At 40.2% G+C, this 144,179-nt stretch overlaps 5 protein-coding genes across 21 annotated transcripts; 3 read left to right on the forward strand and 2 right to left on the reverse strand.

Annotated features, from left to right (window-relative positions):
• The first annotated feature begins 7,228 nt into the window (after nucleotides 1-7,228).
• On the forward strand, nucleotides 7,229-40,034 carry add1 (adducin 1 (alpha)). 17 transcript variants are annotated; one of them, XR_013488168.1, is made up of 19 exons: nucleotides 7,229-7,371; nucleotides 18,424-18,632; nucleotides 19,554-19,716; nucleotides 20,036-20,187; nucleotides 20,994-21,074; nucleotides 21,275-21,424; nucleotides 21,522-21,665; nucleotides 21,844-21,942; nucleotides 22,245-22,418; nucleotides 22,711-23,061; nucleotides 26,835-26,930; nucleotides 27,037-27,129; nucleotides 29,749-29,905; nucleotides 30,464-30,841; nucleotides 31,742-31,834; nucleotides 33,644-33,681; nucleotides 35,159-35,174; nucleotides 37,339-37,392; nucleotides 37,863-37,940. XR_013488168.1 is itself a non-coding variant. In XM_078162290.1 (18 exons), the coding sequence occupies exons 2-18, from the start codon at nucleotides 18,438-18,440 to the stop codon at nucleotides 38,147-38,149; spliced, it is 2,718 nt and encodes a 905-aa protein (XP_078018416.1). In that variant the 5' UTR covers nucleotides 7,229-7,371; nucleotides 18,424-18,437; the 3' UTR covers nucleotides 38,150-40,028. The 17 variants fall into 17 exon arrangements, 15 of the variants coding, with proteins under 15 accessions (XP_078018416.1, XP_033503115.1, XP_078018410.1 ...); XR_013488167.1 differs by having other exon boundaries at nucleotides 33,644-33,677; XM_078162290.1 differs by lacking the exons at nucleotides 33,644-33,681; nucleotides 35,159-35,174; nucleotides 37,339-37,392 and adding exons at nucleotides 27,536-27,553; nucleotides 28,818-28,904 and having other exon boundaries at nucleotides 37,863-40,028.
• Nucleotides 40,035-40,182: 148 nt separating this feature from the next.
• On the reverse strand, nucleotides 40,183-43,834 carry LOC144458780 (uncharacterized). The gene is made up of 3 exons (XM_078162291.1): nucleotides 43,534-43,834; nucleotides 43,059-43,196; nucleotides 40,183-42,919 (listed from the first exon to the last, which is right to left on the reverse strand). The coding sequence occupies exons 1-3, from the start codon at nucleotides 43,811-43,813 to the stop codon at nucleotides 42,810-42,812; spliced, it is 528 nt and encodes a 175-aa protein (XP_078018417.1). The 5' UTR covers nucleotides 43,814-43,834; the 3' UTR covers nucleotides 40,183-42,809.
• Nucleotides 43,835-45,000: 1,166 nt separating this feature from the next.
• LOC117269502 (uncharacterized) lies at nucleotides 45,001-50,661 on the forward strand. Its single transcript, XM_033646528.2, has 7 exons — nucleotides 45,001-45,227; nucleotides 45,866-45,994; nucleotides 46,098-46,222; nucleotides 46,564-48,120; nucleotides 48,288-48,599; nucleotides 48,692-48,861; nucleotides 48,971-50,661. The coding sequence occupies exons 1-7, from the start codon at nucleotides 45,109-45,111 to the stop codon at nucleotides 49,556-49,558; spliced, it is 3,000 nt and encodes a 999-aa protein (XP_033502419.2). The 5' UTR covers nucleotides 45,001-45,108; the 3' UTR covers nucleotides 49,559-50,661.
• Nucleotides 50,662-54,792: 4,131 nt separating this feature from the next.
• On the forward strand, nucleotides 54,793-67,269 carry nop14 (NOP14 nucleolar protein homolog (yeast)). The gene is made up of 19 exons (XM_033646150.2): nucleotides 54,793-54,964; nucleotides 55,422-55,604; nucleotides 57,306-57,440; nucleotides 57,658-57,799; nucleotides 58,103-58,245; nucleotides 60,353-60,484; nucleotides 60,605-60,727; nucleotides 60,846-60,977; nucleotides 61,099-61,429; nucleotides 61,535-61,665; nucleotides 61,778-61,863; nucleotides 61,977-62,112; nucleotides 62,553-62,654; nucleotides 63,065-63,218; nucleotides 63,298-63,457; nucleotides 65,576-65,723; nucleotides 66,286-66,404; nucleotides 66,540-66,695; nucleotides 66,784-67,269. The coding sequence occupies exons 2-19, from the start codon at nucleotides 55,422-55,424 to the stop codon at nucleotides 66,878-66,880; spliced, it is 2,610 nt and encodes an 869-aa protein (XP_033502041.1). The 5' UTR covers nucleotides 54,793-54,964; the 3' UTR covers nucleotides 66,881-67,269.
• Nucleotides 67,270-75,266: 7,997 nt separating this feature from the next.
• Nucleotides 75,267-86,073, reverse strand: LOC117269423 (uncharacterized). The gene is made up of 6 exons (XM_033646423.2): nucleotides 85,750-86,073; nucleotides 85,186-85,345; nucleotides 85,001-85,030; nucleotides 83,100-83,230; nucleotides 76,778-76,852; nucleotides 75,267-76,001 (listed from the first exon to the last, which is right to left on the reverse strand). The coding sequence occupies exons 2-6, from the start codon at nucleotides 85,304-85,306 to the stop codon at nucleotides 75,981-75,983; spliced, it is 378 nt and encodes a 125-aa protein (XP_033502314.1). The 5' UTR covers nucleotides 85,307-85,345; nucleotides 85,750-86,073; the 3' UTR covers nucleotides 75,267-75,980.
• Between the last annotated feature and the right edge of the window lie 58,106 nt (nucleotides 86,074-144,179).

Genomic DNA, 144,179 nt, shown 5'->3' on the forward strand with positions numbered 1-144,179 from the left:
GTCATACTATACAGTTATCTCTTAATTTGCAGATTTAAAAATAATCGACAAATTAATTTGATGTATCGGTATTACATAAGTAAAAGATCTGAGTACTTCCTCAAGAGTCCAAGAGTGGATAAGAAAAAAAAAACTTTAAACATTAAAAAAAATATATATTTCACGAAGTTATTGATAAATATGTTAATAAATTAAACTACAGGCCTACTGAAACCCTCTGACGGAAAGTAACTAAGTATTTTATATCAATAACTTTACATTGGTACAATTTTGAGGTAATTATATTTTGCTTAAATATTTGAATTTTTATGCTACTCCCCTACTTTTAGAGGTAAATATTCTGAGTTTTACTCCACTATATTTATATGCAGCTGAAGCATGGTCACATTGTGGATTAAAAAGTCAAAGTATGATGCATTATTATGTAAAACTGACACAATATAAGTAGTAAGTTAAAATTAGCTTGGCCTTCTCCGGCCACAGGATTAAAACAATGTTCATGTGTTAGTATGAAATATAATAACACTCTGAAACAGCTGTTCTGCACTGCTCACAGAACTTCTGTACTTTTACTTTTTTATTTTTATGCAGGACTTTTTGAAAGGCTTCTTTTTACAGATATGTAATTTGTGTGGAGAATAGCTTACTAATCCCTTTCATTTTAATTCACTCTTTCAAACCCTGCAGATCTCCAGAAATATGAGTGAGGACATGACCTCAGTGTCCTCTGTGGCAGCCGGTTACAGCAGTCCTGGTGAAGAGTCAGTTACCTTAAACCTTTGGCTGAGGACACCCTGTAGGTGGGGCCAGTGGGTTTAAAAGGTCACTGTTGGAGGTCAAAGGTTACACAACATTTTCCTAAAGGAGAAGTGAATCAAAAACACAGTGGAGGAAAGACAGGCTGACCCTTGTCTCATTGTGCAGGGCAGAGGAGGAGGGAGAGGGGCTTTCCATGGCACTGCGGCCTGAATACAATACCATCTTTGACTGAAAGACAGATTGCTGCTGGTGGAAGATAGAACAGCGTCACATTCTACCTCTGTGGCTGCTTTGTGGGCTCACTGAATAACAAATGTTGGGTAATTTACCTGCCCCGGTTGAGCTGCGGTAAGCCCATAATGCCCTTTTTCTTCGCCGTATCCTTAAGTATGCCAATACTCCCAGGCATCATCCGCTATACTACAAATTGTTTATTTTCATATCAGACCCTGGTGATTTGAGAGCTTAGGGTATGAAGGCTGGCTGGAGTTAAAAGGGGACGGTAAGTGCTGCCTGAAATGAATACGTAAAGCAGCTGGGTTTATCTTCACTCTGTGACATGTGCTGCTAAGAGAAAACAGGTGACCGAGGAATGTGTGCTGAAACCCAAACGTAATACTGGTGCTCAAATGATTTGTCACCACTTAGACAAATTCACATTTTCAAAGATATATTATTATGTACTTACCTGTTTTCTATATGTACCTGTTTCTTGTGTTGCTTGTCCCCCTTTTTATATTTATTTTATTTTTTATATTTTAAATTATACTCTGCATAAGAATGACATTTAATGCTTAACTTGTAGATGTTAAAGAAAGACAGACACAAAGACACCACACAGTGAAGCTTATTTTAATGCTGCCTTAGATAAGAATATCAGATAAACACCCCAAATGTAAATGTAACAGGAACAGTGAGTCACTCACACACACACAATGGATGAGAAAGTAATAGAGTTAGGTGTAGATTTACAGTGTAAGTACATGATCTTCATGCCTGAGTTCTTCAGACACACCAGTTGGATATATTTAGAGTCCCTAGCTGGTGTATCCATGCTACAAGGCAGACCACAATTATTCACAACACTAGAAGGGCCAGCGCTGGTCTGAGATCAGTCAAGAGGGGAGTGCGTGTGTGTCGGCTGGTACAAGATAGGATCGACACCACAAGAGTCAGAGGTCGGTCCACTCATAGTAAGAGTATAGGCCATAAACTCTAAATTTTGATACAACCCCATATGGTTTTGAATACAAGATACTTATGAGGTCTCGCAGCTGTAAACAGAGGTTAAAAGAGTCAGTGCTTAAAACTGAGGTAACCTTCAGTGATTACTAACTGTCAGCTAATCAGAGACAGGTCTTCCCTTTCCCCCGCTACTGAAGAAATGTAACAAACTAATATTACAACAAGCAATAAGACAGACATTTGCTCAATAATTACTTGTGGTATTGTTTTATTATGTTTTTTAGACACCTGATAGTTGAGCAACTATCTTAAATCCCATGAAACAGAAATAATTCCTATGAGACAAACATACAGAAGTGGAAAAGGGCAGGAGTTTGTTGTACCTTCTCACTTGAGTAAATGCAATGGCATATTTTTTTTCATATGTAAGCTTATTTATTAGCTCACATATTGCCCTAAACTGATAATAGTTTAATATATAACTTCTGGTCAGGTTAGTGAAAGACTTTAGGAGGTGACATGATTATTTTTGCAATAGAAAATAACTATGATTGTATGTGAGAGTGCTACAGGTTGACTTACCCCATTGTGGCAAAGCAAAGCAGCACCATCTAGTGGCAAATGTCGGAAATGTCATCCATATATTGAATGAACCATTGCCCTGCTCATGCATATGGTTGTATCTTGCACGTGCACAGATCCTATAGGTCTCCCAAGTTGTTGCTTTAGTTAGAGGCCCAACGAATATTATGCGGCAACATATATTTAAATTGTTACATCAGACACTATGGAGGGTTTGTGATATAGTGCCAGAGGGGATATTGGATTGCTTTCACCGGAATTTCCGCCTTATATCCAATAAAGCACTTAACTGCGCCCCCTGGCGGGCAGTGTGATGTAATTGACCTCAGGAAGACTTTTGAACCCCACCTGACTTGAACCATAACGTCAGAACTGAGCAATAGCACCACATCTGTATATGGAATCTGGCTGCAAGTTAAAATAAGGTGAATTTGTAATTAGTTACCGAGGATGTCAGACAAATTATTGATCTGACATGCTTGCACAGGGACAAAGAGGTGAGGCTGTGAAACACTACACTCTTTGACTGTGCAGATGATTTGGCTGAAGTGTATTATCTAAAAACATATATCACATATATCACAGCAAATGTCTCTTACTGTGAATCTTCAATTAAAAGCCTAGTCCTAGTGACAAGCCCAGTCCCTTTTACTAGTGTGGTGTAGCTACACATTTTGACAAATAAAGGCCTGTCTCAATTAGACACCTAGTCTGGTTGCCAAGCAGTTCATTTTTATAGAGGTTGTTCGGATGTATAAAAGTGGGTTGTTCATTACCTCAAATTATGTGTCCCTTCCTCAATTACCCTGTAAGTTATATATATTCCTTTAGTCCATAAGTCATCAGATCAAAAGAATCAAAAGGGTTTTTTTAAAGATGAATCCAAGTTGTGAGCATTGTTTCAACAGGATGGGGTTGTGTCGGTATGCCGGGTGACATAATCCTCAAGTGTCCTAACTCTCTTCTCTGATGCACTGTCAGCGCTAGATCAAATGAATGATTCATAATTAATATATCATCTGAAGCCTCATTTTTATACAAGTAATATTCATACTGGTTTAGATAAACAATTTGATTATATTTCCTGATCTTTGCTGAGTAACAGTTTTGTGTGAACAGACTTAAAGGCCTGTCTCAAATATAGGCCTGTTGATTTCAGTAGTTCAAGAAAATAGTAGCCCAGGCTACTAATTGAAGTATTTAATTCACATCAATATAGTCTTGATTAGGGTGGCATGGTGGTGTGATGGTTAGCACTGTCGCCTCACAGCAAGAGGGTTCCCTGTTTGATCCCGGGTGTGGGAGCCCTTCTGTGTGGAATTTGCATGTTCTCATTTTCCATCATAACCCAGACTTCACAAAGCAACAGGTATCTCTTGTTGGGCCCATAGGGACTTGAGTAGGGAACCAGAGGTTTGTTGGTGCAAGTCCCTGTCCAGACTGAATATGAAGCATGGTTGGAGAGGTGCCAGTTTGTCTCCTGTGCACTGCAAAGGTGCCCTTGAGTAAGGCACCAAACCCCCAACTGCTTGGGGTGCCTGTCCATGGGTAGCCCCTGCACTCTGACATCCTTCCATTCAATGCATGTATAGGTACTGTTTGTGCATGTGTGTGTATTTCCGGCTTGTGTGTATATGATAACAGTGTGAAATAAACTTGCCCTCGGGGATTAATGAAGTATATCTTCTTCCTCTTCTTCTTGTTTTTGTTCTGTCAAATTTAACAGCTTTACAGTCTGAGAAATACATTCATTTTTATCTTATTTTGTTACTTAAGCCTTTGTCATATAATCTATAAAGAAATTACAAATGTACTGTGAGTTGCTATGGCTTTAAATATTTCATCACCAAATATAGCCCATGTTTAGAGTGACATTATTATATGCAGCAACACAGGACCAAGCAGATGGAGATGTGATCTAAAATGCAGTATCACACCATTTTAGTTAAACATTTAATATTATGCAGTGGCTAAAATATAAATACAGATTTCAGTGGTGTGAATATGGATAGAAATTGTGAGCTTGTTCTTTCACTTTCTATGGGAGCTTTAATTTTTTGGTGTATTACTGCTGCCAACAGTGATGGGAGAAGTTGGTCTGCTGTGATCCTTTATTTAAGTAAAAGTACCAATACTGCAATGTAGAAATACTCCATTACAAGTGAAGTTCTGTATCTAACATCCTACTGAAGTGAAAGTACGTTAGAATTTTTAAAAATACAATGAAAGGTCTAGTGTGTAGGATATAGTGGCATCTAACCATGAGGTTGCAGAACTGAAACTTCCATATGTAGATATAAATGGCTCACTCTTACTGAATACACAACGGTTCTTAGTTTCAGGTGATTATACACTCATGAAAATCTAGATATGAATGTTGTATACCTTTTCTACTAATAGATTGCCCTAAATCCTACACACTGGACCTTTAAAAATATAAAAAGGAAAAGTACTTGTTCTGCAGTCCACTGTGGTTGGCATCTTATTATGTTTTATATTGTTAATAATGATGCATTAAATGTGTACACAGCATTTTACTGTTGCAGCTGCTTAAGGTGAAGCTATAACTAGGCTTTATTTACAGTTATGTAGTTTAGCCCAGTGCTTCCCAACCTAGGGGCTGAGTCCATCCAGAGGGTCATAAGATAAATCAGTGATTATTTGGAGAGGAAAGGAAAAAAAAACTGAACTCCAGTCAGACTCAAGTTACAAATTTGATGACTTTATATTTGACTTGACAAAATCAAAAAAAGATTTGCAACTCAACTTGGATTTTAACACCAATGACTTGTGACTTCACTTGGACTTGAGCCTCTCGAGTTGGAAATACTTGATACCTTCCCCCCACCCCAAAGATCAAAAAGGGTGCTATTTAAATGTGTGCCATGAATCAATTTCCTTCAATTTCCTGAATCAACACTATTGATTCGCAGCAAGTTGACACTTAATTCCCAAGATGATCCACTTTGTTTGAGCCTATTCAATAGCCTCCAATCAAAGGGCAAGAGAGAACCATGAAGAACTACATTATGTTACTGAATGCTAGTGGGAAAACGTGATACCAAAGACAACTTTGTTTGCATGCAAAAACTGTGCAGTGGTCAACAAAAAACAAGTTGCATATGTTAAGCGTGCGGGTGAAAAATTATAAACAGAGACTCAACAACTTCCAGCATACTTGTTTTAACAAAAAGGGGGGGTTCCCATTTTAAAAAAGCAATTATTTCGACTATACACAAGCAGCCTGGCATTGTGGCAGATAGATGGATAAGATTGTAAACAGTTGTGTCTATTCATCTGCTACCTAAACCATCCAGTTAAATGTTTATAATCATTACCATTTTTATGACCTGACGCCCCATATTGGTGAACACTACCTAAGCCAGTTTAAGATGTCATGAAATTACCGCAACACTTCAATTAAAAGCCCGAGCTATTAGGCTATTTGCTTGAATCACTTAAATCAACAGGCCTATATTTGGGACAGGCCTTTAGTTCCTTTCACACGCATTACATGCATTTGATCTAGCTCCAAAAGCCAGTGCATCCAAAAGAGAGTGAGTTATGGCACTCAGGGATCACAGCACCCGACATACCGGCACAACACCACTTTATCCTGTTGAAACATTACTCACACTACTTATGAAAAACCCTTTGATTCTTTTGATCTGAGGATCCTTACGGACTAAAGGAATACGAATGACTTACAGGGTTATCGAGGAATGGACACAAAATTTGAGGTAGCCAACAACCCAGTTTTATACAAAAACTTCTATTAAAAAAAAGAACTGCTTGGCAACCAGACCAGGCGTCTGATTGATACAGGCATTTGTTTGTCAAAATGTGTAGCTACACCAGGCTAGTAAAAGGGACAAGGCTTTTAATTTTAGTTTTTACGGTACTCTGTTCTTTAAAAGGCATTACATTTGGTGACGAGTGCATTACAACTTGAAACTCAAAGTTTAGAACTTGAGACTTGACTAAGGATTTGCCTGTCTTGACTTAGGACTTGATCGCAAAGACTTGAGACTGGCCTACATGACCTGCAAAACAATGACTTGGTCTGACCTTCGCAGAGTTCAAATACATAAACCTGTATTCATTTTCTGGATTTTCTTAGTAATGTTTGATTTTTCTAGTTGAGTATTGCATAATTTTACTCTTTGGGCCTCAAACAGTTATTTTAATGAGAAAAATGTGACATGTTTGAGGAAGTGTCTGTGGCAGAACTGCAACTACAAACAGCTTTTTTTGTTTGTTTAAATAACAGATCACAAATAAAGTAAAATATTTAGATCCAGTGTGTTTTATTTCACAAGTTTATCATATGTTTTTAATGTGAAATAATAATCTCTAAGGTAATTTATCAAATAGCCTAAATGTAGTGTAGTATAAGTATAAAGTAACATAAATGAAAAAACTCAAGTGAAGTATAAGTGCCTCAAAATTGCACCTAAGTACAGTACTTGAGTTCATGTACTTATTTACTTTCCAGGTAAATTAATCTATAAATCTGTAAAATGAAAAAGTACCCATATTAGCTTCATAGCTTTAGCATTAGCAGTGCAACAAAAACAATGAATGTATGCCCCTTTCTGCGGGGCGGGCAACAGCTCTTGCTCCAATCAGGGGCCTCGGCGCTGTCACGTGGCCCCGTGTGTCCAATAGCGAGCCGCAGATTACCCAGTTTGCCGCACCCAGTGGTGTCTGGGCGGAGCGACGCAGGGACGACGAGCGCAGAGAGATAAACCCACTCTGAGATCTCCAGGTTAGGGATAAAGATAGTGAAACCCACCGTCCCGCTTTCACCGAGTTCACATATTTCATCAATTCATCAAAGAGAGGGTAAGCTCGAGTATAACCGTGTACATGTCAGCAGTGTGTCCGCTACAGCATAGCCCGTGTGTGTGTGTGTGTGTGTGTGTGTGTTTTAATGTTTGTCCCACAGTGTCGTTGTGTTTCAGTGTCGCGAGCTCTCACTGTTTTGCTAATGTGTTTCTCGGTGCAGTCTGCAGAGAGGCGGCTGCTGGGCACGTTTTCACGCTGTAAAAAGACTATTCCTGCGTTTTTACTCTGGTTAAACGCACTCTCCTGTGTTCAGACGGCTTTCTGTGCTGAAAAACAACAGCCCAGGGCTACACACTTTGTGCCCGTGTGTGTGTGTCGTTAGCCCGCTGCCCGAGCAGGCCTGTGGTTGCATTATTTTGCATTTCACACGCTCAGTTACTGTAGCTATGTAAGATGGGCTGCTTACTGTACGTCGATATGTGTCCTCATGCAGTGTGTTTCCATCCTGGGTGTGTGTGTTGAAGCAGGAGGATGTGGGATTTATTCAGTGGTGGGGTGATGGAGCAGTTTCCTGTTGTACGGATGCCACAATGTCCTGCATAATAATACAGTACATCATGTTTTAAATTGAAAGCACATCACTTCTCATCCTGTCTTTTTACAGTATGAAAGGAAACACCGTGCCACACTGCATCAGATAAAATACTTTATTAATCTCAATGGGAAATTGTGCTACAGTAGCCAAATCACAAGTGAAATTAATTATAGAAACAATATAGAAACCAAAAACTATAAGTAGAGACAGAGATAAAACATGCACCATACTGTTAACTCCAAATATACAGCGTACTCTGACAGTGCATGGACACACTGTACATTAGTAGTGCAGTAAAGCTATATCATGTTAGCATATACCAGAAGTGGGTTGTCACAAAATGTATCATCAGAAACAAAAATGCCCAATTATTTGCTGTTTCAAGCTCTGCAGATGTGATAATTTGTTGCTTTTTTAATATTTTATACAGTAGTAGTGGATTTTCTGCAAGTTGTGGGCTGGTGGTCGGTCAAAACAATGTCACCTTGGACTCTGGGATTCTGTGATGACTGTTTTTCATTATTTTCTTGCATTTTATAAGGATGCATGACATGCAAACAAAAAAAATATAATAATCATTTTGATGGATATTGCAATTTTGATACAAGTTGCGATTTTAGTGGGTATGATGATCATTTGTACATTTAATTTCTCACGGAAAAATATGAAATTCATCTATTTGAAATATGATTTGCACCACAATGCTTCGGTTATAAAGGTATGTTGTGACACATTTTACCTTTATTGAAAAATTGCAGCTCCTGCAATGTGGATATTGCACTTTGGATAGTATTTCGATTAATTGTGCAGCCAGAATTCTCTAGACTTTAAGATGAATAGAGTAATTAAACAATAAACTGATGGGATTAATAAATAATGCAAATGGCTGTTTGTTGCAGCCCTAATTGTTCAGCTCTAGTAAGAGTGTCAGTTGGAGGATTGAGAGGTGCAAATAACCTGCGAGTGTTAGAGGGTTTAATGTGCCTCGCTGTCTGACACTTAGCTATTTGTTTTTAGCCCCATACTGGAGAACGTAACCGCTAAGATGTTGCAATGTCTGGCTTTTTTCTAAAGTCCACTGTCAAAGCCAAACCTTCAAGATAAATTGTCTGTGAGTGTTTGTGTGTGTGTGTGTGTGTGTTAAGAGATGGTAACTCCCTGGATTCGGTAATTCTGTTAGAATGAGGGAAACTCCCAATGGACGGAGCTTAGCTCTGTCAGTCTGGCTCCATGTTGCCACCCTCCACACACACACTCGCACACACACTCGCACACACTATACTACTACACACATGCATGCACACTCACTCTAGATACAGAGTGTTTGTTTTACTCCCACTCCCCACGCCCACACCCTTGACTGCAGTGCAGCTGAAAATGTGTTCCTCATTTCAAGTCCGTTCTCTCTATTTCACTCTTTCCTTCCTTCCTCCCATATGCAATTGCTTAGCAGGAGACTTTTTTTTTAAAGCTAATGATGCAAAAACAGCCACTCTTGAACTTTCACTCACACTGCAGAGGTCACTAAAGATCGTGTCAGTATATGTATCTAGGTTTGGGTCACATATTTAGCTGGCACAGTGCTCCACAGATGCTCACATGATGGTACAGGCCAGAGTGTGAGACCAGGGGAAACTGCACAGGGAGGGGGATGTTGTTTTGAGAGAGCAATATTCCACTGCTCTGTCCCATATGACATGCGACAGCCAGATAAACCCTGAGCCGCTGTACTCACACTCTAACATAACATGGTGTCTGGCCTGGCCTTGGTAGTCTGCGGCAGATAATACCTTCCCATGTCGGCAGTCTCGATGATGACGCTTTACAGATTATTTTTTTCTCAGGAGGGATTTCCGTGTCTCTCAAATGAAGCTTGAAGGTATATTGGCTTTAATTGATCTGATGATCATTCAATTTTAGGGTGTAAAGGGTTTGGGCAGCTTGGAAAAGGTGTCATCATTTACCAAAGCAGAGGAAAATGTCTGGCTCTTCAGCTGCTAAATGCTCCACTGTGTTAGCCAGCTAGTTGCTAAGTGTGTCTGTCTGCTGATTAGAACTGAGCAGATAGAGTTCATGGGTTTTTAGAGCTTCACCCCTGAGAACAGCTGCCTGCAGTGGCCGTAAACAATGCTATGAGAGCTGAGAGAGTGAATCTAAACAGTAAAATAGTGGTTGAACAGCTGAACATAAAGCTGAAACTCTCTGTGAAGCTGAGGGGAGCTGCAGATTCTGATGATAGTTCTTTGTAGGCTCATCAAGTCACCCCATTCACATTGTCAGGTTGTTATTTGATGAATACTGGAATTGTAGCGCTGGCGCGAATACCGATATTAGGGAGTAAAAAATCCCAATATTGATATATTGGCCAATATTCTATCCATCTGTATCTATTAAAGGTGGGAATCACCAGAGGCTCCACGATAAGATATTATCACGATACTTAAGCCACTATTGTTTCGATTTTAAATGTGTTGCGATATGCTGAGTATTGCAAAAACATAAGTTGCGATTTATTACCTTTTTCAGCTGCTGATTATGTCCTCAAAGGAAAACTTTGTCCACATCTGTTTTATCTAATAAGATAAAGTTTTCACTCTGTTAATCTCACTTCATTGTCAATCTAGTGGACTGAAAAAGCAATTGATTTTATTATTCTAGTCGGATACTTATAGTTTGATTTGTATTTGTAATATTAATAATTTAAAGTAAAAAAATCAATACTTGGCGTTCGTGTAACAAGACAATATTGCCAAGCAAACTATTGCAATACTATGCTGTATTGATTACCCCCCTCAACCCCTAATATCTCTGTTTATTTATATCTGTATAGCTATTTCTGTATGTATTTATCTAGCTACACAGTTATCCCTCAGATATGGTTATCCAACACTTGAGACAAATAATTGTAATGGATAATTTACATTAACATCTTACAGTATTTTACAGTTTACCATGTATTTATCGTCAAAAATGACACCAGTGCACTTGAAAATATTGCTCTTGATTGAGAATTTAATTATGATGAATTACTCCAGGCATCTTTTTCTGGATTATGTCCTATGAATAAAAACAACCTTTCAATATCTGTGCATAATGTTGGACAGCATATACACTGGTACAGATACATCTGTGACAGGGCAATATTGGCCAATCAAATTGTTTGACATAGAATGTAGAATAGAATATCTTTATTGTCATTGTACATGTACAAGAAATTGAATGTAACTGACTGATTGGTCAGGCTGTAATAAAAAATATAAATTATATCCACTAACTTTTCAGCCTAGTTACTCTTTTGCTGTGTGCCTCTAACTCAGATTTTTTCAGAGGGTTAGCATCATTTGGCCAAGCAAAAATACCTGGAAACTGCAATGTGTGATGTAATTACATAGCGAAAATAGATAAAGACATAAAGTAATATAGTGAGTGAGTGGATGACAATGAACTGTATCCTCTATAGCAGTCCATCTGACTTCAAAGAGGAAACATACCTCGGCACAGTGATTTGTTAAAATGTCTCCAAAAGCATGATTATGTGGTGAAACAGTGAGGTTTGGTTGAATTCAGCTGTGCACAGCTCTACTATAAATAACCAGATCCAATATAAATAACTTGCTTATTCAACATGGCTCCTTCGTCCCAGATGGGAACGGATAAACTTTACCAACATTTCTCATGAAATAACCACACGAGCTCTGATTACAGCTCTACTTTCTTCCTTTGTTGCCATCTTGTTATTTCTTCATCTAATTCTCTTACCTTGGCAGGATCACACAGATAGATAGCACACTTTAGAGCTGAAACACATACACAATAAATTAGAATAACATTTTTTTGCATGCAGTGTGGTATGATATACATAAATACTGAGAAAAATAATTGAACACGTTGAACAAGACCTTATTTTGTTGCCTTCTTTTCTTACGTGATGTGGTTTAAGCAGTGATGTCAGTAATACGCAGGTGTATTGTTGTCTCCTTATGTTGTTAAACACTGTTATTTTGGTTTGTGGGATGTTAGCTCATGTTCTCAGCAATGCTGTGACTTACTGTGTATGTCACTTACTGTCAGGTGCAAAGGACCATACATAGGGCAGTGCTAAATGACACCTAACACATTCCTATCAGTCACAGTAGTTAGGGTCTGTAACACACACACACACACACACACACACACACACACACACACTGATGAGCAGTTGCAAGTGGATTCTTCGTGCTCAGTAATGACAGGCATCCAGCTCAGAGATATAAAGAGCCTTGTCCGAGTGCTTCTCTCAAATGTCTGAAAACTGCTTGATACAGCAACTGTACACACACTCTCACACTGAAACTGTTACAGCCAGACTTGGAGGCCATCTTTTTTTTCCACACCATAATGATCTTTTCACAGCCGATAGCTTGATTGGCATATTTTTGGAACAAACTAAATAGATCTCTTTTTTCCCAGAGAGCTTAGTCATGCTGAAAAGATGTCTTTAGTGCAAGCTTCCGTCTCTCAAAAGAGAATTATGATAAAGTTTTAAAATATGCACAATGTACACCCAGAGCTTTAGAGTTGACAAAAAGCCTGCCACCATGGGAGCGCAGAGAGTCTGGTGCTATTCTACATTTCTCTTTCCATTATTGGCCCATTGCTGTCTCTGGAGAATGGAAACATCTGTATTTAGTGGTGTCATTGCAGGTTCAAAACATCAGTTTAGTCAATCATCTAGAGGAAATTCAATCGCTTGTTTAACGCAACAGCTTCCTGTTCATTTTCCTTTTCAAGTGTACAGATGTACATTGTCCTGATAGGCTCATAAACTGTGGGTTAAAGCTTTTTGCCTGAGAAAATAGGCCTTTCTTCCATGTATGAACAGTCTGACAGTACACACCATAGAAAAACATGTCAACCTGGACTTTTTTATGGTGATAATGGATTTTTAATTTTTTTGCTGATGATTTTTTTTCCCAGTGTGGTGAAGTAGCTTGATTTATTAGGTATTTGATTTTCTACATTTATTTAAACAGACATTTCAGTGTGGTTGTTAGCGAGGCTAGCAGCATGGAGGCAATGACAGTCAGCTGCCACTTTGGTCCAGACTGTAATATCTTAACAACTTTTGGCTGGATTAAGATCATATTTTGTACCATGTTTGACATGAGGCACTGGTACAAAATATTTTTTTATTTTTATTTTTTATAAGTATTGGACAAAATGAATAATTAAGTGCAATACTTTGGTTTATGACCACATATCTGCAAAAGTAATGAGATTCCCATCAGCCTCAGCTACATTATGTATTAAGTGCTAATTAACAAAATGGGAACACGTTAAACAGCATATAGCTAAATTTGAGCATGTTAGCATTGTCAGTTTGTGCATGCTGTGTCTAAATACAGCCTCACATGGCTGTAGCTAGACCTTTAGAGTTATGCAGTGTCATTAAATTATGGGGATAACAGCGCACATTTTTAGACAGTCTCTCCTAGAAGGCATTTATAGTGTTAGTGTACATGAAAAATGTCTTTCTCATGATAAGGGACGGCTTGATTATGATGTTGGTGAAGAGCTAATTACGCAGATGAGCATGGTGGGGACTAATACAAGTGTGCTCAAAAGGAGATGCGCACACTAAACTCACTGAAAGTGACATAAAGATGATGTTTGTTGAATCATCCTCACAAGGCTGCTTCTGGCGTTTCTAGTTAAGCCAATAGTTTTTCATGACTGCAAACTTTGGTCAAAGTAAAGACACTGAACCAGCTGTCTGTGGCCATCAAGCAAGCAGTTCAGTGAGCACATTAGGGTTGCAACAATATATCAGTTTCAAGGTGTGCCATGTACATTTGCTTATCTATGATATTGGGAGAAAAATGCAACTGGACAGAAAATTTCTACATCATTTTAGTTGTTTTCAAAAGGTAGACTTTTTACACATACTTCCATTAAAAATGTTTCAAATATAGTAATAAAACATTTGTTTAACCAAAAATAACCCATCTAATACTAATAATAACAACAATTCTGTAATACCGTGAAACCACAATATTTTCTGAGATGATTATCGTACCATGAAAATCTCATATCATTGCAACCCTAGAGCACATACTGTATAGCCAAGCTTTGTAGTATCCTCTGGAAAGAATTATAACGGGTCCAGTATTCCCACCCTTAGGCTGCTGTTTCCTTTGCCTCCATTTGTAGCATTAGCAAGTCTAAAACGCTCGATTGTTACATGACAAATCAAAATGTCTCTACAGATTCCTCTCACACAAAAGCAGATGGCATATACTGTACTGTATGAATGCAATGCTTGATTCATCGTCACAGCATTTTCCTGTTGCTTGGAAACGACTAAACCCTTGGATGCATCCAGTCCAAGGGTTTTCCACATCCACAGTGAACATGGAGGCAGAAATAGCAGCTTTTGATGTGCATAAGCTGTTATATGCTGTGTGTCAGTGGCCCCTGGTACACAGGCAGCTGTCAGTGTCTTAAAGTCTTCCTAGCAGGCACTCTGATGCAGCATCCAGGAGGCAGGAGTTCAAACACGGTAATTTTGATCTTGCCCTAGTCAAATATAAGAGAGAGTTGGGCACTTGCCTTCAGCTGGAGCTGACACATGGCAGGTTTGTCTGACTACAGCCTCAAAATAAAAATCTTTCTGTTTTCTCTGCAGGCTGGGGTTAACTTAGTCATGGTGTCTGCTGTATGCAATGGACAAATATGATTATTCAGTATTTAGGAAAATGGGTTTCTGTCCTAATTTGTAATTGCAATATGCAACTCTGTCTTGGTCACCCCACAACTCACTTTCTTTAACAGTCATTCTGCTGCTTTTAGACACTATTACAGCCTTTTTGTCCAAACCTGCAGGGCACAGACTGCTGGTCAGGCCACATGATACAGTGCCAGGACCAGATACTTGCAGTCAGAGCTGCCATGAATTCCCCAACATTTGCAGGGTGGTGCATGAGTTGCAGCTTCAGGCACACCCATGGTTCCAGTCAAGGAGGACAGGGTACTTTCCAATACAGATTATTTAATGGGTGCGGTTACGGAAGCACGGGTGAATCTGCCTTTAGGGAGATGGGCCATCACAAGACGCTCCATTTGGACCATTACTGAATTTATTCATGTCCTTTTTCTTCTGTCTCCTCTAAAGAAGGTTCGGGTTAAAGAGATGAGCACTTTCTGGCTGTCAGGACTGTCATACTGATGTCCCAGTGTAGTATGGCGGTGACTCCACCCTTCACTGATGCAAAATGACAGGTGCTTCTGATGCACAGTGACATTTCCAAAGTTTCGGTTAACATTTATGAAACGGTAAAACATCTTAGCTTCCCTGTACATCAGTCTCATTCCATGTTGTATGAGTGTAACCAGGCCGCTGTCATTATTTCAATTCAACAATTGGTTTAATGCATAAAAATAAAGAATTTGATTCCCAACTTGATTTCATCTTGATCTTAAACAAACACTGCTATTAATTCAATGTATGTTGCATTATAGAAACCCCTGATTAAGACACAGAGCCTCTGACATGTTTTGAATCTAATGTGAAATGAGTAACACATTAGTTTGAAGGTGTGCGCCTTGTGACACCGATGGGCTTGCAGCGCGATGTTGGCCTACAGCTGTTCTTACATAACTGCAATCTTTAAAGGCTGTCCCTTGTTTCCATGGTAATGTGTTTGGTTTCCATAGCGATTGCACTCTTAACAGGAGCAGAGGCTAGCCGAGCCCCTGCACCTACATATCTGAGCAGAGATGAGCAGTAAGGAGGGTCTGGTGAGGCGGGGGCGCCTGTGGTAGCGACAGCATCGTGCATGAATAGAGAAAGCTTCCTGCATCTATTGCTGATGTTATTGCTTCATTGTCCATGAGAAATAAACAAGTTAAGGATCTGGGCATTTGTTTTAGCAAAGTTTACACCACGGAGGAAGATTATCTAGAGATGTTCAAGCTGGAATTGTGTGTGGTGTTACACAGCTGGAGTGATTCGGTTAACGTTTGTGGGAAGGCAGAGTGCAGCATGGAAAGACTCAAACAAATGCTCCGTGAGATGGCAGCGGAAGTGACCTGGTTTAACTCCAGTATTAATATTTGTTAATACACAATACAGCCTGTAATCCCCTCTAACCTCTCCTTAATTGTGATTGTACTGATAGAGAAAAAAAGGAGAATATTTGAGAGCTACAAAGTTGCTCCTGCTGCTCTTCTGTTTTTCTCCGTCATGTGGTTTTTAGTGATACTTCGGGTTCATTCATCCTGTATTTGCAGGTGTTCGCAGATTTTGTGGTCGTGTGCACTGCAGTGTTGGACCGGTGGATCATATTACACAGCTCCTGCAGTGCTTCAGTGCATAGAGATGTGTCATTGTGAGCACGATTAGCACTGATACACAGCGTTTATTCTGGTTTTAGTGCTAATAAATGTATTTCCGAACAAGAATATTCTTCTCTCTAAGCAAAAAATACAACAGGACCCCATGATATGACATCATCACAGTTCTTGCAACTACACTGAATCGATTTTTTTCCCCTCACCCCTGGAAAACAGTGTGATAATTTTGCAGTTACTAGTTACAAAAAACAGCTAATAATCAAACTGAAGAGCAGAGACTGCTGATTTCAGTTAAAGCTAACTAGCACGGGAGATAGCCACAGCTAGTCATGGCCACAGCTAAATTTACATACTTCTCCTCCCCTAGCTGTTTCCTGTTATAGAAATATATTTATGATGATGATGAATTGATATCCTGGTACTTTAGTTTGTATTAAACTGAGATGCTGCATTAATTGCTAAATCTGGTTTTGGTGAATAAAAGCAATTAAACTGGTCCAACCTAAAGGTAACTAGCCTAGCTTAGCAGAGAAGCAGTAACCATCCAGGGGTGCACTGTCTAGAGAGGTAAACCAGGCAAATGTGGCGCACCCTAACATTTTTTGGAAGAGGGGCCCCCAATAGCCACATGATAGCAAATTTTGGATACTTGCTGGATACTGTTTGAAGAACAATCCGCTACTTACCTTAATGGGTGTATACGTCAGCACAGTGAATAGAAATTAATGAAAGAATAAACAAGAAAACGAGGTAAAACAACACTGGGGGGTGTTGGGGCTTATTTGCCATGGGCCCCCTCCCCCGAGTTGGTGTGGACTTTATTTCTTCTTTTAGATTATGAATTAATTTTTATATTTATTTGAAGGTGATTATTAACAAATGGTAGGTGAAAAGCAGAGACATTTCTTAATACCGTGTTTTCACTTAATATTTCCATTTTTACCAAAGACAGAGTACAGTTTTTGTATGTTATTTGTGGTCATTGTCAATTATTTTTTGTTATACAATAATTGTTCTAACACAAAAAAGACATAAAATGAAGGTATATCATCCTGTCCATCCGCTACACAGTTCACCCAGTCATCTTTAATCCTGTGTTCTCCTCAACTTCAGCTTTCTCTCTACGATGTTGTTACATTGGATTATTTAATTTCCCTTCATTTAATGTGTATATGAGGTGAAAACAGACAAAACATAGTTGCCCTAGAATTAGCCAAACAGCTTGAAAACACAAAAACCTTGATTGGAGCAGGTGACCTGAGCTTTATGGAAAAATGTTGAGTTTGATGTCGTGGAAAACCTCAGAACACCAATAAAGACAGTCAGAAACAGAGAGAGGGTCTCTGCCAACTCTCAGTGTGATGCTGGATGCTTTGGGTTTGGTCTGCAGTTGTCATGGTAGTTTTGGCTGAACACTCGTATTGATGCCGACTAATGGGCTGCATCATCCCCTCCCCTCCCCCCATTACCCATGCATGCTTGCACACACACATTTCCCTGTGCTCACAAGTTTGTCTGTGCCCTTCAGAGTCAGGGCCTGAGTAGTCTGTGCGGTGACCGACAGGCAGACGTTTTATCCTCACATACACCCAGCCAGCTGGACGGACATGGATCTATAGGAGATCTGTCTCTCTGTCCTCTTCATGTCATTAAACCCCTGATGTTTTCCAGGCTGAATGCTGAGATACCTCTGGCTGTATTTCCAGTTTCTGTTTTACTTTCCTTTGCCCAGCCTTGACAGCTGAGTGGTGTTGTGATTCCAGGAAACACATTGTGAAAATCAATGAAAACACATCTCAGCTGGGAAGAGTGGTCACGTGATCGTGACAGGAAGTAGCGGCGAGTGTTGTTGGTGTGATTGGCTTTATGGTCTGATGACTGATGATACTCATTTTCTCTTTTCTCTGTCAGCATCTTATTGATATATGTTTTTTATTATTCATGAAATGTGTGGCCTTCATCTACACATTTAATAAAAAAAAAGCCTGTCATGATTTTATACAAAAAGTTTAAAGCAGACAGTGAGTGTTTTTATAACAGGTATTATTTATCTGTGACAAGTTTTTTTATCCTAATAAGAGAGTTATCTAGAAACAGATATATGGGGACATGATGTGTGTCATCTATAAGTTTTCAACTGACAGAAAAAGCTTCATCTTAATCGCTTATCATTCCCTGTACAGGAGGCCAGCCAAGGATGAACGGCGACTCAGGTGCCGGCGTGGTGACGGCGCCCCCTCCCACCACAGCCCCCCACAAGGAGCGGTACTTCGACCGGGTGGATGAGAGCAGCCCGGAGTACCAGAGGGAGAGAAACATGGCACCCGACCTGCGGCAGGATTTCAACATGATGGAGCAGAGGAAGAGGGTGTCCATGATACTACAGAGCCCGGTTAGTGAAACAAACACATTAAATATATTCAGAAACAGTAGCATCCATTACATCTGCTGTACATTCACCACAATAACTAACAAAATACTGCGGTCACACGCCGACATAACCAGCATGTTAGAATGTGAATAGGCTCTTTTAGTGTAAAGGCAGCAGCCTTCTCAACATCACATGATGGATCCAGTTTATTCCCCGTCACAACAGTGTGTCTGTGAGCAGCTGAATACTCAGGACAGAGAGCAGCACTGTTTTAAAGGCCTATTGTATGTCTGGAAAGCACTGATGTATTCAGGTGTTGACAAAAGGCCCAGAGTGGTGCTGATATGAGGTTTTTACTTCATTTTTTTGGGTCAGCGCAGAGAGAGTCATTAAGCTGTGACTTTTTTATGACCTTTGTCTGAGTCTCACCTTTATGGACTGTTGAATTACACTCAGTTTATTATTTACACCCAGCCGAAACTCAAATGCAATAGTCCTGTTGTTAGATAAGACACCTGTCAGCATGATGCAATACATTTCACCAGTACCACAAACTACATCTTCCGCAATGAGCATACAGCTGAATCAACTGCTCAAAAATGGTTTCAACAATTTAAACATTGTAGCTTTTGTAAAGGTAGGATTTATGTTGTATGGGACTGTTGTATTAGACTGTAATTAGTTTTAGCCAGGTGTACCTAATAAACTGGCAACTGTGAGTATCCTTGGCTAATGTGTGTACTTGCCTCTCCGCCATGTGTCTTTTAAAAAGCATAATGTTATTCAAAGTAGGTTGGTCCAGACGCTGGTCTCAGAAGTAGCCTCTCAACCTCGAACAGTCCTTCTCTGTGTGTCTTTTACCCATTATGTTTTTGGGTCACTGTTTGTTTTTGCACTTATATTTGTTTGTGTTTTTGTTTGTATCTGCGTCAATGACGGTAGGCATTCTGCGATGAGCTAGAGACAATGATCCAGGATCAGCTGAAGAAGGGGAAGACGCCCACTAGCCTGCTGGCTCTGCAGCAGATCGCAGACTTCATGACCACCAGCATGCCCTCCATGTATCCCGCTGCACCACAGGGAGGCATGGCAGCGCTCAACATGAGTAAGCAGAGAAGTGAATGAGTGTGTGTGACTTTTCGACCTCAGCTTCGCTATGTTTTTGTGCGAACAATGAGTAATGCAGCGTATGCCAAAGTTAATTTCTACACAACAAGTCCAGTTGGATTCCTGTAAGCAGACTTTATCTAATTATTATCTGTGAGATCTTTGTCTCTCCTGCTTACAAGGAAACAGAAATGGTTTTTATCTCTTTCTGTACAGAGCGCTGTGTGTTCAATATTTTGCTCTTGTAGTGTCTCCTTTTTACATCTTTCATGTAAGCGAATCCTGTCTTCTTGTCTGACTCCATTTCCTCCTCTCAGGTTTGGGTATGGTGACTCCAGTGAATGATCTGCGTGGCTCAGACTCTATTTCCTATGACAAGGGCGAGAAGCTGCTTCGCTGCAAGCTGGCTGCCTTCTATCGGCTCGCTGACTTGTTCGGCTGGTCGGAGCTCATCTACAACCACCTCACAGTAAGATGGGCTTCTTTCCTAATGCAAACCATGTTGATTGAATTTGGCATCCAGCAGTTCAGTGTTTTTATCTGTTCCACTAAAGCAGAGGATAGCAAACTGTGAGGCATCCCTCTCCAGGGTGGCACAGGAGCAAAGGAGGGGAGGTTGGTGGTGTTCTAAAAACCACAGGAAGTCAGTTACTGTAGTTTGGCTTGTAGATTTGGCCTGCTTACCAACACAGTCAGCAGCAATTTAGCACAAAGGTCATGGAGGCAATCAAGGTACTTTAAACATCCATAAACATAAATAGTTTGTCTTGGAAATCATGGATTTATAACTCCACAACTTCCCTGCCTTCTTCAGTATTAAAGTAATCCAGTGATAATTGTCTGTACATCTTTATGTACATGGCAAACAGGAAACTGCTTATAGCAAATTTGACATACTTTTAGTGGTGCCATTTGCCAAAAGTGTCAACAAATACAAGATTAGAAAGAGGCCTCAAGTTGTAGCCCACAGCTAACTAATTAACAGACTTCACAGCAAGAGCATACCTCCTGTTTAAATCACCCAAAACCTATGAGGGATTTGCGGTGGTGCAGATGCCTCTTTGTCTGAGGGGGTGTCAGACTAAAGTAGTAGAACATGTCTTTAAAAAACCTCTCAGTGCTATATATAATTACACCACATACATGTGGGCTTTAACAATGTGGGTATCTTATTTGGAAGTTTAGAATATGTTCTAAGAGGGTATGTTTTGGTGTAAGTGAAATGAACTGCAAAGTAACACTGTAATCTAATTTGACTATTTTATGGTGTTTTAGGTCAGGGTGAACTCGGATCAGGAGCGCTTCCTAATTGTCCCCTTTGGGCTCCTGTACAGTGAAGTCACTGCCTCCAGTCTGGTGAGAATGTGCACTGATCTCTAATAGAACTGCATGTCCTTTTTTCTGTTTTCTATCAGTGAATGAAGCCATTTTCCTTATTTCTCTTTTCACTTCTCATGTGATAACATGTAATAAAATTAATGAACTGCCAGATTCAAAGCTAAAGTCATTCAAATTACAGCTTTCATTAACCCATTGTTGTCTGCTCTGCTCTCCAGGTGAAGATAAACCTTCAAGGTGAGATAGTCGACCGGGGCAGCACCAATCTTGGGGTCAACCAGGCTGGCTTCACCCTCCACTCTGCCATCTACGCTGCACGGCCCGATGTCAAGTGTATCGTACATGTACACACACCTGCGGGTGCTGCGGTAAGGGGCAGAGTATACAAAGTAGTTCGGCCTCTATATGAACAGATTCGAACATATTGTTGTCTTATGTTGCGTTGTCTTGTTGGTTTGATTGCAGGTGTCAGCCATGAAATGCGGCCTGTTGCCCATCTCACCTGAGGCACTGTCACTGGGTGAGGTGACCTATCATGACTACCATGGCATAGTGGTGGATGAGGAAGAAACTACTCTGATACAGAGGAACCTCGGGCCAAACAGCAAGGTAACAGCAGAGTGTGTGTATGTGAGAGTGAATACAAGAGGACTACTGTTTCTGCAGCCAAGGAAATGTCAATTTTAAATATAGTAGTGTCATCATACATTCTAATTTTATAACTTTTTAAACACAAAGAAGAAATGAGAATGTGCTTTTTTCGTGTTTTATTTTCCCTCTCTCCCAGGTGCTCATCCTGAGGAATCATGGCTTGGTGTCTGTAGGCGAAACAGTGGAGGAAGCTTTCTATTACATCCACAATCTGGTCACTGCCTGTGAGATCCAGGTATGACACACACTGAGCTCTGTATAAAATATTCCCTCTGAAATATCAAAGATCAAAGTATGATGTATGAACCATGTATTTTCCTTTTGCTTGTTATATTTGGCACCGCGTTTGTCTGCATTTTTCATAACAATGGTCTCTGTCTCCTGTCTCTCCACATTTTCATATACGTTCTTGTTTCTTCATGTTGACGTGTCTTTATGTGTCTGTGTGTGTCCTCATGTCCACATTTTATTTTCCTTCTGTATTCTGGATCTGTCTGTTATTTGTCTGTCGGTATCCCTCGCCCCGATTTGTTCCAGGTGCGAACGCTGGCCAGCGCTGGAGGGCCAGATAATCTGGTGATGCTGGACCCATCGAAATACAAGTCACGCCCGCGGGTCCCGGAGCCAGCTGGCGACGGGTCCTCCACACACCCTAAGTGGCAAATCGGGGAGCAGGAGTTTGAGGCACTCATGAGAATGCTCGATAACTTGGTAAGTACAAAGGAAAAGGGGAAACTTTTGCAGGGGAGTGGGAGTATATTATTACCTCGACTCTCTGATGACATGACACCTACTGACAAATATTATTCCAATATGCTGAATTTATTCAAACTGGTGTGTTTTATTGTCTGTAAATTAAATGTTGTGTTTGAGAGAAGAATTTGTTATTCTGCTTTTTTAAACAAAGTTGTAGTTACATGGTCTGGCTATAGATATTGATAGGTAGTTAATATATTGACATTTGCTAACCCCTGTTGCTGTTGTTTATCTTCCTGTTTCCCAGGGCTACAGGACGGGCTACCCTTACCGCTGCCCGGCATTGCGAGACAAAGCTAAAAAGTACAGTGACGTGGAGATCCCTCCCTCTGCCCACGGTGGTTACTCATACGGGGAGGACAGTGACTCAGGTGCTCGCTCCCCACTGAAACAGAGCTTCCAGCGCGGCCAGCGTGACAAGACCCGCTGGCTCAATGCCGGCGGCCGGCCCGACGAGTCTTATGAGGACGGGCCCGACGGCAGCAGCCCCAAGTCGAAGCCTAAGGTGTGGACGAACATAACACACGATCACGTCAAACCCTTGCTGCAGTCTCTCTCGTCTGGTGTCTGCGTGCCAAGCTGTATAACCAACTGCTTGGTCTGTGCCTACCTTATTGTTCATAGTAAAGATTTTACAGCTACCTTGTTGGTGGAAGTGGGCAGGTGGTCGGCATCCTGAGAGTCTGGGGACAGTGAGGAGTAAAATTGTAGTACAGATCTAAAACTGGAAGTCGGTATAATCATGCGTTCACTACTTTTTGTCTTTTTTAGGCTCGCTCACACTGTAATTTCAGGTGTCCTATTAACCCACCTTTCCAATACAGTTAACTCTGCTCTGTTAATTACTTTGAAGCGTAGTTGTGAGTATTCGTCGACCCTCTTTGCTCTCTTTCCCTCCTGGTCCCCTAATGCTTCATGATGCCGGGCCAGCTGCCCAAAGCATGCCCCACTGCATGTGTAGTAGTGAAATGCATTGTTGGTGTTGATGTTTTTCCCAGAGGAGCGAGCAGCAGGGGTGTGGCATGAGTCCTCAAGTGCACAGGTGAATGTGGCAAGACACGGTGACGTTGCTGCTAACCACAATTTTGCTCACCGTCCCCCGCAGTACACACTCTTAGCTTTATCTTTGCATCTTGAAGTTAGCTTTTGGTAACCTACTTGCTCAAATATGATTCAGTGAAATGGATAGAGAAAGCAAGTACAGTGAGATCTGAGGCTGTATCAACCAAAACCATCTCAGTGTGAGTTTGCTCTGTGGGCTGCTCACACAGCGTATTTATAAGACTTAAATAAACAAATGAGGGAGGTGGCATGTCTCTAACTAAGAACCTTTAATTGCCAGAATAATGTCAGATACATTAAAAAAAAGAAAAAGAAAACTTTCCCTTGCAAAGGAGTTATGCAGCCTGCTTTTCTAATTTTTATTGTCCTGAAACACCTTCAACTGCTCCCAGTTGTACTTTTCTGTTTCCTCTATTTTTGTCTGGTTTCAGTTTATTCTGAAAATGGTTTTGACCTCGAGGGCTGCATGAGTGGATTTGTTTGGGGAAAAAAAATAACAGCAGAGGAAAAAGCCATGCAATTTGACCTGACTTTTGAATCAATTATCTCCTGTTGGGAAAGTAGGAAATGTTGTGTTGTGAGACTCTTTCTCAGTGAGTATATCGCGTTTACATGTTCATCTCATACTCAACCAACCCCAACCCAGCTACTTCCATCCAGAAACCCTCCCTCATCTAGCCCCTGGTTTGGCAGCTAAGCAGCCAAGCTTGAAGTCAACACGGGAATGAAGTCATGAGCTTACGCTTTCCACCCGCGAATTACATGCCTAGTTTTAAAAAAAAAAAAAAAGGTTAAACAAAATATTTTGCATGAAAGCTGAAGATTTGATTTGTATATTCACCCGCTGCTCATTCAGTTTGGTGCAAGAAACTGGTAAAGACTTTTTTTCCTCCAATCATGCTGAGCATTACCAGGTTTACAAAAACACTGTGAAAAGTAGATGGGGCTATTTTTTTCACAATAAAAGGAAAATGTCAAGACAATAAAAGGTTTCATCCACTGCAGGAAAGATACACTCTTGTCTTAGTTTATAGCGTTGTGGCTTTTTTTTTTTTCTTTCTTTTTTTTGTCCCAATGTGGGCGAGTGTCCTGGGGTCTGTTTCTCTCTTATCTCTGTCGTCCTTGTTGTTGTGTATCAGCCTGGGAAATGACTTTGGTGATGCCAGCTCACCCCTCACTGCCACTCTCGCTTCGTAAGCCAGCCTCATCATCTGTCACCCACCCACTCACCCCTCACTTCTCCCTCCCTCACCCCCAACCCCCCCACCCCCACCTTCTTTTTTCATTCTGTGATGTTTTCAGTTGATATTCAGTGTGATCCTTCTGTTTGTTTTTGATTCTAATAGTACATCAATGATGATGACAAATGGGTTTCAGCAGTACGAATACACTCTTAGACTTTACTCGCTGCATCTTATTGTGCACCTTTAAACTGTCGTCATGCGTGAGGTCTCTTTCAGTTTCTGACTGAGCAACACCAACACTTATTACCTCGGAGTATTAAAGGAATACTTCACCCCTGAAATGACCATTTGTATACCAATTACTGACCCCTTGTTTCACTGAATCTCGCATGCCTCTGGTTAACCAAGAATCCAAATAAAGGGGGAGCATTTTATGTATATTGAAGTCACAGGAGGATGCATTTAACAACTGCAAAATGATATCAAAACATCAGTTTACAAACTCTCATACAACTCATGGAGTATAATCCAAATCTCATTATCCAGTATAAATTCAGTATTTCCCAAATATGCATTTTTGCTAAAATCTTAATCTTAAAAACTGAACAGAAAGTAAACCTATCTATGCTCTCTTCAAAGTCATATTCCATTGACAAAAGCAGTAATTTTACCTCACTGAACACTAGCTGCTGGTCTACGGCTGCTTCGATTAGCTAATGTGTTTACGTATTTGGGTGACTTTGGTGTTCTAAACGGTTAATTCAGATTCACCAAAGTCACACAGTGACACAAACTACAGATTGAGGCAGCGGTAGACCAACAGCTCTCATGTTCAGTGATGTAAAATTACTGTTTTTGTCAATGGAGTCTGGTATTGAAGAGAGCATAGGTAAGTTCAGTTCCCCGTCGCAAAGGGCTTTCTGTTTAGAAAGTACTGAGCATACAGCTGGATAAATGAGACTTTGTGTGTAAGAGTTTGTGAATGGATTTTTAAAATAGTTTTGCTGGTGTTAACCATGGACCCATTTGACTTCAATTCATCAAGAATTTTCTTAGTTTTTGAATTCTTTGTTCCTGTGGAGGCATGTGAGAAAATCAAAGTTGTCTTCACGAATTCAACCTAATGCGGGATGAGTAATTTTTACACAAGTGGCCATTTGGGGGGTGAAGTATTCCTGTAAGCCAAAAAGGTTGTCTAACCACCAGAGGGATTTAAAAACAGTGTTTCCTCTCTCTGTGGGCTCCTAAGATGGGTCAAACAAACTTCTCAGCATCTTAAAATATCATGAACCACAGCTCTTTCTCATAACTAATATGCTCATAAAACATTTCTCAGCTCCTTGACCTCTTTTTAAACACCTGTTGTTAAACTTTCACAGTGTCAACACAGTGAGATTTCATTTCTCACTTCAGCAGGCTTGTGCAGGTTCATGTGGGACTTTGTAGTGTTTTATTTGACTCTTCCAGATGAATGTAAAAAATGTACCTACAGAACACTGTGATTAGATATTTTGTGTGAAATTATATATGTGCATAATTTATAAATGCTGAAATTACATTTACACATATGCCCTTGTGAACATAATGCCTGTAGTTTTCTAGCATTTCCTGATAATAGTCATAATTTTTTTTTTAACATTTCAGCTCTATGCAACAGTTTCTGAGTAAACATGATTCAAAAAATGGGATTGATCATGTATCAGGACTGCCCCAATACTCTGCATTTAAATAATTAAGTCCTTGCTCCAGTCTGGGATTGTGAACCCCACTACCCAAATCAGACATGTTAGACTGAATTCTGTGATCAGCGCACATTACTGGGAAAATACAGTCTAATATCACAGGGTGATAAATAAGCATCAGAGAGGTGATACAGGTAATAATGCTTAACAGTCCCCTACTAAATCTGTTAATATATAAATTAATCTCATCATCATTGGTTCACTTTTTACATTTAAACCTTTTTAAAGCCATCCAATTTTGTCCATTTCAGTTCAGCATGATTCTTGTGTTGTGAAGCCTGCATAGTATTTTGTCTAAATCTATTTTTGTATTTGGGTTTTCATGTCGTTCTGTATATCTGGTTTTATTTTATTTATTTTAACACTTCATGTGGTGTTTACAGTGGACAAAGGAGGAAGGACTCCGCCAGGCTGCTGCAGCCAATCAGTTCATCCCATTGAACACCAACCCAAAAGAAGTCCTGGAGATGAGGAATAAGGTATCACATTGTTCTCCTTTTACTGCCTTTACTTAATGATGCTGATGCACATGGATGTACTGTGTGTTTATCTCTCATTTATGAGGTAAAATGTTGTTATTTGTAGATCCGGGAGCAGAACCTGCAGGACATAAAGACAGCAGGGCCCCAGTCACAGGTTCTGTGTGCCAGCACCGTGGTGGAACGCACCTATAACCAGGTCAGTAGTGAACTTGGCACATTAAAAGCCTCGCTGCTACAGCTATCCTGACCTGGAGATGAATATGAGTCTCATACTAATGAAATACTTAAGTATCTTTGTAGTTTGGTGTCTTAAATTTAGTTTCAGTGGATTTAATTTTTTTAAAAATCTCATAATCTGTCCAGGTCTGGAGTCGCCCCTTAAACCAAAATGCTGTAAAGTGTGAATACTGTGCGTGAAGTTGTCCCTAAGCTTTGATAAATTAAATTGGTTGCAATCAAAACCCATTCACTGTAATCTGGCCTGACATCAGTTTCTGAAGAAGTAACTTCACCACTAATAACAGAGAGCAAAACATGTCCTCCATGTTGTGTCCCAGAGCATGGGGTGACTTTATAACTGTCACATTATTCTTTGACCACAGAGATTTTCAATCTGGCAGGTGAGTAGTGTTTCGGAGAGGTAACCTCAGTCTGCTCTCCAAACCTGCCAGCTCCGGTTGTGTACATATTCATACATATATATTTTTTCCTACTTCATTTCTTATTTTGGTGTTTATTTTTTTGCCTTTTTCTTTATGGTAGTTCAGAGTTGAAGCTGTTGTTTCTCTCAGCACTTGCAGACTGGTTTGCAAGTGCTGGTTTGGTTCATTTTGGTCTCTTTCAGTGTTTTAAAAAATCCCCAGTGCAGTTTAGAGCTTTGATTCACTGCCCGAGTCCAATTAGGCCCGACCCGACCCGCCGGTGGTTTGATTCTGGGTCAGGCTTGGACTGAAACTAAGCAGGTTCATGTGGGGTTGGGCCTTATTTTTGGGCTCGATCAAAGCTCTACTACAGTCTAATGTACTTTTATTTCTTTGCATGCACTCTTAATCCTCTTTTGAGAGAAGAAAATTGAAATGCTAACGGTTTTACTTCAGTTTGCATGATTTGCCCTTCCTTCACTGGGCAGCTCTTAGCTTTGGATGAGCAGGACATGGGCAAATTAAAACCGCTGCTAATTATTTTTAACGTGTCAAGTTTTAGGGGTGCCTAAAACTTCACCCAGCATGTCCATTGTAAGACCAAAGGCACCCTTGATATGCTACCTTGTTAACACTCAGAGGTTATAAGCCTAATACTGTATAGCACACCCTCTTGTGGTTCGCTTACAATGCATGAGCTTGGCTTTTCGCTCCATCACTGCTATGCTTTCCACAGCCCCACATCTCTTTCCAGAACCATCTCTCTTTGCACGCATTTCCAGTGCTTGTCTTTGTCTGTATGGTATGTGTGAGTGCAGAGGTGGAAAGTAACTAATCAAATAGATAAACCTACAGTTGTGTTTCTGTTTAATAACAAAGAGGACCTATTCAGGCTCTTTTCTGAAAGATGATCGCTCCAAATTTTACATTTGGGAGATTTATTAGTTTGTATTCTTGTGAAAATGGTCATGGTCAGGTTGACAAATTGGCCCTTTCACAGTGACCATAAATATCCTACCTAAAGTAGTAGCCTCGTGTGCTTGAGGATTACTTGGGTAATATTATATGTACCCTAGTGAGATTTAGTAGTACTCTTTCCACCTTTGTGTGTGTGAGTGTGTGAAAGGTGATACGTTCTTAAATGTCTGCACACATTCACGCCTGCCTGACAGACTGCCAATTTAATGTGCTGGTGTTAAGAGCTGGGTTGTGCACCCCTCCCTCACTGGGTTTACTATTGCAGGACGCCCCTCTGTCTGACTGTACAGACACTATTGATGGCCTCGATGTGTCCGAGGGTTCCTATAGTCCTGCTAAATCAATTAGAAAGGTACTTACTGCTCCAGTCACAAATTCTATTCACCTGTACTTCACATCATCCTTCAGTCATTCCTGTGAGGCTCCAGATAGGCACTTGGCTTGTCTAGATGAAGTGAATCATAGTGCTGCAACGTGAGGCCATTTTCTAGACCTCTAGAGCCTGAGAACTTTGGATGCAGTTAATATTTTGTCTGTGTCAGCGAGGATCCTTGAGGTGAAAGATGATGTGTATATTGCTGTCATGAGTCTGTCTGAAGGAGAGATATTCACCATTGTTTCAAAACGTATTGTTGTAAGTAAAGGTGGGAAGGTATTAGATCTAGTCATCTAGTAAGTCCTTGAATGAGTAAGTGAAGTTTAAACTGTTAAAACTGTTTTTGGTTTGAAGCACAATATAGTTTACTGCAGTCATGCCTTTTATGCTTCATCTTGACTACCTCCTGTTCGCCTGTTGGTGTGCTCTTGGCTTGAACTCTTTCTCAAATCTGTAAGTGCTTGGCTTTTATGCATCAGTGTTACTGTATGGACTGAAAAAGGAAAAGCTCTGCTCTTTCCTAATATAGTAACCTGCTTTTTTACATAATGACATGTGCTTCCTGAATTTTGAAATAGCCTGTTAGCTCTAATGTGTGCACTGAAGACATACATTTATTCATCTAGGGTTGATACTGATCACGCTGCATAATAGTTATGTGTGTAAACTGCCTCTAATCTAATAATCCAGTTTAAGTGAGTGAGTTTTCTCCAAGCATTCTAGTTTCCAACATATTCAATCCTTCCATGTGTAACGTGCAGTCGTCTGCGTTACCTTCAGGGTCTCATCTGTCATTGCTTTTCTTCTGTGTGTCCTGAAGGGGGAGCTAGTGACCGCGTCCAAGGCCATCATCGAAAAGGAGTACCAGCCCAAGGTTATCGTCAGCAAGCAGGGTCCCAACCCCTTCACCAAACTCACCGACCAGGAGCTGGAGGAGTACTGCAAGGAGGTGGAGCAGAAACAGAAAGGCCCTGAAGGTAAAGGGGATGTGTGGAGGAGTTGAAATGAATCTCAGTGTAATGTGGGGAAAAAACTTCTTGCTACACCCCCTCTACCTTGGTATTCTTTTTAAGGATTATAAATGTACAACCCTACATTAGATAAAACGTTTTTCTTCTTGGGCTGCTGAGCTATATTCTACAATGATCCTATAATGATACATGTACATAATGACTAGTGGAGGTAGCATTTATGACAATGCCGATGAGAGTCTAATAATTGTTTGATCCTTCCCGGAGTAGAACAGCATTGCAGTAACGGGAGAATGTGTTGTGTAAGTCTTCTGTAATCGCTCCTCCTTGACCTCCCTTAAGAAAAGTCAGTTAGATTAGTCTACACTAAAAGTATAGATTCAGACAGGAACTGAGTAAAGATCACCTGAACTGTTCAGCTTAATGTTAATTCGAAGATTTTTTTTCAAAGATACTTGTAATGAAATAATGTTTTCCTCCCTGCAAAGTCATGCAAAAACCTGATGATCTTCAGATTGGTGATATTATGTCTCCACACACATACACATACACATGACTTCACAGTACAGCGACGAGATGATAATGGGGAGGGATCAACCTCCAGCATGCCCCGTCCCGAGCCTGAAACGCTCCCAAGGGGTCAGGCATCTGTCTCCACGCCTCTACAGTCTGCAACTGACTCACCCAGCTTAGAGAGAGCTCCACCTGCACCTCCCACACCTGCTACACCAGCCTCTGAGCCGGCCTCTTCCCCCCTCGCCCTCTCCAGTGAGGCTGAGCCAGCTCAGGGCGGTGCAGACTCTACAGATGACGTTTTTTCGACCGCAGAAGAGGTTTTTTCAGCTCCAGATTCCCCACACAAGGAGTTCCACTGCGCTGTGCTGCGAGCCCTCAGCAAGGAGTCGTCGGTAAAAGAGGCGGCTCAGGCAGATCAGGCTCCAGGTACAGCAGATGAAGCGGAGTCATGCCCTTAAATCCGGCCTTCCGCTTCCCTCCTCCCCCTGCTCAGCCCTGGTCCATCTTAAAACACACCGCTGCACTGGGAGTGTGGGAATCCCTGCCTGCTGTGTCCTCTCCTTTTTCTGGGGGTTTGGAGTCTGCTACTGTTGTTTTACCACGCGCAAGCATCCTTCCTACCCACAGTTCAATCTTCGAAGCCTTTGCTTGATTATTTTCTCCCCTCATCCCCTCTCTCTGATGTCTTGTCCTAACTAGGCATCAGAGTTCTGGCAGATCAGACACCATTCTGCAGTTTGATTGGACGAGGAGCTGAGTAGAGAGGATGTGAGGAGTTTTAAAGAGAGCTTATTTTGATATTTAAAGCCATCCCCTCTCTTTGAGGGTGCTCTCTCCGCAAGTCTAAAAGCGCTTCTGCAGTGGAGTGTTGTGCTAACCTTTTAAAGGAAGCTGTGTCTGAGCTCAGTCATCCAATCAGAGCGTCCCATGTGTGGACATCAATATTGGTGTCCTCCTTCTGTTCCTGCTAACCTGTCCTGGATATATCTCTGTTGGTCTCCCTTCTGTGCCTCTGACTGATTTCCAATAAAACTAATGGTAGTTTTGGTTTGTTTGGCTCTTCAGAAAAGTTGATTTTTACTCAGACTTTGTTTGAAAGCTTTTGCAGTGTTCTCCTGATTCAGGCTTCCTCCCTGATTTGGTTCTTTGTGTCCTCCCTCCTTTCTGTTGCGGTGTTGTTGGTGTTGACATCTTAAGATTCTTAGAGGGCTCAATCAAAATCACAGACAAATATCTTAAATGCTCATTTATTTAGTGAGCATTTTGATTATATTTATTTGTGCTGAACAGCTTCTTACAGTTTTATTTCTGCTGGTTTTCATTTAGACCTTGAGCAGCTAGTAGAGCCTGAGGAGGAGGAGCCCAAAAGCCAGAAACCCACCACCACGCCACCCAGCACCCCGGTCAGAGCAGAGGAAGGTAGGTTGGCCCGACATACTCGACATACCTGATGCGGCCTGGTTCAGCATGGGTTTCTTCAGCCCTCTTGCTGGGTTTGGGGGCTTTTCTAGGGTCTACAGAGGGAATGCGGAGCCTCCTGCCCGTCCACCTGCCTGTCTGTCTTGGGGTCTGTTCATGTTGTGGTCTTTAATGATTAATACTACTACAGGTGCTGTGTTGTGATTTCTGTAATAACAGGCCAAGAGGTTGTGATTATTTAATCAGCTTTATGCTACGAGAGATTAAAAAAAATACAGGTTTTTATACTTGCGGCACCTATTGGTGGAAAAATGCAGGACTTTAGTGCCAGAAACTGCATTTTGCATAATGGCCACTTGAGACTGGCTCCAAGAGCGAGTCCGTAAACACCCATGTTAAAATGCCCAATGTTATAGCAGAAATAAACATGTTTCCAGCCTGTTACAAAATACATATTTGGTCTCTTTAGCAAATGTTCTCATTCATGACAACTGTACGGAGGTTGACTTTTTATTAATTCACACATTTAAATGTTATTAAGGCTCAAAGCTACTCATAATCGTGTGACAGGCTGTCTGCAAGGCATCACCAAAGCCTATGGGCCTTTCCCAAACCATCGACTACACCCTCTCCCTACCTGCTTCCACTCCATTTCTGTGTTCACTTGGAGGGTTCCTTGTCCCTAACCAAGTAGCAGAGAGTGGAAGTAGGTTATAAAACCCCCCAACAGCATGCCTGCATGGTTGCTGACTAACTGACCACATGCAACACTATATTGTGTTCGTCATGAAAGACACTGCGTACAAAAAAAGAAAAGTGACAGCAGTTTCTCTTTCTGCTGCAGATGGAGAAGTTTGTCCCAAAGCTTGTGGCTGTATATATACTCTAGTGTGCTTCATTCAGCTGTAAAGGTTGGCATTTTGCCCATCGCCATCTTGGATTTTTGGAGCCAGTTACACTCCGTGACGGAGTGGGAGTGGGGAGAGTCCTGTTCGGGAAAGGTCCAGCAAGTCAGATCTACCCCTCGCTCCTCCACAGTCTCGCCTTCTTTTCCACACTCACTTCTGGCTCCAAAAATCCAAACTGGCGACTGCCAAAATGCCAAATTCGAGGCTTCAAACAGCAGTCCAAAAACCATTGGGTGACGTCACGGTGGCTACGTCCATTATTTTAATACAGTCTATGCTCCAGACATAATATCAGGAAATCGTTTGAAAAAACACTCACTGAAATATTGAATAGAAAAGATGTGATAGACAGTATTTGAAAAAAAAGAAGTAGTATTTACTGACTGACCCCAGTGCAGACGTCTTGGCCTATTTTTGTTCTTTTATATTTATTTGTCCCCCTCTTGGTCTTTATTACTATTGGATTACACCTATGTGAACAGTATCATCCACGATGATACAACTGAACTGTCTCTAAAAGTTAGTTAAATCTTTATTTAATCAATAATTGGCAACATATCAGTCATCTTTATGAGTTATAGTCAGCACGAGGGAGGAAGGAGATGAGTAGTTTTGATTGCAGGTGTAATCTAATACCTGAAATGTTGTTATATAACATATGTCTCTATGTATGGTATGTCCTTTACCCCTTCACTTCCATTCTCCATCTTTTTGGAGTCTACTAAGAATGGTTCCCAACCATTCTTTTTAAGATTTTCTTCTGGTGTTTTTTTTTTGTTTTGTTTTCTCTTATTCACGTTTTAATTTCCTTTTTAATTTAACACTGTGCCTGTGGTTTGATCTGCATAGACATTTGTTTCTACTTGTGCTTTTTCTTCTTTGTGGCTGCGATTACAATCAGGAGATGGAAATACAAAAGAGTACCTGTTGCCATAGTAAGTACGTACTGTTCCACCTCCTCACCACCCTCCTAATTACCCGCCACCTTCCATACCTGTGTTTGATCATTTACCCCTTTTCTTTGCATGGCTTCACTAGTAGAGCTGTTCTGTGGTCTGAACTAACCCCTTATATCTGGGGTTTGAGACTGTTCAGTTGGTTTTAACTCGGTTCTCTGAACTCCTCTGAATCTCTTTCTCGGGGGTTGATGGGGGTTATTTCAGAGCTCCTCCCTTTGTCGCGATTCACTGTTTCTAGTGTAAGAAATTGATGCATTTTCTTAGCAGTCTTTTTCAGGTTAAGATCTGTAGTATCAGGTATTAAAGGGTAACTAAATTTTTTTTTTTTTTTTAGCGTGGATCCTATTTTCCCATGTGTTTGTGTCAAAGTGACAAATTAGATAAACACTTTCTTAAACTGGTGCAGTATTGAGCGAGATCACTGCAGCCAGCAGCAGCAAAACAGGCCGCAGTGTATCGTAAACGGGCAATCGTACAACATCAAGTTACATCCACTAAAAGGGCTTGTTTTTGTCACTGACAGGCTCAGATTATTATTCTCATTGTCTGACAATATTATGGAAAGGATCCCGACAGAGATAGACCTTTTTGTTAAAGATAAAGCTCCTTTTTGTTAAACCAGAAACAGACTCAAAATAGTTATTACCAAACCCACCAGACTCCATTTAAATAAATAGTAATTTTACAATCGTACAACACACTTTATTCAAAGTCAACAGAAACAAAATAAAACTCACAACACCTTCTTGGTTCGTCTTTCCACTTTTCCAACAATCATCAACTCTAGTGTGGTTGAAATAAACCCTTAATTCACCCAGTAAGATGTGAAAACATGCTGGCTCTATACACGCTAAAATTACTGTTTATTTAGATGGAGTCTGGTGGATAGTGTTTACATGGCTTTTTTCAGGTTAAGGGAAAGCATGTTTCTCTTTAACAAAAAGGTCTATCTTTGTGGTGTCCTTTTCATAATGTCAGACACTAATAATAACAATCTGAGCCTGTCAGTGGTAAAAACAAGCACTTTTAGTGGATGTAAACTGACGATGCGCGATTGCCCCAAGTGGATAGATTGCAGCCTGTAGTGACTGCCAGCTCCAGCACTGTCACTCTATACTGGACCAGTTTCGATCAGTCACGTTGATACAAAAACATAGCAAAATAGCAGCGAGGCTAAAAAAAATACTGAAGCTACCCTTTAATGTCCCATTTGACCAAATGATAGTGACCTGGCCTAATGAAAAGTGGAGGATGTTCCTGAAGTACACCTCGCAGCTCACCAAACCTTTTTTGTTTTATAACCTCTCTTTTCTTCCTGCCAACGATTCACTGTCAGATTAACCAACCTCTCTTGCACATATGCACATTTTATCAATGTTATATGACACTTTTTTGTGTTTCATGGAAAAAAATCAGATAGTGTTTTGAAAATGTGTTGAATGTTTTTTGTCTTACAGACGAGTCCTTTACCAGGTACATCAGTGTTTTATTTGGGTGTGGCTTTTCAACCAAACTTGCTGCTGTCGCCTCTGCTGAGACTCCCTGTTGGTTTAGCTTGTAACATGGTTGAGGTCTGATGCTTTGGCTGTGTGGTGCTGTTTTGTCTCCATTTTTTCTGTCTGTGTGTTCGGCCCTGTCTCTGTTGTGACAGACACGAGAGATGTAAAATCAAGACTGGTGTGTAACGTTTTCTTAGGTGTTGACGGAGGGTTTTTCTTGCTCGTCTCTGAAGCATGTGAGCAATAGCTGTGGTGGTTTTGCACCCGACTGCACTGTGTGAGCTTGTACCTGAGCTTGAGGCAGTGGTGTGGATGCTATTTGGGCCACTGATCAGAGCTTCTGGATCCAGCTCTTGTTGCTTCTTGACTCTTTTGCTGGGAGTATTTTTAAATGATGACATGGGATTTTTTGGTCACTATCTGGTGATGTGTGCATGATTTTAAACAGAATTGGACAAAAGTGGTATCTCGTTTGCAGATTGTTAGTTTGAGTTAACCAGACATTATTGTATGAATGGGTGGAAATTCTGTCTCCAACTAACGTTTAAGTCTCAAGATCATATCATTATTTCATATTTAGAATCTGCTAATAAGGTCTAAATTATGCATTTAGCCAAACAGGCCCCAGGTGTTGCAGGGTTGCTTAACTCTTCTATTACATTGAAGTGATATAATAATAAAAATGTAATTTTAGACTTACATTCTAGCACAACATGGTCTCACGCCGAAGTCGAAATCGGGAGCTTGGGCAGTGACTTGCGGTGTCAGACACTGACGGAAAAAGCCATCCTTTAACGTCGACATGATACGCGGCCAGACGCTGGTATAGTTTAGTGGCACTCAGCGACATCAGGTGGAAAACGGTGGGACAAGAAGGAAAGTTAAGGCACCAAAAGTCCAATTAGGGTGGGTGGATGGGTCAATGTCATATCTGGACATGGAAGGTCCATGACCAAACATCGATATGTGACAAGGTCAGAGTGAGAATGTGTTTAGCACAGCCCTCTTTAGATGCTTACAGACTTAGACAAACACAAAGGCTTGATTGGTGCTTTATTTTTATTATTGAAATATTTAAACTTGAGTTATCTGAAAGAGTATTAGAGCTTTGGTCGGGCCCAACCTACATGAAGCTGCATATTTTCTGTCCAAGCTGTACCCAATCTGAAGCGCGAAGATGATGATCACCACTCACAGCTGCATGTTACACACATCTCTCCCACTACTGGGGAAGCAGAGGCAAATACTGCCAACTACACCTTGTAGCCCCTCACTCTCTTTTTCTAGTTTGCCCTTCAGTCCAATGCAACAGTTACCACTGTGCACAGATGACAGTTTGTGTACAGAATGTGAGCAACTGACCCCCTAATCTTGTGTTTTTTTCCAGTTTTAATGTAATTCAAAATCTAGAAATTTTCATTTTTTATAATTGGTTGATTGCAGCGCTATGACTACAAGGTCTGCATTAAAAGGAAAAAAAAAAAAAAGCTGGGAAATTGCCTTCAACCCGACCTAATTCAAGCCTGAGGGAATTTTGAGAAATTACAACCTGGTCTGGCCAGAATCTGATGGGTTAGGGACAAGCCACATCAGGTTCAGGCGAAGAATTAAAGCTTTAAAGAGTATCAGTAGAAGATTGCACTTTAAGTGTAACTATCAGTCTTTTCTTATTGGTGCCAAAGTTCAATTTGTTTAATAAAACAATGTTGAAAACAGTACTGAAAGTAGCAGAAAGACAGAACCAAGTAGACTTTAATATGTGTTGTTTATCGTCAGTAAAATCGTTCTTGCAATATTCAGCTTTGTCACATATTTTCCTCATATTGTGCAGCCCTAAAGATTACTGTAGTGAACCTCTTTATTTTGATTTTGACACGTGGATCCATCAAAACAAGACATGCTCCCACAGGACCTCCTTATTAAGTCAAGAGAGAATATCTTTTTTATACTCCCAGCAACTGGATTAATCACGGCCTAATTTCTCTTTGAGAGCTGTACCGGTTTTGAATTAACTTGACTTGATCCTCCCACCGGACTTTTGTAACCCCACGTGTGTGGTTTTGGCATCAAAATCTTTTGAAAAAAGATTGCAGTATTTTCTGTGTTGTAGACTTTGCTTTTTGTTTGTTTGTATACAGGGTGCACATGAGCAAGGGATCTGCACTCATTAAGATTTCCCTGTTTAAATGAAGGTAAAGCAAAAATGCTGTGCACCAGCTTGGGCCTGTCAGAATAAGGAAAATGAAAGGAGTCGGGAGAGAGAGAAAATCCTGCTAATGAGAGCAAAGTCTTATTTTTAGTTGCTTATTCTTAAAGGTAAGACGCAAACGAGTCCTGGAGAGATGCTTTTCTGAGAGACAGTGTATCTTGGTTCGGCCTTTGATGTGTGTGTTTCTGAATTTAGTGGGAATGGTTTCTTTGGAAGTGTCAGACTTGTCTTCTTTATACAAATACATCAGTCTCATAGATGACTTGAATTAAAGAGGTCTAGTTGTGTGGACTCAAGCGGTGACAAGTGAGAGCTTTTTTAAAGTAGAAAATTTTGGGTTTAACAGCTTATCCAGTGGATGATTTGCAGTAGCCTCAGTGGTGTGTCAGCTCAGCAGTGCAGGTTCCATCAGTTCATCCTTCTGGATCAATAACTCTCTCCTCATCCCATCAGAGTCCCTGCCAGAGCAAACCTATAAGGATGAGAGCGACGCAGCCACCCTGAGACAGACCCTTCCAGACTTAACACCTGACGACCCCTCCGACGCCCCAGCACTTCCTGCCGAAGACTCCGCCTCCGCCTCCGCCCCTGCAGCAGCAGACGCAGCCGAGGGGGAGGAACCCGCTGACGCTGGCGACCAGGAGGGAGAAGAGTCTCCCAGCAAATCACCCTCCAAAAAGAAAAAGAAGTTCCGCACTCCCTCCTTCCTAAAGAAAAACAAAAAAAAGACAGAGTCCTAGATCGGAGAATGTTGGATCGGTCCTCAAGGCTGGCCTCTGCCTCTTTTCATTTTTTCGCTTTTTTTTTGTTTTGTTTTGTTTTTTTGTCTGCTATCATCGCACCCTTCAAGCAAGCCACAGTAACACACAGATATGCTTTTTTTGTTGTTGTTTTGATATCATTTGTCGCCGGCTTATTAACTTACTTTTCCTCGTTAGTGTGTGCCAATTTTGTATACAGTGTAAAAATGATTGCATAAAGGTTTTTAACTATTAGAGGCTTTTTAGTTGTGAGTGAGTGATGCATTCTGTCTTGTCCACTCCATCTGGCCTTTAATGCATGTCTACTACTACAGGCCCACACTCAATGTGAGGTTTTGGGGTGTTATCGCCCTCATTTTTTTTTCTTTTTTTTTTTCTCGAAGAGAAGTATTACTAAACTGTTGTAACCACTAGAATGTATTGGGATTGTATCAAAAATATGTCAAAGTGTCTTTTAAAAACACTGAATGCAGAAAGAGAAGCTTGTACTCTCTCATTTAACTGGTGGGAAATTTTGACAGCGAGAACTACAAATTGCATAGTGCTAATTTTGCCTCTGCAGCTCTGCACCCATGTAATCACGTAAGCAGCACGGGGGATCTGTAGCTGGGATACTATTTGATTAAATCATCCACAAGCTGCATCACATCTGACGACTTTTTTTAAAAACTCAAAATCGACTCAAAAGCATTTAACACGGCCTTAACTTAGAGCTATTTTGTAAAGTGGTTTAGATCTTTATATGATGTGCAAGTTGGGTTTAATATTCCTCAAACCACGTTCATCTGCAGTGCTGCAAACCTGCAGTTGATGTAGTTTGAACCTGGTGATGCTGAGCGTGGTTCACAACAAAGCATGAGTCACCCTGAGAAGCATCAGCAAGCGTCGTGCTTGTTGATCATTCTGAGGGTTGATAATATATTAGCTGTAAGTCTTTAGTATGAAGGAATGTGTAAGAACAAATTCTCAGATTATGTTTTTCATTTATTCTAGTTATTTGAGCCTGGCTTTGTTTTGCATCTCTGAAAGTCAGAAACAGAAATGCTTCATATTGTGTGAGATTTCATTTTGTATGTAATATTTTTTGCTTTTTCACACAGTAGATTGAGCCATGATTGCTTGCTGTGAGAGAGCACTGTGAACCTCCTCTTTTATAAACCACTGTCTGGGAACTCCACATCATAAACACACACACAGTTGCAGAACATGTAAATGACAGTGTCACTGTTAGGACGCCACATGATCAACCATTTTTCAGAACCCTCAGCCTCCACTTTTAAACTCCACTCTGCGCTAATAGACTTTGTCATTGAATACCTGTGTGTTTCCAGTTGCGGTTAAGCCACGATGTACACTGGAGAAGCATTTTATTTTAACGTCACTGATGTGTAATGAGCTGTGCTTAAGGTCGCAGGTCACATTGCTTCCTAACTTGTGTTTATTCATTCTGTTTTAACGAAGCCTTCGTCATCAGTCTAAGCTTCCCTTAATCTGAGACGCTTCACGACAGATGGTGTATCTACAGAGTTGCATACAAGCTGAGAATGTCTAACTCGTTAAGGACTGCATGTGTAGAGTGCTTAGAGCGTGTACTGTCCTTTAAATGACTGTAACTCCCCCTCTTTTATTTCAGTTATATTTTATTTTAGCTTTAGTGTGCTGATAACATTACTAAAGTCCTTGTAGTCATGGTTTTCATCTGAGTCATCTTTTTTTAACCTCACAGCTATGCTGGTGTGTGTTCTCTGTCTGAACTACTTCCAATTTAAATGTGTCTCATCAGTATACATCTACAGACTTCACCTCTCTTTTCTCATGGTTCTGCCTCTTTTACAACCATGAATAAAAAACACTACCTTGGAAATCGGTATTGTGGGATTGTAGTAATTTACATATAAATATACTGTTGGCCACCTTCTTAATAGTTTTTATTCAGGTTCAGGATCAGTGATTCCAGGTAACAGTGCAGTAGATGATAAAGATGCATCAAGAATGTAAAAAAAGTAAAATAATTTTGTTTTATGGTCAACAGTTTATTATCTGATGATGCATTACCAGCAGTGTGTATGCAGACAGTAATAATCGCAACATTTTACACACAATGGGTAAATGTATATCAAGAGCACTCATGCAATAAGACACAACAATCGGTTTTAGTATGCAGGTGGATGACAGAAGAAAACAGACAAAACCATTAAACAACAAAAGAGTTAAAAATAAAAACAAGGATCAAAATAAATCAAAATTGAATACAAAACATGTAACAATATTAATATCTTTATATTTGGTATACTATAGCTGGTTGTCAGGGCCTGGTGTGATACTACCATGACCACTGGGCTTACTTAGTGACCTGTTAGCATCTCCATGAGGCCGTGCTAGAGTTAAGTGCTCACATCAGCATATTAATATGCTTACAGTGAAAATGCAAACATGTTCGACATGTAAACCACTTTGAGCTGCATCGCATTAATGAAATTTACTATGCAAATGAATGTAATAATATTATCAATAATGGCCAGGGTGAGCCTCCTCTACAGCTGAAATAAGCAGGTTTGCAGTTGGCACAGACGAAACACAGACATTGATAACGGACGGATCAATAAACTGTGTACAGTGGTGAAAGAGATACTCAGATCTTTTCATGAGTAAAAGTAGCAACATCACAGTGTAGAAATACTCTTACATTTAAAGGTCATGCATTTAATTACAGTACAAACATATCAAAGTAAGTACCAATAGTAAAAGTACACGTTATGCAAATGGTCCATTTCAGAATACTGGGTTATAATTATGATGCATTATTGTGTAAGCATCACTTTAATGTTGCAGTTGGTAAGGCTTGGCCTTAGTACATTATTTACTGCTCCTTAATTAAATGGAATTATAATAATACTTAAAAATTACGTAAGTAAATGCAACATTTTACTTAACTAAAACTACAGAAGTGCTGTAAGTAAAATTACTAAAGATTTAAAGTACTTAAAATGCTGATCCGCTCCTTCCAAACTTTTCTATCATATATCATTGGATTATTAACACTGATTAATCACCATGTAAGCTGCACTTAAATATTACAAGCTCTTAAGGTGAAACATATTACCAACTATATATATGGTTGGGTACTTCAATCTTGACAAAGTGCCTCATATTTTATAAATGTATATGTTAAATAAGCTGCGTGACATAATTGCTATCTGCAAAGTAAGAAGGAACTATAGCTGTCATATGTAATGTAGTAAAATGTACAATATTGTCCTTATAAATGCAGTGAAGTAGAAAAGTAGCAGAGATGGAGAAACCTCATACTGTAACTGTGGGAACTTTGCCTCCACACACCCTGACTTTATGCTCCTCTCAGTTATAGACTCTTATTGTGTAGGTGTGATTACTTTCCCTGATATTTCTAATTCAGCCATTATTATTGTTGTTATTATTATTATTATTAGTAATAGTCAGGGTACTGTTGTCACTCTCAGCAAGAGCTCCTAGCTGCACTGACTGGGGTAATTTATTGTCAAGGGATGTTTCTATTTCCATCAGGGTGCTTTCTATAGCAGCAGTTACACAAATGCTGCCCCTTCTCACCTTGACTCTATCCAAGAATCAAGTTTGCACCTTTATCCCTAATTTTACTCTCTATAAAAGTGCCTCAAAATCAGCTTCTTATCAATGTGTGTGACAGGAGCTCAGTAACCTTCAGATACAATCAGACAGAAGTCATTCTTCCCAGCAACTTCAGGAAACAGCATACAACATGTCTGCTAACAACATGGACCTGTGTGCAGAATGCCACCATGCTGTGGGGGAGATGGACTACAGAGATGTGCTCTAAACTCTCAGGGCAGTAGTTGGTGATTTGATTAACACACCTTACTCTCCACCTCCATCTCCTGTTGTCCCTGATGGGCAAGAATCTGACATCCACCCTCAGCCAGCGGCGAGTCTGAGCGGAGGATTTAATGGGCACACCCCCCTGGTAGCATCTCTATTAATGGCTGCTCCAGGACTGGAAGTTGGCTGCTCTCATCATCTTACAAGAAGCACAAAATGTCATGCAGCCAGGTCAGCCTGCACAGTCAGGAAGGTGCTCATGGCCAAGGACAGGTAGGATAGGTTAGGGATAGGTATCACATAAGTCTTAGAAATACATGTCAAAAAAGGTGTGTGTAAGTTAAAGCTGAAAGAATAAGCTGAATAAAAAATTAGTTGATTGACAGAACATTAATCTGCAACTGCTTTGATAACCAATTTATCACATTTGTTGAGTAAAAATGGCCATAATTCACTTTCCAAATGTGAATATGAGCTGGCCCTCTGTGATATCAAACTGAATATTTTGGGGTCTTGGACTGTTTCAACAACTTAGAATCCCTACCTTCCATCAGGGCAGCACGCCGTAAACACACAGGGCTGGAACAGAATACTGTTTGATTTCACTGTTGTGTGTTTACATACATTTAAGATAAGTGCCAGTGTTTGATTGCCAGCCCTTCAGTCAACAACACCTCCCCAAAACCCACAGATAATTCAACTACTTTCGCAACAGCTCTGTGGAAATTCACCTTCTTGAATCTCTTCTTCTTGTACTTCTTGTTTTTTTTTCTTCTTCTTTGCTTCCTCCTCTGAGGGAGTGGAATTAAGACGATGAGGTGCTGGAGATGCCGTAGCCGACTTGAGGGTCATCTTCGCTCTTTACTAGTGGCCCAGCTGATGCAGGAGATACACTGACAGCTCTCCCTTTCAGAACTATGATATCAGAATATTGTGGTTAAAAAACAAGGCAGTGTAAGAATACCTTGCACAGACAAGAATAGAGCAAATCACAGAAAATGCACATCAAAGTAAAAAGAAATTTAGCTCATGTTAAACTCAATATAAGCATCACCATCCTCTAGCAGGCCTCTCAGGAAGGTCCTCTCTTCTGTGAGGAGTGCCACTGTTTCCTGTAGATGTTGGATCTGCTGGTCCTTGAGGTCTATGGTGTGTTTGGCTTTCTGCAGAGCCACTGACATGTTGGGTGCAGCTGTAATAAGCCAAGATAGAGACTAATAAACACTGTTGCTCAAGTTCACACAGCTCAAAGTTTAGATCACAGATTAAAATGAAGTTTTACCACTTGAACCATGAAGCCTATTGAGCAGAAAGTGGAAAAAGATACTGAAGATGCAATGGAAATTGCATTCCACCTGCATGAACTACATTATGCAGCAGTTCATAAACCTAAAATGTCATTTATATGCTGACAAGTGAGCTGCTACAGGCTCCACCAATGGCTCCATTACAGCTGCTATAGCTAAAGATATGTGTTGACATCAGTTCTGCAGAGTACAGTTAATAATAGATCTTAGCAGCTGTCTTACCCTTTGTAAACGATCTTTTGTGATTATCATTCATTCGCAGATATTTCCCAAGACTGGTGGGATGCATCAACTCGATGTGTCGCTTCAGATTTGTTAGCGATGTGGCTGATGTCCGGACATGTTTCTTCAGAGTCGGAGCGCACAGTTTGCATAAAAATGTGAGGTTCTTCCCGTTGTAGTCTGTACCGACTTGTTCATAAAAGTCCTTCAAGTATCCATAAGAAGTGGCTTCAGTAGAGCCCATGGCTGCGGTGTCTGAAGTACCATTAGCATTAGCCATGCCGCCTGTGTATTGTTTTTCTTCTTCTTCTACTAATGAATTTCCGGCAGGCTGTGCGCTCATAAAGCGCAATGCTGCCCTCTACAGGCAAGAGTTCACTATTCACCCTATAGTCAAAGAATATGGACACCAAGAGGCGAAGCTCCGTTGAATTTTTGACAACAGCCACTAGGGGCGCTGCGTTTAAGTACTTGGGGATCTGGCTCGATGGAAGGTGTACGTGGAAGTTGCATGTTGAAAAATTAGAAACAAAATGCAAAAAAGTAATTAATTTAATGAGAGCTATATCAGGATATAATTGGGGAGCAGATTAGCAGGCATTAATAGATATATAAATAAGGCATTGATGAGATCTGCAATAGATTATGGATGTTTTGTTTATGGAGCAGCAGCTAAATCACACTTAATGTATGAAATTCTTGAGTGTCTGTTGAGAGTTCAGAAAGTGGGGATCGAGGTAGAATTTTGCTGGGTACCTGCCCATGTGGGATTAAAAGGATTAAATGAATGTGCAGATAGGGTGGCAAAAAGAGCACTTAGTATGAGACATGTAACTGATATTCTGTTTGGAAAAGGTGAAGGAAAAGCACTAATCTAAAAGGAAATATCAGAATTTTGGCAGAAGAAGTGGGATGAGGACAGTAAGGGCAGAACTTATTACAGAATACAAAACACAGTCAGAGCACAGAGTATTAAGGGAAGAAGTAGAAGAGAGGAGGTAGTTTTATCAAGATTAAGGTTTGATCACACTGGTTTAAATAATACTTTATTTTTATTGGGAAAAGTAAACTCACAATTTTGCACATATTGTAATATTATTGAAAATGTTGAACATGTAATTATGTACTGTAGTAAATATAACGAAGAAAGGGTAATGTTGCAACAAAGGGTGAGAGAGGCAGGACGGGATTGGAATTTGGCAGGGATACAGGGAACTAAGGGAGATAAGGTGTGGGAGATACAGCGAGGGGTAATAGATTACCTATATAACACTGGTTTGTTTTATAGAATATAGCGGTAGGCGTTTCTTTTTTTTTCTTTTTCTTTTTTTAATTTTGTTTTGTTTCTTTATTATTTATCCATGATATAATGTAATGTAAAACTAGATCCTGTCCTACATGCTCCGGTCCAGTAGGTGGCGGTATGCACCTTTAAAGTTGGTATTGCAATCCGCCAGGAAACACAAAGAAGAAGAAGAAGAAGAAGAAGAAGAAGAAAAAGTAGGGGTGCTGAGGTAGCGCTGCCGCCATTTTGGACTGTCGAGCTTGGACTGTTGCGGCCAGACAACATTCAAGATGTCAAGGAGAAAGGATGAAAAAAGTCAAAGAAAAAAGTGTAGTGCAATCAATTGCAAGAACTATCAGTGGAACACCCCGCACCTGGCCTTCCACCGTTTCCCGAAGGATCCCGACAGGTAAGAACTCCTGAGGTGTACGTATCAATTTAATATGCCAGATAACACTTGCAAAACTGCACGTGTCAATGCACTGAAACGGGAGTTATAGTAATCACATTATTTTTATTCACATGGATGAGCTTTTATTTGTTATAATGCTTTTGTTTAATATAAAATGTTAGAAGAGAAAGCAACGGATGAAAAAGAGTTTGCTGTTGGCTCTACATTAACAATCTTTTTAGCAATAAACTAAAAAGATGGGATGCTAATAAACTTGAGTGACTTAACCCTCAGTGCATATTATTGTGTCATATTGTGTTTTTACTTATTCATATTGCTAGTTATATTGTGTTTTAACCTGTGTAGCACTTTGGTCAACTGTTGTGTGCTATATAAATAAAGATTGGCTTGACTTGACTTATGAGTCCATTTTTGGACTTTAAATGAACACACACACACACACACACACACAAACAGACACAAACACACAGACACCATCCATTTTGATGTTTTATTTCTGTTATAATGGCCTACAACTCTAATAACAAAAAAAAAGATAAGAATGGTCCCTAGGAGTAAATTATGTTGGCAGTTGAATACACAGTGCATTATAGGGTTAATACAAAAGCATTTGAATTATTCACATTGTGTTGCAGGTGTGCAAGGTGGGTGCATAACTTGAGAAATGCCTCTCTGGAGGGGATAAGCACCCAGCAGCTCCACCAGAGCTACAGAGTCTGCAGTGGCCATTTTCATTCTAGCCAGTTCAAAAGGCCATCAGATGTGTATGTACTATTCATGTGGTAACATAATTAAAATGTCTTCCATTCATAATTTTATTTATAATAGATAGATGAAGTAAGATAACGCTTGTTTTATTATCTTTAGCCACGCTGGACTGATTTGGAGTGCTGTTCCCACAAGAGTGAATGTCCCAAACCCACCACCTACACTAGCGGTGGAGAAAAAGCGAAAGCCTCCAAAGAAGCGCCAGGAGTTGCCACTAAAGAAACGTAAGATTCTCTTTTTCTTGAAATTGCTCAAACTTCTTTATTTAATTTTTTGGTCTAACATTATGTAAATGCCAGTACCTGAGACAGACATCTTTAAAGGATTCAAGTAAAAGGCTGCTGTATCAAAAATATTTCTATTTGTTATGACATGATTAAAATAAGGCTGGCAGGTAATATACTATTCAAATACATACCATGAGCACACATGAATGATTAAGATATTGAAGGCAGGCTGCTTTCATTGATCTTGCTCACGTGATCATACAGAATACCGTAACGGTATCAATACTTTGATATACTGACTTCATTTCAAAGTATTCACAAATGGTTGTCTTTTACAGGTAAACTTATTGCCCGCCCGTCATCACCAGATGTTGCTGCAACAGGGCCTACTCTGCCTCCACCGCCATCAGCAGAGGACATTCCGGGGCCTTCTTCACAAGCACCACACACCAATACAACACCAAAACACCATGACTGTATAGATTCAATGAAGGCACAAATCCGGAGATTGAACTCGCAGGTGTGCAGGCTGAAATCGCAGGTGAAAGATCTCAAACAAAAAAAGAGTAGCAAGGCTGTGGCAAAGGGGTTGCTCATGAAGGAGCTGCAGCGTGTGTTGCCGGCCAAATCTTTTGCCTTTGTTTACACACAGATCCGCATGTGCGAGCGTAAGGCTCCAGGTTTCCGTTGGTCCACCAAAGACAAAGCTTTTTTCCTTTCTCTCCTCCACACAAGCCCAAAATGTTATCGGCTTCTCTGCAAGGTGTTTTCGATGCCATCTGTTCGCACTCTGAAGAAGGTAATGAAATCGGTTGATTTCAAGCCAGGCTTCAACCGCAGTGTCCTGACAACAATGCAGAAGGCCATGGAGAACACCAAGCCAATGGACAAGGTGTGTGCAATCATCACAGATAAGATGTCCATCAAGGAAGCCGTCCACTACAATGAGTCTGCTGACAAGGTCGAGGGGTTTGAGGACTTGGGGAAAGGACAGCGGAGTCCATATGTGGCCAACTATGCCTCAGCCTTCATGGTGAAGGGCCTTTTCAAAGAGTGGAAACAGCTCTTCGGATACTGCTTCAGTAGTGGGCCCATTCCTCATGATCGTCTCCAATCACTACTGTTTGAAGGAATCCGTGAGCTGAGAAGTGCAGGGATGGAGTGTCTTGTTTTCATCTGTGACCAGGGTGCTGGAAATCGTGCCATGCTCACGCGCCTTGGGGTGACTAAGGACCAGCCGTATTTCGATGTTGATGGCATCAGAATTTTCTGCATGTGGGATCCACCGCACCTCATAAAGAACATCAGGAACAATTGGAGGAACCACGGCTTTCAATTGGATGGGAATGAGATCACCTGGGCCATCTTGGAAGATCTGTATGCTTATGACAGCAAACAAGAAATTCGTCTTTGTTGCCGTCTAACAAAAAAACATGTGTATCTCCCTCCATTTGCCTCCATGCATGTGAGGTTTGCTACACAGGTCCTGAGTCACTCAGTTGCAGTTGGAATCAAGACACTGTCAGAAGTCAAGCGTCTTACTGGCAAACTTCAACAAAACTACATAGCGGCCGCCAAGTTCTGTGAAAGCTTTAACGGCCTGTTTGACTGCTTCAACTCCAAGCAGTTGAAAGACTCTCACAAGCTGAAGTCTGGACTGTCTGAAGTGTCTGCTCATTTTCCATTCCTGGACAGCTGCATGGAGTGGCTTCCACGTCTGAGGCTTCTAGATGCTTCTACAACCAAGCAGGTCCCATGTGTTGAGGGGTGGCAGCATAACATCCTGTGCCTCAAAATGCTGTGGTGTGATCTTCGTGAGCGGCATCAGGTGTCCTTCCTGTTGACAAATGGATTAAATCAAGACTGCCTGGAAAATGCCTACTCAAGTATTAGAGGTACGTAAAATTTAAATTCTGTATTTGGTATAGCATTGCCTGGAACACTTTAAAAGATTATCTTTCTTGCTCAATGCGCAATATCAAAAATATATTTTAAAAATGATCCTAAAGTACTACTAACTTTCAATTGATCCAGTTTTGGTGTGATGTGTGTTTGTTTTCAGCCCGCGGTGGTAATCGTGACAACCCTGACTCTGTCCAGTTTGAATGTGAACATCAGGCTGTGGCCACAGGATTGATGTTCAACAACTGTGAAAAGACCAATTGTGAAGAAGATCTCAACACGTTCTTGCTGCAGATCAGTACATATGCCTCCCAGAACTGTCCCCCGGGCATCAGTGACGCAGAGAGGATTGCAAAGGAGCACAGCTACTCTCAAGGAGCTCCTGATTCTGGGGCAACAGAGATTGGGATCCATCCAGTGGAATCCAATCAGAGTCCTTCCAACCAATCAGTCAGTGACTCTGGAGATTTTGGTAAGTAATACTTGAGTATGATTTTCATAACATTTTACATATTCCTGTGAAATTTGAACTACTAACATTTAATTGTTTTATTATCCATTAAGAAGGACTGATGGACTGCACTGAGGTCAGGGTGAGAGAAACTCTCTTGATGGGTGAGAAAGACAAGTCAGGGAGTGAGATCGGCCTGCACCAGCTGTCTACCCCTTGTAATGCTGTGGATCTCAGAATACAGAGACAAAGCTCAACCAGAACCAGTCTACAAGAACATAAGGTCCAGAACTCACGACAGGTTGATGGTCACCAATAATCAGGATTTTCACAAACTAGAAATTCAGGCTCATTTAGTTTGTTTGTTTGTTTGTTTGTTTTCTTGTCTCTAGAGTGGTGATACTGTCCTGAAATCTGACTTCGACCCGCCTGAAGGTGTTCTGGACATGCTGAGCAAGATGACTCCAGTTTCGTCCTCCTCTGCATTTGACCTTGATGGAAATGTGCTTGTGTATATTGCAGGCTACATTGTGAATAAGGTTGTGGGTAAATTCTCTGGTCCTGAAGGTCCCTGTAACAACTGCTCACTTCTCACTACATACGTGCCTACTGATAGCAGATACACATTTCTCAAGGACAAGCAATATACTGACCTCGTCTTAGGTGAGAAAGGCCTGAAAGTGCCCAGCACAGCACTGGTTGATTTGATCACTGCCCTTGAGTCTAACTTTCGGAAAAATGTAAACTCAGTGATCCACACACTATGTTTGGGACAGAAGCTATTTAACAGTAGCATGGAGGTTGTCAGTGAGTGTAGTGAGGTAGTGTGTGGTAAGGAAGCATGCAGACATTTGCTTGTTTACATGGTTAAACTGTTCAACAGGATCAGAATTCACCACGTCTTGCGCACCCAAAATAGGAGAATCTCCCAGCCAAATCAGAAGCGGAATAGAAAGTTTTTAAAACTAAGCCATAACTAGAAAATGCATTTCCTGCAGAAATAAAGCACAAAGCATTGCTGAAAATTACAGAAATTCGAAATTAAAATAATACTAGTTCATACCCCGTCGGGGCAACATAACATCTGCCACGATTTATACTTTCTGCCTATGCCAATGCTCAATGGCCATGTGCAGTTTGAGATGGATTGGCCAGCCTGTTCAAAGCAGCAACTGCTTCATTGCCTGAATGCATCACCTGACTGGTTCGTTAATGAAGCAGATCAAAGTAGTGATGGCAGTGTGACACTGAAGCTTTGATACAAAGCAATTCCATTGAACCACTGCTTCAAACCCTGCTTTGGAGCGTGAAAGAGAGGTTTGAGATGGATTGGCCAACCCGTTAGAAGCAGCAACTGCTTCATTGCCTGAATGAATGATTTGAGTGGAATAAAGATAGGCAAACTTGTTGCCATTATTCAGGCTGGTTGGCCCCAGCAAAAAACTGCTCATTTGTATTTGTGTTGTGATATTTCACGTATAGACCTGAGATAAAATGTGACAGTTGTATGAATCTCTCTTTGTCAGAGGTGAGATTGTAGCTACTCAAGCTGCAGCCCAACTGCACTTTGTATTTTTACATAGTTATCTTATACTTGGTTTCATATAAGCAAAATGAGATTGGCTGAATCTAAATCTGTAGCTAAATTGAAGAATCGTTATCATTTAAAAGATGTACAGCACTCATATTTTACATATAAATATTTTTTACATGTACTGGCTTTGCCTAATGATGTAACCGTGGTGTTGCACCATCATTTCACCTTCAAAATAGGGTAATAAATGCATTTTTCTGTATGTATGCAGGTTTAGCTTACAATATGGTTTGACTGATTTTCTCCTGCCCACAAAAAAAAGAAAAAAGAAGTTTTTGGAGTTATTTGTTTTGTGTTAAAATCTAGATTTCTTATTCTTTATCAAATCTCCCACAGGACTGATGGCATATTTTATATTTCTGTTTAAATGTCTATTTATTTCTCTTACAAACACAATTTGATTGGTTTTACACTATAAATATTTGATCTTTAATTTACCATATTCTTCTTGTACATAGCCTACTGTAAATAAATCTTTTTTTCCTTACTATATGATGTCGCCATTAATGTGTTTCTAGTTAAAATATAGATATATATGTTGTCTTTTCTTCCTAGAGTGGAATATTTTTAGCCTCTTGGACATATATCAGAACTGATTACTGCTTTAACATTAAAATATATCATTAACATATACACTCAGGTCCATAATTATTTGGACAATGATACAGTTGTCGTCATTTTGGCTCTGTACACCACCACAATGGGTTTTTAATGAAACAATGAATACCTGCTTAAAGTGCAGACTCTCAGCTTTCATTTAAGGCTTTTTTCAAAAATGTAGTATGAACCGTGTAGGAATGACAACCATTTCTTCACACAGTCCCCCAACTTTAAGGGCTCATAAGTATTTGGACAAATTAACATAATCATCAATTAAACAGTCAGTTTTAATACTTGGTTGCAAATCCTTTACAGTCAATGACTGCCTGAAGTGTTGGACACATAGACATCACCAGATGCTGGGTTTCTTCCCTGGTGATGCTCTGCCAGCCCTTTACTGCAGCCGTCTGCACTTCCCGCTTGTGTTTTGGGTGTTTTGCCCTCAGTTTTGGCTTCAGCAAGAGAAACGCATGCTCAATTGGATTCAGATCAGATGATATGACTTGACCATCACAGAACATTCCTTTTCTTTGTCTTAAAAATGTCTTTGGTTGCTTTTGCAATATGCTTCAGGTCAATGTCCAACTGCACTGTGAAGCATCGTCTAATGAGCTTTGAAGCATTTGGTTGAATCTGAGCAGATAATGGTGCCCCAAACACTTCAGCTTTCATCCTGCTGCTCTTGTCAGCAAGAGAAGACTTCACTAGAATAAATACAGAGGGTTTATCACAAGATGTAAACCATTGGTTAGCCTTGAAAATGGAAGGCCAGATTAGAGTTTGTCAAAAACCATCTAAAAAGCCTGTACAGTTGTGGAACAGCATACTATGGACAGATAAAACAAAGATCAACTACCAGAATGATGGGAAGAGAAGAGAAGGAAGAAGGGAAGGAACTGCTCATGATCCAAAGCACACCACCTCATCAGTGAAGCATGGTGGAGGTACTGTTATGTCATGGCCATGTATGGCTGCCAGTGGAACTGGTTCTCTTGTATTTATTGATGATGTGACTGCTGACAAGAGCAGCAGGATGAAAGCTGAAGTGTTTGGGGCTACATTATCTGCTCAGATTCAACCAAATGCTTCAACACTCATTGGACGATGCTTCACAGTGCAGATGGACATTCACCTGAAGCATACTGCAAAAGCGACCAAAGACATTTTTAAGACAAAGAAAAGGAATGTTCTGTAATGGTCAAGTCATATCATCTGACCTGAATCCAAATGAGCATGCGTTTCTCTTGCTGAAGCCAAAACTGAGGGCAAAACACCCAAAACACAAGCAGGAAGTGCAGACGGCTGCAGTAAAGGGCTGACAGAGCTTCACCACGGAAGAAGCCCAGCATCTGGTGATGTCTATGTGTCCAACACTTCAGGCAGTCATTGACTGTAAAGGATTTGCAACCAAGTATTAAAACTGACTGTTTAATTGATGATTATGTTAATTTGTCCAAATACTTATGAGCCCTTGAAGTCGGGGGACTGTGTGAAGAAATGGTTGTCATTCCTACACGGTTCATACTACATTTTTGAAAAAAGCCTTAAATGAAAGCTGAGAGTCTGCACTTTAAGCAGGTATTCATTGTTTCATTTAAAACCCATTGTGGTGGTGTACAGAGCCAAAATGATGACAACTGTATCATTGTCCAAATAATTATGGACCTGACTGTATATTATTTTATTATTACTGTCCCCTATGAAAGAACAATCAGCACTTTACATACTGTACATAGTACTGTATATTATATTTATTATTATTTGTTCTGCTCCCATTTTTCATGAGCTGAACTCAAAGATCTAAAACATTTTCTATATATACAAAAGACCATTTCCCTCAAATATTGCTCACAAATCTGTCTAAACCTGTTAGTGAGCACTTCTTTGCTGAGATAATCCATCCCACCTCACAGGTGTGGCATATCAAGATGCTGATTAGACAGCATGATTATTGCACAGGTGTGCCTTAGGCTGGCCGCAATAAAAGGCCACTCTGAAATGTGCAGTTTTGCTTTATTGGGGGGGTCAGAAAACCAGTCAGTATCTGGTGTGACCACCATTTGCCTCACCCAGTGCAACACATCTCCTTCGCATAGAGTTGATCAGGTTGTTGATTGTGGCCTGTGGAATGTTGGTCCATTCCTCTTCAATGGCTGTGCCAAGTTGCTGGATATTGGCAGGAACTGGAACACACTGTCGTATACGCCGATCCAGAGCATCCCAAACATGCTCAATGGGTGACATGTCCGGTGAGTATGCTGGCCATGCAAGAACTGGGATGTTTTCAGCTTCCAGGAACTGTGTACTGATCCATGCAACACGGGGCCGTGCATTATCATGCTGCAACATGAGGTGATGGTCGTGGATGAATGGCACAACAATGGGCCTCAGGATCTCATCACAGTATCTCTGTGCATTCAAAATGCCATCAATAAAATACACCTGTGTTCGTTGTCCATAACATGCACCTACCCATACCATAACCCCACCGCCACCATGGGCCACTCGATCCACAACGTTGACATCAGCAAACCGCTCACCCACACGACGCCACACACGCTGTCTGCCATCTGCCCTGAACAGTGAAAACCGGGATTCATCCATGAAGAGAACACCTCTCCGATGTGCCAGACGCCATCGAATGTGAGCATTTGCCCACTCAAGTCGGTTATGACAACAAACTTCAGTCAGGTCGAGACCCCGATGAGGACGACGAGCATGAAGATGAGCTTCCCTGAGACGGTTTCTGACAGTTTGTGCAGAAATTCTTTGGTTATGCAAACCGACATTGCGGCAGCTGTCCGGGTGGCTGGTCTCAGACGATCTTGGAGGTGAACATGCTGGATGTGGAGGTCCTGGGCTGGTGTGGTTACACGTGGTCTGCGGTTGTGAGGCCAGTTGGATGTCCTGCCAAATTGTCTGAAACTCCTTTGGAGACGGCTTATGGTAGAGAAATGAACATTCAATTCACGGGCAACAGCTCTGGTGGACATTCCTGCAGTCAGCATGCCACTTGCACGCTCCCTCAAAACTTGCGACATCTGTGGCATTGTGCTGTGTGATAAAACTGAACATTTTAGAGTGGCCTTTTATTGGGGCCAGCCTAAGGCACACCTGTGCAATAATCATGCTGTCTAATCAGCATCTTGATATGCCACACCTGTGAGGTGGGATGGATTATCTCGGCAAAGGAGAAGTGCTCACTAACACAGATTTAGACAGATTTGTGAACAATATTTGATTGAAATGGTCTTTTGTGTGTATAGAAAATGTTTTAGATCTTTGAGTTCAGCTCATGAAAAATGGGAGCAAAAACAGAAGTGTTGCATTTATATTTTTGTTCAGTGTATATATATATATATATATGGCCTCTTGGACCATTTATATCAGAACTGATTACTACTTTAGCATTAAAATATATCATATTAAAATAGCCTATATAAATTTTATTATTACTGTCCCCTTACTGTACAAACAGTAAATAAATATTTATGGATCCTGAGTATGTGACGTCGCCATTAATGTGTTTCTAGTTAAAATATTTATTTATTTATTTATTGGTAGATTGGCTTATGGGGTGATTTTGTTGGAGTAATTAAGTTAATCTTCTCATAAGTCACTGTAATATGTAGAGATGCCATCTAGGCCGTTTTTCTTCGTTTTGTTTTTTTTAAAGTCTATATTTTGCTTTACAAAAACGTGAAAACGCAGCTGTGACCAAGCTATCACGAGGTGAGCAGCACTGTAAGCAGAATTAATAGCGATATACTTCAGTTTGTCTGTGTGTTTTTGAGATGCAATATTTCTTATGTCAGGGGGTCAAGATGGGCAGAAAAGTTTCAAATAAAAGCACAGGGACATATAACATCACAAAAACATATCAAAACCCAACAACGGACACAAAACATGTACCCAGTTTTCTGTGTAGTCTGTACCTTTATTTTGGAGAACGCATTTCTTTTCAACGCTAGAGGCGCTGTGGGGAATTTTAAACCGGAAGTAGCTCTTGCATCTTCTTTGTTTTGAACTTTGACCTCAGACTTTTGCACGCTGGAAATGGAAAACCAGTGAAACAACGTGGATAGTGAAATATTAAACTGTTATTTATTAAACTCAGAGTTAACAGAGCCTCAGTGTCCCATGTTTCATTCCGCCTGGATTTAATAAATCGACTCCTCAAGGCGACTGAAAGGTAAGCTGCGTCTGCGTGACAATATCAGTTTGTTTACAAACTGTTGACGACTCGTATTGAAGCTAAATAGCTTTAAAGTAGCTCCAGTTTTTGTAATTTGACAGATAATGGTCATTTTCGCTACATTTGATACTTTTGGATTCATGAGTACTTTACATATACACATTTATGTCAGTGTTGACCTAAAATGCGCTCAAAGCTAACTGCTAGCTAATGTTAGCCCGAGTAAAATTAAGACACTCAGAATTACTGATGCACGAGGGAAGTTAATTTGCACCACAGCAGCAAAAATGTCATGTTAGTCAGTGCCCATTTAATTCATGTATTGTAACAACAGTGCAAACAAGACTCCCTCAGTCTCTCAAACAAGACTCCCTCAGTCTCTCAGATGTAGATAGGCTGATGAAGTGTGTACTGTCAGTGATGTTAGCTCGATCACTCCACTGCTGTGTTACAGATGGGGAAGGCACCTAAGAAGAGGAGCCTTGCAGACAAGGTCCGCAAAACCAAGACCTCCACTGAGATCAAAAACAACCCTTTCGAGGTGAAAATTAACAGGAAGAAGTTTGATATTCTGGGGAGGAAATCCAAGCATGACGTGGGTCTGCCTGGTGTGTCTCGATCCAAAGCCATTAATAAGGTAAGAGGGAATCTCATGTTGTTGATCCTGCACCTTCATCAACTTCTCTCTCTGCAAGCTTTTACACAGCCAAAGCATTTCTGCTATCCTTCATTTTTAAAATCATTTAATGCACAAACATCTTTACTTGCACTTTTAGGCTACCTTATGTTCTCCTGTAAGGTGCACTAAAGTTGTACCTTGTGTGATTTCATGTGACACATTAAAGGTTTATTGATTGAAAACAGTAACACTGGATGCTGTTTGGTACAATCTGAAGACAATAAATTCACAATTTTAGATGCTTAATCAAAATTACTGGTCTTGACAATTTAGTGTTGTTGCTGAATGAATTTAATCACCAAACAGGTGAGTATAAAACATTTAACAATACACAGGAGCATGTGAAATAAGATACAGATAGATTTCATTAAGAAACGTCATTTTTTTTATCAACTGAAATGTTTCGTAGATGAAGAAAAATTAAAATATTGAATTGTTTGATAGATTTGTTTGTGGCATGGAACCTAATCTGCATGCTGAAATTTTCCAGTTGACCCCAAAAATCTTCATATTTTGCTACTGTAGGCTGATTATTCTACATGTATCACCAATTTTAGGGAATTATCCAGTTTGTGCCAAGAAAGCATATTGATTATTAGCTTATTATCAGCTTAGTAATTTATGTGTTGCAAATAGTAATTATTTAATGTACACTTTATGAACTGTCAGACAACATAGAGTCTGAAGAGCACATTTTGGATTTGATGAATACATTTGACAGCTGAGATATTTTAAGTTAATATAGATTTCCTACATACAAAAATGCTGTGCCAACCATCTGTAAGGATTGCTTTATTTTCTTGATGAGCCAATTGGATCCTTATTAACTCAGCTGCCATCAAATTGTACTTTGTTTTTTTTTTTTAAACTTCATAATCACTGTAATTTTACAGAAGGCTGAAGTGATGAGGGGCGTACCAGGCAGCAGCTGACTGATTTTGGCTCTAAAATTCTCTATGAATTACTGTTAGACCACAAATGTCATCCTAAACTTAAGACTGACGTGTCCCTTATTTTTCTGAGTTCCCCCTATCTCAGCCTGTCAGGAGACACATATAGCATTAGGATTCTTTGTGAAAATGGCACCTGGTTCTTTGACCAAACTGACCAAACACCCAGAGAACTGCGGCTGCAAATAGATGTCACAGAAGTGGGAAATGTCAGTGTAAATTGGCCACACAGCACAATAAAGAAAGGAAGCAGGCTCTGAAAATAAAAACATAAAACATTCTGCTATCTGATTAAATAAAAAATAAAAGATAACTCTTCTAGTGTCGCACTGTATCTGGCAGCCATGGGTCACAGCTCATTATCCATTTCTCACTATCTGTGCTGTGAAGCCTGGTGCTCACAGTATCATGCTGGGAGAGGGATTTTCTGCAGGAGAAACTGAGAGCTGTGTAAGGACAAAGAGTACCATGATCAGAAAGTTAAAGTGGGTAAGAGTGATAAGAGTAGAATATAAATCTAGAATTTATGATTTTGTATGTATATGTATATAAACACGGGATTTATAATGCTGACTGTTGCACTTAACGGCAACAGAATCAATGTTTTTGTAGTTGCCTGGGAGGTGTGAGCGCTTGTGTTTGTTTCTGTTGTCTGAGAAGAAGTGGACAGAAATCATGTGCAATTATTGATTTTTTTTTTGACATGTAGAGAAAAGAAACCCTCCTGAAGGAATACAAACAGAAGGGCAAGTCCAGCAAATTTATTGACAGACGCTTTGGGGAGTACGACACCAAGATGGCACCAGAGGACAAAATCCTGAAGAGGTTCGCCATGGAGAGACAGGTCAGTGATACAATGACTTGTGTCAGGACACATCAGACACCAAGACCTGACATGCATTTACACTAAATAAACCGAGTGTACAGATATGAAAACATTTAGTAATTTCACTATCTAAGGACCAGTTTGTTCCTACTTTGGCCCTCTGAAATGTTACATGACTTATTTGTTACTGAAAATGTCAATCAGCAACTCTCACAGTGTTTACTTTATCTTTCAGCGTATCCATGATAAGAAGGATGTGTACAACCTGAACGAGGAGGAGGAGCTGACTCACTACGGCCAGTCGCTGGCTGAGATCGAGAAATTCAACGACAGTGTAAATAGCGATGATGAAACAGAGGAGAAAGGCCTTTTGTCAGGTGAGTAGTGCTAGTGCCCGAACATCAGATGAACAGAGCTTCGTATGCTTGATAAATCTTATAAATATTCAGCATCAGTTTGTTCATGTGTAATCCTTCAGTCAAGCTTACCAAGGTCTGGAAAAACTAAACACTGGTAAATCATGAATTTACCAACTTTATATTATTGAAATGCAAAACCCATGAAGGTGGTGGCTTTTTAGGTGGGGGTTTTATCATCTCCAGCCCACAACTAGATTTGATAAGTCTTATAGTTGACTGAGCTAGTACATTATAACGACACTATTCCTCTCTTTCATATAGCTGAGCTGACGGCCGCCCACTTCGGAGGAGGAGGTCTCCTCAGAAAGAAGACATCAGGGGAGCAGGAGGAGGAAGGAGGCCAGAGAGTCAAGTCCAGACAGGAGCTGATTGAAGAGCTCATCCAGAAGTCCAAGCAGGAAAAGGTGAGCCAGCAAACTCTGATCTGACTCACTCTGTTAAACATGGACATATATGCCAACAAGTGAACTGCGTTGTCACCATATGGAATTATTAGTCATTAAAGGAAAGGTCTGGTGATATCCAACATTTTCTTGTTGTGAGCAAATCCCATAGAAAACAAAAACAACAATGAGTTTCTCTCACTAGCAAGTATTGTCTGTGCCTAGCCTGAGTGTCCACACAGTGTTTTTCGCTAGTAGCCTTCATCTTTTTTCACTTGTTTCCAAGAACAACAGAAAAAGCACTGCATCCATTGTGTTTTTTAGAGTGCCCCGACATTTTTGTGTGGCAGTGTTTGTAATTGAAATCTAAGAACTTTTCAAAAAGGCGCTGGTGTCGTCGCTGTCGCTTCTTTAGCTGTACGTTAGTCAGAAATTGTAACAACTGAGAGAAGCCTGTCCTTTTGGTGTTTGCTTTTATCACCATGTGCATTGCAAGCTTGTTGTTAGCTGTGTGTTCAACCCTTTGTTAACATAGTGTTACGTTAGCTACCTAGCTAATGTTAATGTCAGAAGTCTTAGAAACAAAACCCACGTGCAGTGCTTCATCAGAAAAGTGCTTAGCGCTTGGATGAAGCACCCTGCCAGTGCTTTTCTGCCAGAGAAATTATGTGGACACATTTTATTCCTTTGTGTCATAGAGCTCCATTGTTGTCTAGAAACACCAGCGATTCCACTGGATTACTTGTTCCTCCATTACTGAACACAGCTATTGTAATTTATCTTCAATCAATCCCACATACACCATCCTGCTGCTGCAAATACTCCTAGTGCACCACATCCGCAGCTGAAAGCAGTCCCGAACAAATACACTATTTACTCCTGTTTGAGTAACTTCAGTTTATCCATTTTAGATAAAACCTCCTGTAAATGGAGAGACTTAGGAATACAAAGTATCAAAGATCTACATATAGAAGGTACATTCGCCACCTTTGTACAGCTGCAAAAGAAGTTCAGTCTTTCAAACAGTAATTTTTTTCAGGCACTTGCAGATTTGAGATTACATACGACAACATCTAATAGGATTCTAAATTCAGCTGTCTTAAAACGCCACCAAATCGAGATAACTTAATCATCTACCTTATATGACACCCTACATTCATTAGTCTCTTCATCTTCTGAAAGTTACAAAGCCAATTGGAGAAAACGAAATAGGTATTCAAATGTTAGATGACATTTGGGAAAAAGGTCTCCAACACATACACAAATGCTCAAACAACGGCAGACACTGTCTTATACAATTTAAAACACTATACAGACTCCTCTACTCCAAGGCCAAAATACACGACATATATCCAAATGTGTCACCAGCTTGTGATGCATGTCAAACCTCAGAAGCAACGCTTTCTCACAGCTTTGTCCTGTGCCCTAAGGTTGCATCTTTTTGGTCCGATGTCTTCAACGGCATCTCAGAAATTATTAATATTTCACTAGAACCAGAACCTATATTAATCATTCTGGGTGTATCTGAAGCATTAAGACAACTCTCCATTGCCCAACAAAAATTCCTCTCCTACTGTATCATTACAGCAAAAAAAGCTATTACTATTGTCATGGAAACAGTCAACAGTTCCAGCCTACAATTTGTGGCTACGTGACCTAACTAGCACACTACACATGGAAAGGATAAGATACGTCTTAAAGGGCAGACTCCCACGATATATCACGATCTGGCAACCTCTTATATCACACCTTGCACACAGTACAGTTCCTGAGTTGTAACCCATTCTTCTGCAATATTGCATTCTGAGTATGAATGGTAATATGTCTGTTTAAGGAAATAATTTAACATTTCCAAGAACATAAAGTAAGTATTTGTGACCTCTTTTTGTTTAAAGATTTGTGTCCTCAGTAGAGACCAATGGGTTTATGGCTGATTTCCACAGATAGGTGGGGGAGGTCAGAAAGTACTAACACATTGTTTGTTTTTGTAACACAAATATTAAACACTTCCAGCCTTATCCTTTCAGGATGTTGTCTTTTTGCTGACTTATAATCATAGTGATATTTTCAGGGAGATGTGTCTTGTGGTCCAGGTGATTAACTTCTTAAATTTGTATCACTTTTTCAGCGGGAACGCCAGGTGCAGAAAGAGGAGGCACAGGAGCTGACGGAGAAGCTGGATCAGGAGTGGAAGAGCATCCAGGCTCTGATGGTGAAAAAGATTCCCAAAGCTGACCGTGTTGAGGAGGAGAAGCCCAAGGTAAGGTCGCATCTCACAAATCATTGAACAAAATGTTGTTTTTCTGCTGTGTCCTTTTCATTCACCAAAGACGGAGCCTGATATTTCTTTGTCGTCTTCTGCTTACTCTGTGCGCTTCAGCCGGAAAAGTATGATATGATGGTGAGAGAGCTCGGCTTTGAGATGAAGGCTCAGCCCTCAGAGAAGCTGAAAACCCCAGAGGAGATCGCTCGAGAGGAGAGAGAGAAGCTGCAGAAACTAGAGGTATGTCACAGCGCAGGGCGGCTGTTAAACTCTTTTATCTCAATGCAAACAATGTCTTGTCATCATCAAATATTTTAATGCTCTGTGTGACAGTAGATTTGCTCTGTGCTGTCTCCAGGCTGACCGTCTGAGGAGGATGATGGGAGAAGAAGTCGGTGAGAGTTCACAGAGTCAGATCCACATGTCTGCTGATGACCTCAATGATGGCTTCATCCTGGACAAGGACGACAAGAAGACCCTGTCTTATCAGGTAAGTGACATGCAGTATGCAGCATGCGTTTATTAAAGAGCTGGTTTATTTCTGTTTTTTTTTGTTTTTTTTTTGTGGATTAGCATGTAAATTCTGTCCTGAATTTCTTTTGTGTGTCCAGGATGGAAAATGGAACCTTGAAGAGGGGTCTGAGGAAGAAAATGACGACGATGAAGCAGAGGGAGAGAGTGATGTGGAGGAGGATTCGGAGGCGGAGGGGGAAGGTGGAGATGAAGAGGAGGGGGAGGAGGAGGAGGAGGAGGCGGGTGAGGGCAGCAGTGAAGAAGAAGAAGATGGTCACTCAGACCTGGAGTCTGAGCAAGAAAGCGATCACGAGGAGGGAAAAGAGGAGGACGAAGAAACAAGTGCCAAACCTAACAAGAGTCTGAGCAAAGAGGAGATAAAGGCCCAGCAGGAGGCAGCTAAAGCAGAGCTCCCGTACACATTTACTGGTAACTACACACATACACAAATGTACAAACTGTAGTCAGGACCCATGTTATTAAAATCAGACATTAATTTGACCCAGATTTAAACTGTGTTTCCTCCTCTTGTAGCTCCGGAGAGCTACAACGACCTGAAAGATCTGCTCCAAGGCCACACCCCTGACAACCAGCGCATCATCGTGGCCAGGACACAGAAAAGCAACCATCCTAGTTTGGCTGCAGGCAATAAACTCAAACTGCAGGTAAAACATGGAATAAGCTGTTCTGTTAATGAGTGTGGTGCCTCTGTGTCTGTAGCCAGTTGTAGCTTGTGTCAGTGCCATATGAACATAGAGTATTCTCTCTCTATCTCAGAAACTGTTTGGCTTCCTGTTGGAGTACATTGGAGAGCTGGCCAGCAGGAGTCCTCCTCAACTCACCACCATAGATAAGCTCATACCGTGCGTTCAAAAAGTGGCTTTCTCTCTCAGGTTTCACCTCCTGGTTCAAACATTCAGACCCTGAAACATATCAGATCATTACTGTACAGTTATTCTCTTCTCTCTCATTACAGAGAGGTGTACACTTTGTGCCAGATGTTTCCAGACGCAGCCTGTAAGGCCATGCAGAACATCCTCAGAGACGCTGGTCATAGCATGGAGGAGGCGCTTGAGGTCAAAGGGCATGTTGCCTTCCCAGCACTAGACATGGTATGGATTATCAGCTGTGAATACTGTAAACATGTTCAATGTTCACCAGGGTGGATCAGGATTTTAAAGGTTTTAAATTTCACACAATGAAGCAAAATATACTACTACTAATAATAATAATAATAATAATAATAATAAGACAAGTTTTAAAAATTAAAAAGAAGTTCATTCTGAATTATATGAAAACAAAGGGGCTTTTGGAACCACTCAGTCTACCTGGTACAAAAGCTTATTGCATGTATGCCTAAAAATTCATACATATGTACACACGTATACAGATATATACATACCAATATATCTTAATACACATATTTAAATATAGAAAGACAGATATACCTTCGTAAAATCACTGTTTTAACCTGGAACACAACAGAGAGAATGTAAAATGATTCGCCTTGTCGATGAACGCAGCTACAGTACGTTTGTTTCTGTGTCTCAAGCTCATCTACCTGAAGGTGACAGCCCTGCTGTTTCCAACCTCAGACTTCAGACACCCAGTCACCACTCCAGCGCTGCTTTACATCAGCCAGGCTCTCACCAAGGTACACACAGTCTTCGGCGTGTTTGTTATTGTCTGTGTCGTTATGGCTGTCTTTGTACTTTTCTGACTGTTCTTGCCTCTAATGGGATTTTGCTATCTCTTATTCTGTTTGAAACCAGCCCTCCTCCTCTCATTAGTCTTTTTTTTGTGTGTGTGGATTTTCTCCAGATAAGAAAAGGCTTTTCATATACACACCTCAAACATTTTCAGTTATTCATTCGAAGTTTTTTTCAGGGCACAACGGCTGTATGATGTTGCACTGTTGTTTTCTTTCCAGCGCTGCAGCTGAAACACATTTATACGTGGTGTTTACATGGCAGTTATGTTGACATAAATGTCAACCACAAAATCAATGTTACTGGATGAGTGGATTCATATCTGTGTGTATCTTTGTGATCTGAACGTCCTTAGTGTCCAGTGAGGTCATTACAGGACGTGACATCAGGTTTAGTGCTGTGCAGTCTGGCCGTGGAGTACGTCTCTTTTTCAAAGCGCTTCCTGCCCGAGCTCATCAACTTCCTGGCTGGAACGCTGCATCTGGCCGTGCAGGACAAGACATCTCTAGGTAGGTTTACTAACATATATTTTAGTGCCAGAATTCATAAGGTGACGCAGAGCTGACAGACTTTGACATTGTGTTGCAGATTACACCATGGTGCCACCGTTTAGGCCGTCAGGGAAGTGCTGTGATCTGCTGCTGTTGTCAGACTCCGAGTCCTGCAAGAGCTGGAGCAAGAAGAGTCTTCCACTGTCTGCAACCCAACACCTGGAACTCAAAAATGACCTTGACAGAGATCACCACAGGTAGGAGGGGAGGGGAATCTAGAAGCTAGTCAAACCTCTGGACTCATAGACTTGTTCAATGTTATTGCAATCAGTAGACAAAATTCCTAATCATAGCTCATCTATTATATAACTTGCAACCACAACAAGGAAAACCTCTGTCAGTAGTAACCAAGGAACAGCAACTTTTGGCCACAAGACACCAAAGTAACATGGTGAGAGTTGTCCATAAAGGTACATAATTTTCTACTAAAAAAGCATAACTTTGAAAGATCCCTCCTTGATTTGTCTCAGAAGGTTTCATGTAAGCTTCAGCTGCACTTACTGAACAAGGTCTGTAGATTTGACCTTCATCTTCTCCATTGGAGAAACATTAGGAAGTGATGTCTGCACAGCCTGTATGGACAGGAGGAATGTTTAAAGGGAGCTGATACATCTTTAATTGTTAAGAATTAAAACCAAAATTCTCCACAGATGTTGTTTGTATGCCCCCTCTGTACATACAGCTGACCACCAGAGACATGGCATTTACAAAACAACAGATATCAGACTGCCTTAATTGGCCAGTCAGAGCGTAGCATGTAACAACACCATGTAATAACAGGAGCGAGCACTTGCCCAGAGACAATTATAGGCCCAGTAGGAAGAGAGGGAGGGAGATGAAGTGTGAGAAAATGTGTTGTCTTCACGCAGCTTCTCATGTTTGCTTTGGACCAGAATATGACCACCAAAGAAATGAAACGGCAAGACAGGAAGTTCGACTGATTAATTATCTTTTATATGAGTGAAATAAAAGACAAACTCATTTGTTCTTTTGTAAAAAGAAAAAAACAAAATTGAAGCACAGAAACATGCCCTCATGCAGATCTGTTCTTTAACCTGTTGCTGTATGTTTTATAAAATATAAGCATGTCTTGTGGTGCTAAAAAGGAATTAATGAGTGATGAGGGTCCTTATTAACACACGGATATGAAAGATAAGCCATCATACCGTGTTTACCTGTACAGACTGCACGGCTCTGAGCTGATACATCCACTTGTGTGATTCTGATGAGTCGCCAGCGTGTTTTCACACGGCAGCTGGTGTGTGGGCACAAAGCAAAGCTTGCAAGCAGGCTTCAACGGACCATGATGGTGCGCAGTTTGTGAGAATATACATTTCTATTTCTACTCAGCTAAAATTAAGATTTATAACATGCGATAAACCACCTTTGAGTCGGAGTGATTTATGTTGGAGAGACGTTAATTTAATTTATTTGCTATATTTGTCAAAGAAAAATAAATAAACCTGTGAGTCACGAAGAATAAACTTCACAAAGCATTTTTTGTGTATAATAAGTAATTTATTCAATGTTTTCCTTTTAAAGCAGCAGTTGTGATTAAGTATTTTATTTCCTAATGACTCAGACTGAGGCTTGCAGCAAGTCTAAATACCTACTCCGTAAGTCATCATTAAAGGGACAGTTCACCCCAAAATAAAAACTACATAATTTTCATCTTACCTGTAGTGCTATTTATCAGTCTATATTGTTTTGGTCTGAGTTGTGTTAGAGATATCAGCTGTAGAGATGTCTGCCTTCTCTTGAATATAATAGAACTAGATGGCACTTTGGCTTGTAATGCTCAAAGCACCAAAATAATACATTTAAAATAACTCAACAGATATCTCAATGTGTCTAATTTACAGACCTTGTTGTAAGCAGTTTCATGTAGAAACTATTTTCTGTCTAGCAAACTACACCTCCAACTGTATCACTGCACAGAAGGAAGTATGTATCCACGGCTAGCTCACATAGCCCCACTGAGCTAACGTTACAGCTCAGCCGAGGAGGACGCCATTAGTGTTTACATCTTATACTATCAGGAGCACAAGCCATTTGTCCAGAGTTCTTGTAGATATCGAGATACAGTTGTGGCATGGCTCTAGTGCCCCTAAATATATTCCCACATATATTTAATATATACGCATCTTTACATAGTTTTCAACGAGGCACTGTATTTTGAAGGTGATCTGTGTCCTTTGCTATATTGAGTGCTGTGGGTGTAATTGTTGTGTTGTTGAGGTCAGGAAAAGGGAGGCAAACTATGAGACAAATTTCAAACTATGAAACTGAGATGATCGTCGACATTCTCTCTGCAGGTTGATGTGTCTGTCCACTTGCCTGGACCTGGTGAAGAGGTGCTGCCTACTCTACAAAGACCTTATGTCCTTCACATACATCATCCAGTCAATCAGAACGCTGCTTTCCAAACACCTTTCAGCCCAAACATTACCGGAGCTTTTACAGGTTAGTGCCAAAGATAAATGGAGGTCTTTCTCTTTTTCTCTCTGTCTCTCAAAATATCTTATTGTTAGTTTCTTCTTCATTGTTTTTTTGTAAAGAAAAAACAATTTTAAAAAAGTGTGGTATTGCTAATTTTCTCTTTTTTATTTCTATCCTTTATTGTTAATTTTTTACTGTAAATGTTATTTTTTAATTTTATTTTTTATTCATTAATTTTTATTTGGAGTTTTTTGTACCACTTTTAACATCTTTGTATTTTATGTTATTTTATCTTAATTTATTCATTTGTATTTCCTTTTTTACATTATTGTTGTTGTTGTTATTATTATTATTATTATTATTATTATTATTTATATTTATTTATATTATTATTATATTTTTAACTTTTCTTTTTTTCATATTATCACTATTACTATCTCTCTATCTCTCCATGTATAGAGGTATTTACCTATGTACATTTACTTGTCCAGAAATGAGCATTAAAACTTCTGCTGATCCATGTGTTGCCTAAAAATTTATATTAAAAAGAACTGTAGCAAAAAAAAAAAAAAATGTTTTGTTGTAGGAGCTTTGCCGTGATGTCCTTGAGACCATCAGCAGCGCTCCCGTGACGCACAGTCGGCTGGTTTTAGAGAAGAAGAAGCCAATTCCCCTGAAGCTGCTCACACCAAAGATTGTTGAAGTGTAAGTGATATTCCAGTGAAATACATGTGTCTGTAAAAATGTATTATTTCATCAAGAAGCTGAGAGAAAGCATGCAGATATGCTTGGTAGTGCAACTGGTTTAAATATCTCCTTTACTTCTTTGATATTTTTCAGGTTGGACTATGGAAAGAAGCGTGGCAGCACCAGAGAGGAGAAAGAGAAGGAGCGACTGAAGCACAAGTACAAGAAGGAGTTCAAGGGGGCTCTGAGGGAGATCAGGAAGGACACGCGCTTCCTGGCCAGAGAAAAGCTCAACGAGGTCATGAACAGGTACGGAGAACACACAGTGTCCCTGTGGATGTCAGCCAGAATGTTTCTTTGACAAAGCCTCTCACTTGTTACATGTTCTGTGTTTCAGAGATGCAGAGAGAAAGAGGAAGGTGAAGGAACTCTTTGGCAGCTTGGCCACTCAGGAGGGAGAGTGGAAGGCTCTGAAGAAGAGGAAGAGGAAGTGAAATACAGGATCTCAGTCACTTACCTTCATCATGTCTCCTCTTTCAAAAGGACATCTTTCATCCAGATGTGGATAACAGCCTACACAAGGCTGAAATCTGTGGAACTCTTTTGTACCCTCTGGATTATTTTTTCATCATGAGATAGGATAAGTCCTTGTTACAACATCCATTTTATACTGTTTGACAAATAGCTGTCAAATGCACACCAAGTTGTCAGATATTATGATGTAGGCGTTTGATGGGACGGTCAGATACTGATGTTGGAAGTGTCAGTCGACACAGCAGCAGAGACTTGGTTTCTTTTTTTTTCCAACTAGAATCCATCACTATAATGATGTAATGAATACAGAAAACAATAAATGACAGTATCTTTCTGTTCTCTTGCTTTACATCAACAATGCACGTGTGTTTCCAGTCATGCTCAGTCAAGTGAGATTCAGTTATTCCCACCATAAGAGAAATAAAAAATAGTTTCAGTCAGATGCTATGGTATGTAAAACATGGATTATTCAGTGAGTGTCTTCAGAGGGAGGAAAAAACTGAAGCTTTACTTTATTGTTTTCATGTGAGAGTTAAACTGCAGCCAAACAGACCTATTAAAAGAGAGCAGGGATGTGTGAGGAAAGATTAAAATGGAATCAGGAGAAGGAGGTGGTCATAATAATAATAATAATAATAATAATAATAATAATAATAATAATAATAACTAGTCCATACCCATTGGTAGCTTTGTCACCTTCTACCTATGCCAATCCTCAATGCCTCAATGCTGTTTCACATAGATTGACCACGTCAGTGAGTAGAAAAATGTGGGACAGAATGACTGACTGACAGAGTGACACACTGACAGTTTATGTGATTATGTACAGCATACCATACCATGACTTAGTCATACCAAAAATTAGAAGGAAAAAAAACATTTGGCCACAGGGGGAGCCACAGCGATCGGTCGCATTTTAGCCATTTTTAAGCATTTTTCTGTTGTTATAGCGCCACCCAGTTGCCAATTCGAGTTAAATTTCTCCAGTCACCTTGAGGCGTCCTGTTCTACATATCTACCAAGTTTAGTAAAAATTGATATGGCGGTTAGGCCTAGATAAGAAATTAGCTCTCTAGCGCCCCCATTTTGTTTGATGGGGTCAATAATGGAGTGGTCCCCTCAGATTATGTGTGGTCATATGCCTACAAAGTTGCGTGGTGATCGGTGAAACCCTTGAGATGTTATAAACCTTTATGTGATGAGCCACGCCCTCCACAATATTCATTGCCTTATAGAAGCTCAGTTTTAGTAAGTTTTTTTAGTAAGTTTTGCCAAGAGGGAATTTTAGATATTGGTCCCTAGATTATGTTCACCGAGTTTCATGCAGATCGGTCAAACTTCCTAGGAAAAGATCAATTTGAAGTGTTTTTCAAAAAATTCAAAATGGCGGAAAATCTATATAACCGGAAGGTATGGGTTCTTGAGGCAAATTTGTTCCTCATGAGGAGAGGCATCTCTGTGCAAAGTTTCATGTCCCTACGACATACGGGGCATGAGATATGCCCATTCAAAGTTTGCAATTTCAATCAGTTGCTATAGCGCCCCCCTTTGGCCAATTGATGTAATATTGCTTCATTCGCATCCTCCCATGACCCTCTACCACTGTGCCAAATTTCACATGGATTGACCAAGTCAGTGAGGAGAAAAACGTGGAACAGACACACAGACACACACACAGACAGAGTTTTCATCATTATATAGTAAGATAATAATGCATTTGATTTATATAGCGCCTTTCAGGATACTCAAAGACGCTTTACAGAGAGCAACAACAGCAATAAAAAAATAAATAATAATCTTGAACCCCCTCTTTTTGAACCCCTGCTACCAAAAAAGACCAAGTCTGCTCTGATTGGTAAGCATTTCCAGGATTTCCGTGTCTTGTTATGGCATCCTGGGAATGACTCTAATAGAGTATTGCTGCACTTTCTACCTGGAAACAAAAATCACAAATATAAGCCTCAAAATTGTTATCTTCTCAACCAGGCATGTTCCAACAAGAGTATAATCCGAAATGGGGGACAAATATAAAATAGCGGCAACCAAGTTTACATGTTTCCTTGACGTTAGCATGTAGCTACATGTAGCCGTGTAGGCCACGTCATGTACACACTTGCAGTAATGTGACTCGAGTAGATGACCATAAAAAGAAATCCATCCATTGGGTGCTGAGCTCACCTAGTAGAGCAGGCACCACGGTTGTAGGCTCGATTGTGTCCTGCATCCCCTCTCTCTCCCCCTTCATACCTCCACTGTCCTATCAAATAAAAGCCTAAAAGCTCCAAAAAAAATCTTTAAAACAAATCTGTCAGGTTGTCTTGTAAAGTAGAGAAAAACATTGAAAATAGAGTATTTAGAACAATCTGAAGCCTGAGGTTTTTGCTCACAGAGTTTACCTCATTATTTGAAACTTTGGCCACGTTTCACAAAGACTTCTGACAATGTAACATAATATAGAAAATAGGATGGTCTCTTTTAAGGTTACAGCTCGTTAACACAGCGTTAAAGGTATTTATGGGATATGTGTGTTTGTATAGATGTAATACCATGTTAGTGTAGCTGTAATGCAGGTGAGTATATGTCTGAACAATTAAAAGCAGTACTGTAAGGGCATGATTCTTTGACACCATTGGTCAGGTCAGAGTTATGGCCAGAAATAAATTCTGGATGCTGAGTCATGACATAAGCAAAAGTACGAAACACAAACGTCATGTTGTCGCAGTACCTGTCTCTGCATGAAGCCATGATGAACAATAACAAGTCATCAGGCCTCTCTGCAGGATTCATTAGTCATTAGTGGAATTGAAAAGTAGAGAATGAAATGACTCACTCTGTTTTCTCAGGAGTACTGATCTTTATGTAAACTGTTGGAGTGATTCACAAAGGCCATGTTTACATCTGTAAGAAATGTGGCTTTAAGCTTGTTTTCTGTGGAGAAAATTCAAATTCAGCAACCGCTGAGACACCTGCTCTCAAGTAGTGTGGTAGCAAAAATAAGAAAAAAAGATGTGCTGCAGCTGTAGATGGATGTGCGGTACCCATATCCTGTGGTAAGATGCTGGGTGAATGAAAATGGGACATCGGTCTTGGTGTTAATGAAGCAGAACTGTCTCTCGGAGGAAAGATGCTGGAGGAGTTGTTTGCAAGGACGGACTTTCAGTGCACGTCTGTCTCGTCTTTCTTATACATACAGGCTGCTGCTGGACAGCTGGGTACAGCACATACTGTAGTCAAGGTCAACATGTTTTATTGTAATACTGGTTGGTTCAGTGGATGCAGGCAGCATTATTGCTGCCTGTAAACAGAATGCCAAAAGACACGTTTTGTTGTGATGAAAATAACAGTAGTACATTTAATCATGAACCCTTATATCATTTAATATCTTGGCAGATACTCAAATCCTTAAAACAGCAACCTGTTACTGGTGCACGTCATGGGCAGTTTAAGGGACAGTGGGCCCCAGAGCACAAATATGCAAAAGGTGCCACCACCTTTCCTACACAGGAGCAAGACACACAGACTTTTTTTCTGGTTTTGTTATGTTTCTTTGCAGTTCCTCTAAATCTCTTGTGATTGTTTTGTCTTTTTTGTGTCTGCAATTCCTTTGCATCTTATCTGGTCTTTTTGTGTTTCTGTACGGTCATTTTGTGTCTCTTTGTGGTAATTTTATGTCTTTTTTGGTCTTTGTGTGTCTCTTCATGGTCATTTTATGTCTTTTTTGGAATTTGTGTGTCTCTTCATGGTCATTTTATGTCTTTTTTTGGAATTTGTGTGTCTCTTTGTGGTCATTTTCTGTCTTTTTTTTGGTCTTTGTGTGTCTCTTCATGGTCATTTTGTGTCTTTTTGGTCATTTTGTATCTCTTTGTAGTCATTTTATGTCTTTTTTGGTATATGTGTGTCTCTTTGTGGTCATTTTGTGGTCATTTTGTGTCTTTTTTGGTCTTTGTGGTCATTTTGTGTCTCTTTCTGGTCATTTTGTGTCTTTTTTGGTCTTTTTGTGGTCATTGTGAGTCCCTTGTTGGTCTTTTCGTGTCTCTTTGTGGTCATTTTGTGTGTTTTTGGTCATTTTGTGGTCATTGTGAATCCTTTTTTTGTCTCTTTCTGGTCATTTTGTGTCTTTTTGGTCTTTTTATGTCTCTTTCTGGTCATTTTGTGTCATTTTGTATCTCTTTGCGGCCATTTTATGTCTTTTTGGTCATTTTGTGGTCATTGTGAGTACTTTTTTGGTCTTTTTTTGTCTCTTTCCGGTCATTTTGTGTCTTCTTTTGATCCTTTTGTGGTCATTGTGAGTCCTTTTTTGGTCTTTTTTTGTCTCTTTCTGGTCATTTTGTGTCTTTTTTTGGTCTTTTTGTGTCTCTTTCTGGTCATTTTGTGTCATTTTTTGGTCTTTTTGTGTCTCTTTGTGGTCATTTTTTGGTCATTGTGAGTCCCTTTTTGGTCTTTTTTTTCTCTTTCTGGTCATTTTGTGTCTTTTTTGGTCTTTTTATGTCTCTTTCTGGTCATTTTGTGTCTTTTTTGGTCTTTTAGTGCCTGTGGTAACTTTATGTCTTCTTTTGGTCCTTTTGTGGTCATTGTGAGTCCTTTCTTGGTCTTTTTTTGTCTCTTTCTGGTCATTTTGTGACATTTTTTGGTCTTTTAGTGTCTCTTTGTGGTCACTTTATGTCTTCTTTTGGTCCTGTTGTGGTCATTGTGTGTCCTTTTTTGGTCTTTTTGTGTCACTTTGTGGTCATTTTTTGATATTTTTATGTCTTTTTCTGGTCATTTTGTGTCATTTTTTGGTCTTTTTGTGTTGCTTTGTGGTCATTTTGGTCATATTTTGGTCATTGTGAGTCCTTTTTTGGTCTTTTTTTTGTCTCTTTCTGGTCATTTCGTGTCTTTTTTTGGTCTTTTAGTGTCTCTTTCTGGTCACTTTATGTCTTCTTTTGGTCCTTTTGTGGTCATTGTGTGTCCTTTTTTGGTCTTTTTATGTCTCTTTGTGGTCATTGTTTGTCTTCCTTTGGTTTTGTTGGGTCTCTTTGTGGTGTTTTTGTGGTCATTTTGTGTCTCTTTGTGGTCAATTTGTGTCTTCTGTTGGTCATTTGTATCTTTTTTTGGTCTTTCTGTCTCAGTTAGTATGTGTTAATTTGAGGGACATTTTGCAGGGGGAAGGGGCGGCCATGACAGTTGGTAGGCCTGTTCAGCAATCCATCCATGGTGCACATTGTTCCCTGAATGATTATTTTTACAACTAGCTGACAAGTGCATATACACACACTTACACACACATCATTGTCTCTGACTGTCTTTTGTCCTACTTTCTCATGAGATAATAATAATAATAATAATGAGACCGCATCACAATGTAACACTTTCTTAATTTACACTTGCAATGATTCATTTAACTTAGCCTACATAGAATATAATATTCATTTAATATCGTTAGTAACAATTCTCTGTGATAATTCTTGTCATGTCAACATACAGTGACAGGAAACGCAGAGGTGTCACTGAGAGAGAGCTACCCTTTGGTGAGAGGAGATGGGGAAACTTCTATTCTTTTAGAAACATCTGTTCTCAAGTCTTCTTGAGACTCTTTCAAATCGGGTACCAGTGCTCTTGGGGTATCCCTTTGCAGCAGGAGGGCTGGGCCTTGACGATGCAGCAGGCCCAGTCCAGGAGGTAATGATTCCTTCTACGTGTAAGCAGCACTGGAACAAGACTTACAATGGGGTTGCCTTCCCTCCCTAGCCTAAACATTAGAGGGGCATTTAAATGAAAGGTTAAGACTACCCTTCTGCAGCTATCTCTTCCCTGTTACCGAGACAAATATGGGTGAGTGGACACGGGGCACTACCTGCTGATAGCCCCCGCTATTTTGGTCTCAGACCAAAGGAGGGCCACTTCACTGGACCCACATGCGTCACTCTCGCTCCTGCTCACCACAGGCATGAGTGGGGAGGCCTCACTGTCAGGGATCAGCCCTTTAGCTGAGTCACCCTATGGCCTAGCCCTGGGGTCTCGGGTTATAAACATTACAAATGCACAAAATGAGGCCTGAGAGAGGCGTATGCCACTTCCCACGCAAAAGCTGTGATCTGTAGAAAAAGACTTGATGGAAGAAACTTTGACCCATGCTTACGAACATTTTGGAGATGGGAAATTGGTGACGCAGATGGTGAGGTGGAAGCCTGATTGTAGAGCTTGTCAAACATTTTTGACGCTCGCCATTTTTGGCTTTTGTCTGTACGTACATTTTTAGTATGAATCCTATGCACTTTTTTTCTAAATGAGATCCCTGCTTCTTGCGGAACTAGAAGGAGTGCCTAAAGGTCCCTAACTCTGGTCCTCCACATCTAGGGGATTGATGTTAAGGGGATTAACCTCTAGCCACCACAGGGAGGGGGGCTTACCATAAGGCTGGGAAGAGGATCAAGCCTGGCCAACAGGCTATGAAAAAAAAGAATCTTCTTCTTCAACAAGATTTTATCTTTTTTATTTAGAACAAAATCAGAAAAAAAAAACAGATGCGTGCCACAGCCCCCAAAAAAATCTGCCTGACGTGTGGCTTCAGCAATGAAAAACCTCAGAGAGAAACCAACAAGTCTGTTTGGCCAATTTAGATGTTCTATATCGTGACTTGCCAGTGTGATGAGTATCTGCCCACATTTCCGCTTGGTGTCTCGAGTAGTCTCGCTTTTTGAGGCAGACAGAATCAGGGGCTCAGGTTTCATCTATTTCTCTGACAACCTTAACAAACACAATGTTAAAGACATGATATTATGTGGATACAATAAAAAGTGATTACATAAGATAACATGTAGAGTATGATAAAAAAAAATGACTATAGAAGATCATATGTGGAGTATAAAAAAAGAATGATTATATATATTGATAAAATAAAACAAATGATTTCATGTGGATAAATTAAAAAGTGTTATAGGTGAGTAACTGAGTACATAAAGTCATTATTAACTGTGGAGTAGCCTATATGAGCATGTTAATTAATGAATAGGCTATATAATATATGTGAGTGCACAAAAGAAAAATGAGTGCAACTGTTGCTAAGTTCAGTACCCATGTTCAATTTCCTGTGGTTTTTCTACCAGCTTTCAGACATCAACACAGACATGGGTGCAAGGTTTAAAAAGGCTCACTTTGCATACAGTAAAGAAATGACAAATGCAATATAATGGGGTGATTACAGACAGACGTTTATCTAAGAGTACAAGTATATCACAATGAGTACATCATACAAAGGATGACTATATATGAGTACCAGAGTATAACCAGACATGAATACAGAGTATATAGGTAATAACTTTCAATAAGCATGATAACCATGAGCATACTAAAGATACCTAAGGATGTGCTAAATAAAGTATATGGAACAAAGTCGATTTAGCTTGGACTGAGTAAATTGAATGGTAAATGGACTGCACTTGTATAGTGCCTTTCACCGATTCACACACACATTCACACACTGGTGGCTGAGACTACTGTGCAGGGTGCCACCTGCTACTCAGTAACCCTTCACACTCATGCACACACCAATGGAGCAGCCATTGGGAGCAATTTGGGGTTCAGTATCTTACCCAAGGATACTGCGACATGCAGACTGAAGGAGGCGGGGATCAAACTGCCGATCTTCAGTGTGGTGAATGACATCTTCTACCTCTGAGCCACAGCCGCCCCATAGTATATAAAAATATCATAGCTTGAGAACATTAATGTAAAAATTAAAAGGAGGCAAAATATTGAATTTATTGAGCACTTTCCCCCCCAACACATTAATACATTCTCACTCTGACCTCATCACATATTTCCACTTCCAGATATAACATGCAAGGTAACCTGGGTGCATTGGTTGTTGGTGTTCTGGGACACCGTGTCAAGTTCTGCCTGTTACATACATTGTCTTCTTTCAAGATACACCTCTGTTTTCACAGGAAATGAATGTTTACATACAGTCTCTTTCAAAATTAACGCACTACGTTGGTACAACACTGCATATTGATGTTTAGGCAACAAAAACACATTTAGGTTTAGGTAACAAAAGGAAGTGGTCCATGTGTCCACCCATCCACCGTGCCGCATTTACCCCTGACACCACCGTTAAACTGCAACAACCGGCTGCGTATCATGCCAATACTGCAGGATGCCTTTTTTTGTTGGTTTCTAATGCTACAAGTCATTGCCCAAGCGCCAGATTTCCATGACTTCGGAATGAGACCGGGCTCTTCCCCCCCCACACAAACTCAGTAAGCAATTTTAGGAATTAGCTGAGATGGTGAGGAGAGCCCAAAAGTTCACATTTAACTCTTTTTGCCACCTTTAACAACAGATAAAAACACAACTTCAACAACACACTGTTTTATACATATTTTTATTCAACACTTAACTCCAAATAAATTTATATCACAGCGGTTAAGCTGAATAGTTAGACATGCTCTTGGTTTTCAAAAATCCATTCAATACAAGATATATTCCTTATAACAGTGATAACTGAAAAAATACAATATGAATGCACAAACAGCTCAGCACTTTACAGTCCGCCACAAAAAACAGTGACAGTATACAGACCAAAATAGAGAATATCATTACGCTTCCATTTCAAACAGATCACTGTAAATTGTTCATTTATATAGAGACACTTAGGTGCTTGAAGTGGTATATTTCCATGTTTGAGTTATTGACATAGCCACACAGTTGACAGATGACATACATATACACACACGCACACACACACACACACACACACAGTGACATTTACTCACTGTAAATGACAGCTGGTAACTTTCAGGACTGATGTGTAAAAGGCACACGCATACACACACCACACACACACACACACACACACACACACACACACTCACACTACACCTCTCTTTCTCTACAACATTTACACATATACTGCTGTACAGACATACGTAACAACACAAACAGAAACACACACACACATACAGACGTTGGTAACAGACTCCATACAGGACCAAAACGAGGCACAACGGGACTTGGCAGAGCGACATGGAATGTTTCGGTCATTGATCACTGATCAATCATCTTTGACTGTGAAGCTTTCGATCAGTTCTCATCGGTGTCGTCCTGAGAGAGAAGAGGGAGAGGTTGGGGTTAATGTGAATGAAACATCACTATCAGCATTACAATATTACATATCAGGAACTGTGTAAAGCAGTTGAGGTAATGTTACAACACCCGTTACAGGGACAGCTCACCCCCAAATCAAAAATACACATCTTTCCTCTTATCTGTAGTGCTATATATCAGTCTAGACTGGTGTGAGTTGTTGCGTGTTAGAGATATCAGCTGTAGAGATGGCTGCCTTCTTTCCAATATAATGGAACTAGATGGCACTCAGCTTGTGTTGCTCAAAGCGCCAAAAAATACATCTGAAAAACTCAACAGCAATGTCTCTTTCCAGAAATCATGACCTGGTTACTCAAGATAATCCACAGACCTTGTTGTGAGCAGTTTCATGTAGGAACTATTTTGTTTCTACTGAACTACACCCACGAACCGTATCACTTCGCAGAAGGAAGTTTCATCTACTGCTAGCTCACCTAGCACCACTGAGCTAGCTAACATTACAGCTCAGCTGAGGAGGGTGCCATTAATGTATACATCTTGCTTTGTCACAAACACAAGCCTCTTGTCCGTGAGTAGATGCACACTCCCTTCTTCTTTTTTGATTTTGGGGTGGACTGTCCCTTGTCATGTTGTCTTTTCTCTTAAAATGGTTTCACCTTAGTAATGATTTTTTTCAGCTTTGGAGGATTATTGAACAGGTTTGCGACTTTGAAATGTAGCTTCCTGTTACTGACTGTAGGTTAGGTCAGCCAGTTGCTGTTGGAGTCTCTTACCTCTGTAACATCAGCAGGGTCAGTATCAATCGGTGACTCTGCCATTTCCTGCTGTGCTGCTGAGGCTTCATCACCCTGGAAAAGACAAAAGGGAAAAGTTTTTTTTTTTACTTTGTGTTACATAGTAAATGTAATTGGTTTTGTTTTGAACAGGTTGTTCTCACACACTGTTCCTTTGTATGCCAACACAAAGTTATGAACCAGAATGTCTATAAAACCCCCAGAATCATGAGCCAGTAATTGATATATAACCGATGTCATTGTGAAGGCAGGGATCGTGTGACCAATACGACGACAGGAGTAAAATAGGAAGTAATATAAAGAGCAAAACTCAGCATAACAAAGCTGGTTGGGCTGGAGGATGGGTCAAACAAACACAGGACTTTCCCCTAGGGGACATCTTTGTTATATGTGCATCTTTGTAAGATATCATAGGAATATTTGTATGAGGATACACTTAACTGTTGCTAGACAATACAAGACATTTGAAGGCATCACCTTGGACTGTGGGAAATGATCACAGACATTTTGCAATATTTTTGCTTACTTTTTTTTTGACAAAATGATGTAAGTTCTAGGGTGTAGGATTCAGTGGCATCAAGCAGTGAGGCTGAAACATTGCAACCAGTGTCTGAAATTAACTTTTCGACTCACCGACCAAGGGGTCTGTTATGTGAAAAACTCTACCAGCTAACAACATTTTTCAACAGCCAAAATAAGAAATTGCATTTTTATCACGTTTATATTTGTTTCAGTACATTTCATTGTGAAAATAAGGTATACAATTTGAACACAAACTTAAAGAAGAGGTCAATCAATGAATCAATCATTTGTCACATTCAATTATATTAAATACAGTTTCCGTAAAATGTCATAGTCATAGTGAATATAAGGTCATAAAATTGGGCAGTCTTAGGCACTGTGTTCATTTAGGATCCTTGTGGACTGAGGGGAGAATAAATAATGCGAAATTACGGTACAGACTCTCTACATTCGTTTGGTTATGACTTTACTATTTTGGTACAAACATTTATCTGCCAGTGTGGTGCATAGGCTTCTGGGATTTATTCGCCCAACAGGAAATCTACCCACAAACAGCTCATTCTAAGGTAACAAAAAACTTAATGATTCTTATTTAAAAGTGATTATAAACTGATGTAAATATTCTGTCAATAGATGCCCCTTCTCCCAACACTCTAGACCTCTAATAGAGAAAATACTCAGCAGATTAATCAATAATGCAGACAATCATTAGTTGCAACATCTGGGTGCACTTACTATCATTATGTCATAATCTGTGCAATATTATATAACACAGAATGTAAACACCCCACTGAAACCCTCCCCCTACTCGTGCTTTGTCCATTTATACATTAAAAGGCACTTGCAATCATCTCCTAACCATCATTGTGACTGGTGGTCATTCCGAGTGAGTGGGCTGCTGAGAAAGAGACAAGGCATGAAGTGCTAATGAAGAAGGCGGGGTGGGGGTGTGTGACGCTTCTCCTGTCTGGCTGAAAGGATGCCTTGATTACACTGTGCCATTGAACTGACCTTCCTTAATGGGGTGCGGTCACAGTGTGCTGACGTGTGCATGTGTATGTGTGTGTGTGACGCGCTCACCGGCAGCTGACATAACCTTAACCCACTTTTTGCACCTTGTCCTCCTGCTGTTGCATTTAACACCACCCAACAAGCCTCCATCTGTTCTCCCAGCAGAGCCGGAGAGATGTGTGCTCATGTGAACACACACAAACACATAGTTGGACTGCCAATAAACATCAACCTGTTTTTTTTACTGTGGTCAGATTAAACTTTAGCCAAAAGTTAAAGATTTGTTCACTTGTCAGGACAAATCAAACCCGAAATATCTGTGTGAACCATCTCCCAAAGCAAAACCAAGGCAACACCTCACCTACAATCTGTATTGTTTCATGCAGAAATTACTTCTCAGAGACGTGAAATACAGGAGCCTGTTTTATTGCATGTCGCTAAAAAGATCCGAGCAATAAGACTTGTTTGCTGAAATCATTTTCTATTTCCTGTCGTGCGTCCTCCACAGCTTCCAACCGCACATCCTACCACTCTGTCTCATTGTCAGTTTCCTCTCCTTCTACCTTTCTGGCTTTGTTGTCTCCTGATATGAGTCACCAGCAGCAGCTGATGAATTGGTCAAACAACGAGATGAGGAGATTAATCAGACTCCCACCATCCTCTTTTCGTGTGTCTTTGTGTGTGTGTGCACATGAGACAATCTTTGATGACACTCTCTCAACTTGGCATCAATTTTTAAATGAAATCAATATGAATGTTTAATGGCTGAGCCGCCTGGGAATGATTGTTAAATGAGCACAGTCTGCTGCTGTCTGCATGTCAGTCTCTCACTGGGAATACCAGGATTTCTCCACATATATTGATTTAAATCTATCTGTTTATTCCTCTGTCAGTCACTCCATCATCTCTCCATCCGTCAGTCCACTCTGTGTCTGTTTGTCCATCTGTTTGTCTGTGCTGCCTGCCAGTTTGGCTCGTTGGGGCTCCTCATAAAGAGGCTGATCACATACCAGGTGGAGCTCCATCAGTGTTCTATCCCTCAGGGTGAATATAAGCTATCTAGCTGCCTTAAAAACACAACTGCTAACGAGGATAAAAAGACTCTATTGGATGTTTGTGGGGAAATACCGCGAGCGTCTTTTGATTATAAAAACAACTCTGGTAAATGCCAGCATGGAAGGATGAAAGCAGCAGGGGCGAAAAATAATTTAATTGCTTTAATAAAAGAACTGCTTGTTCAGGTGTCAGTTGACGCCACTGGCAGAAAAATAACTTGATAATTTCTTTGCTATCTCATCGTTTTACATGGTACTTTTCACTAATCACAGCTAATCACAGCAGAGCTAAAGAAGTGTGTGTTCATATGTGTGTGTGTGTGTATGTGTGTGTGCTGTTATCTCTTGGAGTCTAAATTGTGTTTCATCGCTAATTAGGGGACAGGAGATCGAGCATCACAACAAACAAGTGTTGGCGTTGCCCGGGGAAATATTTGATTGGCTTATAATTTCCTGCTACTCACAGCGATGTTAGGAGAGAGGAGGGTAATTACAAGCAAATGTAGTCATCCCTTCAGAATTACATCCAATTTTGCCACCTTATTAATCCAGATATAAACCACGGGGAAGTGTAACTGCTATGGTTTGACAACTAAAGAAGACCAGAGGTAACAAAACAGCAGAGCAGGAACAGGAGGGCCATCTGTTCCTCCTGTAGAGTTTGTCTTGTTTGAGTTTCTGTGCTAATAAAAATCTACAGCCAGGTTTTACCTGTGTTTGCCCATATGCAACCAATACAACTGACCCACAGGCGTCCCACCCTACTGCCCAACTTGATCCCACATATCCTCTCTTACCCATATCGTTTGACCAAGTGGGCCCCATATATATTTCCCCATTTTACACCCATACACTGATTACCTCTTCACGCACTATCTTGGACCCATGTAATCACCATATATGGGATTGATTGTGTGTGCGCATGTCTATCCCACTTGGTATACCCAATGGGCCCCATTCATGTTGCCCATCCTGAGCCTGTGCACTCATTTCCCATTAGGGCCCCAGCTAGGACCCACATGTGGTACCCATTTGGGATCTACTCATATTACCCAAGTGGGCCCAAGATAAGATGCCCATTTTGGGCCCATACCCACTTGGTACCCAGGTAGCCCCAGCATAATCCATGTGGGGCCCACAAACATATGCTGGCTGGGTGGGAGCTGGTGTCAAGTAAAAGTGAAAACTGAGAGATTTAGGTTGGGGATCTTGTGCACGCTGAAGATCCAGCACCAAGGTTTTTATTTTTTATTTTACATTCAGTATGTATGTGTATTCTTGGGGTCCATGTTTAGACCATGTTTACTTTTCTTTTTGGTGAAGTGATACCATTTGTTCTGAATTTCCATTTGGCATTTTCGGCTTTATTCGATAAATAGACAATGAGACAGGGGATGACACTCAGCAAAGGGCCCAGGCCAGACTCAAACCTAAGCTACTGTTGGTAGTTCTGCTTTATAGTACATGCTCTACCCAGTTAGCTCCTTGGATGTCCGTTCCAGCAACTAACTGTTGATCAGTGTGCTATTGTTAAATGACAAAAGTTTGCATTATGTACTTGAGCGTGTGCATGAGTTACAAAACAGGAACACACAATGCTCCATAGTGCTACTAGTGGTCCATATCTTTGAAAGGTACCTAAAGTGCAGTGCGATTGTATGAGATAACACTGGAATGACTGCATTTACAGTTAAAAACATGTCTCAGAGACTGTTAAATGTAAATGCAAGGGTGTACGTTTCACTTCAACAATGGGTTGACACCTATAGAAACAGGGTCTGGGAGTCCTCTGCCAGAATTTGAACACTTAATTCCCTACATTTTGTTGAATTTTTTATGCACCAATTTGTGCCTCTTCTGCATCACTTCACTGTGTAAATGTCTTTATTTTCTTTTTAAATTTTGTCAGAATAAAAGTCCCCTGCTACTTTTATGCACATGTTCTAAATACTGAAGGAGACGTGACCCTGCATCATGTTTTGTTCTGCATTAATTTAGTTAAATATTCAATCATATTTTTGGAAATAAACAGGATTGTAATGGATAAATACCAGCTCCTATATTTATTAACAGCAATTCTATTCGAGTGTGTCCGAAATGGTGGCTACAGCCCTGACTGTATCAAAAATCTACATGAACAGCTATCAAAATCCTTGCCAGAGAGGAGAGAGCCAAAAGAACCCACTGGAGAGGGGAGACGAAAGTCATTCTTCATATTTGACTTGTGTCGCGACAGTAAATTGTTTGCTACAGTTAACTGCCTTTACCGCCTCCTCCTTCTACTCCTCTGGACAAACGATGGCCAGACTGACAAAATGAACAATGCAGGTAAGCTAACAATACGTAACGGCTTTCATTTCAGAGAAGAAAGACTCACAACAGATATGAGAAGTGATGACAAATGGCTCAAGGTCAGGAGGCCATTTTGACACAGTGAGGAGTTACAGCTGGCAGGCACTGTCATGAAATGGAGGGATGTGTTGTGCTGCAAACTACAGTTTCTAAAGGTGTAAAATTGCACTAAAATTTGAATTATTCTCACTTTTTATTTAGGGAAATACAATTTTTGCATATTTCAGAAGATGGTAAAACTGTTTTTTAAAAACTATTTAATTTCCAAACCTCTGGGTGGGTGTTTCTAGTGGCAGGGGTTGACTGATATATAAAGGCCAACGTTGCTCGGAGGCATGCAGTCAAATGACGTGCTGTGCTGCTGACTATAACACTTTACAGTCCATTAAAACACACCCTATGTACCATTAGCAATTCAAATATGTCTGTCTCTTTACAACACCCAACATTTGAAAAGAGGAAGTCAGAAGGCTAAGGCTACCTAGGTTTTACTTACATTTTAGGAGGGGGTAGTGACAGTAAATGACCAGACTATCAAAACATCATCCCGTAATATAATTCACAACTTGGAGTGGATCTGCCTGTCTTATGTATGAAGTGCTCACATCACACAAGCAACATCTAAGAACTTCAGCCCTATAGTTGGTTAGCTGCCCATCTGGCTGTTGGAATTTGATTTTATAGATAATTCTTGATGTTATATATAATTCTTGGTGTCCGCCCACAATGATATTTCATCAGTCACGTTACAGTCTGACCCGAAAATTCACACCCACTGGAGGACACCTCTGTAGGTGTTACGTGCCGCCACCACGGAATGCGGTGTTAAAAGGTCGTGGTCATTTCACGTATTTCTGTGAGATCGGGTTGATTTCGAGCCACAGGGGATTTTCTCACTGCAATACCATGAGTGGTCACTGGAAAAAATTAGCTGCAAGGCTGAGCGTCTTTTCTGGGGCCTGTTTGCAACAGACAGTAAGGCTTCCTATTTTTAGCTGAGCCAATTGCCAGAAACACCTTTTGCTCTAAAGTTTTGCTATGTGATTTGGTTGAGAACATGTGGCACCTACTGACTGGTTAAGAGAAGTGAGGAATTATCAGTCAATGATGGTATAGAACAGTTATGAGCAGTTACGAATCACCATGACTGTGAGAGATCCTTGAGTATACAGTCATAAATGTGCACACAAAATATTAGGCTGATTGGTCCAGTAGTATGCATGATAAGCTGAGGACAGATACATACATTCACATATTTACACACACACACACACACACACACACACAACAAAATGCATAACTCCCCAGGCTTGATGGAGACAATGATACCTATACTGATTTAAAAAAAGATTTTTTCGTACTTGTTTGGCTGGGGCCCTCTTGACCAATCCGGTGGCAACAGCAATGTTGCCTGCTTGATCCACAGTTTTGTGGGCCACAGCGGTAACCCCGGTAACCACGGCTTCACCCACTTGAGACACTCCAGTCACAGCTGTAGAGACAAATGAAGAAGAAGAAGAAGAAGAAGAAGCATTTGAGGAGGGTGTAGCTCTATAGAGTCTCAATACCTGTGAGGATAAGCATGCTGGAAAATAAACATGACACAGATCTCACAATACTGGATTTCAAAGCTTAATTGTAGTTTGTAATTTGAGTCGACCTACCACCTGCCCTTTAATCTGCAGTGGTAAAATAGAAATTAGTATGACTATGATTACCTACTTTTACTTTTATGTAACTTTGTTTAACCTGATGAAGGTGATAAAGTCATCAAACATATAGGCAGTTCTACACACATCTAATGCCAGTCCAACACTTGGTGATCACAGTCCAACAAATAAACAGACGCATGAAGGTGAGGATTGTCACATACTAAAATAATCAGCTTGTTTCACTGCCACAATACCCCTAAACATATTAAATGTTATACCTTTATTTGTGTGAGAAAGATTTTGATACTTCTTTGAAAGGTTACATTACAATCTCATTTATATCTCGCACTTCTTGAATATAGCATATTGTAGCTTTGAGATAAACCTGAATGAAAGATCTTAAATGTGGTGAAAGCTTCTTTCTGCATCGAAATGAAAAGTAAAAGTAAAGAAGTCATTACTGTAATACTCTAATGCATCTACCTGGAACACCCTGCAGAGTAATTTAAAACTGGATCAGCAGCTGTAGTGTGGGTTAAATGAGAAACCTCAGGAACAGCGTGGCGGCATTCTTCCTTTAATAGACTACACCTAGTTTCATCCCACCTTTTACTGTTTTAACAATGTATTGCTGGGTAATGTTGGATTTTGCATATCGGTGCATCTGATCTTACATGTGCATTGTGTGATTTTTATGTAAACTGTTTAAGGAAGTGAATTGTAAATGAGAATTTTAAAACCAGTGAGGTTTCATTCTTGAGCTAAGGCTTAAAAATATCTATGTCGATATAATCAGGTATGTAAATAATGCATCTGCAGATCCATTTAAAACAAGTGCTGGATTGAGGGTCACTAAGAGCTAAATACTGTGTTTACACCAGAGGTGCACACCCTAGGGATCAGGGCCTTCGTAAGGGCACACATGTTGAATTCAAAAGGATGTGAGATTATTAGCAGGACAGTACAGCAGACATAAATATAACACATTACATTTTTATCTACGTTCTGTGGAACTAGTCACGTAAAACCTTTAACACAGGGTCACACGTCATAAAGGCTGCTGCACTGTATGCTGATCGTGTTACACATGATAATTCATCACAACTAAGTTGCACTTTGCTATAAGGCATCATATGTGGACCTCCTGAAAGCAGATTATTAGATCATAGGTCTAATGGCTGCTTGGGAGGGGGAAAAAAATCCTCCTTCCTCCTTCATTAAGTGGCTTTAATAAGACGCTCTGTCTAATCCCAGTTTCCAAAACACTCACTTTACTCGCAGCTATGATGCAACAACACAGCCATTTCCCTGGATGCATATGACAGGAAGTCTCCCTTGGCTTCTCTGCTTGTTATGTATGAGAAATGGCAAGGCCTGGCCCGCAGGGAGTACAGCAGGTTGTGCTGAGTAAATATGGCACTTACTAACCTGCATCTCTCTAACTGACCACCTGAGGATTCAATGAGATTAGCCCATTGCTTTTATGTCAAAGGTTGTGTAAAAAAAAGGGGCTGGATTTATAACGTGTAAATTTATACAATATTGATTTTTTTTTTCAGACTAACAAGAGAATGGAACAAACACAGTGAAGCTTGAATTGACTGTATTACCTGTTGTGACTCCATCCTTTGTTTTGTTACCTGAAAGAAAAAGCAGGTGAAGCTCAGTTAGTCAAAAACACGAATAGTAGCAGTTGTAATAAAAATACTAGTAGTAATGATAATGAATAATGAAAGCTGTCTGTCCAATTTTTCTCGTGACATCATCATCAATCAAATCAATTCCCAGCACCCACCGACAAACAGAACCCCATCTTTCGTCATCTCAGCTGCTCCAGTCACTCCCTGCTTGGTTTTCTCAGCCGCCAACGAGACCCCATCCTTGGCTTTGGAGAAACCCTTCTTAAACATGTCCATGGCTGCTTGATTGGCTCACAGATTACCACGCACACACAGCTGTAAGGATGTCAAAAAGAGGCGCAATGATGAGACTCCCGGATTGAAGCGCTCAGTAATAAAACGCATGACACAAAGACACACAAAAACGATGCCGCCGCCCTACTTTTCTCTCTGAAAGGTTTTTGTCAAAGCAATATCACCGTCTGAAATATCTGAGCAGTTGATAGAAGAAGCAATGATTTGAGGCTGCTGAAAATCCCACCTGTAGGAACTGGTCACAGCCTAACTGAGAAACCATGAATGGATTTATTAAATAAAAAAAGGGAAAGCGACCTATTATAATGCTATGCCATAGGGGAAATAAAACAATACTGCAGGTGAGATTTCTAAAAAAAAAAAAGGTTTTTAAATTATTTGCAGGAGAAAAAGACCAAAAAGCAAAAGAGCCGTGTTTTACGCACCTGTTCGCTTCAACTTCCTTTAAGCCGAGAATGTGGCGAGTCTTCCGGGATGACAGTCGAGATTTCCCCCTAAGAGCAGTAAAACCGGTTTATTGTCTCCCAACTACAACTACTCTAAGAGACGACGTGTGTAGTAGTGTCCTCCCAACAGACAGACGGACACAGACAGAGAGACAGACAGACGCTCCACAGGTTTGACAGACGCCTCCTACGCCTCGGTGACGGAGAAAGAGCGATTAGACCCCGTGATGCTGATGCGAGAGAAGAGATGCTCCGCTGTCTGTCCGTCCGTCCGTCTCTAACACACACACACACACACACACACACACACACACACACACACACAAAGATTACGTAGCTCTTTTCTGCTCTACGTGGGTTGCCCACAGCGTGTAGGTGCTGTAGGCTTTTTTAAAAACCAGTCGGCTGAATGCATCTGCGGCCCAACTATCAATTAGTGACAGTAGGTTGTAATTATGCAAGATCACACTACTGGGCTACTCACTGTTCCCACATGTGAGTAAGATGTTAACTACAGCTGCACACAGGGTCCCTGGGGAATCTTTTGCATTGTAAATTAAAAGCCCATGTTGGAATTGGCTGACTGCATAAACCAGACTGTGTATACAATCATTTAAGTCACCTGGAGTTGTTCTGTTTATATATTTATGTTTTTTATTCTCAAAAAAACAACAGACTAAAATTTTATGTTCATATAGTTGCAACACCTTATGAAGAGTGTATGGTTTAGTGACACAGAAATAATTTATGCTTTAAAGATCAGTTATACAGCATTAGTAACAACAAATTTTGCGGTTGCAAGATTGTGAAAAGTCCCTTTACAGATCCAGTGTGTCCAACAAACACCAACTTTCACCCAAGAGAGCTGTGTTTGTGTCCCGTAAGATTCTAAAGCAAAATTCTGATCTTTTTTCCTAAACCTAACCATGTACTTTTGTTGCCTAAATCCAACCATGTGTGTTTGTTGTTGAAGGAAAAAACGTCAATCACAGTGGTGTATCCATGTAGTGCGTTTATTTTGAAAGAGACTGTATGTAAATGTTAAAATTTCCTGTGAAAACGGAAGTGTGTTTTGAAAGAAGACAATGCATTAGACAGGCAAAACTTGACCAACACCCCCAGGGTACCTTGCACGTTGTATGTAAATGTGAAAAATCCATGACCAAACGTCAATATGTGACGAGGTCAGAATGAAAATGTGTTGGAGATTTAGTGGCATGTAATGCAATGCAGATTGTAACCAGCTGAAACTTATTCCAGGTAGGATTCTTCAGTGTCCATGGTTCAGGAGGTTTTTACCAGGAGCCAAATTATTTGCAGAGGTCTCTTTCTCACAACACAAACAGACCCAGTGATTTAAACCTGTAAGAACATTAACTAAAGCATAGGCTATTCCTGTTAAAAATCGGTGTTTTTCTGACACAGCTCTTTGTGAAGAAGTTACTAACTATGGTGGTGGACATCCATCCATCCATCCATCCATCCATCCATTTTTCGTAAGCGCTTATCTTCTGGAGGGTTGCGGGAGGGCTGGAGCCTATCCCAGCTGACACTGGACGAGAGGTAGGGTACATCCTGGACAGGTCACCAGATTATCACAGGGCTGACACATAGAGACAGACAACCATTCACGCTCATGGGGCGTTGGTGGCTTAGTGGTAGAGCAGGCGCCCCACGTACAAGGCTATTGTTGCAGCGGCCTGGGTTCGACTCTAGCCTGCGGCCCGTTGCTGCATGTCACTCCCTCTCTCTCGCCCCCTTTCATGCTTGTCTGTCCTATCCATTAAAGGCTAAAATTGTCCCAAAAAATATCTAAAAAACCCCACAAAAAACATTCACGCTCACATTCACCACTACGGACAATTTAGAGTTACCAATTAACCTATCCCCAGCCTACATGTCTTTGGACTGGGGGAGGAAGCCAGAGTACCCGGAGAGAACCCACGCTGACACGGGGAGAACATGCAAACTCCACACAGAAGGGCTCCCTCCTAGGATCGAACCAGGAACCCTCTTGCTGTGAGGCGACAGTGCTAACCACCACAACAGTGGTGGACACATAAACACAAAACTGCAAAAACACAAATTTCCCCATCTAGAGCCAGTGTTTGGTTTGTCCATTCTTGGCTACTATAGAAACATGGCGGTGCAGCATGGTGGTCTCTGTAGACGAGGAGCGCTCCCTATGTAGATGTACTGTAAAACTTCAGTTAAAAGCCTAGTTCCATTAAATGCCCAGTCTCTTTTATTAGTCCAGTGTAGCTACACAAATAAAGGTCTGTCTCAATTAGAGTTGCCAGGCAATTCATTTTTATAGAAGTTCTTTAATTGATTACCCGATAAATTATTTATATTCCCTTAGTCCCTAAGGGTCCACTAATCAAAAGAAATAAAGGTGTTTTACATAAAAATTAATAGAAGTTATGAGTATTGTTTTATCAGGATAAAGTGTTGATGTGTTGGTATGCCAGGTGTCATAAAACAAGTGTCATAACATAACACATAATTGTTATTTGAGTTATCTGAAGCCTGATTTTTATATTCATACTGGTTCAAACAGATATTTTGATTGTATATCCCTTTTTTGCTGAGCAGCAGTTTTGTTTAAAAGGAAGGACCTGTTGAGTTCAGGGATTTAAGGAAATAATAGCCCAGGCTACTTCAAGTTTTACAGTTAACAGCTAATTCTGAGATCATGAAAACACAACAATTCTTATTTTAGGTATTAGGTGATTGTACACTTAGGAAAACATATGTCTGCCAATATATCCCCTTAAATCCTTCACACTGAACTCTTAAGTATCCACTTATTTCTAAATAAAAGATTGCAGACAACCTAAGCCATTTATCAACAACTTATTAACACTTACAACTGCAGATTTGATGATTAAAAGCCTTTATTAATGACTTATCGCCCATTTATAAATGCAGACTTGCAGTCATATTAAAGAGTGAGAAACATCTGAGCATTTATTAATGGGTTACAAACATTTATATCTTCATTCTTATCAAAAAGTAAGGATAAACATAACCTGACAACCACGAAGCTGTTCTTGGCTTATAGAAATGTATAATACATGATATAGGCTACATGTACTTTCTAAGAAGCAATCAAGGCAGCTGTTATGAATGCTAATACGTCTTTGATAATGTTTTAATTACCAAGTTGGCAGTTGAGAGTGTTAATAAGTTCTTAATTTATGAATTTTGATTGTCTGCAGCCCTTTTGCAGTTAGTTAAAATGACAACCTAGCAACAGCCCCATTAGTAAATTACTATTTATGAGCTATCAAGTTTACACTTTTATAAACCCATGAACATTTATTAATGGATTACCAACATTTGTAACTATATTGTTACCAAAAATAAAAATAAAGACCTGCCAGTGGGATTTTTCACCATCTGACAACATCAAATTTGTTCTTATTGATGGCTTACAACTAATCTATAAAGCATTAGCAAATTATTTATGAACCATTAATAAAACTATTAGTTACAGCTTAGAAATAAGGGGTGCCTCATTAGAAAGTGGCACCCATAGGACAGGACACAACGGTAAAATTGTACTGGCTACAAATACTGTTGTTTACTTTCTTTGATGGGGTGATACATGAGTCAAGCTCAGATAATCGTTTCCTTTCTTGTGACCTTTTCTTCTTGGTCATCCATGTCTTTTTCTTTTTTTACTGTCTCCCCACTATATGTTCAACAGTTCCTGTCTATTCAAGGTAATTTGGTTGTCAGTGGTGCGTAACAGGACTCTAACCATATGTAAACAGCAGTAATGTAACAAAGCGCACATTTATGGAAATTCATCAACAGTGGAGGTGAAACAATGTGCAAGGCAAATTCATTTGTATGGCAAATGTCATACACATTCAAAGTGCTTTGCATAATGCAGTAAAAACATACGGACAATAACACAGCATAAAGTATTTTAGCAATTGGTCCTCAGACAAATCAGAGCCATGTTCAAAATTTGTATAATTTAAATACAAAATAGGTGAATGAATAGCAAGGAAATATACAAATACGCTGGAAAACATCCACTTCTTCCTCCTCCAACTATATCATGATACATTATATTTTCCTTTTACATGCCTCTAACAGCCTTTATCAATAATGTATCACTGTATCCATTCATTTTAAATGTAAATATCAGTGTCAAACATCTGCAATGTATGTACAAAGTCTCTACTTCACATTATATGTTTCAACTATGCAATAAAAATAAAATTTAAATATGCTATGTTTGATATTTCTGGAAGGTGGGGAACATAAAAGTGTTGCTCTTGCTTTTAAAGCATATAATTTCAGATCACTTGTTGAAAACATGGTTCTGAATCTTATAACATAACACTAGGTCTGTTGTGGTTTACACAGAAGAAAATGTAATGACAACGTGAGCAGAACCTTCGTGATTAAATTTACCAGAAAACCACAGAAGATGAAGTGTGGGCAGAGAAGTAGTGCTGATGTGAGAAAGAAGGAAACAGACCAGACAACACATTTCCTGTACAGAGTTATAGATATACAAAACACTATTTAAGTACAGTACAAAAGGGTTGAGCTTATACAAGAGAAGCTGTAATCACAGCCTTGCTCTGACCACCGCCGAGAATGACTGCAGCACTTTAGCAGACTGCCAGTACAATGAGTTTGTTATGACAGGGAGAGACACAACACTCACTTTTCACCAAACTCCAATTCAAATATACTTTATTCAGTTTATACACTGGTTAGTTACTCTATTCTGGACTGAAACCTCAACACATACCATCCAGTGACTATCCAGGAGTCACTCGTTTTACATCCACCGCTGAAGTTTATACATTTCTCATTTCCCACAGGATCTGTGCACGGTAAATAAACTATGGCTTAAGTATGATTATGTTCAGACAGTTCCAAGGATACTGGGCTGGAGGAGCAGGCCTTGGAGAGGGACATTATTGTGAAGCCATGCATTCACAGTCTGAGTTGATTTCAAATGCTGGGTGGTGCCACAGGTTCCAGTTTCATCATTGCAAGGGTGTATAGTTACAAAGTTTTGAAAGGAAATGTGCTGTATTTAAAGAAGAAGAAGAAGAAGAAGAAGAAGAAGAAGAAGAAGAAGAAGTAGAAGAAGGAGAAGAAGAAGATCTACTTTATTAATCCCCAAGGGGAAAATCAATTTTTCACTCTGTTGTCATATATACACACAGGTCCAAAATACACACACATGCACAAACAGGACTTATACAGGCATATAATGGAGAGATGTCAGAGCGAGGGGACTGCCCATGGACACCCCAAGCAGTTGAGGGTTTGGTGCCAAGGCCAAGGAGGCAAACTGGCACCTCTCCAGCTACTAGCCCACACGCCATATTTGGTCCGTACAGGGACTTAAACCAGCAACCTTCCGGTTTCCAACCCAAGTCCCTATGGACTGAGCTACTGCCGCCCAAGAATCATGTTTTTCCTCTAACAGACGGCTGAATACAGGAGACATACGGAACTTGGAAGTTTTTGAAAAGCCCGTATTCAACTTGCCAAATTCTCACCACATAAAGCAGAGCTTTTTGGCTACTCTATCAGTGTGGCTTTAAGGATGACAGTGTTGGTTGGTTGGGTGGTTTACCGCTTGGTCCAGACGGAAATGTCACAACAATTGAATGGATTCCACAGACATTCATAGTGCCCAGAGGAATCCTAATGACTCATCAATTTGGTACACTTTACAACAGCCTCACTAGTTTGGCACAGACTCTTAAACTCATTACATTACTGCCAGTTATCGATCCGAAACCACCAACAGTACAATTTAGCATTAATATCCTGTCTTGTCTGATGTGGAATCTCTTACGGTTAAATTGAATTTAATTTGTTGCCTTCTTGTATTAGTTGGCACGCAATCACTTTGTTGCACTCCAGGAGAAGAAAGAGTCTTAACCACTAGTTTACCAGGGCACTGATCCCTTGCATTTTGACAGCAAAATGTTTGCAGCCATTAATGCTAAGTGGTCAGCTGATATCGCTTTCTATAGTGCCATTATGTTCAGACGATGCACTGTTGTGGAAATGTCCAATAAAGCGTAACACTAGAAAATGAATGAAATGACGTATGGACTAAAAAGAAAATGCTGCACACTGAGTGCTGATGGTGCTTGAACAAATACATATCCTTTATCCCAGAGGCATGAATGAGAAGATGAAAGATTTATTACAAAAGAATTTCGAGGAGAGATCTGATGGAACAAATGGAAAAGCCTTCACTTATTAAAGTCAAAAAGTTAAGGCAGCATGAAAGTTATCCCTCTGAAAGTGTCTGGATGTTATGGAGCTGGCATCTCCTTTTTGAGTAACCAGATGGCCTTGACACTCTCCCTCCACAACCGCTCTGTATCTTTCTAGTAATGTCTTCTCTCTACTCAGATCCCCAGTCTCTGCCAAAGTCTACTGCTATGTTTTCTGCCTGTGAATCACCATCCACTATGAATATCCACAGCAAATATCATGGCGATGTGGCCAATAGTTGCCAAGATTATGGAGTGACATCACTTATTTTTCAGATTCAAATTGGTATAGCTCCACCTGGTGGCAGCAGAAAGAAGTGTAGATTTTAAAAGTTAAAATTGTGGATTATTGCAACAATCGATACAGAATAATATTGCAATATTTTTGTGTTACAATATCGTATCATTACGCGGATGCCAAGTATCATTTTTTTTATTATGTCAGTTATTAATACAATAACACAAATAAAAAGTTAAACTTTTGGTAGCCTGCTAGGGTAATATCAATCAATCAATCAATCAATCAATCAATCAATCAATCAATTTTATTTATAAAGCCCAATATCAAAATCACAATTTGCCTCACAGGGCTTTACAGCATACGACATCCCTCTGTCCTTATGACCCTCACAGCGGATAAGGAAAAACTCCCCAACAAAACCCCTTTAACGAGGGGGAAAAAACGGTAGAAACCTCAGGAAGAGCAATTGAGCAGGGATCCCTCTTCCAGGATGGACAGACGTGCAATAGATGTTATACAGAACAGATCAACATGATAAATTAACAGTAATCCGTATGACACAATGAGACAGAGAGACAGAGAGAGATGCAGGTAATGACAGTAGCTTACAACAACATTATTGAAAGTAATAATATTATAGTTATAGTTCTGGCTACTGTGGTACAATATGTTAAAAGTATGTATTAATATCTGGCAGTATACATATGTGACAATAGTCATAGTCATATGTGTATAATAACAATAGTTGCTTTTTCAGTCCACTAGATACATTTTGCTGCTACAAAAATAACTGAAGTGAGATGAACAGACTTTATCTTATTAGATAAAACAGATGTTGACAAAGTTTTCCTTTGAGAACATAATTTCCAGTTGAAAAAAGGTAATAAATTGCAATATATTTTAATAGCAATACTCAGCACATCACAACATTTTAAATGTTTAAAATTGCAATAATATTGTATTGTGACTCATTTATCATGATAATATTGTATCATGAGGCCTCTGGTGATTCCCAACCGAAATTAATGCATGGCGTGAAGAATAATTATTGTTATTCTTTATCATTATTTTACAATTTAAGGTAACTGGCTGGGTATAAAGGTTTTTAAATAATGTTTTTAATGAGCTTTCTTCAAGAAGCCACTACTTGGGAAAACAATTGCGCATGCGCAGACACCTAGCATGTTGCCACAGTGCCACCCAATGGCGGCGGCTGTTTTTGTCAGTAGTTCGTTGTTGACAGAAGTTGACCGTACCGCTACGACACAAATGCAAAAGTCTGCCTTTTGAAGAAATAATAAACACCTCGGTACCGCGGCCGCGGGATATATTTATAAACCAAACCACAGATAAAACAAGCGCATGTAACGTGAAGTGGAAAATGGCTAACTGTTAGCTTGTCTGAGAAAGCTTGTTTTTCCATTGCTGTCCTCGTGCGTTAGTCGGAGGAGATGGTACCTGTTGAAAAACACACTTTGCGGTTCTCGAGCATCTTTCCGGGAGGGTTACCAAACAAACTGAGGAGAACAGGTAAGTGCCCAGTCTGATTATCACCTGTGTTAAACTATGTGAGGAATGTGAAACAGCGTATTGTGTCAAATGTTTAAATTGTACAATGTTCTGGTTTTGCATTTGGCCAGAGTAGTTGTTGTTGCCCCACTATAAAACATGGAAATGTTATGGAAAATAATTTTGTCACTTGAAAAGCAAATTCAACACACTCAAAAATACAATTTATAGGCTACTAAACTTTACTGTAAGTGCTGCTGCGTTGGTGTTTCCAGGTCATACAGGCAGCCTAATTCAGTTTGGGCTTTGCTATACTAACCAAAAATTTAAATGCAACACTTATTTATTTGCTGCCAGTTTTCATTAAAGATCTAATGCTTTTTTATGCACACAGAAGACTAATATCTCTCAAATTAGTGAGTGCTATTTCTTTTCCAAGATAATCCATCCACCTCACAGGTGTGTCATATCATGCTGATTAAACAGCATCATTACTACACAGGTGTGCCTCGGGATGGTCACAATAAATGGGCAGTTTTGTCTTGAAAAATGACTTTTAGTAGGATTTCACATGACTTGCACTACAGAAATGCATGTTTTGGTCACAGATACGCCAAATAATTACTTAGGTGTGACCACCATTTGCCTCATGCAGTGCAACACGTCTCCCTCAAACAGAGTTGCTCAGGTTGTTTATTGTGGCCTGATGAACGTTGGCCCCCTCCTCTTCAATGGCTGTGTAAAGTTGCTGGATATTGGCGGGAATTGGAACACGCTGTCATACATGCCGATCCAGAGCATCCCAAACATGCACACTGGGTGACATGTTTGGTGAGTATGCAGGCAATGTAAGAAGTGGGATGTTTTAAGCTTCCAGGAACTGTCTACTGATCCTTGTAAACATGGGGCTGTGTATTATCATGTTGCAACATGAGGGTCATGGTGGCGGGTGATTGACAGGACAATTGGTCTCATGATCTCATCACAGTATCTCTGTACATTCAAACTGCCATCAATACAATGCACCTGTGTTTGTCGTCCGTCACTTACGCCAAACCATACCTTCACTGCTATCATGGGGCTCTCTTTCACAAAGTTGGCATTAGCAAACTGCTTACCCACATGATGCTGTACATGTCGTCTGCCATCTACCCAGTAAAAACCTGGATTAATCTGTAAAGAGAACACTTGAGCATTTGCCTACTTAAGCCAGTTATGATGATGATGAACTGCTGTCAGGTCAAGCTCCTGGTGAGAATGACGAGCATGTAGATGAGCTCCCCTGATAGGGTTTCTGAAGGTTTGTGCAGAAATTCTGTGGTTGTAAACTAGTTGTTGTATTAGTTGTTCGGGTGGCTGGTCTCAGACAGTCTTGCAGGTAAAGATGCTGGATGTGGAGGTCCTGAACTGGTGTGGTTCTACATGGTCTGCAGTTGAGATGGCTTATGGTAGTGACATGAACATTCAGTTTACAGGCAACAGGTCTGGTGGAAATCCCTGCAGTAAACATGCCACTGGCACCCTCCCTAAAAGGTTTCGACATCTATGGCATTGTGTTGTGTGATCAAACTGCACATTTGATTGTGACCATCCCAAGGCACACCTGTGTAGTAATGATGCTGTTTAATCAGCATCTTGATATGTGGCACCTGTCAGGTGGATGGAAACGGAGAAGTGCTCACTAACACAGATTTAAACAAATTTGTGACCAAAATTTGATTGATAAAGTCTTAGGTCTTAAACTTAACCTGTCGAAACTGCAAAATCAAGTGTTTTGTTTAATTTTTTTGTTCAGTGTACAACACTACAGTCAAATATCATTAAAGAGACAGCAGTGCTTACAAATCCTGTTTTTGTACTCCTAACCATAAAACATGGTTACTAATTTCAAATCATTTCAAATTGGACGGTAAGATTAACATTTATCATAATATGAGCTTCAACACAGCTGGGTTTTGTTAAATTGAGACAGTTAAAATGAGTCACACTATGGCAACTGTCAGTACACATTAGATCATAGATGTACTGCACATGCACTGTGATGCACTTTATAAGCAGGGCTATTTTTAAGTATGCAAAGCATTTATCGATTTGCTGTTTGTAGCTTGGTATGTTGCAGTGTTCCTGATAGGCTTTATCATGTAAGATAACAGTGGCTAAACACACACAGAAAATATTCAGATCACATCACTAAATAATGAAACCTGAGCCAAATAATAACTTTGATCATTATCAGAGACAAGATATTAAATTAATTAAATAGATGGATAACTAAACGATAAGGACAACAGCATATGATCCGCGGGATAGGAAACCGCCTTGTTTATGCATTGAACTAGCCTGCATTCATTTCTCACCACTGTTGTCTAAGCAACATTTGAGGTTTGTATGAAGATACAATGCATGTTGTTCAAATGTTCACAGTATCACAGGGCCGAGTCCTTCTTCACTGTGCTGTCAATCACATGCTACAGAGAAGAGCCATTATGGCCATGTGTCATTTATCACTTGCTGCAGGGGACAAGCAGGCTCATTACTGTGTGTGCTGGTGAGCCCCAGGCTCAGTACGATGCAGCGCCAGGCAGCCAGCAGCCCACAGGCTCAATTACAGGACCAAATGGATTCCACACTAATAGCAATGTAGCTTGTAGCATTAACCTTTCTTTAGATTAATGCACGTAGACATCCTGTAATCCGTACTACTAGCCATTTCTGTATATGTGTTTATTGATGTAATCTCTATGAACAGATTCTGCATATATAGGCAGAATGCAACTTTCCTAGGAAATCTTTTAGTTCTATGGTTTGACTGACCCTAACATTGGCCATCTGGATAATCAGTACTACAAAACTGGTTATTAACCAGTTTAGTCAACTCTGGGTTTTCCTCTCCTGCCACGAGCTTGTTCATGTGAAAGAGGTGGGGGTGTTGATTATAAATGACATGGTGAAACAGTACCAAAACTCTCTGTGACTACGAGACAGTAAAATATTTGTGGCATGCGATGTTAACGGCACTCCGAAATCTTAGAATGGCAATGTAGAAATATTGAAAATCAAAAAAGTCACTGTTGGCCAAGTGTTAAATTACGTGTAGGTATCACCAGGCTGTAGGCCTGTGTGACATTACAGAGTATTTTTTGCTCTGTAATTGTGTGACAATGAATATGTCACATGAAACACTTTAAAGTGATGCCAGACTGTTTCCGCTACTGAAGTAAAGGGTGGAAAAGTAAATGACTGACCACATCTAGCTGCATTTCATTTTCTAATAAAATAATGTCCTTTTCCCCAGTTCTCATGACACAGGTGTCTCTTAATTTTAGCTGCAGTGATAGAATCAGAGTGTAAAAATAGCAACACTATCACTGCGTACCAAAATAAACTTTGCATAAGTTAAAATACAGCTAAAATAAAGCAGTTTCAGGTTACTAATCTGAAAAACTGTGTTTTTCTAATGTCTTTCGGCTCATCGCAGACGGGCTGCTAGCTACATTGGCTGATGGGAAACGCAAACGGGGCTATCCAGAGCCAGTGTTTCGTGTGTCTGTTCTGGGCTACTGTAGAAACATGGTGATGCAACATGGCGGACTCTGTAGACGAGGACCTTCTCCCTATGAAGACATAAATGGCTCATTTTCAGGTAACGAAAACGCAACAATTCTTATTTTCATGTACTCATACACTAAAGAAAACATATTTATTATATTATATTCCACCTCTGCCAATGTATCCCCCTAAATCCTGCAACACTGGACCTTTAAATCTTGTGAGACAGCATAAAATTCAATCACAAAATATGAATTAATATCTAATGTGATTCTGTTAAAATGGTTTCTGTTGCCTGTCAGCTTTTTATCCCACCATACTGTAGAAATAAGAGAATAGAGAGGAGATTAAGCGAGAAGACGAACGAGACAAATAAACGGAAAAATGGCATTTAGAAACGTGAACATTGGTTCATTTTTAGCCAATAATATCAACAATTTATTCAGTATTTTAAACCGTTTTTAACTGTTTTACTTTTAGCTTACAATTTCAAACATTTATGTAAGCTGTTTATTTTAACTGTTTATTCATAACTTTTAGCTATCGATTTCCACTGTTTATCCATTACTGTAAGCTTCTTTCTTTTTCTTCTCTGCTTGCTTTTCACACACTCTTAGTTGCCTCAAGGTGTTGTGCTGTTAGAGCTGACTCAATATGTGGACATTTTTTAAATCAGATTTTGATTTTACAAGTTTACTGAGCTGCTGCAAAATCTTTTCACGTACAAGGACCCATAGCTGGGAGTCATCGATCTAAATTATGCAGCCAGACAGACAGATCTTAACTTTGGGCTCACCTCATATTTGTTGCCATGGAACGATGCATTAACTTTTAGATATTAACCAAAAATGCTGGCTTTCTCTTAGGGTATCGACTCCATGACTCTGATCTGTTACTGATCATAAATATACTCTAATAGATGTGATACTGAGCCAGCAGTTGTCAGAGAGATTTCTTCATTTGAATGTATGATGTCTTTATGACCTTATTTAAATAGGCAATCCATACCGCAGTTCATACATGTTACATTTTGCATTAATGAGCGGCATTTTTCACAGATACTGGTATATTTTTCCATTTTTAGGTCAGACAGGGCAGAGGTGCCAGTAAAGCACTCTAATTTATCTTGCTGTCAGCCAGACTACAGATCGTTATGATAGGCTCATTTTCTCCAACATGTTCTAACACCATAAATCATTTTGATGATAAAAGAAACGATTGGCTTGTTGCTGTAATCATTGAACAGTGGTCGCAGATGGACAAAAGTAGCAGATTAAACCTCGGCTCACATATTCAGTGGACAGCTTAGAGAGAGGTATGTCATGTTAATGCAGTTTCTTTCATCAGCAGTGTCGACCAATAATGGGCAATCCATAATAACATGCTGCTGTTCTTGAAAAAGTTTTATTTATTTAAGATCCTACTTCAGTTTTATTCAAAGGAAAAAAAGATCGTAAACAGCAGAAAGTGACTCATTTATTTATTTTTTGTTCCTCTCTATGTAATTCTGTCTAAATTACCACCCTCAGTGAGTCACCATTCAGAGGGATAACATAACATGAGTCACAGATATTGCATCTCAAAATCTGTTTTTATTTTTTTTACAGGGGGGATTCATAATGACTTGCTTTATAGAAGTCCTTTGTTCATACATAATACAGTTTTCACATTTAGGTTTTGAAATACTCCTCTGATACACCTGAACACAGAGCTATCAGCGCATTGCAGTGTATGCATGAAGAGGAACATGCAGTCTGTTCCTGCACAGTAACCAGTGAAGCATAAAGAGTCTTTTATGAATAAAGACACATCAAAACCCCAGTATGACTCTGCAGCTCTGCCCTGCTGTCACCAGTGGTCACACAGTAATTGGCAGATTTTTTTTCTATGCATGCATGTGTGTGTGTGTGGGTGAGTGTGCATGGAGATCCAAACCAGATTGGTTCAGATGAAATAAAAACACAGAACTTCACAGTGAAACTTTAATTTTTTTTATGGGTCTGGCCTCATTAAAGATGGACTGACTGAGATCCAAAGTCACAAAGTCATTGTGACTGAGAGACAAAAATATGGAAATCATACTGATGATCAGATAAAACAAATGATAAACTCATCTTTATTAAAATAAGAATAATGAGGGCTAATAATGAGACATGATTTATATGATGATCATTCATGGCATTATTACTTAATAGCATATGCAGGTTCAAAGTGTTTGAGGATATGAACTTATTCCATGTGGTGTAGTGCCACCTACTGTGGGATGTACGCAACAGCTGCCTGAACCCATTGACCTGGTCGAGAGAAAAAACAGAAATATTAAAAGGCATCAATCACTCAGATACAGAAAGATGAAACTCTTACTGCATTTGAATTGCTATAGAGTTCACGTTGTCAGATTTATGACGGCCTTGAGGAGGTAAAAGGAAGCCTTAAGAGTACACTTCAGACCACAGCTTTCCAAAGACGTTTAGAAATCGATGAACATGCTTGTCATTCCTGTATCTCTCTGTTTTCTCTGGCTCAATGAGCGCTCGCTCTGTAGATGAATCAACACCAGGAACATCGGGGTGACGAATCCTTCAAATATTATTTTTTTTTCTGATGAAATCTCTGGGAGGTTCAGACTGCCAAGAGGAAGAAAAAAAATCAACAGCTGCTCAGAAAATATTTTCTGTGGCTTCAAATAAAGAGCCTAGCTGTCTATTATACAAACCAACCCATACTTTCAATTGTAAAATTACATTTAAACTTACGCATAAACACAAAAAATACTACATACATATTTGCCTGGATAGTCCAGTCTCCTTCTTCAGGCATCTCCTGTCACTTATGTAAACTATTACTCTGTGTTGTTTGTTGTTTCTTAGTTTCTATTGCCAAACATTGCTTTTATTTATTTATTATTGTTTTTATTTCCATCCATCCCAATAATGGCTCACAGACAGTCACTCCCACTGCATTTACCTGGACATCGGCCATGCTTTGAATCATCAGACACTTTGCAGATCACAAAGGAGAGATGACTGTTCATCAGTTAGTCACTCCTTGGGCGTTGGTAGGTGTTTCGATCTGAAAGTGGGTGCAGCAGCAAGAGGTGAAAAGGTGATCATTTGCATTGCCTCTGTGTCTTCTCTATTTTTTTGTGTAAGTCAAAGGCGTCCAGAGTGTGTAACTGTGAGCACCATGAAAGGGACAATTGCTAATTTGTATTTGCAGCTTTCTGTTATACTTATGGTTTTGCAGTTTATATTACATTATTTAATACTACTGCTCGAAAGCATCCTCACTGAGATATTTCACAGCAAACATTTTCACACATTGCCTTAAAAGCCATAATTACCCAGCAATATTAAGGTTATTTGCACAATTTTCCCAGTACTATAACCCATAGGTACCCAGTATTTACAAAAATACTCTTAGCATAATTTGTTTCTCCTTTTCTTTCTCTAAAATTCCCCAATGTTTTCTTCCACTGCACCAGGGAGCAGTCCATATTTTATTGGTAGCTGATTCATACAACAAAATTACACTGTAAAGTGAGCTGTATTACAAAGTGTTGCTGTTTATCCTTATTTGAATTAGTGGTGTTGGGATAGATTGTGTACCGTAAAACTTTAATAAGTAGCCCAGGCACCTGGATATTAGGGACAGGTGTCTATATGGGACAGGCCTTTAATTCCTTTGACATAAAACTCTTTCTCAGCAAAGATGTGAAATATGATCAAATTGTTTATTTGAACCTGTGTGAATATTACTTGTATAAAACTTAGGCTTTGAATAACATATCAATAATGTGTTACTTTACGACACTTGATTCGTGACATCCAGGAATAACACCACTTTGTCCTGTTAAAACAATATTCATAACTTGGATTAATTTTAAAACTTTTGATTGTTTTGATTGGTGGACCCTTATGGACTAAAGGGATCTAAATAACTAATAAATCAAGGAATGGACACATATTCTGACTTAATGACAGCTTCAGAGGAAGGGAGTCACCACTTGTTTTTTCGTCATGCTGGTAACTCCTCTCAGGTGCTCATGGTTTCAGTAAAATTAAATCAACTGCGCTAACAATATGTAGCATCTCCATGCTGATAAAATTTTAAACATTTATATTTATATATGTGATCTAAACAACTAGCTAATGTTCGCTCAAGTGGGTACTCAACAATCCGGTTTTATACATCCAAAGAGTTCTAAAAAATAAACTCCTTGGCAACCAGAGCAGGCCTCTAATTGAGACAGGCCTTTATTTGTCAAAATGTGTAGCTACATTGGGCTAGTAAAATGGACTGGACGTTTAATTGGGACTAGGCTTTTAACTGACGTTTTAGGGTATGTTGTAAAGCCCCTTGAAGCAAGTTGTGATTTGTGACATTGGGTTTTATAAATAAAATGCAATGTAATTGAATTATGCACAGATGGTAAAGCTGTCATTGTAATTTTGACATAAAATTCCCCCGACTTTATATTCTTTAAATTAGGTCACTGTAGCTGACTGTAGTTTCCTAAAATATATTTTCTTTGAGTCATACCGGATGCAATAGCTGGTTTTACATATTTCACCCACTATATGATCGTTTTTAGGGAGTGACCCCAGTGACTAATACTAAGTTAATTACACTGGTGGGGTGATGCCCACATCAACCTTTACCTTACGCAATACTTCACATCACATCTGTTGTTTTTTCTTTCCCACCCAACAGTGGTTTCAGACATTCTGGTTTCACTAGTGAAAATCTCATGCAGTTATTCTTCGATCCAGATGGTATCGCTTTACCAGCTTTACTGTTACAATTCCCAGGAATTAGTCCTGACGTTTCGCACCTGGATATTCTCTGTCTCACAGGTTTTGTCGAGTCTCTACACTGTAGGTGTTGAATGCCTGTGTTTTAATGGCTTCTTTGACCCATTTTTCAAACAGAAATCTGTCAGTGTCTTACATACGTCTGACATTTATTTCATGATGCATTACTTTCCTTCATCATGGTATTACCAACTGCCTGCCTGCACAGAGAAATACTCACTAGATGGCGCCAAAAGATACTAAAACAACAGACGTGTGTGTGTGTGACATATCTGAGTAGTATCACACTCCATATCTAGACTAACAGGCCTGTTTTGGCACATAATTGTGATTATTGTTTGACTGGTATTCACATTTGATCAATTTTACTGACAGTATTATGTCAGTCATAAATGACAATAATAAATGCAACAGCAAAACACATCCTGTGTGCAGAATTCCCTCATCTATAAAGATGCCATGAACTGTTAGGTAAAGATAGTCGAAAGGAAATTTTGAAATTGGCACAAATAAAAAGGAACATATTTGAGATAAGAGAGTGGGGGGATGGTGTAATTAAAATGTGATATGTCTTTAAGAGATCTTGGGAGATGAGTGAAATATGCAGCTGTGATATTGGCCTGACACAACAGATTGTTGTCCAAAATCACCCTGGAATTGTTCGCTGTCTGGGCAGGTGGTGTGGCCATTGAGTCCGCTGTAGCTGGCAGGGAGAAGATGTCCATACTTCAACCTGAGCTGGAGGAAGGCAAAAATAATTGATATGTTAAGAAGGAGAAATTATGCAATGGTGTTATGAGTGTAAGATTTAGTAGAGAGAGATGAGTTGGAGGCAAGGAAGAAGAAACATATGATGAATACAGAAATCTCAAGAGTCTAGTAGGGAGTAAAGACGTCCTCTGATCGCAAGAGGTGGAAATTTGCTTGTTTGCAACTGAGGTTCTTAACTAGGCAATCATACGTAGGCTGAAGTGTCACTGGTAACATATAAAACTAGAAGAGGACACAGACTACGCAGACCTCTGCTGAGGCCAAATGCTCTATCTATTGCAATGTTAACGAAAGTAAAAAAGAATTCCTGTATCTGCACCATGATTTGTATTTTGAAATTCAATGGGTTCTTCCCTGGCCCATGCTACACCCTTCCAAGTTTCAGGAAATTTGACCAGTAGTTTTTTCATTACCTGTGCTGACAAATAGACATACAAACCAACAACAAACCAACAGTGGCGCAAGTAATAATACAGAGTCATGGAAAAAATTCAACTTTTGTTACCTTTTGATTTACACAGCCAGATGAAACGATCTATCATGCAGGTTTGCTTTGTCTGAATAACGCTACATTTAGGAAATTTAAATTCAGATTATCTTTAACATGCTTGTTTGCCACTGAGGGCGTTACCGAAATTCTCCAATAGCTCTTACACAACACTACATTTCGTAAAAGCATCAGCAGTATCATATCCGCTGAGATGACGATAGGAACATGAAAACATCTTCTTATCCAGGTAACTCCTTGATGGGAAGTGAGAGTATGATTGGGACTGATGATAAAGCTTTGCCACGTAACTATGTTTAATCCCTCCTCAGTGACAACTTTCATAGTACATCTGATAAGACTCTTTCAGTGGTCACATCAGATTTGTAGCTCATGCTGGTAGCAATTTAGTGCATCTGTTAAAATCCAAACACAGAACTAGAAGGACCTGCAAAACCTCTGGGTGACTCATCTGAAAACCCACCTGGAAAAACAGGGATGGCTTAAAGGTCAGACTGAAGTGATAACTTAAACTCACAGTCAAGTTTTAACTAGTCTGATGTGTTCTGTCACTCTTGAACAAGAAAATGCTTTGTGATACAAGTTTTTTCGGTTGGTTAGTCGTCAACTATTGGATGGCTTGCCATGTCATTTACAGACATCTATGTAGAAAGCTACAGTGTGCTCCTGACTTTTCCTCTAGAGCCAGGCCAGAGGTTGACATTGTTAGCTTTTAGTAACATATCTTTACTGGATCGCCATGAAATTTGGAACTTATCTATGGTGTCCAAAGAATGAATTCTAATGACTTAAGTGATCCCCTGACCTTTCCTCTAACAGCTCCAGAAGGACAACATTTTGACTTATTCTGTGAAATATCTCAACGTCTGCTAGATGGATCGGCACAGCAGTTTTGTACAGACAGTCATGGTGCCCTGACTTTTTCTGTAGTGCCACCATTAGGTTGACATTTATGGTAAAGAGTGAAATGTCACGACATGGATGGACATGCCCCCTTATGGATGAATTGCAATCACTTTTGTGATCTTCTGACTTTTAATCTAGCACAAGCGGCGACCATGGATATATACAAAGAGAACATGATGCAGGGTTGAAGGTGGGGCCCTGTCCATTCCCACTGAAGTTGCATAGTGCCGCATGAAGCCAAAGAAGTTCAACTTCCCAGGTGAAAAAGTGATCTAGATCTCTCGTATTATTGGACCTATATAGCATAGCCAAGAGGCTAACTTTGGCTGGCTGAGCCAACTTCTACCGGATTCTCCGCTAACTTGAACGGGGTTTAATCGCGCTGCTCTTCTAGACTTTCTAAATGTTATTGGACCAAATGGAATTGGACCATTTTGTAGGGGTCATGATTCTCAAAAAATGTATCCACCGATTACAGACATCTCTTTACCAATGTAAGTCTTTGGAATAAATCCTTTTTGGGCTTGATGGTGTTATGTGACAGACCCAAAAATTGTAGTTACAAGGTTTGGCCACTGTGTTAAATTGGCTTCAAATTGCAGCATACTTTCTAGGGGCCTGGGGGCAACCTCCAAACTGGAAAATGAAGACAGTTCGAAATACTGCAGTTCCTTGAATGGCTGCTTGAGGTTGGCTCCAAAAGCTTTTCCGTCCCCATAGACCCCCATGGTAAAATGCTCTAACTTTTAGCCACAGAGATCAAAACAGTTTTGATCTCTGGGGCTAATATTCCCATCATGACAACTGTATGGCAGGTGAATGTAAATGTCAACTAGGTTTTAGGTTTTGTTAAGGCTTAAAGTTAGGTATAATTAAGGGTGTGGCTGCTTGGAGTGACAGGATGTCTGTGGGTAGCATACTTGTGCTCTCAGTCAGATCCTCACTCCTCCCCAGCTCCACCCTCTTGTCCAAATATGGTCACTTCTGGCTTCAAACAACCAAGATGGCGACGGCCAAAATGCCAAACCCAAAATAAAGATAAAGAAAAACCCACAATATGCAATGTGTACTACAATATGTAATATGTATGCTCAATGGGCTGCTCCCTTCCAGAGTCGAGGATCGCCACTGGGAAGACCCACTGTTTTTCACCATTAACTTACTGAAATTGAAAGAGAGGGAAAAAAACCCCCCCACAACTTTACCTCAAATTAGCCTCTGGTAAACAAAGCTCTCCACTAGATGACAGTCTGTGCCATAGCTCAAGAGGCTCCAGCACAATCTGGACGCTCAGTGATTAATAATCCATACATATTAACTGTCTGCGTGGCTGATAAGAGGACGCAGCAGACTGTCGTGACTGTCAAATGTTTTTCTTCTCTCAGTCCGCGGCGATAGGTTCAAAGGGAAGTCGGGGAGTTTCAGAGGAAAGGGGACCAGCTTGATGGATGGTTGACTGTACAGTATATACAGCTGGGATCCCATTGCTCTTGTTTGGTGGAGCCCAGCAACTTGGACCGAGAGGACAACCTCGAAGACTTAATCAGTTAAGGATGTCTTCTCCAAAAACATTTCCACTTAAGATGAGAGGGGAGAAAGAAAAAGAGGATCCTAGAAGGAGATATCAAGTTCAAGTTACTGTTAGGGGATGAGTCTTAGAAAATATTTTGAAATTTCTGAAATCCAAAGCACGTGAAGTTCCCATCAACTTCAGGTATGTGAGGGGGGAAAAAAAGTTTTTCTGGGTTGACCAATTGAATTAAGTGCGTTCAGCAGATGTTCATTAACCTCCATGGCAACCTGTTGCAGGCCGTTTATCTTTCCTTCAACTTCTTGCTGTGAAATCGACAAGACACTCGGTTACAGTTACAGTCGGAGTTACGAGTGAAGCCAAATGAAAGCTTTTTAAGCACGTTTGGCGTTCCATCACACACATGAAAAGACACGCATACACGCATTTTCCTGTGGAACTGGATCTGCGCAGTGCTAGAGGAAGGCCTACATGGTCCTGTGCCATGGATTTGTGGTTTCCAATACAAATCTCTGGCAGGGAAAGAGGCATTTTCACTTTGGCTTGCTGCTACACAGCATCAGTCACTGTTTCATAACAACATGCTTCACTTGTTTTCTCAACATTACCCAGCAACAGTGAAACCAGGACCTAAGGCGAGACACATCTAACTCACAATGTGTGCGATGTAGAACCATTAAAGACACTGCAGGAGCTGTTATTTAATTTAAACAGTAATAATCTAATTTACAATGTTAATTGTACAACATCTCTGAGTTTTGAATAGAAGATGTTGCCAAAAACCCCTTTAGGTTATCACAATATGCAGAACATCTGCCTCGGCCCCAGATGTATACATTTACGTCGAAAGATGAGGTGCTACAACCGCTGACACCCAATTCATGATATCATGTAAAGTGTGTGTGTGTGCTAGTGTTGCTGTTGGAGTGGATCCAGGCATGCAGATGGCCCTGGTTTGTGTTTGCACTGAACGGCTGCAAGCCTCTCACCTCCCTAGTGACCATGGCAAACCACGTGCGCACACACATATACACACTCAGAACCATGTACACTGACTTTTACAGGGGTCAGGTCAGAAATCTCCTAAGTCTTAAAACTTATATATGTGATGCTTTGATGCTGCACATGGTTCTGTCACAGATCTGAGGAAGTCTCTCTGAATAATAAAGGTGATGAGACATACAAATTTGAATAATTATTTTAGTGTCTGTTCACAAACTATAAAGTCAATGCAGATATCATCTTGGTACATTGTTTATATCTACAATACACACATAGTGTAATGTTTTGTGTCTGGGAAAATCCACAGTGTTATCAGCTGTGACGTCTTTCAGGTGTGTCCCTGTCCATATAAAGACAGTGTTCTATTTCCATCCTAAGTATTAATGGAGGGTAACACGTAGAAGCAGGTACAGTAGGTGTACCTGCTCTCACCTGTGCACACTCGCTGGCTGGCAGCCACTACTATAGCAACAACAATAACAACACGCCAGGAAAGCCTTTTGGACTTCCTGGGAGATCCTCTGGTATGCAGAGGTCCGAGCCAATGTTTGTCGACTCAGGAATGTTGCCTGGGCGACCGGAGGCCGTAAAGGGGGAAACCCCTTATCTGCTGACGCTGTCCTTCAACCGTTGTCACGGTTCAAAGGCCTCTTAGTTAGAGAGGAAAAAAAAAAGAAAGACACACTGACACACACCTTAAAGGTTGGTCTATATACAGTATGTGTCACCATGGAGACACTGTTTGGGTGGAGCATACGCTCCACAGGGCATGAATGGTTGCAAAGCTGAGAAAGAGAAAAGAGAAAAAGGGCGTCCCTTGGCCTTGAGTCAGAACTGGTAGACTTACACTTTCAGGCAGGAACTCCAAAGACGTATGAATGAGCTGAAGACCATAGGCTTGTTTATGTTAGTAAAAGACAGGGAGGGTTGGATTTTCAGAATGAGGAATGTGATTGCGACACAGTTTTCTCTCCGCTGTGTTTTAAGTGTTGTTTGGTGCTTTGAGAATCTGATGATGACTTCAGATCTGGCCTATTTTATTTTATTTTTTTTTTTTTAAATGGAGATGTTGTGTATGATGCAGGGAAATGAATTTCAGCCTGTATAGGCTTACAAGAAATACATCTCAGAATAGGGTCATCAAGAATGCTATCAAATAGTGGGACATCATGTAGTGTTTGTATAAATCTTCTTTATGATATAACAAATTGCACACACTATTTTGCATGTTTCTATATTTGTCCTCCTTCCACATGTTTATACAAACATGCATAGCAACAATAATATTTCGTCTTTATGGACAGTATGCTTTGCGTGGTTCCACGGCAGTAAAATCTCACATTTTATGAGATACAGACGGCCCTTTAGACTGAGAGCTGCATGCTGCAGAAAACAGAAGGTGATGAGAAAACTGAAAAAAGGTTCATGGCTAGATATCAAATTATGTGAAACGTCTTTATTCACACATGACAGCTGACACAACCTGCGCAGATGGTGCACACTGTGTCAGTGCTGTGGTGGCACTTCAGTCTGTCCTGATCAGAAGTGTCTGTGTCCTCAGTTGGCCATGTTGACTCGCATGGATCACAAATTGGAAGATTTTTCCTTGCATTGAAAGCAATCCCGTTCAGCTGGTGGGAATTCTCAAACATATGCTTATTCATTTGGCTTGATCTTCTACATCTGAGAAATTTCAGGATGGGAATTTCCAGACAAGAGTGAACCAAGGCCACATTTCTGATCTGAGGACAAAGGGGCCAAAGTCGCATTGTTGCGCCTCAGATTAGGAACAAAACAGTTTGCGCTTCTGCGTGCTGAATCACGCATATGTAATTCCACCCAAAACAATCTTTCTTGTTGGATTTCTCCCACAATACCATCAAAGAGGTTCAGTTCTGCCTTCACTAAAATCTGCAGCCTTTTGCCCAGAGAGCTCTTGCTACACAGAGGCAGAAAGAAAGAGGAGTGCACTGATGAGCTTTAAAGCACTCCTGTTTTCCATTGTCTTATGAAATAATAAAAAATCTTTAATGCTTGTGTTTCACCCTGTAACATCATCTTACCTCCTCCTACGTGCCAAATGGAGCATTAGACAGGAATCATACACCACTATGTGTTCACTAAAAAACGCTTTCCCTGCCAGGATTAATAATTTAATGCTCTGTTCTCAAATTGAATCAATTGTTTTATCAACTGGAGTCGATCAGACTCGGTGAGTGAACTTACATCAGCCTACAGTCTGAGAAAAAAAAGGATGAGACTTACTTGTGTTCATTGTTTCGCTACAACTGCTGTGTTCCATTTTTATTGTCAAAATTATCATATTTCTGCCGTCAGTGCATGAAAAATTAATTCCTGCTCCTTCAAACGAAAGGCTTCTCTCATGTTTGACATGATGTTAGAATATCTCATGTATCTTGGAGCTCTGCTGAACACATTTTTTGGGTCCCCATTAGCTTCCACAAGGTGGTCGGTAAGCTTCCAAAAACTTGTAGACAGTTGCGTAGGAGAAAATTGTCCATAGGTGAAGAAAAGGGAATTCCTACACAATGAGAGAAACATATTTTGGTCATCAGACATTCATCAGGTTAAGTGACTTCTGGTGTGACTTCTGGCTTCTGGTGTTATAGACAGTTAGAACTGCCACCACACAAACATCAGAAAAGTTAATTTTGAGTGTTTTTCGCCTTCCAATCTTGTGGAATATGCGCATGGAGCAGCACAGAGACAAAATCAGGACCAATAATACATGGCGACAAATAAGTAAGGAGGTTGGCCTGTCAGCTTTGTAGCCAGTTTTGTGAAATATGTTGTTAAAAGATGTATGATCCACTATGCATGCATTCTATATGTCACACAGCTAGCCTGCTACCAATGTTAGCTAGCTGAATATACCACTGAACTTTTCACATAGGAAAAAATGTATAGATAGAGCTGTATCTCATTCAATAATCTGTTAGCCTTTTTGTTTTTATGCTAACCTCGTGTTGCAGAGTGCATACGTTCTGCCCGAAATCTGTCTCAATTTTTGAGACAAATTAGTGGAAGGAGGAGTTTCATAAACACATCAGGAATCATGGATATAAATTGACTTCCGGTTGACTTGCATACATACACAGAGCTATGTGGAAACGAGGCGTAAACCCCTGCAGAACACCACTGCGACACAGACAGAGCAGCGGATTAACACAGCTGCAGGGGTGAGACACTTTGCAGAGTGTGTACTATGAGTCATCTCGCTCTGAACATACATTTTTATGTTTCTTTACTGATGTGATCTTTGCATGCGGCGGCTATGATGATTTTACTATCTGTATTGATTTATCTTTGCCTTTCTGATTGGACTCTCTTATTAGTAAAACAAACACACTGGTGTTTTCTGCATTGTTTCCCCAAAGAGATGTGTAAACATTCACTTATGAATTATTAGCGATGATAAACCTAAGCAAAGCTAAACCATTGATCAATATTACACCATGTATTCCTATGGAGTCCTCAGGAAGATACCCTGTTGCACAGCCAAATACATCAAGTGACCTTTCCTTTGATAAACAACATTTAAGGATGCAAAGGCACCTAATCAATTTGGATAATGTTAATATATGCGTTGAAATATTGATTAGGGATGATCCACCTCCTATGAGGAGAAGCTCGTTAAAAAACATAATCCCCTGAGCATCCAGCCAGCAGAAAAAGATCAGATGGGGGTGTTTATGCTGAGGTTGACCTGCTGAATTAAAGATCAACAAAAATCAAATGTACCCTTAAATGAGCATCAATGATTTATGCCTAAATCCTACATTCAAAAACAAGTATTTGTTTAATATATTTATTTTTAAATGGACCCTGTCATGGCTCCAGTGTGTGGGTAACAACTAAAAAGTTGAGCATTTTCCTCCATACTTTTTTGTGAACAATGACTCATAACTGCTGCATTAGTAACACTGCTTTTCTACAACTGACAAAAACTAGACTATCAAGATTATTTCCAGTTGGTGGAAATGAGCAAATAACAGATGGAAGAGAAGATAAAATTAAAAAGACAGATTTTCTATGCCCTGATGAAGACGTGCAGATAAAAACTCTGCAGTGTTAAAGCACTGAGGAAGCCCAGCACCTTGAAGGCAGCAGTAAACAGTTTCTGTTTTTAGTGCTTGTCTGGTTTAGGAAAAAGTAACACATCATGATGATGCCTGCAGTGTAACATGAATAGTAAGGTGTGCTGTAAAAGATGTCCTTTACTTTGCGATTTATTGAGAGGGAATTCTGCCCAAACAGGTTCAGCTGGTTCCTCAAAGCAGCGATCGACAATGAAACCTGGGAACACGAGCGTAAATCCTTTTCTATAACCACGTCCACGCCCTTGTATGCGGCTGTTGTTTTCATAAAGACATATAAAGTGACACACGCAATTTCACATGCATGCGTGTGTGTGTGTATTTTCATGCGGGAGCAGCTCTATTTTCCATGATGACAGTGAGGGAATCCTGTAGTGCAGCTCTGAGGACAAACCTTACATAATGTTTATCTCTGTGAAACAGTTAAGATCGTGACACTCAGCACATGTTGGCGCTGGTGCCAGGGCATGATTAGCTTAGCTTAGCATAAAGGCTGGAGGCAGGGGGAAACAGCTCTGTCTAAAGTTCAAAATGCATCTACCAGCTCATCCTAATGTCACTAACAAACATGTTATATCTTGTTTGTTCAATCTGTATACAGAAAGAAATGCAAAAATGGCAATTTGTGGTTTTACAGTCACTGTAACAATTTCTAGATGAGCAACAGTTGGGCTCAACAACTTCCTGTAGTCTTTGGTTCAAAAATAGTAACAGCACGTAAATCCCCCTAAAACCACAAATTGCCGTTTTCACATTTATATGTACACATTAGGTAAACAAGATACAGATTAGTCAGATTTAAAGGTACTGTTGGATGGATTTTTAAACTTTGGACAGAGCCAGGCTAGCTGTCTCCCCCTGTGTCCAGTCTTAATGCTAAGCTGAGCAAATTGCGTGCCATAGGTGAAAAGTGTGTTTGCCCAATCTGTATTCCTATTTCAAATTTTTCTTTTACAATTTTTTCTTTACAATATCCTCAGTGTTTCTGAACTCTGTCTCAGTTCCAATAGATTTTTGTGAAGGCCATGACTTTGTTGCTTAATTATTCCATAATTGACCCAGAAACCAAAAGTGAATCAATTCAAAATGAAGATTGTAGAATCCCTTTACTTAAAACCGTATGCACGCAGTTTACTTTCAGGCACTGTGATTGCATGTTTCTTGCTGAGACACAACTTGAGAGGTGTAGCTACTTTCTCCCTCAATGTTTTTATGTTTGTTATGTCTGTACACGTTGGTACCAAGGACTATATATAAAGATGAGCGACATGTCTCCACTTCCTCCCACTGTACAAAAATGAAGCCAAAATATATCGGATCGGGCGCTGCTGCTATATTGCGCTGGTGATGTTGTTTGGAGCCAAAGCCTGCACAGTAATGATCAGGGCTGGAGCTGTGGTGTCAAGGTCCTGCCCATACACCTGTTCCACCAAATTGCGAGTCGATCACAGTTGTCAATCATGATATCAAAACCCCTTTTATATAGATCAAATAACTAATTAAAACCAAACATATCAGAAAAGCAAAATCTTGAACATACATCACCTTAATAAGAACTGACTAAAATGATAGAAACATCTTTGGGAAAAATTTATTTGACGTTAACTAAGTTTTTAGTTTGGCCCATGTCTTTTTGGCTTCACTTTTGAGGAACTGTCTTGTGGTCCATCTTTATATACAGTCTATGGTTTCTATGTTTTGACTTTTTATCATAGAGCCAGATATTTTTGTGATTCATATGATGATTCAACCAGTGGAGTTTCATGTCCTTCCAAGCTGTAGAGGAGCTCCAACTGTGAGTCACATATTATTGTCTATGGCAAAAATTGATTGGACTCTTCTTTCTTCCTTCCGACTCTATAGCCTACTTAACAGACACGAAAATCTGTCTTCTCATGTAGTTTGGCAAAAAGTGAAAATTGCTAACTGTTCCTTTAAAGGTAAAGGTGCAGGATATTTCTAAGGGACTTTCAAGAGATGAACTGAAGAAAGAAAAAACAGGAAGGGCCGAGATATCTTGATTTGTATGGCTCAAGCTCGAAAAACACTGGATTCTATACTTCCCATAATTCATATGGGTAGCATTTTTTTCTGGTGACCTTCAAACTCACAGTTTGTAAGCTTTGGGTTTAAACTTTGTATTCACCAAGATCAAGCTGAGATATGCAGGTGATGTCACTTGTGTAATCTATTTAGTCTGTGAAAATAATTCAACAGTTTTCACAGGCATAGCAGTGCTTCCCATGATGGGTTGATTGACTCTGACATGTAAAATGAAGGACTGCCTCTTTATCATAGACTGAGTTGAACTTCAGCTTCACTTGACCTAACTTTGCCTCTGTAATGACCCCACTCGTGTTCTCTCCATACTTCTAGTGTTACAGAACTGAGCTAACATTATGGCGGATGCCCTGCTGGCCTCAGGTCACAGATGGCTGACAATTACAACTCTCATTGTGTTTCCTACAGTTTTTGTACAGCATCTCCCCCCATGGCCTTGTCCTTTCTGTCCCAGCTTCTCAGCCGCCTTCTGCCCCCTTAATCAAAGCCGAGTAAGATTTAGAGAGGAGGTAAACACTCTGGTTTTATGATTGGGCCCCTTCTTACAGCGTGGCCTGTGTAATTGAAAAGCCCTTGGTGACTATTTTAAGACACTAGTGGGAACAGACTCCCATGTGTGTGCTATGGCTGGGAATGGGGCTCTCTCTTTTTCTCTTGCATTCACTGATTGCTAAACAAGTATGGTGTCTTTGGCTTATTCTCTTCTGTGATTACCGTATTGTACTGAATATACAGAGAGTCAAACAAAAGCTTAAAACAAATATCTGCTGTCTATCCAGGGCAGGGATCTGTCACTTGCGGGACAAAATAACACTGGTGAATTTCACAATTGAGAAAGAGGAAAAAAAAGCTGCATTGTCACAACTGGCTGTCTGTTTTTGAGCAGGTTTTTTACTCAGACCATCTGTTCTTCACACCGCTCTACAATCCCCGACCGCCAACATCCCACAAACCAAAATTAACGTTGTTTCACTGTGAGTAAAACGTTTAAATAAACAGAAATATCAGCAGTCAGCGTCTTCTCTCTGCCCCTGAGTCGGCCATAATAGACTCTTTGTTCAGCTGAAATTATAAACTCTTATTTTGGACGTTGTATGCATGTGTTGACTGGTTCCTTGTGCGTCATGATGATAAATGCTTTGTACCTAAGATCTTAAGTTAGAACTTCTGTAAAGATAGAAACATGTTCTCATATAAGTCACAAACTTAATTCATCACACTAAAACAAACTCCTCAAAAGAAAGAAAGATCAAGTGAGGACATCCTTCGACAGAACTCATTACGTTGTCAAATTACTCTTCAACAAGGTGAAGTTAGGTTAGTCTAACCACAAGTAGTGACAGATGAATCGCACAAGCTTCCTAACCTGAAGTGCCCTGAACTCATTACACTTGATAATGACAGTGGGGGAATTTTAGATTCAAGATGAAGCACAAGTTGGCCAAGTTGAGACAAATGTATTCCCATGTCTCTGAAAATAGACCTACACTTGTTTGCGTTAAACATTGTGAATCACACAGACAAGAAGCACCTGCTGGTAAATTACCAAACTCTCCCCAGATTTTTTAATAACAAACAAGACAAAGAGTCTTTAGCCATGGTAGGGGCTCTGTGAGGTTATAATTTGGCACAGTGGTGCGTTGAGTTAAATGCTAACATCAGCATGCTAATATGCTCCCAGTGGAGGTGCTAAAATGCTGATGCCAAGCAAGCGTTATAATTGACATGTTTACCATCTTAATTTAGTGTGGTGGCGTGGTAACATTTGCTAAATAGCACTAAACCAAGCGGCTGAAAAATGAGGCCAATGCACAAGCTTGAAAAACTGCAGTTCCTCGAATGGCCATTTGAGGCTGGCTCCAAAAGCCAGTCAATCTCTGTAGACCCCCATGTTCAAATGCTCAGCTTTACAGCAGAAATTCACATATTTACAGCCTGGTACAACAACCGTTTTGGTCTCTGTAGCTAGACTCCCCATCATGCCAACTGTATGGAGGGTGAATTTTTATATAACTGAACTGTTTACATTTTGTTAAGGTGTAAAGATGTGAAGGTGTAAAGATGCATAATTAAGGGCAGGGCCATTTTGAGTGACAGGCTGTCTGCGGATAGTGTCCTTGGGCTCTTAGTCAGATTCACCCCTCGCTGCTCCAGAGCTCCAGCCTTTCGCCCAAATATAGTCACTTCTGGCTCCAAAAAAACAAAGATGGCGACGACCAAAATGCCATACTCTACGCTTCACAGAAACCACAAACCAATGGGTGACGCACAGTAGTTTCTTTCATTATTTTATACAGTCTAAGCACTAAAAATACAAAACACAAAAAGCTAAGGCTGATGGTGAAGTTTTGGGTTTTTACAGGTATTTGGTCAGAAACAAATAGACAGTTTCAAAATTTGACCTGATGATGGCGCTATATGGAAATAAAGGGGCCACCAAAGTCTTTACAATTCAACCTAAGTGGATACCAAAGTCACCAATGTTCTAAGGTTTCCTTCTCTGGGAGCCATAAATGTCTGTCTGGTAGATGTTAAGATATTTCTCAGGTGAAGTGAATTCTTTGACCTGCTGGTGATGCTAAAGGAACCACTTAAATCATCAGGATTCATTCTCTTGGGACCGTGAATACCCAATTTCATGGCCGTCCATCAAGTAGTGGAATGTCAGCCCAAAATGATAATGCAAAATGGTAAAAAAAAAATCCCTCCCAGATATATTAAGACAAAAAGTTATCAGTTTTTCCTACACCACAGTAGTAACACTGGTTTATATTTATAAGACAATTCACTGTTAAAATATGTTGTAGTAGGTTGAGAGAGAAACCAAGAACTTCACTACAAAATGCACAGTCACATGGAAAAACCCTCCGCGGTGCTTGTGGTAAAAAGATCTTTTTTATATATAGAAATATAGTCTCATAAAGTCATTTAAGTAACATGAAAGCATGGTCCCCCAACTCCAACAAATAGGCCCATTACCACATGAAAGACATTATAGCTTAACATGCCTTAAGTCTCTGCTTTACTGGGCGTACTCAGACAGAAGCTGTGTTTATCAGTGTTTCACCATACGCTGGTATTTGATAATGTTTGATGACCAGGAAAAAAAACAATAAAGAAGAACCCCAACTGTTAACAACAGTAAAACTAAAACTGCATGAATGGAAAAGACAATAAATAAATGTGCAGCAGGTTGAAGAAATGTTTTATTACCAAGCAACAATGTTATCATCAAGTACAAGTAATGCACTCCACCAGCAGATGAAAATAGATTAAAGTAGGTATAAAGTGAGTTTGCAATCAACCTTTGCAGGTTCAATCAATACACATTATTCATGCAACAGCAGTCAAATCAAACTGTATAACATTAGTGGACACAGAAAGTACATTGGGTTTCCAGGAATATGTAATTCAATACTGCTTACGCTGTGGTCCACTAATACTTTAATGCAATGGAGGGCTGAGAGTACTCAGGTTTCATTCACCCATTCCTGCGCAGATGTAGCGTCAGGGCTTAGTCACACCACCAATTACGAAAGTTTGGACATAAATTTTCCTGTGGAGGAGTAAAATCATGGTGGTTTCATGTAGAGTTTAAATTTTGAGAACTCTGCCATGAGAATTCATGCCTTTAAACCAATCGCAAACTGTCTGGATCGTGTTAACCTCTGAGGGAACAGAGAGAAGTGAACACTCGCAGATTACGTGGGAATCTTTCCCACCTCTACCGTCCTTCCCATGACTTGAATGCAGCATTGGAGCTAGAGCCAGAGGGTGGTTAGGTTCATTCAGCAAAAACACTGGAAACAGGAAACATGTACTGCACATAATCAAAACCATAGTGTCTTGTCGTTTCTACGTTTCTGTTTGAGCTTTAGAGGTGTTTGTAGGTATATTTTTGATCTTTGTAGATCTGAGCCAGGCCAGCTGTATCCCTCTGTTTTCAGTAAGTTAGGCATATCCCAGCTCAAGCTCCATGAGCGCAGATAGGAGATATCTTTTCATGTAACTCTTGGCAAGAAGAAGAGTGAATTTATTTCCCAAAATGTCAAACTATTCCTTTGATAATGTGGTGTGGTCTGTTGACACAATGAAAACCCCCTGGCACCTCTGCACTAATGAGACAAAGCTTGGTTAGTGGTTTGTAGTATCTCATCAAACCTGATCCAGTATTTCAAATGAATAAAACAGCAGCCTAAATGTGCCAGTGAGAACCGTGCAAAGGAGCTCTGCAATGAGACACAGCAAGTGTGTTTCCAGATTTCAAAGTTAGCCACAATCATTACATTTGATTCCAGAAAAAGATCAAAGAGAGTAGAAGGAAACCCGCACGCTGCAGGAAAAGCTCCTCACCAGAGGTCCACAAAAATAGATGCTTTTTTACATTTCAACCATGCTCAAAACTCTGTGCACATTTCCATCAATGGATCCTTCACAGTGCACTATATCATCTCAAACAATGAAAAAGATTGAGCGCAAGAGATTTTGCCACATTTGTTACATGGAGTAAGCGACAAACAAAGTTAGAGAATGACTTGTTTTATGGGTGTCCGCTGTGGCAACAACCAGCATCGCCACACAGTCTCTACACAATAAAACAGTGGGAGTAAGTTACATGACAGAGATTCTGGTCCCATTCATTGTTACAAACATGGAAACACCAGATTTCCAAATAAGGTAAACAGTGTTCATGTAGCTTGTGAGGCCATTCAAATGAGCATCTGGGCACCTGAATGGCCCATTATTAATCTAAATCTTCTTTAAACCTTCAGATTATGTATTTACACTATGTTTATGTATGTTTATCCATCTTAAAAAAAACAGTTTATCAAAAATATGATTCCCCTAATATCTAGCTCTGTATATTACGAATAATTTAGCTTATATTTTAAAGATGAGAACGCTTTACGACTCCATCAAAAACAAGTTGTGGGAAGCCTTTTAAAGAGGCAGTAATATTGTAGTTAACAAGGCTCGACAGTAATTGTTGCCATAGACAGCCATTTTGAGAAATTGGCAACCAATTCTTGGTCATTGGTTGCCATTTGTGGCAACTGTTCTGTAAAATAAAAAAGGGACAGCAAAAAGGGCAGCTCTGACAAAAATGGAGAATTCAATAGTGCCTGGACAGACAGATTTGTTTGCTTTCACTGCCAACTCGTTAAAGTACCAAATAATGATAAATAGCCCACTGCAGAAAAGGCACCTTGATGTAAAACATGTTAATGGATGCACAGGTAGACGTATTAGTAATGTTGATAGGCTAATTTAAACTTAATAGGCTGTGTTACCTTCATTATAAGGCTAAAATATGTTTTGCAGCTCTAGTCAGATTTTTTTATTATTATTTTTAGTCAGAAATGGCTCTTATGACACTAAAGGTTGCCAACCCTGTGACTAAGGGCTCAAATATGCTCAATGTTAGACACAGAGACGGACAGAGCTTTCTGTCCATTCTCTGTGTTCATTTCGGCCATATTTGTGCATGTTTTCCGTAAGCTTATGGATTCAGATGAAACAGAGCAGTGTCACTGGCGATCGAGGAGGCAGTGTAGGGCGGTTCAAGCAAGATATGACCGTGACTATGCAGACATTTAAAAAATGGCATAACGGAATGAATTGGTAATAGAGGTAAAAGGATTCTTCGTCCACATGTCGGGATGTAAATAATAGCTGCACAGGCCACCGTAGTCACTGCCTTTGTTTAACAGTACAAAATTGCAACCTTCTGCACCATCGCCTTGTTTGTTGTTGTGTGAAACATTCGACTCTGCCCTCCAGTGCCACCTATTGGCTGTATCTATGCAATCGTAATGGACTCATGGAAGTATGAGGGCAGTGACGTTTATAACGTTTGAAATGGACGAATCCATTGTTGTACGTAAAGGGAGTATAACTAAATGTCAGCCTGTCAACATCAAAAAACGGATGTGCAAACTGATTTAGTTGACAAAGAACCAGATGAACCTGAACAAACAGATACGTTCAGATTATTGGATAATCTAATCAGATAAACACAAACTACTCAAATAAAGCTTTTAAAGATTCTTTTATGTCACATTTTAATTAGAAAGCTGACATATAGCTGCATATATCTCAATTACTGAAAAAATAAGGTGAATAAAAATGGCAACCATATCTTCAGTTTCGGCAACCAAAAGCCGAAATCTGATTGCTAGCGTGAAAATCAGTTAGCGTTCAGAAATGGCTTGAGAAATGGAGAAAAGCAGCCAAGACTGTAAAAGAAGGGACTGCCAGACACAGATAGGACATGTTAGTGTTGTTGAAGGACTGTTTTGTGTGAAATTGGCCTACACGGTTTAGCTTTCTTTATATTAGTTAGTTTAATGTTGCCCAGGAAATAGCTCAGCACAATCAGGTTTTGTTTGGATTGAACAAATAAGATAAAACATGATTATAAGTGAGTTTAGAAGTGCTGGTTTGCAGATTTTTTTCCCACCTTTGGACAGAACCAAGCTTACTGTTTTTTGCCCTTACATCAGAGTAGTAACAGCCTTCTTATCTAACTCTGCAAAAAAAAAGGAAAACAAAGCATATTTGCCAAAATGTTGAACTATTTCTTCAAGCTGTGCTGCTTAAGATGTGTGCTAAAGCAAAAACAAAAAATGGTGCCATTAAATAAATACTGCAAGCAAGCACTAACTCTTTCACAAAGGCGCAGGCGAGAATTACTGCTGAAGAGTATACCATGTCCCTAACTCAACTGGCTCTTCATTATAGTTAGCTTAAATTAACAGCCACTTCAATAACAATAAAGCAACAGTAGGCAAGCTAATGAAACACTGAGCTGTTTCCAGTGTGCCACTCTGACCCAGACTTCACTCACACCCACCAGCATACTTTCCCCTTACATCAGCAAACAAGAAAACTGCAAAGCTTTTTATTATTCATAAAACAAGATAATATAAGCTGTCACTGGCAATGCAGACAACAGTGTGGAGGTTTTTTTTAAACTGTGCATTACGCTCTCATAAAATCCCCACTTTTTATTCAATACAGCATGTCTAGACTATATTTTTATTATCATTATTGCCAGTAGCTAATTAGGATTTTATTGTGCAACTCAATTGGGGTTTTGGTGCGCCTTTGTTTTTCTAAGTTTTTGTCATTCCTTGTGTCTCTGGGGGAATGCCAGTGGACCAGTTAGTCAGCCACCCACTCGGATTCAGAGCTGATCAAGGAACCACAAGGAACCAGGAACCGTCTGCATGTCTCCTTGAGCGTCAAACTGAAATAGCAAATGAAGAACTGAGCTGTGTATCAGACACACTGAAAGGAAACTCTGTAGCCGAGATGTTTACCAGCTGATAATGCAAGACAGTGTTCCATTAAAATATAAAACTTTAAAACGTTAGCCTCCACACAGCAGATTGTACCTACTGTGTTTAATGCACTTACATTCATTGCAGTTAGTTGTTACACAGGCCTTGAACCTCAATGGGCAAAACCAGGAAAACAGCCTGGACAGGTTGCCAGTAGTGATGGGACAGTATCGGTTTCTCTGAGTTGATGCATTTATGATTCAGAGTCCCACTTGTATGTTGGTAGGCTATGTAATCTCAATCAAATGTTACAGAATTGGTTGTTTAAATGCTATGAGCAATGAAATACATATTCTTTGTAGCGTCCATGTTGTTTCCACTTAACAACTTAAAGCTCATGAACACATTGAAGTCGGAGGAACAGCTGTCCAAGGAGTATGTGAATGCACCTTTGGTGTTGGTTGGCAGAGGTCTTGACTCAAGTCTGATTTTATCAGTCCTTATTCATTCATTCAGTGCTGTTCATCATATCGTAACATATTCATATCGTATTATGCATGCATATTCTTATCAGGATGGCCCACTAGCCGATGGAGACATGAAATACTGTGCATTTCAATGTATGTGATATTCATTAATTGTGCAATTAGGCTGCACCTTAACATTTACTAATGCATTTTTTTATTTATTGGCCAGTGTCACCTGAGCTGCATTTCTGTGGACTGTGGGAGGAAAACTCAAACAACCAGGCGACCAAGGCTTTGATTCACTTACAGTACTTCTCCCAAAAACTCTGCTTAATACTTTTCTACTTTTAGTTTATTATGGTTCATGTTTTTAGCCACACCAGTGGCTCTATGGATGGCAATATCAACCTTTGGTTTGGTCGATTGTTCAGTTGGCCTTCCAGGATGTCTAGGTAAAAAAATTCTTAAGAAGTATAGGATCGTTTGCCATAAAATTTGGTAGCCATTCATGGTCCCCAGAGGATGAATCCTACTGACTTTGCTTATCCCCTGACTTCTCCTTCTAGTGGCACCATGAGGTTTACGTGTAATGTAGTGTTGTTTTGCATGAAATGTCTCAACAACTATTTGATGGATTGAAAAAAAAAACAATACTATAGGTTCATGTCCCCCTCAGAGTGAATTGTAATAATTTTAGTGATTCTAACTTTTCATCTAGCGCCATCATCAGGTCAAAATTTTAATCTGTCCACTACCTTGGTTTATAACCAAATACCTGTAAAACTAATGACAGTACCACCAGCCTTAGCTGTAGCCACTTTGTGTTAAGTGCCATTTCGCAAACATTAGCATGCTAACATGCTAAGCTAATTTGGATTACATGGTAAACTTTATGCTTACTAAACATCGGCATGTAAGCATTGTCATTGTAAGCATGTTAGCATACTGAGTTTAGTATTCAGCTCAAAGCCCCACGGTACAACCTCATAAAGCTGCAAGCATGGACACATTTCTAGTAAAATCCGTCAGGGTTCCTGAAAACTTAATCCATTCTCAACATCAACAACAACACTTTGATGTTATTTCTGCTGTTTTTAGCCTGACTGACAACTGACATCTTACACTTCTGTTTAGTGCAAATACTCTGCTCTGCCCTCAGGCATGCTGAGACTTTTCACCCGTTACTTTATCTACATTTCCCCACACGATTCAGTTGATGTCTTGTATAATAAAATACATGTTGTGGATAATTAAAACCTGCTAATGGTAGCTCATTTCCTCCTCACTGTAGCTAATGTTCTTACCCTCTAGTGATAGATGAGTAAATGGAGCAGATTTCTGCTGTAGCTGCAAATTGCATGAAAGACTTTGATTTAAGACTTTGATTTAATGTTTTTAATGCGATTTAATGAATTGAGGTTGCTGTTGCTCGGTGACGGTATCCAAAATCCTGAGCTGAAATACTGCTTATAATGTATGAACCATTAACACGATGTACAATAAAGCAGAGAGGCCTTTTCTGCCAGTCTGAAATATAGGCCTGCCTATTGGTGCACTTCCAATGCAATAAGTGAAATGCAGCTTAATTCTGTGAGAAAAGACCATCTTTTCAAAGTTCTCTTAGAGATGTGTTAAATCATTTCTAATGTGCATGAAACCTTGACTTATGAGCTCATGCACTTGAATGCAGGTAAGCATGCACACATATTAGGACCCCACTCTGCAATTGACAGACGGTAGGTGGGGGGAGGCTGCAGGAGGGTGGAAGCTATGGAGAAAAGAAGGGTTAGAGTCTCACAGATACAAAGAAAGAGGGGGAAAACTGAAACTGAAAGCAGCCCACAAGCTATATATAGGGCAGATGTGGTGCTAGTGATGCTCCTTATAATAGAGGTAGTGGTTGGTGTCAAGTTACGCCCTTTCCCCCTTCTCTGTGTGTGTGTCTCTTTCTTGCTCTCTCCCTCTCTTTGGAGACTTTGGTCCTAGCATTAAGCGCTTTATTTAACCCCTCAGACCTCACGTTTACAGCACAAATACCCCGGAGGATGTCATCAACTCACTCTCCACTCCACAGCTGTTGGTGGTGGCACCCATAAAAGAGAAATGGACAGGAGAGGGGGGTGGTGACTGAAGATGTCACCCTCCATGTGCTTCATAAGATTTAATCAATCAAGAATCAAGGATATCTTTATTAATCCCCGGTGGGCAATGTGTTGTACAACCAGTAACCATCAGACAAACAATAGATGCAATATAGCGATCACATTGAGGTATTTAAAAGGCCAGTGGCAGCAGAGATAAATGAGTTCTTAAGTCATGAAGCCGTTTGTGTCTCGATGACTGAGAGGTAAACAACAGGTGTTATATGAGATGCCTGGGGTGATAATCTAAGAAGGGATTAGCTAAAATAGCATACAGTAGATTGGGTGACACAACAAGAAATTTGAAGCATTGTTTGGGATGGCTGTAATGCCTAGCTGGCCCTCTGGCACACACACACACACACACACACACACACACACACACACACACACACACACACACACACACACACACACACGTAGGCTGCTTTTACATCTCTTGTCTGTTAATTTGTCTGTGTCTTCTGGGAGATGAGGCTCCTGCACACGCTGTCTTCCTGTTGCTGTCAGTGTATGCACGACAGTCCATTAAGTCTTTGTGAGGCTGAAAACTCCACATATCTAATTGTCATTATCTACTATAATACTATATATAAACTGCACTATTAAGATAATTAAATCAGCTTTCAAAGTTGCTCCCAGTTACGCAGAACTATTAATATAATATCTTTTTCATTTCATACAGCCCTTTAACAGGGCTCTGTGGGTTTAACCTCTTGTCCAAGCAATTGAAAATTACATAATACACAATCAGCCAGCTGACCCCTAATGAGGCATTCACTGACCACAGCCGCTGCCTCAGACCCATGTTCATATTAACTCATGACCTTGGGTTGCTAGAAGCTTCCCGTTGTGATCTATAGGGATCCTACAGAAAATGAGATTTTCACACTTTTTAACGGGTAGAGTAAAATTTGTTCACTCATTTAAGAGCTGATTCTGTCAATTGCTGTCTTATTCATAAAAAGACAGCAAATTTGCATTATGATGCTACTTATTGTACTTAACCTCAGGCAGGTAGGCTGCATTAATGTACTACCACTACTGATATCAAAATAAACACGAGTTGATGTATAAAATTTGCATAGATATTTGCAAATACTTGCAGGGGCCAACTCGCAAAAAAAAAAAACAGTCCAGGAATTTGCTGTCAAGCAGATCCAATTTGATTGACCTAAAAATCGATCACTGAATCATTCATTTAAAAAGAAAAAACAGTTAACATGCCCTGTTTGTTTTAGGCTATTATATAAATCAATGAAACAATGTTTTAAAGTTTTTTCTCCTAATGTTTGTGTAGAAAGAAAGCAAAAATTCAAAGTTGAATTAGTGTAATGATCACCTGACACCTAATTTGAATTAATAGCCTGCCTTTCAGCCTTATTTAAAATATTGCAAAGCAGTCAGCAGTGTTTAAACAACTAAAATATAACCAGCAGACAGTGCACCTCTAATTAGATTTTTGCTGAGTCCTACTCCCTGCTTTAATGTCCTTTCCCTTTGTTGTTCAGAGTCATGTTCACCTGTAGAGCAAGTATTTAATGAATCATTTTCATTGCTGGCCTGGCTATCACATAATATATGTCGAAAAATAACTGATGAGTAGTCCATCCATCCATCCATCAATTTTCATCCGCTTATCCAGACGCAGGTCACAGGGGCAACAGGCCAAGCCAAGCATGCCAGACGTCCCTCTCCCCAGCGACGCTTTCTAGCTCCTCAAGAAGACCTTGATGACTTGGCATACTTGGACTTTGAGCACCTTGCCCAGTATGAGCACACCGGGGCTCCCCCTGGAGCCAGACCTAGGGTGGGGGGAGGTCGCCAGTGAGCATCTGGTGGCTGGGTTTTGGGCCATGGGGCTCGGTCGGGCACAATCTGAATAATTAACATAATTAGCTCCATGTTAATTACCCCACATCACCCTTCTGGGTGCACTGTTTGTCGGGCGGCAGACTGATGAATAATCTAAAAGCAAATGATTAAATTTACATGTTTATATTACTCATTTCAAGTCAAAATTGATGACCTTCTTTTTGTTTGTTTTTTTTAGTTAGAGAAATTTAGTATAAGCTTCTCTAAATGTTTGTGCACTGAGTCTGACTAGGTAAACCACGCAAATGGTCAAACCACAGCAGGACTTGCGTTGAAACCTCAAAGTTAACAAAGACATTTTGTCCTTTAGTTAGCTGATTTAGCCTTTTTCACAGCTTAAACATGTAGCCAAAGCTTCACAAAGCACCTGCTCCCTGCTCAGTCCCCTTTGATGTTTCTGCCTCTTCACCCCTGTCCTCATCATCACCTGTACTGCTTAAATAAATCTGTCAACTTAGCACACTTGGTGATGTCAGCCAGCAAAGCCTTTTTCATTTTTTGCATACTGTCTCTGCACTGCCGGCTGCAGGTTTTCTCTTTCTACTCGTGTGCTAAATATATATATATATGTATATGTATGTATATGTGTGTGTGTATATATATATGTGTATATATATGTATGTGTATATATATATATATATATATATATATATTTTTTTTTAAAGATTATTTTTTCTGGGCTTTTGCCTTTAATCGATAGGACAGTGTGTGAAATGAGGAGACGGAGAGAGAGAGCAGGGACTGACACGCAGCAAATCTTGAATTGACTTGACTTGAATCTGCAACCACTACAGCAAGGCAGTGCCTCTGTACGTGGGGCGCCGGCACTATCCACTACGCTACCGACACCCCACGTGTGCTAAATACTTTTAATGAGTGCTAGCTACTAACTGCCCGAGCACTTGATACTTTAAGTTGTGATGACAGCTGCTACCTGCTGTTATGGATTGCGCCAGCCTCGTCACTGCAGCAAAGATGACCTATATTATAAGCTATATATTGCCGGGGCTGGAAAAAGAAGACTGGCCCAGCAGGACAATTCCCAAATTTCTGATGGCAAGAATGCGCCTGGATACCTACTTAGATCGATAGCTTGTCTCTGCCATTATGCTGCTTGCATTGAAGGTAGAGCTCTGCACACAGACTTGAAGAACCAGGAGAGCCTGCTCAGGGAGAATAGATAAAGTTTGAAAAGTACCTAGATTACCTGGTCCTAATCAGACTCTTTTATTCTTTCAGCCACACCTTACCACCTAATTTCCCATAGGAAAAACCTGTAGTACCACCAAAAGTATAGGCCTACTGTGACAGTGGTTATATCATAGCAAGTGACCTAAATGAAAAACAATTGAAAGCTGCACCATTCCCTTGGAATGGCTGTGGAAGAAATGGATGCGCAAACAAAATTCTCACATATATTTCAAAATTAATTTACATTAAGTTGATGTTAATTAATGTGTATTGTCCCTGATAAATGTAATTCAAGCTTTGTGAACACAGGCAGAGCCCTCTGACTCTGTTACTGTGCCACCCCACAAGATGCTGAACTTGAATTTTCTAAATATGGACTAAATATTTTTAAATATATTTATTAGGTTGAGAGGTTAATTCCATGGAGCTTTGATAGAGGAAACAAAATGCTGATCTTGTCGAGCACCTCCACTTGCAGAGTAGACTCGGGAATGATCTCTGGTTTTCATTTTTGGCTCTCTCTCTCTTATTCTGCTCTCATATATCTGTCTGTCTGTGCTTCTTTCACACACACACACACACACACACACACACAAAACTGTGCAGCTGCATGCCAAGCAGTATCTGATGGGCAGAGCTGTACCCAGATGGTTTGATTCATATTCCTGCTGTTAGCTGCTGATGTTAAACAGGTGCTACCTGACCTTCATTCCACCACTGCTCTGCCCTCCTACGCTCCACCATATTTCCTCTGCTTAAAAAAACCACACTGTATTATTCCCAGCCCTGCTATTTTTACTGACAGTGGTGTTAACAATGAAGTGCTGTAATTACCGGATGGCTAATTGACTTTTAGTGACATACTGACGCCTTTTTATTTTGCCAATATTTTAATCAGAAGCCAATCACTGTTTTGTATAAACTCGGCCTGAAGCCACTGTCTCCCAGACTGCATTTTGGTGCCTACAGTTATTATGTTCTGTTAATGAGAGCTTCTTTCCACTGTAGTAAACAGCACGGCTCTCTATGTGCCATTGTAGCTGTTAATGATGATCAAAAGTGTTGGCAATACTAAACTTAGCTGGCTTGCTGGGCACAGGCATATCGAGGCGTGTGCCCATTTTGCCTAATGATCCATGGTGTGATGATTGTTTCTTTTTCTCTAAGGGAAACCATTGATTAGGCAAATATTTTTACTGGAAACAAATCTGATTAAAATTCAAAGACCATGCGTTTCAGACTTATTTGTTTTCTCTAATTCTCAGCGTGTTTCTGTATGTTCTTCATGCGATGCAAATTAACATGTAGCCTTATCTAACCGGTGCCGATATGATTCAAAGCAGCGCGGCGCTAAAAAAAGCCTCCTCATTTAATTACTGGGCTTGCGGGAAAGCTGATACCCTCTATTTATTTGGCCAAACATCACAGTTCCGGTTGGGACAGATGAAACACACTCCTGCCATCAGACCCCTCTTTGGTGATGTTGTGCGAAGTGTTTAATTATGTCACAAATTTATGTTCTGAGAAAGTGGATCATTCAGATTAAGTTTGTTTCCCAGGCCCAAGTCAACATCTATGGACAACCTTCCCCACTCAACACGTATGTGCCTGCAAACTGATTCAAACAGACCTCTGGTGTTTCCCTCATGTGAGAAAAGAGAAGATCGCATGGGAACAAACTGCCAGCTAACTTTATCAAGTGTTTTCAAAATCTTTAAGTCAACAAATGTTTCAAAAGTCCTTCCTGTTTAATTCATACACAGTCCTAACGAGCCACTTTGGTTCCCAAAGGCCGTTAATCTCACCTCAGGGCCTAAAACAGCCTCAGTTATCTTTCTCTCTGCTGAATGGGAATATGAACAAAGAGAGGAGCGTAAGTTGGTAACCCAAGCTTTGGGCCTGTGTTGCTGGATAGCGTGCTGACTGTGAGAGGCCTAGATTGCGTCCTGTGTTTCCCGTGGCTTCGAGAAAAGAGTCGATTCTCTTTGGCGGTATCTGATGTCACTGGATGCACTAACTGCTCTGGTTACCTGTGTATCCCAGTGGGGGAAAGCTGAGTAAAAGAGTTTTTTAAATATAAATTGCATTACAGTAAAACCTACATGACATATTTCTTTGATGAAATGGATGATTCATAGCGACCTGCAACAACGTAACCTCTGTTTTGTGTCACAGAATTTACTTTGCAAGCAAATTAACTATGTTAAATATTCTAACATAAAAAAACACATCTTTGTTATCATTTTTTACGAGTTGCCTGCCATTTTGGAGCACTTGGCAATCATCCTGCTAGTCATCCTATACTTGTCTTTGGGAAGGCCAGGATAAGGTGACCAGAGAGGATGTTCTGGGATAAAGTGACACAAAGCAGCAGGTGTGGGAAGAAATGGCTGACTCTATTTTGCCTTAACGCTGGCATTTCCCAAGGTGACCATCAATAGCTTGGATTTCAAACCGTCTACTCGACTTGTGTGTGTATTGAGACTGTGTATGTGTGTGAGAGAAAGAGAAGAGAAAGAACATGGGGGGAGGAAGATGTTACAGAATATGGGTACGGGGTGAGAAGCATGCGGAAGTGTAACACCTCTGAATAAGTAAACATTCAGGTTAACTTCCTAAATGGTAACAGAAGACATCCACCTTTTGGAGGGGTGGGGGTCTATTAAATACGCAAACCCAGACAATTGGGGTTTTAGCTTCTTAAAGGGACAGTTCATCCCAAAATAGATAAAAAAAAAAATCTTCCTCTTACCTCTTTGGTAGACAAAAATAGTTCCTTCATGAAACTGCTCACAACAAAGTCTGTGGATTATCTTGAATAACTGGGTCATGATTTATGGAAAGAGACATTGCTGTTGAGATTTTCAAATGCATTTTTTGGCACTTGGAGCCAGGTGCCATCTAGTTCTGTTACACTGGAGAGAAGGCAGACATCTCTATGGCTGTTATCTTCAACACTCAGCAACTCACACCAAAACAATCTAGACTGATAAATGTTAACCTGTTAATGGGTGAAAGCAGTCACACTGCTTGTATGAGCAGTGTTGCTCAGGCTTGTCTGCAGCACAGTTGCAGAACATCTAGAGATTCAGAGTCTCACCAATTTTATCACATGCAGTTTTCAGCAAAAATAGACCGTGAAAATTGTGTTTTGTTAATCATATTGACATCATACCAACTTTCACTACAGTTTAAATGTCTTTATCTGTCACAGATATGAAAAAAAAAAAAAAAATCCTCCTTTGTAACTTAACACTTCCTGTTTCCATCTTGAGAATAATATAATGCTTCTGTGGACAGAATCCTTTTATTTGTTAATAGAAGACTTTTTTATTATAAAATATTTGCACGTCTGTGGCTTGCACAGCTAGTGGAGCACTGGCATTTCACTGTGCAAATACAGTGCTCATTGCAGCAGGCAGCTCTTCAGCAACAATGCTGTCTGTGTGAACACTGCATGCATGCAAACTGCCGCAGTTCAGCAAGGTTGTGGTCTTGTGCTGCTCACACACAGTGTGGCCCAGATGTAAAGCTCACTAATGTACATGTTATATATCCAAACCAAAGTGTATACACAGTAATAGTTATGAGCGCAACTACATCTTGGCTGAGCCAAAGCCTGGACAGAGTCAAGCTAGATGTTTCCACTTCCAATGTTAAGCTAAGCTAACAGTCTTCTGGTTGTAACTTGATATTTCATGAACAGATATGAGAGTTGTATTGCCCTTTGTGGCAAGAAAAAGTTGCACTACTCACTGGGGAAACAAAAGGAGAAAACGGTACGTCAAGTGGTTCTTATGTTCCTGTCTTGTATTTACCTTCCCTTACTTATTACAGAGGTATTCAGGTACGGCTGTACTATGACATACAAAGCATAAAGCAGATGAAACATGTGGAAGCCTGTATACTGTAGAAGTCGTCTGACAGTCATTATCTGGCTTATATTTCACTTAATATAGCTCTCTTTACAGTGTATTAGCAGCTTGTGGTTTGAGGATACATACGTTCACGAGGCTTTGAAGGGCAGAAACATTCTTCTCTCTGATGTGTGTGAGGCTGTTTGGCTTTAGCTTGTACCCCCTCTGGCCTGTAATTAGTAAAAATCTGGTAGAGTCCTCACTACAAAACACAGGGTTGTTCATTTGCTGTGAGAAATCTGTTCTCATTTCTCACACTGCTAATGAACCATACCTCGTATCGGTATAAGAAGGAAAAGTGGAACGTGACGAGCCTAAAACAGACAGATGACTTGTCATACACAAGTCTGAACTCAAACCTTGTTAATACATAGCAGCCTCATCTAAAGCCCCACCACAATGCACGCTGAAGACACTCCAGAGAGAAAAGCAAATATGCTTACTCAGTTTCCCTGGATTCCCTCTGAAGTGTTCCTCGCTGTTTGCTGCCAAACGAACAGCATGATTTTGTCATTATTTCTTATCCTTGGTTCCCCCTCCTTCATTTTTTCTTTACTTTATGGCAGGCTGAAACCCTGGTTGCTGTGATATGCTGTTTTGTTTATGTCATTTAATCTTGCTTAGGTAAATGCATCATCCCTGTGCGTTCAGTGAACCTTATGGGATAGCCTTGTTAATGTCCCAGAAGGTGCACTGACGTTGAAAAAGAAGTTTATATGAGGGTAAAGTACGTACAGTACATAGAGGAGAAGCAGAGCGAGGCAAGCGCATGAGCGAGAGAGTTTGGATGCAAAATGTCACAAACATCTGTTCCGCGATGATGCAGTTGCATCAGGCATGCAGCTTAATGTAGCAGGAGCTTTACGGTTTTATGAAACAGACCAAACCCTTCACCTTGAGGTTGCACATTGAGGTCAAGTATGGACATGTCGTTTGCATACTTGAAAAAGAAGTCACACCTTTGTAAAAAAGCTCACATAATTCATCAACATCGCAGAAGCGTGCCGCCTTTACACACCCTTTCCTACGCAGTGAGGAAAGCCCTTTGTGTAATCTTATTGCTATAAAGCACACTGCTATGCGTATACACGTACAAAACAAGTGTGACACCGTCGTCACATGGCGTGATGCCCAGTAATTCGAGATCGTCACGGCTGCTCTGATGCCAAAAAGAAGACTCCCCACGCCTTGATCTCGCCTGAGTCAGCAGAGCCGGGGAAGGTGCCCTGCAGATTCAGTCCAATGTTTGTGTGAGCGGGGCAGAGCAGACGTGAAAGAGGGGTTGGAGACATAATTTCATACACAAGAAACGCAAAAGCTGAGCTATAGCTTAGGCAACTATAATGACATAGTGTGTGAGAAGGAGTAAAAAGGTATTTAAGAGGTAATTACATAATCGTATGAAAGCATGGGGTTCAGTCCTGTTGTACTGCAAAACAATAGACGTGACCTCAACAGTCTCCATGTGTTTAAAGGGGAAATAGATGAGTTTTTTGCTTAACTTATCATTATGTTGATTGCACAATGTAATAGCTATAGAATAATGACAGCATCAGAGGTAAGTTAGGTTCCTCATGAACCTCATTTTCACTGTGCAAGTCTGTCTGCCACCAGGTACAGTTCCTGGGAAAATTAAGGCTCAAAGGAAGCGCATCAAACCTTGTGCAGCCAAAACAGGAAGAGGATAGCGCTTTTGTTTTCCCCGATAGCTATCCCCAGTTACCAAAGAATGTCAAAGCAAGTTCTATGCAGTTACTATCCAAAGTAGCGAAAATAGCGGATGGTGGACGACTGAAGTAACTGTGAAAAGCAAAATGCAGTGTTTCCTGTGTTGTTGGTTAGATTAGATTTGATTAGATTACTTTATTGTACAGAACATGCAACGAAATTCATTCATCCATCACTCATACTCTCATCTACACAGTAGACAGACCATACACTCATCATGCCAACGTATGCAGTTAAAAGAGATCAAATAAAGTGCTCATAAAATTATTGCACATAAACAAATTATTGCACATTTTGTTGTGATGTGCTCTGGGGGTTTGTTTTCAGTTCAGAGTTCATTATGGCTTTGGGATAGAAACTATTCATAAAACGTGTGGTGCATGTTCTGGTGGAACTGTAGCATTTGTTGGAGGGTAACAGTTCAAACAGATGATGGGCAGGGTGAAATGAGTCCTTTAGGATGTTGTGTGTCTTCTTCAGGCAGCAGCAGGTGAAAATGTCTTCTATGGCAGGTAGCTGGTGTCCTATGATGTTTTGTGCAGTTTTTATGACTCTCTGCAGGGATTTTTTTGTCTGCTGCAGAGCTGCTACCATACAACACCAGGGTTCCATGGGTGAGGATGCTCTCAACTGAGCAGCAGTAGAATGACCTCAGGAGCTGCTGGGACAGGTTTATCTTCCTGAGCGTTCTCAGGAAGTACAGTCGTTGTTGGGCCCTTTTGACCAGTGCTGTAGTGTTAACTGTCCATGTGAGGTCCTCTGTAATGTGTGTGCCCAGGATTTTGAAGCTGGACACCCTCTCCACCCTGTCCCCATTGATGTACAGTGGCAAATGGACATCCTGCTTCTTCCTGAAGTCAATTATGCACGCAGCCTTGTGGGGCTCCTGTGCTGAGTGTCAGAGTGGAGGAGCAGTGAGGGCCCATCCTGACTGACTGTGGCCGGTTTGTCAGGAAGTCCTTAATCCACAGGCAGGTGTTATGCTGTATGCCCAGGTCGGACATCTTGGTGAAGAGTCTGCTGGGTAGGATCGTGTTAAATGCAGAACTGTAGTCCACAAACAGCAGCCTTACATATGCCCCTTGTTGCTCCAGGTGACGCAGTACAGTGTGGAGGACATATGAGATAGTGTCATCTGTTGATCTGTTGGTTTTGTATGTATATTGGTAGGGGTCCAGGGTGGGTGGCAGAGTAGCCTTGATGTGTTGCAGTACCAGTTTCTCCAGGCACTTCATGATTATAGGTGTCAGTGCGATGGGCCTGTAATCACTGAGAGTTGTTATAGCAGTCTGCTTTGGGACTGGCACGATTGTGGATGTCTTCAGGCAGGTGGGGACAGTGCATTGTTTGAGAGACAGGTTGAAGATTTTAGTGAATACATCACTTAGCTCCACAGCACAGTCTCTGAGGACCGGCCCTGGGACACCATCTGGGCCAGCTGCTTTCCGTGTGTTGATTTTACGGAGTGTGTGTTTCACATCAGCAGACTGGTAGTTCTTAGGCTCTGAGAAAAACGCTCCTAGCGTGGTCCCATTTCCCAAGTTCGGGAGTTGTTCCTTTGACTTTGGTGTTTTCATGAGCTTTAAAGGCCCTGACACACCAAGCCAATGGTCGGGCCATTGGTGAGCATCTGTTGCCCTGGTTTTTGCGGCATTTCCGCAACACTGGCCTTCGTCAGCCCTTGTTGGCTTTTTTTTTTCTTTTTGGCTACAGCATGTTCAATTAGTGTTGGAGACAAGAGGGCCAGTTACTGAGTGCACTACAAGAAAAATTTAAGTTCGTAAGGTAAACAAATGACGAAAGTCAAGAGGGCGTGAGATGGAAACAAATCTGTTATATTAGGTAAGATTATTTTTTAGTTATCAAGTTCTTGAGCAGAAATGTCTATTGGCTATTTTTGGCGGCCATTGGCAGTAGTCTTTGTGGTGTGTTCAGTTGCAACTGTTAGGCTAAGACACAGGCGACATGAGGCGATGCAACAGACGGCCTTTTTTCATTATTAATTCTTTGATGTCGGTTTGGTGTGTCTGGACGTTGTAATGTGGGAACAACATGGAAGCCACTAAGAAGATGTGTTGTATTTTATTTCTCAGACCATATTAACAACACGTTGATAACAGTATGAAGCTTATATTAAAAAGTGATTTTGTCTCAGACTTGTAGCTGCACCAGTGCATCACCTAAAGCTACAAAAATACTGCTTTACCTGACTAATGAATAACTAATCTAGATCACTATATGGACAGCACCGAACAATTACAAGCTATCATGTTTAAAATTACATGTGAGCAAAAAAATTTACATGTAATATATGAATCAATAAAAATTGTATTGCCATTAAACGAACATTTACTTTTATCCACCATGTTTTTGCATGTATAACGCCAACTTGGCAACTCGTACCAAAATTTTCATAGACTCTCCAAGTTGTTGTTCTGACTTGAGGAGGCATTCACGTGAGTTTTCCCAGCGGGTAACTCATTTTTTTCTATGATTGCAACACCACATAAGTGTAGGATGATACCACTTGTCGCTTTAAGAATTAAAATAATCTGCTTTGCTTTATCATGCTAAGCAGAGCTATGAAATCGTCTCTCTGGTAAAAATCTGAAACTAGGTGACATTAGATAGTACCGACTGTTTCATAGCTTTGGCAGAAGAAGGTTTACATGTAAAGGCATGGCAACACATGACAGCCCACCACAGACATTAACGGAGCTGAGTTTGATTAAATTCTCCTCCTTAAATACCACATACGTATAGGACCTGTTTAAATTTATATGTCACATAACAAAAGACCTTGTCTCTGACATAAGTGCCTGGACCTCGCTCCGCTTCCCTCCCTTCGTGGAGGTTGGAAACGTTGACACTATCATAATTTTATTACAATATTTATTGAGCCCGCTGAGACATACATTACACGACGCCTGTGTTTTAGAGGCCGAATTTGTTACTCGGCCCGCTTTAAACAGCTGCTCGGCATCTCACGAGCAACATGAGGCTGATGTATTTCATGGGATGATTCAAAGCATCGTTTGGAGATATGAAATTTTATACCAGTCACATTCTGGAATAGCTCATGGAAAATGGCTTTTCGGGGTGTGTTATTGGGTTCGTGGCTAATTTATGGACATATTGAATGCATAACACTTCAGCTGCTCTCCGTGTTTGTTGACAGATTTCTGGAAACTGTCAAGTCGATCCGTAAAGATGTTTGTTTACACAGTGAGAAAGCATTCAAAACTGAAATGATCTGGACACAAATAACTGAAAATAAATTTTTACAAGCTGTAAGCAGCCGTAGAGACAAATTCATCATTTCCTTTTTACAATGTGAGATTGGCCCAAATACAACACTGAGAAATAATGACATTACAGACCTGTTATTAAAACATGTTCGGCTTATGTTACCGAAACTTCTCATAAAAACATGTTTAAGGCTGCGCTCACATTACAGGGCTTAATACTCAATTTTGATTTCTCCTCAGATCTGAACTTTCAGCTAGACTGATCATATTCATGTTTGAAGAGACTCATATCTGACATCAACGTTAATGGATCTCTGCCCTGAAATGACACACGTGCAACCAATAACAACACACATGCACATTGAAACAACTACGAAAAATGTCACATTTGATAGACATGCATTTGGAAAAAAAAAAGACAGCAGTAGGTGCAAGTGTTTATCTCTTGCATGATTTGCTGTGGAGGATGACAATCATATGTTTAGGATGAGGTTGAGAAGACAAAGGAATGCAAAAGCCTGTTGCTGGTACTGTAGTTTTATTGGAGAGAGAGGTGAGAGTGCAGTAGCAGTCAGGGGTGATTGGGCGGAGTTGTGAAAGGTTTCACTGAGGAACAGTTCCTCCAAAACTTCAGAACATCCAGGGCTACATTCCAATTTCTCTGTCGATTCCTAATGACAACACTTTCACGGCAGGACTTAAAATGTAGGCAAGCTGTTCCCGTCAAAGCATCTGGCAGTTGGGCTCTATTGGCTGGCAACTGAAGCAGCCTACTGCAGCAACGGTACGGCTACAGCAGTGCTCTGTAGATTCAATGGGCTGCTCCAACACTGTATGGAGAGTGATCTGTGCCTGCGGAGTTAGGCATGATGTTGGAAAGCCATGGATGTATGGGACAAACACACCTGGAATTTGATAATGACCACAGCAGTTCACATGGCCTGCGATCGGATATGTATCGGATTTAGCACCTGACGTGAAAGTGACTCAGATCTGATGAGAAAAGATTGGATTTCTGTGTCCACACTACTCAGCAAAAAAATCACATGACAGCGAAAAGCCTTTTTTATTTAAATTCTAGCCTAAGTATGTATGGATTTGTATGAAATATAATCTTTGCCAGTTTGTAGTTTTATGGAGGCTCGTGTGCTGGACTATTTCTTGACTCCCTCAGAACCAGGCTAGCTCTGTCCTCCTGCTTCCAGTCTTTATGCTAAGATAAGCTAACTGTCTGCTTGCGGTTGTTGAGTTCAGAGGGGTCAGTCTTTTCACCTAACTCTCCGCATATAGCTGTGTACAACTGCATTATAGTGTGCTATAAACCATTTATTAAATGTTTGTATAGTGCTTAAAAATGCTTAATAGTGAGACTTACAGTGTTCCCAAAAACATAAACACAGAAACTGACCAAATTAATGACTATAAATCTCATAATAAAGTTATTACAAAGGTGAAAAACACATTTGCAAAACACTTACTATCATTGTTGGGTATTTGTCACAAGTTATTCCTTGACTAAATTGTGCTTGTAGAAACCTTCATTACTGACAGCATGATGAAAGATATAAGTAACTTAGCATTTGAATTTAAACATCTTGTAGGGTGTTATAAAGAGCATCTAATGTCAAACGCAATATGAAAGAGTTTCAGAGTTAAGAATGTGTTTTTGTCAGATTACAACATATGAGTGGAATAGTTATTTCAATTATCTGCAAATGTTTGTGATGTACTGGAGTCGGGCCACATCCTTAACCTGATCTGTCATTTGGCTCCATGTTTTTTTGTTTTATATCATGTTGCTCCTCTGTAATGTATCCAACTGTCTGAGGTCAGAGCTGTTTGTTAGTCCGCAGAGAAAGAGAGAGAGAGGGAGAGAGGGATGATTGTGAACAAGAGGAAAGAGAGAAGCAGATGCTCCCTCAGGAGGAGGGTTGAGCTGCCCACCCCCCCTCACTCCCTCCATCCCCACTTTTAATTCTAACAGCATATGGACACTAAAGAAAGACCACAGGACAGGACACATGCTGCAGAGGACAAACAGAGAAAGCAAAGGGGGAAGGAAACACGGAGAAAAAGAAAATGATGAGAACACTGGTGCAGGCAAGGAGAAAGAAAGAGAGGGAGAAAAAAAGTGGTGAAAAACAGGGAAAGAGGTGTGAGAGGGACCGCATGTTTTAAATAAATGTGTTTTCTTTTCTGAAATTAGAGCTGGAATGAGACCGAACGATGGAAAATAGCGAGCATAGTATTGCGCACGAGGCAGCAGGCAGCACGCCTGCTGAGGCAGGGTGCGGTGAGGATATCCTTGACTTAGTTTGCACCCTTTTCTGGCCTGAATCTAATCACTGTCAAACTGTAGGAAGTCTCTGAGGCTTATCAGTTTAATAAAAGTTTGATTGGGTGATTGGACATCGAGTTTACAATGACAGTTTTGTTCTGAAGTGCAGTTTAAATTTGTGGCCAACCTTTATCGATTTAGATAATCAATGGATCAATGCAGGTCAAATTTGCTGTGTTATGAAACTTTATTTCCTCCAGAAAAACATGATTTATTAAGACAGATGACATATCTGAAAGTGATTTCTTATGACATAACGGAATTGACTACAGTTCAGATGAATTACACAGAATTTCAGTCCACCCAACATGTGTTTGGCACACAGGTTTGAAAGATATTGAACAGTATTTATTACATGCACTGTAAAACCAGTGCCTGTGCAAGTAATCTCTCATATGAAATTTCCTAACTGTTTCACAACATCTGAGTTTCTTACAAAATGGACTGTAACACCTGCTGTTGCTGGAGATACTGTGTTGATTCACAAACGATTGTCTAATAACTCTAATAATAACTGTCTCTAAAGACTAGAATATAAAAATAATGGAAGTAGCTACCATGATATCACCCATTGGTTTGTGGCCTCCTATTTTGAAGCCTCAAGTTCTGCATTTTAGTTGTTGCAATCTTGTCTATCTCGGGAGCCAGAAATGACCATATTTAGATGAGAGGGCGGAGGTTGGGAGAAGCGAGGGGTAAATCTGACTGAGAGAGCCAGAGATGACACCTAGAAGACAGCCTGTCACTCATAGTGGCCACAACCTTAATTATGCATAACTTTTAGCTTATAATGTACAGTAAACGGGTGAGTTATATAAAAATTCATCCCAGTATAGTTGTCTTAAAGGAGGAAATTAATTGTTCCAGGCTGTAAACATGTTTATTTTTGTTGTATAGTTGAGCATTTTAACATGGGGGTCTACCGAGATTGACTTGCCTCTAGAGCCAGCCTCAAGTGGCTATTCGGGGAACTGCAGTTTTTGTCACTTCAGCGTTGGCTACATTTTTGAGCCCCGAAGGTTGCCTCTTGCTCTAAAGTCACACAAAGACTGAGCCATAATGAGATAATACTGTATGTCAGTAATACAAGCTGAGGTCGTTGCTTTTCCGTGTTGCTGGAGCTTTCACACTCTTTCCAGCCCTTGTGCAAATCTATGCAAACACATCCTGGAGGTATCACTCTGACCTGCAGGCATGAAATTGTTATTGACATTCTTGACTGAAAAAGACAGAAAACACTTTTATCTGATATCCTCTCAATCCTAAATATCTCATTACTGTGCTTAATGAAATATCCATGGTCATAAAAGGATGGCAACACAAAAGTAAACCACTGTGTTATGTTTAATATGAGGTTACTTTCTGAATGTGATACTCCAGTATATTGTCCTGACAGACGACCTCAGCTTGCTCACCAAACTCTGCAGGACGTCTGGAGTCATAAAATTCAGCTTAAGGTTTATTTAATTTTAACACAATAATCAATTGCGGTTTTATTACCTGGCAGGGGAATAAAAAATAATATATACAGCATATATATTTTTAGCACCAGGATTTAATTAAAAACAACTTACACTTTAAAGACATGCTTGTTTTCCTCACTTCATTGCACCCTTTTCTTTCAGGCAGCAAAAACATTTCTACACATATATATTCTTCTAGGTGTTTATAAAGTAACATATTTTTGTCAGGATGTTATTAAGTGTTTTGTGTCAGGTGTGTTGACTGAGTCTTGAAAACAGAGAGGCAGGATGCTGCATTCTACTCCCAGTGTTAATGTTTGTATCTTACTGATGGTATGCTCTAATTTTAGGGTTCTTTGGTCATTTCAAGTGTTGCAGTTTGGCATTCGGGGCATTTGGAGATCATGGATAATTCTGCAGTAGGTACAGTTGTTTTCTGATCCACAGAGGCAGTGTAAGTCAGAAGAATAAATGTTCCTTGTTGCTACACAACAGAGTCAAGACCAACTGAGCGTTGCTCATGTTGTTAGATTTGTCCACTTTGAGACCCTTTTAGTAAGATGGAAATGTCTCCACAGACACTCATGTCAAAAACAAGTCGAGACAAATATCTAAATGACCTGGATGCAATCTAAAGGCAGTAAAAACTTGATTTATCTCAATCAGCTTCTTACAATGATTGATGGGGTCCTACATGAACACGTAATGTTCAGAGTTGAACAATTCTGGTTATTTCAACAAACAGATTTCTATATTTATTTTTTTGTCAGAGCTGGTTTGAAGAGAGCTCAGATAGAAAAATGGGGTGTCACTTACTTCCACCAATCAGTATTTAGCTATATTTGAATCAAAATGGTTATTGGCTTATATTACAACTCCACTGTCAAATCTTATCAAACTACACCCACTCAGTTCTGAAGAAGCAGAGTAGCTTTTTTATGCCTCCATGCTGGTGACAGCTGTGGCTGTAGGCATTATGTTTTGTGGTTGTCCGTCTATCCTATTCCCATGAGCATGATATCTGAAGAACGCCTGAAGGACATTTTATTGCATTTGGCACAAACATCCACTTGGACTCAAAGATGAACTGATTAGATTTTGGTGGTCAAACACAAATGTCTAACAGGATAAAATGATAAAGTGATGACATTTTATATCCAAAATATAAAAGGTTAATCTCTACAAACAGATATCTGCAGATGTAAGCAGAATCTGTAAGCAGCGTTATAAGACTTTGGTATTGGAAGCGTTTTGGTTTCATTTGTAGTCCGAGCAGTATTGACCAATCACGTTTTAGTGGCAGGTGGACGGTCCATGTGGAGAGCAAAAGAGGCAGAACGCATCAGCCAAAATGCAATCTTGGAACCTGTCGGCTGTCATCTGACAATGTCTTAGCTTTATGAGCTTTTTAAAAATGTATCTGCATTTGTAAGCAGATATCTGTTAGAGATTTGTCGAAATGGCTGGTGCATTGAAGTGAAAGTCTTTGTCCGGATATCCGCTGTCTACACCAGAACCCCCGAAATGTTTTCCTTTGCACCCAGAGACTTATCATTGTCAGACCTATGGGTTCAGGGATTAGTCAAAGGTCAACCCTCTGCACTTCCTCTCCCTAACATGACAGGGGGCTTTCTGTTTCCTCTGGTAGTCCACCACAAGCTTATTGGTGTACTGATATTGAGCTTCAGGTGAATGTTGTTGCACCATGTGACGAAGCTCACCGTCAGTCTTCTGTACTCCTCTGTAAAAATAGTCTTTCAGTGAAGACAGCATGTTTCGCACTGGAAATTAAGCACTAGAATCAGACATGTCCAAGTGTGATATATATAGTGATAACTTCCATGTTACCAATAAAAACACTTAATACCTTGTGCTTTAAAGGCACCCAAAACATATTTCCTCATTCAGTATCTTATTACAATCAGCTGGGCTCCTACATGAACATAGTTTCTGTGCAGTTTTGACTGTGCTCTCCTTACTGGTTCGAAGTGGGCGTGACTCACTAGAAAAAATAAAATGTCACATACTTCCATGCACCAATCAGGATGTAGCAATTATGCATTTAAAATCTGATGACAGTTGATGGGTTGTTGCCAACTGTCAGTCAAACCGAAAGAAACCACAGACACACAGTCTTGATGAGGCAGATTCACTTTTGAGCGTAAAACTCTGCCGAATTTTACCTTTAAATGTTGCATAAGAATATTTGATGTTAGAGAAGTCATCTGTGTGTGTTTTTAAAGGTGAAAGGGCTTTCTCAATCAGAACTTTTGCAGTTGCTCATTACACCCCAGATGTTGCCTCATGTGGTACTGATGAGCTCACTTCATTGGCCAAGCGACAAATCAAGCTCCTTCTCACTTACAAAAAACAGTATCTGAAGTGATCGCCTCGGTCAGTGCAAGTATTATTTGTCAGATGAGACTTTTTAACCTCTGAACTTGGCGAGCAATATCATAAGAGGAGCATGCACTCATTTCACAAGAGGTATGGCTCCTCTGAGCTGCCTCAAGGTGACGCATGGAGCCAAGAATGTGCTGATTTCAGATGTGGCGAATGGCAACCATGATGATTGTCAAATCGTTACAGTGTTGTTATTGAAACCATGTTTCACTCAGCAGGAGAGACTCGACCCATTTTTGAGAAGGCCAGTGAACCACAGCAAACGTAACAGTGAATAATTAGCAGATCTGAGGGCTGATTTAAAAGCGTGTGATGAGTCAGATCAACACTTGGATCAGGCAGCAGTGGCATATGATCATAGGATGATTGATTCCTCTGATGATTGGCTGTCGCAATTTCAGCTTTTCGACAGCTTTTTGGATTGAACCATTGCGTTTTACACTGTAAACAATCTTTTATTCAGTGTGGGATGTGATGTTTTCTGGAATTCTGTTTCCTGTTGAGACGCTGGTGTTGGTCTGACACGACTCCTGAGAAATCCAATGAAACAAAGACTCACTCACTAGGAACCCTCTGCAACTTCAGCATCTTTAATTTTTAAAGCACATAGACAATAAAGAATTGAGCAATATAAACAGAGATGACGCTGCACAGTAAAACAATGCAACTGCGAAACCCAGCTGAGACTTTATGTTGGCTTACAATTATATTTGTGCTGTCTACAGTTTGGTATTTAACCAGGATTAATAGCAGGAGTTTGTCAAATTCCTGTGGTTAAAGCCCCAAGAGAAAATTATTGTTTGCAAATGCTAATTCATTTAGCAAGTAAAAGACATTAATGTAGTATAACTGGTTTTAGATGGAGCGGATTGCTCTGAAAATTATTGCAGCTTATTAGAAATTAGGAATGTTCCCCTCGAAAGGTAATAAATCATTTTCACAATCTTATTGGACAGCTTATTTTATAAAAGTCATAATGAATCTTTGTTATAGCAACATTGTTGCAGGGTTTCAAAGGATTCCTCGGGGAACGGTCTGACTGGCCACCATCAATCTTTCTGTGTCGAGGGGGAAAAAATGGAGGTGGTTAGCACATTATATCATTATAGTAATCATAACTTCACTTAGGCAGAGTGTTTGTGGGTAAACTCAGTGATCCTATAAAAGTGTTTTCAATAGCAATCCTAAACATAATGTGAGATAATGCTGACTGCAGCGTTGCTCAATCAACAATGGTCGGCTATTATTAATGCTGCTATAATTGCAGTTCTATCTAGCAGTACATCTATAACTGCCACAGCTCGGTATTACGAAATAAAATATGTAAATATCAATTAAACAAGTAAGGCAACTTCTGCAATATCTTGATTTGTACATGTTTATGCATGTGTATGTAGTTGCGAGTGTGTCTGTGTTTAGTCTATAGCTTGTTTAACCATGGCTGCTAATGAAATGGTCTGATCTCATTGTGAGCCTCCGCCATCAGTGCCTGAAACATGTGTTTACTCAAGCACTGAGCTGCTTTTTCTTCCCTGGCCTGAATCCATCTAATCATCTTTGACTTAATACCATTCTGGGTTTGTGTTGCTGCATTTTCATGATGGATAGCTACAAAAGATTGTCCTAGAAAAGTGGAGGAAACAGTAACAACAGAGTAATGTATCCATACTAGAGAGGTATAGACTGACATTGTTTGTGTGAGGTTTTTGTTTAACAGGCATCATAAATAACAGCAGCATTTATTGTCAACGCAGCAACAATGTGTTGTCACTCTATAGCTGGCAAACAAGCAGTTTTCTTGCTGCTGTTGAAACATTCAAACATGTTTTTTTGCTCAGTGAATAATGCACATTTAGCCACAAAATGTCCATGTTAACCATATTCAGTAATTGTCAACTAATTATTAATGTTGTAGTTGATGACATTCTGGACATACCTGGGTGAATTCAGTGTCCTGTGTCAGTGCTAATCCTTTTCTGGCTCACTGACTGAACACCAAGAAGAGTTTACAGTTTCTACTCCTCAAGACTAGGTATCCAGGTTTCCTTTTAGGATAATTGAATGAACAAGACTGAGAGTCTTCAGTCATGCTAGTGTCCCTGTAAGGCTGTACATTTACACAGCAGTGTTTGAAGCTAAATGTCAGCATGCAAACATGTTCACAATGACAATGCTAACCCAGCTGACCATCAGCGTCATTAGATGTTGATATTTGGTCGAATTTAGTTTGTAATGTCCGCTGACCAAAATTCAGTGTCAGGACAACCAACCTGGTTTCACTCCAAAGTCCAAATGTGATGCTTGGGCGGTGACTTGTGGCGTCAGACAATGATGAACAGAGCCATGTTCCGATGTTTGTGTCCTGTAAGATTAAAAAGCCAAACCCTGTTCTTTTTTCCTAAACCCAACCACGTGCGTTAGGGAAAAAAAAATGTCGATTTGCGGTGTACCGATGATGTAGTGTGTTTATTTTAAAAAAGACTTTATGTAAATGGTAAATTTCCTGTTAAAATGGAAGGGAATTTTGTAAGAAGACAGTGCATGTAACAGGCAGAACTTGTCACAGGGTCCCAGTACGTCAACAGCCAACACACCCAGGGTACCTTGCACATCGTCTCTGGATGTGGAAAGCCCATGACCAAATGTTGATATGTGACGAGGTCGGAGTGAGAATGTGTTAGGACAACATCTAATGCCAACGTCACCTGTCGTCAGTAGAACACTGACATTGATATTGTGTTGGTTTTATGTTGTGTTCAGTAACCAAAATTCAGCATCTTGACGCAGAACAGGGATACTCACCTTGTTTAGCCTGGGGGCCACTTTTGCAATATGACAGGAAGCCAGTTTATAAACAAACATTGATAATAGCTGTAAGTATATAATGTTTTCAACCTTCCAACATTTGGTGTCATAACTCATCTTCGTCAAGAGGCAAACCCAGTGGCAGGGCCCCCACACAGGTCAGGCATTTCTATGATTTGAGGACATTTGGGGTTTAGCCTGGACCTATGTTGGGTGGTCTGGGGGAATTGTCCCCTGGTACTTATACACTTTGGCACCTTATCCACAT

The sequence above is a fragment of the Epinephelus lanceolatus genome, chromosome 19 (assembly GCF_041903045.1).
Source record: "Epinephelus lanceolatus isolate andai-2023 chromosome 19, ASM4190304v1, whole genome shotgun sequence".
Taxonomy (NCBI): Eukaryota; Metazoa; Chordata; class Actinopteri; order Perciformes; family Serranidae; genus Epinephelus; species Epinephelus lanceolatus.

Coding starts and splice junctions, on each gene's coding strand:
- add1 (XM_078162290.1), top strand. CDS start 18,438: ATGAACGGCGACTCAGGTGCCGGCGTGGTGACGGCGCCCCCTCCCACC. Junction 20,188..20,993: donor TCATCTACAACCACCTCACA/GTAAGATGGGCT, acceptor ATGGTGTTTTAG/GTCAGGGTGAACTCGGATCA. Junction 21,425..21,521: donor ACACACCTGCGGGTGCTGCG/GTAAGGGGCAGA, acceptor GTTTGATTGCAG/GTGTCAGCCATGAAATGCGG.
- LOC117269502 (XM_033646528.2), top strand. CDS start 45,109: ATGTCAAGGAGAAAGGATGAAAAAAGTCAAAGAAAAAAGTGTAGTGCA. Junction 46,223..46,563: donor GGAGTTGCCACTAAAGAAAC/GTAAGATTCTCT, acceptor TGTCTTTTACAG/GTAAACTTATTGCCCGCCCG. Junction 48,600..48,691: donor CAGTGACTCTGGAGATTTTG/GTAAGTAATACT, acceptor TTATCCATTAAG/AAGGACTGATGGACTGCACT.
- LOC144458780 (XM_078162291.1), bottom strand. CDS start 43,813: ATGGCTAATGCTAATGGTACTTCAGACACCGCAGCCATGGGCTCTACT. Junction 43,197..43,533: donor CAAAAGATCGTTTACAAAGG/GTAAGACAGCTG, acceptor GGCTTATTACAG/CTGCACCCAACATGTCAGTG. Junction 42,920..43,058: donor GAGAGGCCTGCTAGAGGATG/GTGATGCTTATA, acceptor CTGATATCATAG/TTCTGAAAGGGAGAGCTGTC.
- LOC117269423 (XM_033646423.2), bottom strand. CDS start 85,306: ATGGACATGTTTAAGAAGGGTTTCTCCAAAGCCAAGGATGGGGTCTCG. Junction 85,031..85,185: donor AGATGGGGTTCTGTTTGTCG/GTGGGTGCTGGG, acceptor TTTTTCTTTCAG/GTAACAAAACAAAGGATGGA. Junction 83,231..85,000: donor AAAGGATGGAGTCACAACAG/GTAATACAGTCA, acceptor TTGTCTCTACAG/CTGTGACTGGAGTGTCTCAA.
- nop14 (XM_033646150.2), top strand. CDS start 55,422: ATGGGGAAGGCACCTAAGAAGAGGAGCCTTGCAGACAAGGTCCGCAAA. Junction 60,728..60,845: donor AGAAGCTGCAGAAACTAGAG/GTATGTCACAGC, acceptor TGCTGTCTCCAG/GCTGACCGTCTGAGGAGGAT. Junction 65,724..66,285: donor CATTACCGGAGCTTTTACAG/GTTAGTGCCAAA, acceptor GTTTTGTTGTAG/GAGCTTTGCCGTGATGTCCT.